Here is a 144,179-nt window from a genome sequence, read left to right on the forward strand (position 1 = left end):
ACCTCACTGTGCATTTATCAGTCAGAGCTTCACACGTAAAGCAGGCTGAAAACACCAAAGTACTCTCATTATCAAACCTATCATCCTCTGAGCTTTCTTTTGGCAAACTTAAGTTCTGAGCAACACAGTGCTGGTGTGAAATACTAAGTTGAAAACACCACCATAGCTTTTCAGAAGACACTCATTTTAAGACAGATCAGAGAAGTGCTATTTGATCAAAAGTATGATGACGTGACCAAGTTTTAAATGGCTAAATCAGGAATATATATTTGTTTTTCATTAACGACAAAAATCTTTTTGGGTAATAAAGCCCATCCTCAGATTTGGAATCAGCTGTTTAAGAGTAACTTACCTCAAGGCTTTTTTGTACGTTTAAGTTAACGTAATCTACTTTTATTGCCATGTTATAAAGGAAAACAAAAAACAACAACAACAAAAAAAAACAAAATAAGTGTTTCTTTCAGATTTCCATTTATAGAAACTCCAGCTCTAAAGGTCTGATGCAAGTCAATGCACTTGTGTCTCCAGACGCCTTACTTCTTTAACTACAAGATCAATGTTTATAACTGGGTTAAAGTACAAGGCCCAATAAAACAAACAATTGCAGGCAAACTGAGGAATAAAGGGCCAAAAAACTGCAACAAAAAGACCCTGGGTTGAGACTTTCCAGAAATGTTTCCACATTCTGTGAGGAACAGTCCTGTGGGAAAGGAAAGGGAGAGGCTTAGAGGCTTTATTTTTAACCACTCTAAGACAAGCTAGTATGTGTTTTAGCCTCAAATTATTAACACCTACTCAAGTTACTTGTAAAAAACAGAATTTTTCACTCCACAAAAACTTACTTAAATACAGTAATGTATTTTTTTATGTGAGGAAGTATTACGTCCGTTTATTCAGACCACAAAGCACAGCAGATTGAAGCAGTAAAACTGCAGATTTTAGATGATTTTCATATACCCTGTTCTCTTTTGAAGATGCTCTGCCCCCTAGCTGCTGGCAAGGGCATTAGCAACATGTATGCCAAAGCAAGAATTCCTCCCATGAAACTTTAAATTATAACCAAAAGATCACAGCAGTTATGAAGTCATATTAATACACTACAGCAGTAATGTCAGTCCAATTAAATACCATTGAATAACAAAACTGTGAACATACATGACAGAATTATAAATATTCAGCCCCCAGGTGACAGATGACACCAGTAATGGTAAGGGGCAGCAACTCTCACAATAAGAGCGAGGTGTGCTCCAACAGTCAGGTAAAAATATCACTGCTACTGCATTTACTACATCTGATCAGTGAAACCAGCTGTAAGAAATCCTTTAAGTATTCACAGCAACAAAAATATTCCACAGCTGTATGGGATGTGCAGACTCAGACTTGCATCTTATTATCCCGGGTTCTGGTTAGCACCATCACTTTCAGTTAGCACCTGTGACATTTAACATACTGCTTTTCCAGTTTATAGGGTCATGTACTTCCTACATTCCTCAACGAGCTCAGTAAGATTTACCTCAATTCTCTTCTTGACCAGAGCTTCCAAAAGGAGAGTAATTCCAGAACAGAGAGTAACATGGCATTTACAATGATAAATCTGGATGTCCAGTAGTGCACATCCATCCAATCCCAAGCAAACTCAGCTATCAGCTGGTATGGCAAAAACATATACTTCACAATGAATTCTCTCCACTGTTTCCAGGTGGGATCTTTAAGGTCCTGTAAATTAGGATAAAAAGACTGTTAAATAATTTCCAACTAAATAGACAATACTGGCTTATTTCCACTGCTTTTTTTTTTTGTTGTTGATCTCCTACTATTGTTTTTTATTAGTAAGTTCTAAGCAGTAATTAAAATTTTATACTTTTGGTAGCTAATTCTGTAACCCACTAATTTCAATTAATTAGCATAAACCATCACAGCTGGACAGACTCGATCATTTCTTCCATGAAGATATTTTCAGTGAAGCCTTTCTACAGTTACATGAAACTTTAAATAAATAATAAGAAAAATAAGCTTCACAGACTTAAAGTCTTAAACACTTCAAATAAATCTTAGTAAAGGTTACGGTCACAATGCTGTTAGTCCTGCATGTAAAGTAAAAGGACCAACACTTTTAACATTTCTTTTTGAAAAGTTGCATTGTAGGGAGATGACATTATGGACAACTACATCATATATTTTTTAAGGAACTAAATCTTACTGTGCCTCAACCACGTAGCATTTGAGCACTTACTAATAATTTCGTGACAGTGTCTTCATGTTGGTCTTCTTGCATAGGACAGATGGTGTGGATAAAAGGTAGGAAAGCTTCTGTATAATCAAACAGGTACAAGTACAACATACTGAGTCTCGGAGAATTCTTGAGCGCATACAGAAGAAAGAGTGATTTTCCTGGATTTACTGCCTGAAAGGTATAAATGGCAAACAATGCAAAGATGAAGTGAAAGGTGCGTGACAGTCCCTTTCTAACAGTCATTTTTCAAAGGATCATTATTTCAAATACAGTAGTTCATTAAGCTAGGCAATTTTTACAAAGATATTCTACTTCTTTAACAATCCTTTTGGCTTGATGAGACTTGCCTTTGAAATACACGATTTAAAATCACTATGCAAAGAGAATTTACCTTGTATTCCCAAAGGTTCTGTGGTGGTTTAACACCTAAAGCTTTGACACATTCCAATTCTGCCATAATTGCTTTTCTGTGGTTATTGTTTTCTATACTGTAAGGCTCTTTTGTGAAATCCTCCTCTGTCAGCGTCAGAAGGAGCCTAAGGAGGAAGAATTCAGAAGGCAAACGGTGACCTCACCAAGAAGATATGACTAACATCAGTAACTACATACTGAAACAATAAGCTACTGATAGAAGGTATCACCTTTTGGATCACTTTCCATATGTTCTGAATCAACTGCGTCTCAGGCTGGGTTTTAAATATCCTTCTTTTCAAGTTCTCTCTTGCCTGCTCTCAGCATGCAAATGTATGAGCTGGTTGGCTATTAATGAACACAGTTCTTCAGTACATCACAGATCTAGTCTGGTCTCCTGATATCAAACCTAGAGCTCCTGGCTGGAGTGCAACAACAATGCATATAGCATATGCATATTTTCACAAGAAAGAAAAGGTGGAGGGGGTGGATAACACATTAGTAGAATTTTATTTTCAGGATTGTCAGCATCTAAGTAAGTTCTCAGGAAGACTTCAGTTAGGTTGCTAAGTATCTACTACTAAAGTTTTCAACTACAAGTATTAAAACTTTCCCTGTATTTTATCTTGATACATCAACAGAATATTCCCATGGCCTATGGAGCAAAGTCTGACCATTTCAGAACACGCAGTGCAGTGGAAGCTATCCAGTAGTCCACTCAGATGATAGCTGCCCCTGACCATTAAATCTCACCTTCCATTCACGTTCTCCAGCAAAAATCTTTCTTTATAATGAGAAGTCCACTGGCCCAGCTGCTCTAGCCAAAGTGCCACTTCTTCAGCAGTCCATTTAGCAACAGGCTTGTGGACAAGAAGGTCATCTTCAAATTCCCTGCTACTCCAGTGATACCCAAGCAGTACTACCTATACGTAAATTAAAAAATAAAATAAAGGCCATTCTTTCAATGCAAAAATATCAAATCATAAATGTAAACACACATTAAGGGGCTTGACATGCAAAATCTTCCATTCTAAGGACCCTACAATGTTAAGTTGTAAGAAAATACCTTTAAGCCTTAGCCAGTTTGTCTAATTTCCATTTGCTACATACTGAAACTGCAGCTCCTGACAGACAACTCTGAACAGTACCAGACCTACTCAGCTCAGCTGAAGTTTCTTCCATACTGACAATCTTTTTGACATTCACAGACGTTAAGTATGTTTCTTTGGATACTCAATCAAGTATATGGAAGACCATCCAGATGAAACTTACTGCTACACAAGTTAAAGCTGTCAGAACACCTGAGAAAAACCCTCTTCCTCGAGGATCAAATCTTCCTGTGTTTGGAGCTGTAGAAATCTGGTCATTCCCATATTTTTGGAAGGTTGCTAAGCTGCGTGCTACATCACTGTTTTGCTGAATATCTTCTTTTCTTTGTTCAATGGCATCAGAAAACAGCCTTTCAATAACATCCCTAATGGGAGAAACACTTGTCATTGACCTATATCATCACTGAGGCTTAGAATTCAGAAAATGGATTAATTTTAATTTTTCCAGCTTATACCGAAGACCATCATCTCTGAAAACAAGAAAGCATTATTAATTAGCACTTGGTAAAGTTAGATCTATTACTTCAAAACAGCACTTTAAATAGAGGAAATGAATGAACTCAGATTAAAAAACAAGTAAATCCTTACTGCAAAATCAGAATTGTGTGCACGAGCATGTCCCGATTACTCAAAAATGCTAAGCAGGAGACAACATAAAAGCATCAGCCCAATAACCTGCTTATTACAGATCTGTCAGTGAAGGCCAGTGTTTCCCTGTACCACAGGAACTAGGTAGTACACTGCAGCCAACAGTTTGATATCCCTTGCTTTCTTCTGCCATAAGATCACATTTCTTCCTATAAATAGTTCCTATTAGAGAGAGTCGCATCGTTATCAAGGATAATTCTAAATTAATACAACCTGTTTATTCCTAATAATTTTGAAGTCACAAGTGTCTCAATATATATATAAAAAACGCTAAGAAATCAGAACAGAAAAAGCAAACACACAACCACCATCTTACTTCCATGCTTTCCATTTCTTTCAGGAAAAAGAGTAGCATGAATGGCTTCAGACTGTTAATAATAGTTAAATGGGAGGGCAGACAGTTTTGCTTTGTTTGGAAATCCAAACAAATAACAGAAGTATATTAAGATCACCTGAGGAGAATGTTGACTTTGGGGAATCCTTCCCATTTCTCTCTGCATTCTGGACACTCATTCTTCTTGGAGGACACCCACCACAAGGCCAAGCAATGCCTACAGAAACTGTGCCCGCAGTTCAGGGTGGTGGGATTGACCAGAATGTCATAACAGCAATGGCACAGGAACTCACTGACTGATATCCGCCGGCCAACACCAGGGGCAGCGCGCGCTTTCACTTCTGCCAGCTCAGGTTCACCGCGTGAAACCTCTTCTTCCATCTCTGTTCTATGCTATGCAAGCAGGTCTTCAAATCGGGCACAGCATTGCTTCTGTAAGGCAACGAGATGGGCTTCGTTAAGAAACAAAAGTTACTGCAGCTATTCCTCATTGCAAGAAGAGCATTTTTTCCATAGTAACACATTTATCACTCTCATAGTCTTAAAACGTGTTCACTTCTATTCCTCCTAAGGGAAACACTGTCTTCCACTTCCCAACGCGCCCGCCCCGAGCCTCGGCCGTGAAGCGCTGCGCTCGGACTGTGGCATTACGGAAACAAAACGTGAACAGTGAAAGCAAAACCAAACGCGTGGCCAGCTCTCCGACTCGGACTCCCTTCTCACTTCAGTTAGAAAACCCCAGAGAACAAAACCAAACAAAGGCACCGCGCGGGTAAAGCTGCGGCCGCCGCTCGCTGCCCTCCCCCGCCACGTCGGCTCTCCCCGGGCTCGGCAGAAACGCCGCCTCGTCACCGAACGCCCTCGCTCCGTCCTCTCAGACAGCCGTACCTAACGCGGTCAGACGGCCACGCGGCTCGGCAGCGGCGGCTCAGCACAGGCCCCGGCCGCCCCCATCCCGCCGCTTACGAGAGCAGAAACGAAAGCAACTTTGCCGCGCCCGAGCGCGTCCTTCCGGTTTCCCCGGCGGAGGCGGCAGCGCTCCCGCGGGCACACGGCCCCGCCCCGGCGGAGCAGCGCGGACGGTGCTCTCCGCTTCCCACCGTAAGCGTCGTTTCCCGAGGGTTTAAGAGCCACCGCCGGACGCGCCGCGTTCCGCATCTGCTCAACGCGCTGTTCCCCATGGGAGCGCGGAGCTGCGTTTGCTGAGCGCACGCCCGCACCCACGTACCCTCGCACCCACGTACCCTCGCCCGAGGTTTGTTCCCGGGTGAAGGCCCACAGCCCCCTGCGTGAGGCTGTCACGGGCGTGTACAAAACGTTCACATGGAAACATGGTCACCTTGTAATCAGCGACTTGCCTGACTTGCTCCCAAGGCTCCTCAGTGATTCGGAAAGCAGCCAAGCTCTACTCACCTCAGATTACGAACTACATACTCATAAATGTAGTTGCTCTCATGCACGTGTGGAAAAGAAGTTGGTATTTAACTCATTAGGCAAATGTCACCTTCTGAATCCAAACCAAAGCAAAAACGTATGCTCTCTGAAGCCTTTATTGATATACACAGTTGCAAACAGAAAACAAACTTGAATAAATAATGACAAATCATTCTTAATATCCAATAGCATTTCCTTTTTGTTGCAATAAACTACAGGAAGATAGTAAAGAGAAAAGTGTTCCAGATGTGGATCATGACCGGACTCTGAGCAGTCAGCACCATCAACACAGCCATCAATACTTGCTTTGTTTCTCCAAACCAGATCCCCTTAGCAAACAAAAGGAAGCACACACAGCACGGCAACGGCAGAAGCTGCCCTCAATAAAGAACGGGTGTTCTCCCCCTGGAGACAGCTCCATCCCAGCAGAGCTGTCCTTCACGCAGACCTGCACAGCTGTCCTGCAGCCTCTGCTTGCTGCTCTGTGCCTCTGGCCCAATTCTGCAGCTCACTCCGAGAAACACCACTCCTCGGGCCGGGTGCCACGAGCTCGGGTTATTTCCTCAGCTGGCACAGCCTCTGCAGCACCACCGCCTGCAGCTGCCCTACACGCACTCACAGGAGCTGTGCTTCAGCTTCCAGAGCAGCACGGGTGGGAGCCGAGCACTGCCACGAGCAGCACGCTCACACCTCAAAGATCTCATCTGCCTCTTAGCCACTGGCTGAGTACGGATACCTCTAAGTCTTTTGTTTCAGCTTTTGTTACCGCAAAACAGAAGAACCTGTACCGCTTCAAGTAACCTCTCACCGAGCAGCGCGTCGTCCCGCAGCTGAAGGACGCAGAACGGAGCGCCCGCAGTGAAAGGCGCAGCCTCACCCAGATCCCCCGGCCCGGCCCGGCCCGGCCCGCCGCGTGCTGCCAGTCCTGCGCGGCGCCGGGAACGGCCTTCCCGTGCCGGGACCGCGCAGCTCCGCCCTCAGCTCGCGGGGTTTGCGCTCCGTTTGCGGCCGCAGCACCACGAGCGCTCACCGTACCGCGGCACTCCGCCCCGCGCCCTTCGCGGCTCCGCTCATCCGCCGTCCTCCTCGCACCTCTTCACAGACGTCCGTCACTCCTTTCCCGGCTGCTCCAGGGCCGCTGCCCGGGCCGTCATCCCCCGCCTTCACCCGGCGCCCTGCAGCCCCTAACGGTGCTCTGCCGCGCCGCAAGATGGCGCCGCCCCGCCCGCCGCCTCAGGGCCCCACGTGAGCGCTCACGAGGGGCGGGGCGGGGCCGCTTCCGGAAGCGCTCGGCGGCGGCGGTTGCGCGCCGCGCTCCGGGCGGGCTGGTGCGGGCCGGGGATGGAGGTGATCAGGAGCAGTGAGTGACCGGCGGCCATCGCTCGTCTCGCGGCTGCAGGCTCCGAGCGGCGCTCCGAGCTCACCCCGCTCCCCCCTCCCCGGGCTGGCGGCGGCTTTGGCCTCCGCCTCTCCTCAGGGTGTCGGGCGGCCGCGCTCCTCCCGCGCCCCGCAGGGACGGCCCCGAGCGGCGGGCAGGCGGGCAGGTCGGTCGGTCGTCTCAGGTGTGCTTTTATCCCTTTACCGCAGATTTTAAGGATAACCTAAGCAAAGTGTACGAAGCTATCGAGGAAGCGGACTTCCTGGCCATTGATGGGGAGTTCTCAGGTACAGCCGTGCGCTCTCTGAGCGGTGGGCCGTGTCCGTGTGGTAGCGCAGTGTGTCCCGGCGTTGGCTTCAAGGAGCTCGAGCTGCCGGCGGGCGGTGCGGCCGCGCCTCGGCGGGGCTTCGGGCGAGGAAATGTGCGTGTGTCATTGCACCGCAGAGCGGTGCGGTCGTGGCCGCGGTTCTGTGCCCCGTGGTCATTTGTGGGCGTCTGCTTCGTTCTCGGCCGCAGCTGTCAGCGGCCGCCAGGAGAAGCGCGGACAGTGTTGTGCACGCGGGAGGCTGGGATACGTGAGGGAGGTCCTGCTTGTGCTCGGGCAGGGAAAGGCAGCTGTAGGAACTCAGTGTGTAGTGCACAGAGGGTCTGCACATCGCAGTGATGCCGCAGTGAATGTTTGAGCTGTGGGATGTCGACTTCGGTCAGCCAGAGTGAATGCTGCTTGTGTTAGATGTGGAGCATCCAGGAGTACCGTTGGCATTTGGTGTTGCTTCAGATGATTAAGTCATTCATTACATCTTTACACACTACTCACGTTTTCAGTTTGACTTTGAACCGCTGCTGTGTTGTAATGTCAACGTTGTGTTGCTGATAGAAGATCTTTGCATGTTTCTATCACGTACAGTGGGAGCCATGCTTTTCCAGCAGGGCTTTACTGTTAGAACAATACATTCTAACTGCATCTGTTCTATGTTCAAGACTCATGCTTTTAGACAACAGAAAACCTCTCAACTCCTGCCTGTTGGTGCATTTTTATTTTGAAAAGCTTACCCTAAACCCTGCTTTTTCAGGGATCAGCGACGGGCCTTCTGTTAGTGCATTAACCAATGGCTTTGACACTCCAGAAGAGCGGTATCAGAAACTTAAAAAGGTAAAGTGTTCACCTTGACTAAAATGAAAACGGTTGAAAAAAGTTAGAACTCTATTTCAGCAAAGAGGCAGTGCAGCACAATATGATAGCTGGAGGTCTGTAAAACTGAGTTATATGTGTGAGCTGACAAAGAGTTGCTTGTTTTGTTGTCTCTGCTAGCACAAGTATTAGGGAAAGACACATAGAACTTGAAGTTGTGGGAAGAGCACACCACACCAAGCAATGTGATTCTTTGTGTAAGTTATAGGACATTTGTAGAACCTAGCAAAGAGTGTTGCGGGTGTTAAAATTTCTTGTTTCGTACTGGAACTTAGCAAGAGAAAGTCAGTGACAGAGAAGCTACGTCAGAATTGGGGTCCTTCCTGAACTGCCATTCCCCATCAGCACTTACAGCAAAACTGAAGTGCTACCTGTCACCATCACTTCTGCCTCTCCACGGGAACAAAAAGCATGAGGTGCTGGAGGGAACTGAGAGTCTTGAAAAACAGTCCAGTGAGCTTGGGAGATGACGTGTCTGAGGATCTCAAGGTTAAAGCTGTGATGGTTTGGGTTGTCATGCTCCCAGCTGGCAAGGTTCAGATAAGAGAAATGCGTGGCAAGCAGTACTATTTTCTGATGGCATCCACAGAGTTCACACTGCTTACAGTTATTCTGTAAAGAATAAACACTGTCCACTGTTACTCTGTTGAGGAGCATTACAGCGTGAGTGACGTAGTGGTTAGTGCTCCTATTCTTCCTCTCTGTTAGGGGTGGCCATTGAGAAACTATTTTCCTTGTGTTTGAAAGGGCTGTTCAGCCCTTGGGGAGGGCGAGTCAGTGCAACTAGAAGGCTTGTTTATTTTCTTATGTGCTTACAGCAATGTTGAAAGCCTTTCCAGTGTTGATTCAAGAGTTGTGAAACAGTAGAGGATGTAATGGTAAAGTGCCTAGTGGCAATGCTAGTTCTTATATCACTGTTAGCCATGTGAATTAGAAGAGTATTTAGAGTCAAACTATGAATTTGAAAGCTATACGTAATCAGTGTCCCTTACAGTGTGTTCCCACATTACATGGAATGTAAGTGAGCACTGAGAAGAACTGTTATACACTGTATGTAAAGCAGCTCTTCCTGATGTGAGCAACAGCTGGAGAGAGATGGGATTTCCTTTAGTTCTCATGTCTTAGGGAATAAAAATGCAATTAAAGGTCATCATTGGACAAAAGTAAGATGATAACTGGGGATGAAAACTAGATAAAAAGCTCTGGTCCATTTCCTAAAAATTACTAACAGAATGTATGTTGATTAGGAAGATCCAGGTTTGGTTAACTCTGAAATGAAGCTATTTTTAAATGTACACTGCTTTTGTTCTCATGCAGTTTTCCTTACCTTTTTAGCATTCCATGGATTTTTTGCTCTTTCAGTTTGGCCTTTGCACTTTTAAATATGACCACACAGAAGAGAAGTATGTACCTCTCTTATTCCTTGTGTTCATCATTGAGAAATTTATGAAGTAATATTGATAAACGGTATTGACATGCAACTCATCTTGTTCACAGGTATATTATGAAGTCATTTAATTTCTATATTTTTCCAAAGCCCTTTAACAGAAGTTCTCCAGACGTCAAGTTTGTCTGTCAGGTTAGTAGAAGAACAGGTTTGATTTTTAGCTTGGCTGAGGTATACCTGCAGAAAATTCCTAAGTAGTATTTTTGGGAACATCTGTATTACTGTTGAGAGAGAGAATTGGTTGGTTCTTCAACAGCTTAGAAAGCATATAAGCCAGAGTTTCTGGGTTTTGTTTTGTTTTCTTACAGAAGAAGTAAAAACATTAGTTAAGAATAATCCCCAAGAGAATATCTGTGACTTCAGTTTTTCAATCTTGGAGCTAATGTTTCAAATCTTGCAAGATGATTCTGATTTTTTTCCTTGTCTCTCTTCCTGTTATGTTTTTTTCCATTTGGTCCTTTATTTATTTTTTGTTATTGATGCACCAAGTAATTTAAGACTGAGCATGTGTCACATTAACTTTGAGAGACATCTAGGGCTTGGGAAACCTTGTGAAAGTTGAAAAGAAATGACAAAAGTGATATGGCTTAAACACGATCTGACTTCTTCAGGCTCACAAACTTACTTGCTTTTGACTCTTGCCAATTGTGAATTTATTTTCTTTTGTTGCAGAGTTCAAGCATAGATTTTTTAGCAAATCAAGGATTTGATTTTAATAAAGTTTTTCGCAATGGTGAGTTGTTTTTCTTTGTGTTCGCAAAATTTGACATCTTCATTTTCTGCAGAAAGAAAATGGCAAATTCACAGTATTAATTCAGTGGAATTCTCTAAGAATAATTTTGAGTTACTGAGCTCTAAGAGTAATTCTGTAATTGAGTAACAATTTTCATGGCAGGGTGATGAACAGTTGTCAGCTCTTTTAAGTAATGTTTCAGCAAAGGTATCTGTGCTTTGAAATAGGTGCTGCTGCAGTGTATTATCAAAGCTTTGCAGGTGCCAAAGAGAAGAAGTGCTCAATGTTCTTGTGATCATGAGCAGTATCTCTGCAAGTCTCAGGTTCGCGCTTTATGCAGATGAGGCATAGAGCTCTTAGACTCCAATGGTACCAGCTAATCTGTTGTGTAGTACAAGAAAGCTTTTGTACCCTCAGGTTAAGAATGAGCTCTAGAACAGGAGATCTGGAAGGGTGGAATGTGTCTTGAGCCTTCAGGGGTGTAATGTGGGTGAATACTTGGTTAGTAATTAGTCTTTGCTACATCATACATCCCTAATGTGCCTCTAATTATGATGAGTTTTTGAATGCCTTTTTCAGGAATTCCATATTTAAATCAGGAAGAGGAAAGACAGCTAAGGGAGCAGTATGATGAAAAGCGTTCTCAGGCCAATGGTGCAGGATCTCTCTCCTATATTTCTCCTAATGCCACAAAATGTCCTGTTGCAATTCCTGAAGATCAGAAAAAATTCATTGATAAAATAGTGTAAGTAAAAATTATTTAATGTAAACTCAAGTTTTATTACACATATGGTAACATCAGAATAAATTATATGTTAAAAAACTTAGTCTCCTACTATTTATGATGAAATATCCTGTGAAAAGAGGGGCAAGTTTGAAAAAACACTTTGAGTTTTTTGTTGGGTCAGAAGTCCCTTTTGTTGTCCATCAACACAAGGAGGAATAAGATTTGTGTTATTGTTATTTCTAAATCTGATGGAAATCTTTCCAAAGCAGAGCAGAATTACAGGAAGAAGCAGGCCCCCAAGGCTTCAATTCAGTCTTCATCTGGCTAGGATTACTTAATGGTTCTGTGTAGAAATGACATATCCCACAGCTACTGGGATACTTCAATGCTTTTTTTATTGCATCTTTTTTTTGGATGTTTTTGAAACTATAATGTAAACAATAGTTTACATGTTTATGCATTGAAGATACTTTTATTAGTTCACTAGCTGTGTTGTTTGTTCTTAAATAGTGTTTTCTTGGGAGAGCTGTATGCATCTTGTTAAAAGCTGAAAACTATAGGAGCAAATCATCTATTCAATCTCTTCCTTCCAGGGAGCAAATAGATGAATTCTTAAAGAATGAAGAAAATGACAGTTTGGAACTGGAGCCATGTACAGGGTTAGTTTTTGAAAATTACACGTTTTCTGAAAATGTTTTTTTTGTTTTTTAACTATGTTGAATTAGGAGAGTGACAAGGAAGAAGGAAAGTATTTTGACTTGCAATTTTTTCTTTAGTTATTTGTCTCATCTCTGGATGATGAGAAAGTTTGGTGATCTGTATGAATATCATGCTTTACTTTGTGAGCTGCAACATCTTCGTACACATTTACATATACATATTTAAGTGTAGCCAAGAAGTGTCTTGTGCATATGGAAATACCTTGCTACATTTGCTCTTAACGGAGTGCACATTCTTAGCTGTCATGTTGTTTGTTGTTGACACTGTGTGTTAAAATTGGCTTTAGTGAATCTCCTTCTCAAAGTCTGTTCAGCTTTGGAATCCAGGTGTTTGGAGAGTACAGTTACTTTTAAAAAAGGCTGTATGAGTTAGAGTTAGGAGGTCATTGTGGAGTGAGTAAAGTTATGTTGCTGTATTGAGTAATTGTGAATATGGAGTATTTGCTTATGAGAGGATTTGGGGATGGATGTACAAAAAGTGCTTTCACAGCTTGGCATCTAGCCTGTAGGTTCAGGTATCAAGAACTCATGCTCTTAGCTTACACATCTTAAAGATGAAGTGAAGCAGCCTTTATTTGAGCATTATTGTTTTGAAATGCGTAAGAGAAGTGTTAATAACACAATTATCTTTTGGTTTTAGATTTCAGAGGAAATTAATTTACCAGACCTTGAGCTGGAAGTAAGTTACTGATAAAACTGCCTTACTCTGTAATTTTAGTATTCCAGATTTAAAACAAATCTGGGTAAGAGCCAATCAATCCAGAAATGGTTATTATTATTTTTTTCCAAGAAAAGACTTCTCTGGTGTTGCAAAGGTTGTGCGTGCAGTGGCTTTTCATGTGACAGTACTTTGGCAATTTAGTGAGGTTGTGGTGCAGTGGTACAACCAAGTAGCAGAGGTGGCAAAGCTGGTATTAGTATTTCCTACTCAGGGTGGTCTATAAATACTAAAATCAATTACATGTTAAAGGCCTGCAGCCACCAGAGTACTGTGGTTTTAAGTAAGCAAGGACTTTCTTGCCAGTTTTGATTTTCTTGAAAGTAACTCCGATATTGTGATGAAATGTTGTGGAAGTTTACTCAGTATTGCTTAACTGAGAAGTCAATGGGTTCTGCAGCAGTAGGATGGGGAACTGCATAAGAAAATATGTTCATCTTAGAAACGATTAAAATACTCTAGGTGCACACAGAGGCTAACTTGACTGGCCAATATTTTAAAATAAAAATTAACTTTCAATAGTTCTTTTGCATGTGAGATTAAGGTTTATAGTAATAATGAAACGTGAAGTTACATAATTGCTGCTGTGGATTCAATATGCTAAATGCCAGATAAATAAGTAGTTATACTTACTTTTCATTTTCGTAGGTATCCAAAAGGTATCCACGTTGAAACTCTGGAGTCAGATAAGGTACATAGACATGCTACTGCCTGTAAGGTCTGTCCTGTTGAAAGGAAATTGTACTATATCTAACCAGCTGCCTTGATTTCTAGGTCTAATCTGAGCTTTATTGTACCAAATCTGGACCATTTAAACTGAAATTTGATAAATTAGTTTCTGATCTTTAAATCTGACCAACACTTGAGTTATAAACGTATATGTGTACGGCTTAATATTGTTTAACAGTTTAAAATTTAAATACCAAAGAGTATTTTAAAATGTAGTGGATCTGACATTTAATGTTGATGAAAAATAAGTCCATTGGTGGAAAGTAAATCTTGGTCTTACGAGAACAACTGTGGCATCACATGCTGTATATCCTCCCTTCCTAGCTCAGATCTCCACTTCAAAAAGTATTTGAAATCCACAGGCTCCAAGGTTCTGATAACCTTTCTTAGAAGTAAAAAGTGTATTTAGTAAAAGTTAGGCTTAGTGGATATATATATATAATGCAGCTTTGTGAAGTTGACTTCTGTGTGTGGGCGATGCAGTGGTGCTCATAATAAAAAGTCATGCTGCGAAGTAACTGCTGCTGAGGAGTGACATAATTTTCTTAACAATTCAATTTGCAAACACTTGAATGGTCTTGTCTGTGAGCTTCTTAGGGTCATTCCTCAAAAAATACCTTCTCTGATTTTAGAAGGAGAGATACATTGTTATTAGTAAGGTAGATGAAGAGGAACGTAAAAGGAGAGAACAGCAGAAACAAGCAAAGGAACAGGTAAATATTTGCAGTAAGTTCCTTTTTTTTTTTTAGTTTGATTTAAAGAGGGAGGGGAAGATCCGCGTGTCTTTTTGCCTTACCTTTTATTTATTTATTTATCTTCTATTTTTTATTGTTGTCCCTGGGAAAGGGGAGTGAGCAAAAGGCACTGTGGGTGTTTGGCTGCTGGCTGGGGTCACCTCTCAGTGGTAGCTTGCAACTTGTCCAACTTTACAGTGAGCCAGAGATACATTAGAACTGGCATACTCTCAGCAGCATCTGGCTTTGGCCTTGTGTATTTTCCAGACTTGGACATTTCCTTTGTGGTCTCTTATTGCTTATGTCTGAGAAATGGTATGAGCCAAAGTGGGATTAAAGCCTTCAGTGTATGCTGCTTTGCAGGTACTGTTTTGATGAGAGCTGCATTCATATTTCACTAATGCCAGAGTCTTTGCTTACAGGAAGAACTGAATGATGCAGTAGGATTTTCTAGAGTTGTTCACGCCATTGCAAATTCTGTGAGTTATGTTATTTTTAATGTACTTTTAGCTGTAAGGAAAAAAATAGTTCCAAAATAGCTTATTTTGTTACCTATTAGCAAGATAAGATGAAATGCACATTGAAGTTTCTCTTTTTGGTATTTTCTTTGATGTTGTGTCATTGTTTTCTATGGTAAGCTAATGTCATGGACAACCTAACTATCTGTGAGAGTCAGTAGAAATTTCTTATGCCTTTAACAAGGTTCTCTGAACTAACTAAGCTTTGAGATTTTTTTTTTCCTCTGTTCCAAAAGGATTTGATTTCTTCAGCCTGGTTATTTTCATGTAGTTGAAACAGCGTGCAGTTTGAAAAACAAATGTGTATGCGTATTGTGATAAGTGGTTGAGAATAAAAAAATGAGAGGAGAGGCTGCGCTGAGAGAATGGAGGAATCTGTGGGGAAGGTAGGGAGCAGCAAGCAGGCAGTTTGGATTTGTGCTTGTTCCCAGCTGCTCTCTGCTAGCATTTGGGGCAGGTGCTTTTCTTGTGCTGCCATTGCCTTGTCCGTGCCTGGAAGTGTAACCAACTGTTACTGTACTCTTCACAGGGCAAACTTGTTATTGGGCACAACATGCTGCTAGATGTTATGCATACTATACACCAGTTCTATTGTCCTCTACCTGATGTAAGTTATCTTCTCAGCGAGCGGATGAAACTAAAGACATATATCAAGGCATTTGTCATCTACTCCAACCTTTCTTTTGAGTGAAAGCGTATGATGATTTTACTGAGAACTGTAGAGAACTATTTAAAAAAACAAACTTGTGTCTTCTTTGCTGCTGCATTATTTTCTGAAATCTTACAGAAAGTTGAATTCTTCTCCTGCACTTTTAAAAATTCAAATTAAATGTTGGAATTGAATTGTGCTTTGTGGTCGTGTCAAACTCCTTCAGAGTCTGCTTCAATAGTGGCAGAAAAATTTATGTATTTTTTTTAAGAAACTGGCTTGGAACTTGGTCACTATTATTATATATTATGTTTTTTCCCCTCCAATTACAAAACTGTAAAATATCGTTCTGTTAATTTTACTACATTATATGAAAAGAACTCTGAAAACAGAAATTTATTAAGAAGTTCATTAGGTTAAAGAGGTGCAGTGTCTGAATGATTGGAGAGAGCATGCTTTTGTGACTACCACAGAGCAAGTCTGACAGTTAACACAGACTACGTAATGTGTTGGCACTAAAGACAGTGTGTGAGAAAGCCAAAGATCTCTTGGGAGGGATGTGCTTGCATGATGGTTCTGTCACTTGCAGTCCTTAAAGGCTGCTGGATGTTATGCGTGGCACCTGAAGTCACCAATCGTATTCCAGTGACGTGTTCCATGCTGTGAATGCATCTTTAGGCGTTTAAGTAAAAGTGCTGTAATTATGAGTTGTCTAGATGTATGACTTTTATTTTCTGGTTTAATATTAATTTAGGACCTAGGTGAATTCAAAGAAGTGACATCATGTGTGTTTCCGCGGTAAGATTTTAATTTAAACTTGCAACTTCTTTAGTATTGTTTTTATCAAACCAATGCTATTTGTTGCAGTGCTGTGACAAGAGATAAATGTAGTTTTAAAAATATTGCGTGGCATCTCTTTCATGAGAGCAGTGCTGTTCTCCTTTTGACAGAAGATTATGTTTGCTGCCCACTGCTTTTTGTCACCATGATTGGTGTTTTGAGTCTGCACTACATCTGGAACAAGTTCTGTTTGCTACTGGTTATGGCTTTTGCTACTGCTTAGTCAGTGGACAAAGCCAATAAGTTTTGATTGCTCCAGGATCTGAGAATTATCTCAGTTAGGTGAGTTAATTCAGTTTTCTGAATTACTTCAGCTAGGTGAAACTGCTGCTTCCCAGCTAATTCACCAGAACATTGGTGAGGATTTGGAGAAATGGATGTTCTTCTGTTTTAACTTCTCTCTTACTTTGTTTCTAGGCTGTTGGATACTAAACTGATGGCAAGTACACAACCTTTTAAGGTAAATTAATGTCGTGTTTTGAAATGTTTTGATACTCACTTGTATCTTCAAACCATTTTTTCTTTTGTGATCCTTTTTTTTATAAAAGATTTCTCTTGTCCCCTTATCAACACTTTTGACATTTATAGGATACAGACCTGAATGTTTATTCAATGACATAGATCTGTTGCAGTTTCTGTGTAACAGAACAGCTTTGAATTACAGAGTGTACAGCTTTTGCTACTTAAAATGTGATAGGCTTTTTTTGTAATATTGTAAGTTAGCCTAAAACTGCAGTCTTTTAAGGAGAGGAGAAGGAAATATTAGCTTAGGAACTTATAAGACCTGAAAGCTTGTTTATGTGCTAAAAGCTTTGGAATATTATGATTTTTGATGTAGATTTATCGAGGAAAAAGGCCCTGTAACGTCAGGAGGTTCTGATGTGGCCTGCTGTTCAGTGAGTAGTCAGAAGGAGAAAAAAATCACAGGCTTTTACAGTAGGTGCTCAGGTTTTAGGCTGCTATTACCAAACAGTGCTGTGGGATGCCAAAATAATGCATGAGTTGAGCTTATTCTCTGTACTGAGCTCTTGATAGCTTTTCTGACCCCAGGTTTACTGATTCCTGCTGACAGCTGTCTTGATCTATTACAGAAAAAAAACCTTGGTCCTCAAAAATGTCAGGCAATTTTGCTTAAGAATGATTGTGTGAGATGTTTTTTTATATTGATTCTGCATGCTGTTTCCATGGCATTGATTGACAGAATATTCAATTATTCCATAACATAGAGTTAAGTTCTGATTTGAAGAAATGTAATAATACATATCTTTTTTCATGATGTTTTATACGTGCATGTATACATTCAGTCATACAGCTAAACTGATCTGCAGGATTGGTTGAAATGAGCCCTGTCACTGTATTACTTTAAATCAGCAGTATTTACACTTACACGACTGTTAAGTAATGTTCAGTCAGCATGCAAACCAGTAGTTGCCTCTAATGCATTCAGCCATGATGATTGATATTTCAGATATTTTCCTTTGTTCTGTGTGCTGTCTTCCCCACGTCCCATATGTGGAAACAGATTCAAATAGGAACAGTGCTTTGGCATCATCTGTCTTCAAGAATTCTGAAAAATATTAATAAATTCTTGTGACTCATAGATGCTGTGTTGCAGACAAGGCAAGTTAGCTTTTTAGAACTTACGTTGATGGACTCCTCTGATGTGTTTGTTTTGAAATAAGGTCATTTGTAAGTCCGTACAGGATGCAAGGTGGCAGCAGTAAGGTTTCATTTTATTGTATTTGATTTCAGTTTCTGGAGGAAATGTGCTTGACCGTGGCAGTTCACACTAACCTTTCTTGCAGGACATCATTAATAACACATCCCTTGCAGAACTGGAAAAGCGTTTAAAAGAGGTTCCGTTCAGCCCTCCTAAAGTTGGTAAGGATATACCAAAATAGCCTTATTTTTTTTGTTCTTAGCTGGAGGTGTAGATTTCCATACTAATATTTAGTATTTTGCTGAAAAGGACTTTAGAATCAGGCAGTATAATACTGTGCAGTTGTATTTAGAAGTTCTGTCATCTTCTAATGATGGCATTTGTTCTTCAGCTTGATTTTTGGTGAGTAACTTGAAACTGTTTAAAACTGTTTTGTTTGCTTATAATCATTTGTCAGATCAAAGTCAGTGTACTCCGAGTTAGCTAGCTACTGAGATGCAATAACTTGGATGGTGGGGGTGGTAGAAATGCTGGAGGAAAAAAAGGGTACATGTACTTTCCTGGTAGGGAGACTTGGGCACTCTTGGGCACTTCTCTTCAGACAGGTATCTGCTGAGGTCTTCACTTCTGGTGTGATTCAAGCTGCTTAAGTTAACACAAATAGCAAGCATGCTCATCAGTTATTTGTCAATGAAGACATCCTTTAATCACTTAAATGATGAAGATGGAACTAAACTTCTTGAAAAATCTAACCATAATTTGATCAAAAAGATTAATATTAATTTTCAGTCTCCCTGAGTTCTAGCTGTGAGACAGTCAAGAGAAAGTGTGGTGTATGGGAGATTCTGTTATTGCTGTAATATTCTGTCATAGCTAAGTAGGTATGCAAAAGAAGAGATTCATAGTTTCCTAATAGGAACTGGTTTCTATCTTAGAAACCTGTTCTTTTATAAAGTAAAAGATCTACCTGGTCCAGAACTTCTGAAAATCCTAACAGCTTACTAGAATGATACTCTGACTAAATGTGTGTGTGCATAAACATAGAGGACTACAGGTATCTTGCATGATGTGTGCTGACAAACCATGTTTTCTTTTCAGAAAGTGCAGAAGGGTTTCCAAGTTATGACACAGCTTCTGAACAACTTCATGAAGCAGGATATGATGCTTACATTACTGGACTGTGCTTCATCTCCATGGCTAACTTTCTAGGTATCTGTAGTCTTTTTCAGCACTTTTCCTTAGAGCTCTCTGTAGCTTCTTATTATGAACTGAATTTCTTCTTTCTTTATTAGGTTCATTTCTCAGTCCTCCTAAAAATTACGTGTCTGCTAGATCCAAACTCATTGAACCTTTTTTTAACAAGTAAGTAGTTGCCACACTTAAAAAAAACCAACCTTGCAATATCACACTAGCCCCAGAATACAGAACTAGCCTCAGAATCAATGGTGAACAGCATTTTTCTTTGCACTTTAGTTTCTGCTTGGCTTTCTTCTTCATGCTAGTAATGCTGATATGAGGCCAAAACTTGTACAGCAAATACACCTTATTTGGAAGATAATGGTTAACTTTCTGCTAGTTTGACTTAGAACAGTTAAACTTAGACCATTGGAGTTAAACCTAAAGCATCCAAACCTAGACTTTTCTAATGGCTTTGTCAATGCCAATGTTGAGAATATGGTTATAATTTTATAAGTATTTGTAGAGCCAGACTTGGGAGTAGTACAATTGAAGAAAAACTGGTCAGGTGCTCTTTGTGTAGTAAGACACTGAGACTGCTGCTATAATTAAAATCAAATATGCTTAAACAACCTGGAAAAATTAAAGTATGCCTGGTGTAGTATCAATCTAAATAACCAAAAGCTGTTGTAGTAACTTGTTGGGAATGGATCATTTTCAGGAATAAGAGCCGTGTATGACTAGTAGACCATATGGGATGAAGATATAATTGGTATTTTTCTGTTTTGCTTCAGGTTGTTTCTTATGAGAGTAATGGACATACCATATTTGAATTTGCAAGGACCAGACTGTAAGTAATTAATTCATTGTACACTTACTGCAATTCTGACAAATTTCCTGGAGGTGGAGGTGTGAAGGTTAATTATCCTACACTTACGTACAGGACTCTAGCTGTGTTTAGCCTTTTATCAAAGGGTAAAAACTTCCCCCTTTTCTGTGAAGGCAATAGTAAACTGATCAGTTCTTCAGCTTTGACCAGAGGTGGCAGGTGGCATTTTTCTGAAGAAGTAAAACCATGTGAAGAATAAAGCAACACTTTAGAGGTAGTTATGCTTAGAGACTGTACTTAGAAGAAAAGAAAAATAATAAAAAGTAAAACTTAAAAAAAGAGGTGGAGCTAAGTAGATGACACTCCTAAGTGTTGCAGTGTTTGTCACTTTATTTATTCTGTACTATTATAGCTAGTTTGTGCCATTTTTCTAGGAATTATGAACTTCAGTCCCCCATACTGCATCAGACAGTATCAGATATGTGAAAATGACTTTCACAGTCTTTAATGTTGCTTTCTTGTGTACAAATGATCTTTATTGGATGAGCTCAAGATAGCCAGATATTTTCAGAATATATGAAAGCTCTTTGGTGCTTGTTTTTTAGGTGTTAACCTTTATATGCTATTTTTTCCTGGTGTAGACTTAAGTAATAGGAAGTCTGTCAGTGTGTGCATTCTGGCTCATACTTAGAGTCAGAACTGCTTTGAACGTTATTTCAGAGCTAAGTGGTTCTTTTTTTAATTGACAGAAGAATGGTATCATTGAATTACTGCGAAGAACTTTCTAAACTGGAGCCAGAACATGAAGAGTCTATTTCTTTTTTTCTTTATTTTTCTGTCCTTTAACTTAGCCCCAGAGAGATGAATTCTGCGGGCTGTTCCTGCTGCATGTAATGCTGCTTCAGTTTCTCATCCAAAATCCTACTTCATTCATAAGTGCAGACAAATTTTCCATGGTGCCCAGTGTTTTTTCATGGGTCTTGACCTGTTTTCTTTATAAGAACAAAAAGTAAAAGCTGTATGACCACGTTAGGTAACTTTTATTTTGTAGAGGGTGTGCTAAAGACACTGAAAGATACTAGTGGTAACTGTTAATTAACCTTTTATTTTGCAGTGCAGCCAAAACGAGATCATGTTCTTCATGTCACCTTTCCCAAAGAGTGGAAGACCAGTGACCTTTACCAGCTTTTTAGTGCCTTTGGTGAGTAATATAATCTATTCTTCCTTATGTCTTTTTTTCCCCCTCCTGTCAATGGAAAGTACTGCAGGTTTTCTTTAGTTCTGAACTATGAATGCAGACTTAATATGGGTAATGAGAAATCATCTTCAGTAATTTTTGAATGATACCTTGTGGGACTTTCTTTGTAGTGGTATGTCTAAAATGTCTGTTCTGCTGAACTGCTCTCTAGAAATCTTGGTCACCTGGTGCTTCTTGAATGTTGTGGAACATTTATATTCATATCCTCTCCTGGTAAAGAGTTAAGAGATTGTATGGGTGACCAAAAGGAAAGGTGATTGATGTGAAACGTAGATCATAGTCTGTAGCATGGCAGAGAGATTCAGGGCAAACCTAAATCTCATCTTATTGAAAGAATTAGTGTGAACCATAAGGATGTTTAATCACTGGTAAGAGTGGAAGTCCCTTGATATACCCAATGTTGTCACTTCTGTGCTTGCTCTGATTCACTGTAGTATTAACTACTGTCGTATTACTATAATAATGCTACAGTAATAACATTCATCTCTTCTTTACCTAGAATGTGATTCAGTAATCTGTTCAGGATCTCTGTTCCTTCTGACTTGATCTGCATTGCAACGTGATGCTACTGCAATTCAGAATACAACTTAATATTCAAATTTGATAAGTCTAGAATATAAATTGCTGAGGTTCTTCTTCAGTTAGACTTGCAGGGGTAAGAACTCCATGTAAGAACAGTCTGGATATTGTTTCTGCAAGCTTTTAAATGTTCAGCCATAAAACTTCATATATTTTACCAACCTCCTTTTCAGTGTTGATATGAAACAGAAGCATGGGTCACTACCACCAGAGGTCATGCTAACACATCTGAAAATACTGTTCAATTTTGGAATTGTCATTTAGCTGGTTTTTACAGATTCTGGAACTGTGTGTTTTCAGATATAAATTTACAAACTCGTGGTATTTGAATAATATTTAATCCATGTTTTATTTTAGATTTTATTGTCGTGGGAGCTCAAAACAGACTGCAGAGGATGCCTTTCAGAATTATAGGAACTTCCATGCGTGTTCAGCTGTAGCTGGACAGAGAGAGGGGCAATGTGAGATGAAGTGATTGCCAAAAGCCCAAAAAATGTGGCAGCAACAGATGTGAATTATTACATTTTATAATGTTAATTGAATTAAAGTGTTTTTAAATTAAACTTTTATCTGGATTGTAAATAAATTGTCAAGTTAAATAATAACAGTAATCTGTCTTTATAGAAAAATCATTTTGAATTTGTTTTAGCCTAGTACTTGAGAGTTGTAATCTCCTGTGGAGTTTCTAATGAAAGCAGTGAGACAGCTGAAGGGACTGTGGTGTCAAGCTTGGAACTGTTTTGCAGTTGCTGCTCTAGAAGGGTGCTCCTGATTCTGAAGTCTTTCAGTGCTGCATGCATACCAAGTAGACACCTGTTCCTGTGAGATGTTTTTACAGTTTCATGAACGTAATTTCACTGTGCAAGTGCTCACAGTACTATGCAGTCTCTTAAAACTCTTTTTTAAATACTGATGTGAAGGTATTAAAAATAGTATTTGTTGGAGTTCATTGCTTTTGCACGCACCTTTCACAGCTACATAAAGTTTTTCCAGATGAGTGGGGTCAAACCTATGCATTCTGATTTGTGAGAGCACAAGAGACGTGTGAGGTGGAAGTGCACAATCAGATATTCATGGAATCTTGCTCATGTTGGAGATGCACGAGTTACTTTTAAAATGTAATTGTGATCCTTCAGGTGTTTAAATCTTGGTCTGGTAGTCCAGGCTGCTACAAACATGAGCTTTAAATGACTTCTAAATCCAACTCATTTATGGGTTTCACACACTGTGATATTTGTTCCTGGCTCCCTCTGCTAAAAGCTCTGCTTAACTTTTCCTAAAAAAGAAAAAAAAGAAAAGCAGAGAAAAAGTGGAGCTTAAAAGATGTCCCTTTCAAATGTGGGCAATCTAGTTTTTCCTTAAACTTCTAGCTGAATGTTCTTTTGCAGCTTAGAGTCACATAGGCATTGGAGCTTCATGTACTGTGTCTTTGTAAATCTTAAATATTTAATTCAGATCCTGTATTTGTTTGTTTCTTGCCTTTCCTCCCCATTCTCAGGCCCGTGTTTCTTTCAGCTGTTCTTGCTTTCTTTGCACTCTGTCTTCCTGCCAGAAAGGTGGCAGCTCTGTTAACCCTTTTCAATCATTCACCAGGAAGATGTTTGTGTTTAATATATGCTTCGACCCTTACTCACAGGAAAGATTCAGCTTTTTCCTTTGCCTGATGTTGGGGTATAGAAACTGTTTGGAATCCAAAGTTGGTGTCATTGTGGTCGTTTTTCTTCATTGTAATACAGTAGAAGAATGTACTAATAATTTCTTTTTTCTTGGGCTGAATGAAGGTAGCAAGTGATTAGGACACGTATGAAACGAAGTAAAACAGTTGCAACCTGCAGCTTTAGGGTTTCGTGAGTTAGAGGTTGCGTGCACATCTTTTGGTTTAAGTGCCTTTCACAGGTTGGTTGAAAGTCACATGAAGTTAAAGTTTGTCAGTTTGCATCATTATTTAAAGAATTGTGAAGTCAGGAGAAGTGGAGATGTGACATTATGTGTATCTCATGTTGTGTCCTAGTCTGCCTGAATAAAGTTGACCTGTTTTCAGTATCCAACTTGTTCAGCCAGTCCTCTTCTAAGGACTGGAGATGTAAAAGGGTTTCAGACTACAGAGTAAGTCTTTGTGTCTGGGTGGGACATGCCTCCATGTCTGTCCCTTTGTAAGCTCCTTCTGTGCCAGTGTTCCATTTTAAGCTGTTCTGGTGGGCAATGGAAGGGCTGTTCGATGAACGGAGGAACTGAATTGCAGTCACTGTTCCTTTTGTGACAACTTCCAAATGAGGTGTGCAGCTTTTGTTGCATTTGACCTACTCCTATTTATGAAAATGAAGTTTTCATTGCGCATCCAGGAAATCGTGTATAGTGTGACCAGATTTTGAGGATCTAGTGTTGCAATACTTAGAGATCTGTGTTTGTGTGAACTGTTTTTTCCCCCTGTGCTATAAGAATGTCTTCAGGAAATGTTGCAGTTCTGAAGAACGGACTGGTTTTGAAACCCCAAGAGCTGTTCTTTCTTTTGGTACAGAACTGAAATTACCTAGAAAAATTGCTTTGATTTTTGTTGTAGAAATATATAGGGCACATGGAGTGAGGGCTGAAAAGCTGCTGATTATTACTTGACTTGTTAAAAGATTCAAAGGAAAAAATACAAAAAAGCAGTAGGACTCAGGAAGGCATTAGATAAGTCTTGCTTTTTTCCTTTTGGTCCTTACTCAAGTGAGTCTGAGGGTATACAGGATGGACATGCAGCCCATGGTCACTGCTTTCTGAAGCAGTGCTGGGCTCATGTATAAATGGTGATGCATTATTCACCTTTACCGTGGAGTTTTGTTGCTAAAAAAAAAATAAAAACAAAATTCTCAGCTGAAGTTACACTTAATTGACCATCCTCTTATCTGTCATCTGGCACAACAGATGAAATATGTGACTGAGCTTAAGATAAAAACAGTCATTTCTTTTGCCTTTTCTAGGTAACATTCAGGTTTCATGGATTGATGATACATCAGCGTTTGTATCGTTGAGCCAGCCAGAACAAGTACAGATAGGTAAGTGTTTCCAAAATTACTTTGAATTAAGATGGGACTTCAGCTATTTCAAAATTCTCTAAGCCAGCAATGTCTGCAATTCTAGTGGCAAAACCTCTGGGTTGGTCTGGATGCTATAGGAGCAACTAGGCTTTCATAGCTTGTGTTGCAGCAAAGAAGTGAGATCAAACTGGACTTGGATTTTCATGACCCTCTTGAGTACCTGAGCCTGTAGGTAGAGTATAACTACTTTCTTTACCTGAGGCAGTATTTTTTTGAGGCTGTTTGCTATTGTTTTGCACAAAGCAGAGCTATCAGGATTATAATCATCTGGCTTTGCCTCTAGATATCCTTAGTACAGATACAGGTTTGATGTGTTTACACTGCAGGCGACAACTGCAGTGGAAAGCCTTGAGTTTTGTTGTAGAGCACTTGCAAAATAAGTAAGTCTCCTAACTCCGCTTGGACTGTTAATGTGTCTGCAGTTTATAGATAATATAAAGTCTTTCCAGATGTTATTTTTTTTAATCTTCATTTGAACTTTTGAGCTTAACTTTGAAAAACATTCACGGAGGTAAGTTCCCCACCATCAGCTCAGTTGAAAGGCTGTTGTATGCCAAGCATGCAGATGCATTCACCACCAGTTTTTTCACCTCACTTTTTTACAGCAAATAGATACGGTGGAAAGATCTGAATGCCTGGAGAATATTTGAAGGAAATCTTTATGGCAGCAGTGTGTGTGCACATCTGCCTTTTTTTATGCCTCAGCAAACTGGGAGCCTTGCTCTGTGGTCTGTATACTAGGGAACGAGTTATTTGAAAGCTCAGGTGATCATAGGTTTTCCTAGATTTTTATGAATCAGGTTAGTAAAATCTCATATACTGAAAGTATACTGCCTGCCCAGCTGATAAACTATAGCAACTTCAGTTACTAAGGGGCTGTGCAGTTTCTTTCCCTGTAAAATCATGTAAGCTTCTTTTTTTTGCTGTAATAAATACATAAGATCAATTCTACTTCCTGATTTAAAACTTCAATGAACTGCTTTGGCAATGAAAGTTGCTACTTGTGATTTAGTGGGCTGTGTTTAAGTAAAGAATCTAGGAAAAACTATTTGTGGCCTGTGTTTTTGAAGCCTGTTTATATAAATATCTGTATCTTCTGGACTAGGTAGAAAACCTTGGAGAACTGTCAAGCATGATACAAAGCAAGGTGCTGCTGCAGACGTGTTGATGCTTACCTCTTAGGATTGCTTCTAGCTTTGAGCTGGTATTAATGCGTGTAGTTAACAAAACACACGTGACAAAAACTGCTATGGAAAATAAATAAAGGTGAACGTGAAGGGTGTGTGGAAGTTTCCCTGTGCAGAGTAGTTAGATTAGGCCTTGTATATGTGTCTAAACACTGAAAATATCACACTTATTTTTGCATCCTTTAATAAGGAGAATGCGGGGGGGGGGGGGGAAACAACTATGAAAATAGGATCTGTTTTGTAATAAGCTGGCTGGAGCATTAACTGATCCTCCCAAATACATTTTGAACTTGGTTCAGATCTGGAAGGTGTCCTTACTTTTCAGCTGCGGCAGCAGTTCAAGCACTGAATGTTTGGCTGCAGTAGTGTAGGGTTATAAAACCCAACAGCAGATCACTGACAGGCTGATTTGCAGCCAATCATGTGCTGATTTGCAGCCAAAATGCATGTGCTCGGGATAACTGGTTGATGGACCTGGCATGTTCCTTCTGAATGTGTCCCTTCTGCCTTTTCCTTTTTTTTTTTTCACCCTTGTAGGTGTTAAAAGAGAATTTGAGATGTGTGATTTCTCCTGGTTACTAGTTTTGTGCAACTCTGTGTCTGAGGGTTGCATTGGAATTGCAGCGGTCTCATGTCCCAGGTTCTGTTTCTTGCCATGCTGCTGCTTAATTAACGCCGTGCCAATCAGCGTGCCCGGCTGCAGCGTGAGGAAATGCCAGGGCTGGCTCCTTGGGAGAGGTGTGGGTGGACAAGGAGGACAGAGAAAGGACAAAGAAAGATGGGGAAGGACTACCTGTGGGCCGTGGCTGCCTGGCAGGCCTCCCGCTTGCTCGCAAGGTACCCGTCCCCTCTCTCTCTGAAACCAAAACCCCTGCTCCTTCACCCTTTTCTGCAATTGTTTTTCCTTTCCAGCTGGTTCTGAGGATGAGCAGGGTGGGAAGGAGGCTTGAAGAAATGGCTGCTTCCTCTTCTAAACTGACAGGGCTGAGGTGGAATGGCAGGGGACAGTGCTGTGGGAAGGAAGCAGGCAGAGCCTTGGCGCAGCCTCACTCATTCCTGAGTGGGGACACTTGCTCTGAAAGCAGTCCTGAGAGCCCTGTGGCTGCTGTGGCCAGCACTGACCTCTAGGAAGACTGGCCTAAGCCAGCTGAGTTGATCTGCAAGATCAGTCTTTTACATTTCAGGCAGTAAATCATAATTATATTTGGTACTTACGCTTCATTTGCCACGAAACAAATGATAGCTCTCGTAGGCCATGAGGCCACATACATCCTGTTCTGTGCTGTTTCTGTTGCTTCTGACTCTCCTGGCTTCAGATATTTTCTGTTGACTAAAAACTTGATTTTTACACGCTGGGCAGATGCTAGATTTCTCATGTTAATATGCATAGAAATCAATTTTAAATACATAGGGAATAAAAGCTATCTATTATTCCTAGCAGACCTTAAAATTACGTTCCTGAGTTATGTAGTTAGGGATGGTAACCACCAGGACACAGTCAGAACCCCATGATAACACATTGCTCCATATACTTTTCTATTTGATAAGAAACCTACTTTGAAGAGCTGCTTGTTAATTTATCTGACTTCTCATTGTAATCACTAGTGTGCATATGGCAAGGGGGAATGGAAATTGTGTTTTAATTGTTGAAGTGTTAACTCAAAGTAGCTCTGGATCTTTGCGTATAAAAAGCCTTGTTGCTCTTTCCTCTTGCTTTCCCACTGAAAAAAAACAAGTAGGGGAAAGGGCGGTATTTTTATGGGCAGTTTTGGATCTGCTCTTAGGTTTCCAACTGAATACAGCATGCTTAAAACACAAAAACCAGAAACCTCAGAAAAACAGAAAGCAAATCCCATAACCTTCTCGTGTTGCTGTTTGTAATGATGTCCAAGAGTCCTCACTTAATTTGGTTATTCACGTGACCCCCGTGTTGGCAGCGTTCTCATGGTCAGTAGAAGCAGCGAAGGCTTATTGTATAAAATGATACTGCTCTGCAAAGTTAGGATGTAAACTTGAGCATTAAGTGGGAGCTGCACCCTGAGAAATACTCGCTAAGCATTCTGTAGGCAGCAGGAGGCTGTGCTGCAGACAGTGCTGCCGTGCTGGGGCGGAGGAGATGGCTGTAGGTTCTGGCAGGCCCTGCTCCGTGGTGGTAATGGATGCTCAACCTGTGCTGCTGTCGTGCCCAGGATCTGTGGGAGTGACTGGTCAGACTGCTGTAATTTGTCGTTTTTTGCACTGTGCTCTGTTGAAGGCTGAGTTGCTAGCACCTTGAAAACAAAGTTGCTTCATTTTCTGTTGAGGCTTGCTGTGCAGGGCAGGTTATTGCTTAGAGCTCACTAAATGGTTCATACTGCTTTTGTTGGTCATACAGAAGGCAGAAGTCACTGCTCACACCACACTTCATGTCTTCATTCTCAGTATTCCTGTCAGACACTGAATGCTTGATTTTTAAGTGTGTGATAAGCAGCATGAACCTCTTGTAGTTGATAAGTACAAAAAAAACCCCTTCAGAACTAACTTGGTGCACAGCTTCTGACTTCCGTCTTGCTAGGCAAGCTTGCTTTTGATGTTATTCAAGTTTCATGTATTTATGCAGTTGGCTTATCTTCTGGAAAGGCTAGAATCAAAGTGGTATTATTTCAATGCTTCTCGACTTAGAGGAATTGGGATTCCATGCAAATAGTCTGGAAGTGGTAGAGAGGATAGGGGAGACTTAACCTTTCCTTAATTTTAAAGTTAAAATGGTATTTTATTTAATTGTTGTCCTGATGCAACCTGAAATACTGCAGTTTGGGATTATTTGAAATACGTGTCAGATTTTGTTTGAGTTGCTGAGGAATTTGAACGGGGTGCGAAGGTTGAATAGTTTGAATTCTTTCAGTATTTAAACTGCAACCCAAGGAAGTTAAAGTCCTCTATGACAATCTGCTCCTGGGTGCATGGTGTGGCCTATACCATCATCTGTGCTCTTTGTTGAGGGAGATTTTTTTCTCCCAGTAGCTGGGATGCTGAATTACTTACCAGCATGTGCAGCAGGGCAGATGAGGTGGTGGTGCTGTTCTGATGCTTTGCTGCCATGCACACTTGCATGGAAATGCTTGCATCCATGCCACCATCGTGGAGCCCGTCCACAGAAGTGTGACGCATTCCCTTGGGGAAGGGATCATCAGGCAGGGTGTTACAGCCAGACTTCTGAGCAGGTGTACTAATGGCTGAATGCTACAGCTGGTGCTGGGAGGCATGAGACTTCCAGGCTGGGATACTGAGGCTGCTTTCCTTATCACTGAAGAAAAGACTGAATAAATCATTGTGATGATCTCTGAGAGAGTGCACGGGGTTTACGTTTCTGGAGTTGTGTTAAGTAAATTCTTAACTTCATGGATTTTGGACTTTTCTAGGTGACTGCGGGATCCAAAACTGTGCTATGCTATAAGGTCCCAAACAACTAGGCTTTTTCTTCTGAGTGCTGAAGTGTTTTCTATTAGTTATTAAAAAATAAACAGATCATAGTTTCCTGACCTCAGAGCAAACCCAGACTTTCCTTTCGTGATGCCTCAGTGCAGGATTACCCCAGAGGGTCTTCCATGAGACCTCAGTACCTTGTTGGAGATAACTCTCAACTGTTTTACATTTTTATAAGCAGTTTGCAGTGAGGCTTTTTTTCCTCTTTAACCTTCCTTGAGGACAAGGATCTTGAGGAGCAAGCTAATGAGGTGTCACTTTATTGGGGAAGGCTGTGCAAGCCTGCAGTACTTACCTTGGCATGGACAAAAGGATTTGCAGCAGCACAGCTGCTATGGAAAATGGAAAGCAGGCGATCTGTGGCTGAATTAGCCTTTATTTTTTACTTCCTTCAGCCATGTCTGGAATATATTTGTTTGACACTATGAGAAGTAGACTTATGTGCAATCATTCTGCTGAAAATAAATAGAAGTATTTTCAGGATAAAGTTTTATTTTAATCAAAGCATTAGCAAGTGGATTGCTAAATACATCCAGCTCAGCTAAATGCCTGCCTCGCTAGTGTGCCTTGCTAAGGTGTGGAGGAGCCCTGCCTGTCCTGGGTGCCTTGCCCTGCTATACTCATAGGCCCTAGACCTGACAGTAGGAGTCTCAGATGGATTTGTTCTCTTATAATTCCTGTTTTTCAGTTATTTGGTAGAGTAAGTGTTCTAGATAAGAATCATTTTAAAAAGAAAAAATGGGTGATCAGGTTTAGGCACCTTTTTTTTTGTAAATAGAGTTGAGAAAATGTCTACTAAGACTTTACAGCTGCAACCCATGCAGTGAAATGCAGCCACGTGGTGTTGTACCATCAGGTTTCTCACAGAAAAAATTATCTTCATTTTATGATTTAAAAATAAGTAAATAAAAATTCTTTAGTTTGATATATTTTGGTAGAATTCATGAGACATTCAAGCAATGCTTTTCTTCCATTGGCACTGCACAGTTAAGGTAACTGTTTGGTTTGGTAGTATCTAAAGTGCATCAGAGAAAATGTTTTGAAAACTTCTATAGGAGCTGCTTCCTAATTCAAGACCACGCAAGATTTAATTGTCTCTGTGGTTCCTTGGAACTGTCCATGTCTTTGTTTCAGTTGTGCACTGCATGGAGCAGGATTTTTTGGCATATACCTTTCATGTGCAGAATTTAGCATATAATATGCTGGTTACAGTCACCACTTAACTCTTCAGAACCAGTCATAAGTGTATACGTATATATGAAGTGAATATGTATGTGGGATGTGAATATGCCCCTAAGAATATAGGTCTCATTTCAAGAAGGAAGAGCTGTCTGACCAGAAGTATTTACTCTCATACAGATTTTTAAAGATGACCTTTAGGCTGCTTCGTAAGGATTATCTTTTCCTTAAATGAAAGCAGGGTTTGTCAGGGAATTAAATGGAAGAGCCATAACTCTGGCTCCTAGTGTATAGGAAAACAGTGTGAAGTGGTTATTGTGTTTGAACAAATCACTGTTTATCAGATGATCCATGGTAACTATGTGCTTGATTTTAGCAAGTGAAAGCATGCTTGAGTTGAACTAAACAAGTGCTACGCATAGGAATGCAGGCTGGTGTGCAGTGACTCCAGAGAGCACTACTGAGTCGTTCCTGATGCCTGCACCCTGGCTTCGCACCCTAGTCTCCTCACTCCTACAAACAGGTCCTGTATGGTCACAGTTCAATGTGAGGGCCGTGAGAGGAGGTATGTTTAACACAGCTTTAATTAGTGCAGTAGTCTCATGAGGCAACTAGTCATAACTGCATCTTGGGAACACACATACAAGACACAGGTGCCAAGTTTTAAAGAAAAAAAAAGTAAGGTCAAAACTTACATTTGAAAGACTTTGCAGCAGCAGCATCTGTGTGTCATGACTTGTGCTGTGGGTGACAGCTTTCATTGCAGCACGGTCACTATGCAGAAGACCAACTCAGAAAAAGAGCAAATCCACGTTTCTGAATGGTGATGTGGGAGCATGCTACCTCGTGTGTGGGTTACAGGTAGTGCAGACGCTGTGTTCGAGTGCACTTCATCTAGAATGACAAGGTGGTGCACGCCCCTGAAATTTCTACAGAAATGTTGGAAGTACACAAAATAAGGATTTCATCTCCACTTTACCATTAAAGTATTTTAAATTGCCCCACTCACATACATGAAAAGAAATGTGGGTTTTTTGTTTAATGTTTAAATGGGTTTGCTGGTTTGTAACAGTTTGTTTCAGTGAGTTAGGCTAAAAACAGTAGAAGACAACAGTTGACAGCCAGTTTAATTTGCTGATTCATCTATTCCAGTGATGGCTTTAGGCCAGAGCGTGGCTTGCAGATTAAAGGCAGATCTGTGAAGATGCTGGGACTGCAAAGAACATTGGTAAATGGTTGCTGAGTGAAGGCAGTGACAGTTTTTTCTTTCCAGGTGATTCTAATTTTGTGTTGACTCAGATCCCTCTACCTTGAGCTGGCAGTACTTTCTTTCAGTCGAGACGGAACATTAGAAACATGTAAGGAGGCAGCAGCTGGATTCTAGTTAAGTGCTGCTTCCACTGATACCTTGTGCAACAAAAAATGCAGCTCAAATGAGCTTATGTTTCACAGCAATCAAACAGAGTTTTGGCAGAGCCTTTGCAAATGTCGTCTTTTCCTGGCAGACATGCAAAATAAACCTGCTGGGTTAAGTAATGGGACTAAAAGGGAAAAAATCCAGGAAATCTTTTCTTGCCAACAAACAGTCTGGAAGAGGACCAGGACTGAAGAATTGATGGTTTCTAATTTAAAAGAAGTCTTAAGCAGAATTAACCCTTCTTGTGTGAAGTCTCTCTCAGAAGTATTTTGAATACGTAATTCAGACATGCAGTGTGGATTTAGGAGTACAACTGTTTGTTTGTTTGCTTTGCCACTAACACTGGAACCAGCTAGAAGGTATTTATATGAATAGAGCAAATAGTTTGCTGTTCCACGCTTAAAACTAAGTTATCTCAGAAGAAGGCACGTTGCCATGTAAATGTTTTGTATATAACATCACTCATCTTTCCCATAGCTGTAAACACCAGCAGGTATGCTGAAAGTTACAGGATCCAGACATATGCAGAATATGTTGAGAAAAAACATGAAGAGAAGCAAGCAAAGAGAAAATGCACAGAAGACAGCTGGAAGGAGATGGAGAGAAAACGGTTGAAAACTCAAGGTTCTCCTTACCTTTCCCAGAGTCGATACTACTGTGTGAACAGGTGAGACCTTCTGTATTGCAGGCTGCTTATTTATATTCTCACCAAAAGCATAGCACTTTTGAGATATCTGTCATTTTTCTCTGTGTGTATGTATTTTTTAATTTGTAAACCTGTAGTGGTACAGCACCTGCCACGAGGTCATAGATAAAGGAACAGAGGGGATTTGGTGATTAGGCAAACTTGAAATATTGGGATAGTGGGGGCAGGCCAGTGCACAGCTTCAGAGCTTGGTGGAGCAGTGCCATTTCTTAAAACCAAAATAAAAGAATTACCTGCTTCATTTTTTTCACACCTCTACATGGCTTGTGGCATTTGGGAACTTGGAAAGCTCTCTTATGCTCCTGTAAAGGTGATTTTCATTTTTTGGATGGTTTTCCATGGTGATATTGCCAAGTGAAGGCTATGAATTACCATCTTAGGCAGTCCTGATGGAGTCATCCTTGTGTTTCAGGAACAGGAAGGTAAATGATGGTGCTCGTATAGCAGGTCTGAATGTTATTTCTACTAGAGGAAGGATCTCTCCTCACTGCATGTTATGTGTACTTTGGGTATCTCACACACAGACTTAGACAAACAGTGAGCGTGGTGGCTTATAGTTTGAACCATAGATAACTTTCTCTTTTAACAAATATTTTGGAAAACAGTAAAGCTGAAAGGCAGGTTTGTTTTTATCTTTCCAAGTAGTACAGGATGATCACAAACGTGTCATGTGGAAAGTTGCTGAAAAAAATTCAGTGAATTGTTTCCTTTTTTTGTGTGTGTCTCAGTGCGTTGTCTGCCTGAACACTGCTGCCATCCCACCAGCAGCTGCCTCTGACATCACTGACCAACATCATAAAATAAGAGGCATTACTTTTGGAGCAAGCCCCTGTAGCTTTTAATTTTCCGACTGCTTTGTTTTCACAAGAGCTCCTTGCCCCCATCCTACCCCCTTCCCTTTCCAAACACAGAGTTGTAGTATTTTGCAGTGTTCTCTGCAGCTTTTGGCTTTCATCCATTCACTAAGGGTAGCTGTGCTGTGGTATGACTTGAAAACAAGATTTATGAGAGGTTGTTCAAGAGGACCTTCTGTGTGTGAACGTTTGGGGGATGAGCCAGCTGTTCATCAAACTAAATGCTGTTTGTGTTCCCAAAGTGGGAGAGCATGAAGCATAATCGTGTTTGGTGTTTGTTTACTGCTTTTGGCCATCCCATAAAGAGTCTGTTCTCAAATGCAGAATGTTCAGATGAAAAAGGCCCTCCACTTCAAAGCCAAAACTGTATAGCTAAATCTCACATTCCTTTGGCTGAACCTTACTGAAACCCTCTGCTTCTCTATTAGTGACGAACAGAAAGAAAGTAAAACATGTAGAATGTTTGTTCTGTAACTCAAGAATAAAAGAACTGAACATTGAATGAAAAAATAGGCATGTTGTGTAGTTATTAATAATTACATTCTAGTGGAGTGAAAAGCTCTGTAGCATTACTTCAGTGTATGCTGAATGAAATAGAGATGTTTTCTGTGTGGCAGAAACACTGTTAAGGCTGCGTGTCGTTTTGAGAGAGAGGTGGGATCCTTCAGTGTGAAGATGAACAGCTTTAATTGCACTTGAGCTGAGGGATCTCATCTGAATAGCAGCTCAGCCTGAGATACCTGCATCACGACCAATAAATGCCTTCATTTGCATACCATCCTAGTAGATGACATGGAATCTTACAGTTGAGTCACATCTTCCAGATAATATAATGTCATGATTCATCAATTAATGCAGTTTATTTCACTAATTTCTTAAGCATTTCATAGATGCGTAGTAACTACCACCTGTGTCATAGTTAGCAAGTTCTTAACTTGTTCATAAGAGTATTTTTTCTGCATTTCAGTTTTACAGGTACCAGTATAGTGGGAAAGAGAAGCATGAGTCCTATTCAGGAAGAAACTGGTTCTGATAATTTGGAAGAGGAAGAGGTTCCAGAGTATGATCAGACAGATTCCTATGCAGAGTCCCCTCCAGATGTAAAGAAGAGGACCAAAAGGTTCAAAAAGATCAAGAAAGAACAAGTTTCAGCAGGTAAAAGCAATGTTCTTGCTCACAGTCTTCTGTTCTGTTTGGAGCTGAAGTTCCATGGTTGTGTTTTTTTTGTTCATTTTTTGGATGTCTCAGCTTTTCTGGACTTGTATGTGTGGAAGGCTCTAAGTCACTATTAAAACTTACTTTGCTGTAAGTTGTTTAAACTGAAAAAAAGCAGGCTGTTTGATTTCTTATTTGCTTACTTTCTTCTATGGAATAAAGCTCTTTTAAGTATTTTTAGCTATTGTTAATTTCTTTTTAATTTTTTCTTCAGTGAGACTGTTTAGGTTTGTTGTGAAACCTCAGATTACCTCAAACAACCTTATCACTCAGACTGTCCTGATAGCATTGCACTGACATCCCTTGTTCACTGTTATTTGGGTGACAGTTCTGTAAGCTGAGGAACCAATGCAGTTTCTCAGTCTGGTGTGAATGTTATCTACCTTTATGACCAAGCCAAAATGTTCACAGTCAGCTTGCCTGATGGTCCACTGAAGGATCAATGGTGGTCTTTCTTTATTCTCTCTGAGGTATTTTCTCTTTTTTCTTTTTCTTTAGAACACAATATGCAATGCTTGAAGATCAGTAGTGTTTCTAATACAAATTATAAATCTTATACATCCTAACAGATTTTATAGGATAACTTAGAACATGCAGTGTTGTGTGTCATAATTAACCACTGTCTGTCATGTCTTTATTTGGAGGGCTTTTCACATAGGGCCGATTGAAGAATTTATTTTTGCAGACTTTCAACATCAGCATATTTTTCTGGGCAGAATGCTTGGAGTTGTGTGTGTGGCTGCATGCAGACAGGTGATCATGCCTCACCTGATGCTTCTGCTGTGTTTGGAGAGTCACTGCAGTCAGTGGAAAAGAAGGGAGGATGGGGGATGTCTTTTAAACAATCTGTTGGGTTCTCTTTGTAAATACTGACTTGCAAATAATATATCCAGAGGAAAAAAATATGACTTGTATGGTTTGAAAGAACCAAAAGACTCTTGATTTTACTTTCAGTATTTGTATACCCAAGGCATTAATGTAGAGCTCTGTAATTGTCTTTTTAGGAAGCCTCACAAGTAATCCCACTGACATTTTTGAAGTCCCTGAAACGTGGTAGGAAATAACTGCCTTAACAAGTGGAATTGATTGAAGCAGTTGCAAGAACACACCTCCTGGAAGCCATAATTTATTTAACTAAAGTGGTGTTAATAATGCAGTATGTGTCCTGAAAACCAGTTTAATTATTTTAAACTGTTTACTGAACAATCACTGTCAATTTTACTTGTGTATATTAACTAGTATATGATTCTGTTGTTGATCACGTGAAATCCTTGCTGTCATTAACGATGTTAGATTTAAGAAGCAAGACTAAATGTATTTCAGTCATCCACTTTGGCATGCTGGCTATAAAATGTACAAAAAGACCTGGCAGTCTGAATTTGCCCTGGCTTTGAAGGGAGTCACCACAAATCTCCTAATCTGTAGGTATTTTTTCAGGTAACATCAGTGTGCTGTCAGAACTCTTGATGCAGGTAGAACTGCAGTTTCACATATTGCTTTCTACCCGTTACTTTATGTGGAAATCATTTTTAGTTTTTCCTTCTCTGCTTCCTCCCAGTCCTCATTCAGATACCAGCTTTACAGATACCCTGTCTTTTCCAAAAATATCATTTATATGCTCCTCAGATATGAATTTCCTGGTGGGAGGTAGTTCTTCCTTTGTTTCACATTCGTTGCTGTTTCCACCTTTATGTCCCTATCTGTTTCTTCCCTTCTTCCCCATCTTGTGGGGTTTTGTTAAAGATGTTTTTTGGTACCTGTGACAAACCTGCTGACTGTACCAGCCCTCTGTTTGAAAAGATCTGCATTGGTAGAGTTCAGGAAATGTTTGATATTTAACAATTTTGTATCTTGGAAATAAAAACAAAACATGTATTTCCATAAAATGAAAATTAAAGACATTTTCTTAGGATGTGGTTTGCTTTTATGCATTTATATTATGTATATGGGTGCTGAAACCTATTTCTTGTGCTCTAGTTTTGCTCTTTGTAATATGATTTGGTTTTGATTATTTTTAAATCTTCAGGATATTTTCAGTGTAGGACTGGCAGACCCCTTGGCTCTATGGACTGACTGCTCCCAAGGGATTTGTGAAATATAATGAAGAAAAGCCAAGTCTGTCATGAAAAGCTGGCTGTGCATTTCCATGGGCAAAGGTATGTGGGTTCTGCCAAGCAGCAAGATGCAAACCATTTCTGTGGCAGTGCAGGATGTTAGGAAGGTTACAGCAGGTGGGACTGACATCACAGCGTGAACCACTGTCACTGTACACTGCACTGACCTGCTCGAAGCATGCCAGCATTTGTGGGTTTGTAAATGACTGCAAGATCCTGAATCTGGAGTTTGTTTTGCAAAAGGGAAACAAATTTAAGTCCCTCAAATGTGCAATGTTTTACCTCTAATCCTGGAGTCGTGCTGGAAGTAGTATGACTAAGGCTTCTTGTTGCAGACACAGCATTGTGTTATTGCACCAGAACGTGGGAAGGAGGGCAGTGCTATTGGTGACACTGGGGGAGGTCACCAGCAGAGCTCTTCCTTGTATTTCAGATATTTACACTTGTTTTGTCTATGGGGAAGTGAACTGCATTAAAATTCACATTGCCTACCCCAGAAAAACAGCAAGGTGAAAGCAGCTGGTGAGATGTAAATACAGAAGTGTTAGCAGACTGAGAAAAACAATCACTGTGCTCCCGTTAGCTTTAATGCAAAGTGCCAAAGCTGCAGTGACAAACTGACACAGTGCTGCCATATTGCAGCCTTATCTCCTGTGGAAAAGAAATGGGCACGAACGATTGTAAGAGCAAATCCAGACTGTGCCACTGAGCCCTGTGGGTGGGAGGATCCACCTCAGCATGCTCTGGCTGGCTTTTAGGTAACTGAAATGAGTACTGGAAACTGGAATGGAAAAAATGGCTAATATAAATAAGTTAAAGCATCCATAATCACAGATACGCAGTATCTGCTTAGTAATAAAACCAAAGCAGACACTTAAGAACCCTTATAAAACCCCAGGGATCCAAACAAAAGAATAACTGAAGAGCTTACGTAGCTGAGTTGAAGATAGAGTTCTTTACTCAGATTTCATTAGGAGAAAGCAGTGGCACAGTGGTAAGCAATATTGTACCCGTTCAAAAACAAAAACTCCTTCCTGTAATGTTTCTCACTTTTATATTGCTGTTGCTAAGCTCACGTGAGTTAAACTAATCTTTTCATTAGTTTAGGCTTGATTTTTTTTGTGAAATTCAGAGAGCCCTGATGTGCTTTCTTCCTGACAGTTGAATTCTTTGGACTTTCACTTATTATTTATACTGCCTTCTAGGGTGTATCTCAGAACGCTGATTTATGAGGGGTTGGTCCTTGCACAGAGAAGCTCAGCCACTCAAACCCACGTGGGCTTAATGTGCTGAGTAAACCTGAATGTAGTGAAGTACTTAGCTGCAGATTCTAGTGAACCTGGTGAGATCTGTGGCCACGTGGGGGGAGCCTTGCAGTAACTCCTCTATTTCCCAGCCTGACGCAGAGCGCTGCTCCCATAATTTCACTGCCACTTCCATTTATGGTTCTTCTTTCTGTTTTCCATAAGATCATATCAGAGAGAACTTCACGTTCTGATAAATAAAAACAAGAATTTAAAGGTTGTGATACATCCCTAGGGTGGACCAGCCATGGTGCTTCACCTGACGGATGCTGTAGGCAGTTTCTACTACTGCAAAGTTAGAAGAGAGTGCTCTTCTTGATTTGCATGTTTAATTAGTGTAATATAAATGTATGATTTTGTTTTACTTCCCTTTAATAGCCACCTAAAAGGAACAGGCACTGAAATGCTCAAAGGGAGGATGAATGATACACTGTAAGGAAAAAGGCTCTATGCCAAATTCCACACATTTACACTGCCAACATTTATCCAGTGTTGGCAAAATGGAAAACACCTCTGAGCTGCTCTGTTATTTATAAGGCAGATAACTCCTTTCTTTTTCCTGGTAGGAGACAGCACTGCATAATCTGACTCTCATCAATGTCAGGTTAACCCCTGACTTTAACTGTGACTGCACAACTCACTCTAGGCTGTCTGTCTCCACCTTCTAGCTATGTGTTCCTGATTATTACTCAGACACCAAGGCTTTATTACATATGAGAGGAACCATTACTTACATGAACTTAGTTTGTATTTACTCATTTAAGATAAGTGCAGAAATACTTTCCAGGGGCATTCAGTATCTGCTGCAGTTCTCTTCCAAAGTTATACTTTTTAGTTTGCACATAAGCACAAAGGGAAAACACTGTCCAGTTTCACAAAGTTGGTACTGTTAGACATACTAACTCCTTCTGGTTCCTGCTGGGTGTGTTTCATCTTCATAACAGACAGCCTTTACTCTGAACTCCAGTTCTCTCATTTGTACAGCCCTTATTGCAAACAATGAGTTAACTAAAATCTGTTTTGTTCTTGCTTTCTCTTTCCTTGTACTCTGATTAGGAACACGATCTAGTCTGCCATCCTTTCTCTTGCTTTTGAGTTTGTATGTGGAAGGCAGCATACCAAGGAAGAAATGATTAATTTCAGTGTTGGCATACAGCCTCTATTATAGTTTTATTTCTTGAATGAAAATGTTAACATTAAACTTGAAAGTGATTTTAAAGGTGAAATTAACTTCATCTAAAGTTTCAAGGAAGACTTTGTTCTTTTTTACTCCCATGCAGTGCTTTCTCTTGTACTTTGCTGGGAACTTAGGCATTACTGGAATGAGAAGATTTGTACATATGTTATTTTAAGTCAAGTCTTATTAGGATCCAGTAATGACCTACTCTAGGACCTGTAAATAAAAAGTAGTTATATACATATATGTAACTGTATGTAGTTATATACTTAGGTTTAAATCTGTTCTGCCAACTAGGAGAGCTGAGCCAGGTATCTCCAGGACAGGACTGGTGTGTCCTGCCAGTGCCTGGGTTTTAGAAACCACACAGCACAGAAATTGATAAAATGAATGATTTATGCAGAGCGAGAGTTCTTCCAGTTTAGAGAAAAAAGTCTCAGGCTGGGAAAGAAAGGGAGCAAGGTCTGAAAATCTTTGTCATTCCCTGGAAATACTGCTCTTCACAGTTTGTGTAAGCTGTCTGTGCAGTGCAGTACCGGGCTCTGTGCTACGAGGACAGCAAAGCAATTGTTACTCACACTGTATTCAATCCAAAGTAGTTACCTTAGCCCAACTCATCCTACTTTCCTTTAGTTTAAAACTTTTAAATGCAATTATTTCATTATGATAAAAGGACTTTTCTATCTTCCTGACTTTCTTCTGACTTTGTTTAGCTAGAACAGTCCTTACCTTTCAGGGCAATAATATTCCTTTGCCATAGTTGCACTTCCAATATTTTGTCACCTCTGTAGGGTATTCACTAATTTATACTCATCCCACATAAACTTGAACTATTTTGCTTACATAAAATTAGAAACAAACTAATTAAACTGGTTGATAATTAAACTTCTTTCCCTCACAAGCTCTTGCAAAACACTGTCAATAAACAAAAGGCCATGAACTCATCCGTTTGAAAGTGGTGTAGGACGTGGAGTTTGATATTTGTGACTGTTACCAAACTGCTGATGCTCTTATTCCTAATTATAGGAAGGAAGAGCAGGAACAAGGGAGCCATGGGACCCAGTACTAACTGCAGACACTTTTCTGATTGCTTGTTTTCTGCTACAAATCACCAAAAGATAGCAGTCAGCCTTCTAAGTCACAGCTCCCAAAGGGACTGTAGCATGGGCAGCTTCCATCACTTCCTCAAGTTTTGTTGTTTTTTTTTGCCTTAAGCAAAGGAGAGAACCAATGCCACACACACAGCAAACTGTCAGAACATTCCTCCTGTTATCTTTTGCTCAGCAATTTCCCATTTGGTGCTTCACTTTGGATGGCAGATAGAAGCTGATGAGCAGGTGGAAGTTGGGTCATAGGAATATTTCCAACGCCAAAACAAACAAGTTAATGGAAATTGTTGAGCAAGCTCCACTTTCCAAGGAACCCTGTTCTCATCTGATTTTGGTGTCATTCCACATTATGTATGTTAGAAACAACTGTAAATTAACCCTGAATTCACCTGGCTGCTGTCAGCTCCTGTCAAAGGCAAACACTTCCAATGATGCATGTCCACTGGAAGTAGGAAATATTTTGAAATGTTACAGCTTTAGTTGTACATTTTCAAAATAGTTGAGTAAGTGTTCTTAATGTAAACAAGAGCTGACAGTGGAAAAACTGATCCATTGAAGGCAGTTTATTAAGTCAATGCTTGTTTTGAACAATATGGAATAAAATCAGGATTTTTTCGTACTGACTGACAGACAGTTCAATGGGTAAATAGTATAGAGTCGATTGCACCCTTTTTTTCCTCCAACAACCACTTGGTGATCAGTCACAGGTCTGCAGAGATAACGGAGATAAATGGAGACATGATTTTCATAGTGACTAAGATACCAACAACCCTGACAGCAGTTATTATCTATAAGTTGGAATAAGAACTCATTCTTTCCCATGAGAGATCCCTGATTTCTGCTCTCTGCATTGCTCCATGTCTGTCAGCATGACTGTTCTCATATCTGTGACACAGCCCATACCTGCACACAGCTTGTTGGCAAAGAGCACAGAAAGATCAATCAGAATCATCCGTGTTAACGGACAAATAAATTAAAAATAACATTAAATTTAAATAGTGTTGGTGGCTGTACCCCTAGCTTCCTGAAAGGCTAAGGGCATTTTCCCTTCGCTTCCATTTTGCCCACTCGGGGCATACAGTTCACCCCTTAGAAACATGAGCAGTACTTCTCTGAGCAGAGAAGTCACCTTCTGTGTGCAACAGCATAAAAACTGATGCACTGAAGTCCACTCCGTAGTTCTGATTTGTTTAAAGCAGTTCTGTGTTTGCTTACAAGAAACCTGACAAGAGAGCTATGAATGTGTGATCTCAAATTTACGTAACAAACCTTTAACATAGGTTGTAAACGAACCTGTATGTTATTTACCAGGCTCTATATCATTCTAAATGATCAATATATTCACTGATTTTTTTTGAGCATGTACAGGTCTTGGTCAGGCACCATTTCCCTGAGCATTTTGCCCTCTAAGTTCATTGGTACACGGGATGGTGTGACTGGCTCTGTGGAACAGAAGAGAGGAGGAATGTTAATTGCTTTTACTTTAGCAAGGCTTTTCATGTTTTCTCCCCCACTATCTTTGTCATTCCATGGGGAAGACATGGACTGACTGGCACGGTGAGGCATGGCCCTCTGTTCTCCTAGGCTCAAAATGCAGAAATCAGTGCTTCAAACTAGGTGCTCCTTAGAGAAAGCATTTGTCAGTGATCAGTGTTTGGGCAGCTGATTTTGACCATCTACTGTGATCCTCTAAACAAAACAGCACAAGAACAGTAAAGCCACTTAGGCTGCGAAAACCAAATCACCACAGGCCACGATGAATGCCAATGCCATTTCTGCTAGACACTTAAGTGCTTAAAATACATTTGTTTAAAAAGAAATCATGAAACCCAGAAAATAAACTTTGACCAATTCTTTGTTTGTCAAATGATTTACATTAATAATACATTAACTATTAAAAAGGAGAGAACTTAGAGCAGAAAACTTTTGTATTCTTAGGACAAATGCAGTAAGTTTATTTTTCTATGCACTTTTTTTTTTAATGAAGCCAGGGACCAGTGTTCTGTATTCTTCTTCTTAAGAAGAGGAAACTGGCACTTCTTTTCTTTGAAATACTGAGAATAACCTAAAGGCCTGGAATGGAGATACAGTGTTGGCAGAAAATTGGCCTTCCTGTTGAACATGTGCTTTCTGTTATTTCTGGGAAAAATCTACATGTTTAACCAAATTTTAACCCCTCCAGGTATAATTCCTAGTAGGATTGCTGCTTGCTAGTTGTTACTAGCAAAATCTTTGGGAATTCCATTGCTTAATTACCCTTCCAGTCACTCTCTGCCATGGCTGGATGCATATCAGCTCCACAGAGCTTTGGGGTACGCTGTGTCCCCTTAATGCGATTAAATTTTAGGCCCTTTCAATGTAGACCTTTCAGTATAGCAAATTCAGCTCCCTCTCGCTTCTTGAAGGTTATCCAACTCAACTCCCCTGGCTCAGGAAGTCTGTCCATCTCACTTGCTTGGACTTGGGGATATAAGAAAGAAACAAAAAAAAGTAAAATAACATCTTGAAACTATTACAGCTGCTTCTGAAGTGTCTGACCACAGATATAGAGCCCAAGCAGGTGAGTTACCTGGCAAGCTGGTTAGTTTACATATCGACCCTGTCTGTTGGCAGCTCCTGTCCCAGAACAAGGCTACAGAACCCACAGAACACTGTCCTCGTGGTCACAGCAGTTCACAGCTCTGGATGTTAACATTTAACAAATGGACAGCACTACAATTTCACATGGTCAGCAGTGAACCATAGGTTCCCCCCCCCAGTTTTGTTCTTGGGAAACAGCATAAACAACGATGAACTCAAACTGTAGCTGTGGCCAGTAGGGAAGGAGCATGGTGTGTAGAAGGTTGGGCTCTGAGGTAAGCAGTGCTCAAGGGCTGCAAAGAACTTGCAGATTTGCACCTTGCTGGGCTTGTTCCTAGCTGCACCAGCCCTCAAGGAGCAGAACGTGCACACAATGGCTATGGCAACTCCACGTATTCCCATGGGACAAAATACCAGTACAGAAGTGGTGTCATTACAGGAGAGGATTGCTTGTCCTGAAGCTTTTCAGAGAAAACACCACAGTTTTTTGAGCACCAAAAAGCTAACAATTAGATTGGAAAAATGAATTTTTCCAAGAAACTGGGCAGGAAAGGCAGGCTGTGCCATGAACCATCTCCTTATCAAGTTCAGGTTTGCTATCTCAAATTGCAATCTGGAGTTTGGAATGGTAAAGTCTACTTCAGCAATCCAAAATTTGATTTTAGCAATGCAGTTTGTCCCTTTTTGTTTCTGATGCCAAATGAGAAGGAATTGTCTGACATTTTTGTACATTTCCACTTAGCAAAACATCTTTTAGATAATTTTTTATCTTTCAGAATTCCCTTTGTTTGGATACTTTGCTTTTAGGAAATATAATTTCTTTTAGGGAATCATGTTTTACATTCCCACTAATACAGCTGTATTGATTATAGTCATGCTTCCATGATCATATGGTAATGGAGTAGAGAATAGTGATACCAACAGATTGAAAAACTATACAACTGAAATTGCACAAGGCCTGCAGATTATCTGCCAGAAGCTTAACATTTCCAGAGCATCTAAATAGGGAAATTGTAGCAGGAGCCACAAAACTGCTTCTTACAGAAGAACTGGTATGTACCACCTTATATATCCCTGACAAGGCATCTCCCAGACATTACAAAGGACCAAAACGAGGGGGGAACAACAACTTTGTTCAAAACAAAAGACTGGGATTTCCTTTTAAAAAGTTGAAAAGTGTAATAATAATAAAATAGAAGGCTTGAGGCAAACATGTTGAAATCATTCAGAAAAATAACTGCATGACATCATGTGAGAAAGTCAGAACCAAAGAAGGATAAGTTTTACAGGCCAAAAAGCTTCTATTCATTCCCAAAGAATTTCTTCTACTCACACAAGAATTGAGAGAACGAAATAAAGCCATCATCCTTGGAACACTCACAGTACAAATACACTGTCCCAGATAGGAAAGGTCAAAAAAGTGTTTACTCACAGCAATACAAAAAAGTCCAAAGCCATTGTGAAGCACTGAGTGCTCTTTTACCTTCACTTTTTCAGCAATCTACTACTTGCATATAAAATAATTTAGACACTTTTTTCCTATCTTGATCTCTCAGAGCAGCATGGAGAGTTTCACACCTTCTGGAATTCAGCACAGGGACTCTCAGGTACTTGTAATTTTCAAGAAGACAAGCTGATTGTGCCCAATAGCTCACCATGCTCCTGGGGGATCCTGGCTCCACCCTTCCAGTCAGTTCAGGTATGTTGTATTGCATGTACCTGAGCTCCCCCAGGTTGGCCCTGCCTTCCCACCAGGTGCTCCATCACTGCTTCAAGGAGCAACTTTGCATTTCAGCTACAGTACTTCTACAGAATATATTTTTTCTCTGTTACTGTGAAATATTTGTGTACTTCACTGAATTCAGGTCATAAGGAGGAACACAGCAACAGTGCTGGTCAAATGAGCTTCAAGCATCTCTGCTTTCCACTCCTGCTGTTCACCCCAGCCCTCGTGCCTCTCCTGCTGTGCTGAGCTGGCATAGCTGCCCATGGGCTAGCAGGTACTGAGCTAGGGAACTCATCCACCTGAAAGAGAATACAACAAAAACTCCCAAACAAAACTTAAAACATAAGCAGAAAGCAGGAAGGACTGGGTGGAGATCTTGGGGAGCACCTAAGGTGCACCGCCCTCAGAGAGATTTAGAGAAGCATCATCCCAAGGAACCACGTGGTCACAAAGTACAGTTTCACAGCATTTACTCACTCAGTTTTCCCATTAACATTTTATACTAACAAAGGTCAGAATGAGTTACAAGAAAGTGGTTGATTTGGTAATTAAACAAAACTATGGATAATTATTTGCTATTTAGTCTATAGCAAGTGAAACTACTCAGTAGTTAGAATCTGAGTAGTTGCATTTGGAATCTAAACTGACAGCTTGAGAAATAACAGGTAATCAGGAATGAACCAGTACCAACAGAGAGCTGCTCACTCCCTGCTAAACAAACTGTCAAGGAACCAAAGCTCGGCTCAGAAGTATGAGATTTAATCAGTTGGTGTCAGGAAGAGAAGCAACGTTCATTAATTTGCCACCTGGACATATTCACATTCACTGATAGCAGTTATTTGTACACCAGCAATAGTGAGCAGAAAAGTATCAAGCCAGGAAAGCAAGAGTGGACTGGCCCAGCTTCCAAATTCATTCTGGACATGGGTTAGTAGAGTTTTCCCTCTGGTGAATGACTTCAATCTGATATTTGTCAGCTAAACGAGCTGAAACAAAGAGAACAAAAGCAACTCACCACCTCCACACTAAGAGTGTGGGTGCCAGGTATGTTCAGATCCTCACTCCAGAGTGACTGCCAGCAGTAAACCTACATATTCTGCTGTTGCTGTATGTGGGAAAGAATCCAAAAGGAACAGAAATACTCTTCTGGAGTATTTAACTCCAAAGGCTTTTTAACATAAGAAGACTAAAAAAAAGTTTTTATGAAGAATTGAATAATGTTTCCTCACACTTCCAGCTCATGCACTGTAATTAACTGATTCACAGACCACACAGAGTTCCACGTAACTTTAGATACTGGCATGTAATTTTGAGGTGCAGTCATCTTAAAATCTCACACTGCCATCAGAAAGCATCACTCAGATCAAGTAACTTTTCAGAATTCAGCCTTTAAACAGCCTGGGCTCTCCTTGTGGCTTAGGTCACACTCTCTGCTACATCATCACTTGATGGCTGAAAGTCACACTCTCTGCTGTAGCTATTGTCAGTTACAGAATACCTCTGGTACAAAGAGTTTGTCCTCTTAACCCCAAAATAAATGCAACAGCTTTCATTCCCCTCAAAGGTGCTGCAATGAATCTGAAGTTCCCAATACAAACAAGATTGTAGTACCGCAGAGATCACTACAGAAAAGGGAAGGCATCCTTGGGAAGATGGTCAGCGTTGATTTGGTGAGCTCTGAATCTAAGGATGAGCTGAATGGAGCAGGCAGCATTAAGTCTTTACAGTGGTGTCTTTACAGGAAGGTACTTAGGATGAATTCAAAACAAGTAAGGGAGCTATCAAAAGCAAAAGGGAAACTTAAGGACCATCCATTGGCATTCCAAATTTCCTTTGCTGAATATTAGTAACCATTGTGGAAACAAGGGCTCTCTTGTACTTTTATGAGACAACCTTCCATGGTATAATAAAGACTATAATGACAAATATTTAAAAACCTAGCAAGAAAACATTACAAAACAGTATTTTTTTTCTCTAAAAAAAAACCCAAAAACAAAAACAAAACACAACAGTCAGCAAGAATACAAATCTGATATTATAGGGACCAATGAATAATACTGAATGGTATAGTAAGTCAACAACAGATGGTATATTTTAGAAGGATTATCCAGATGGTAAAAAGACATTAAATGATAAGAACACTCACCTGTCTCTAAAGATCGAGGCTCACAAAGGAAACTCCACAAGGAAGGGATCTCCAACAAGAGACCGTTCCCTGGTGCTGGTCAGCCCTTAAATGGGGTCTGGGAGAGGGGGGGTCAGACTCCACCCCTTCCAATCACACAGTGCATTGCCTGCACCTGTGCTCCTGCATTGACTCAGTGCTCAGCTCAGGTGATCAATCAGTGGTTCAGGCCGTGATTCAACAGTTCCCATACACGGTGTTCAAAAACAGCCATTAAGACTTTTTGCCCTGAAAATCAGTATTTTCAGAGATGCAAATTGCAGTCCTGTGCTTCCTGCCAACCATCTGCAGGCAACAAGGTTTTTCTTTTCAACTCTGAATTTATTTTTCTTTAAAGAGTGTGTGTACACGAGTTAACCAGCTTGCCCCCACACCTGCCTTGTTGAGCAGCACCATCTTTCTGGTGGTGCTCCACAGGAGCGACGCTCCCTCCCCGTTCACAGAAGATGGAACCATTCAGAGTTGTTGCAGAGCATCCTTGGTTTAATGACAGGATCAGTGAACACAGCAGTGTTTTCTTGGCAATAGGTAGAAAAGCTGGCAGCTAATCCGTTTCTCTGGAACAGTTTATTGGCATTGCATCTCTGCGTTAGAAACTTGGATTTCACTTCTTATTTTGTTTTTCTGTTCCCCTGGTTCATTTCCTCTATCATTTTTTTTCCTAATGATATATAAAAAAAACGTGCTGCGTTCTTTGTCCTGAAGAAGGAATTAACTCTGCTGCTTCAGCAACAGCATAGAGAGGAAACAGTTTCAAGAGATGTGTTAAATGTTAAACTTCCATCATCACCACTGCTGAGCTCATACAGTAAATTCTGTGCAAAAGCATTTTGCCATAGGATTTAATTTTGCCCTACTGCTGAAGTGAAATACTGAAATTCACATTTTGTAGTCCACAAATCAGAATGAAGGGCAATGGTTATTAAGTTAGGGCATTCTGCTGAGTCTTGTGAACACAGAATGTCAGCATTTGTCTTGCTTTTTTTAATATGAATTGTTAAACAGGCATTTTTTTACATCCATATACCTCCTTAAAAACAAGGCAAAAATAGTCAGAGTCACTGAGGAAAAGCACAACAAGAGTTAGCAGCCAGCAGCATGGTGCCTGGGAATGTTAAACTTTTCTTAATGATTATCACAGCAACAGCTCAAAAATTTACTTTAAAGTTTGCATGACTGTACAATGCATTTGTTAGTCTTCATAATGGCTCCCACCAAATCTTGAAATAATACAAGAAAGAATTTTTTTGTTTGTTGGTTTTTGTTGTGTTTTTCCCCCCAGAAGTTTACTTCAGCTTTGTCTAGATTGAGTAACCCTTCCTCAGTAAGTGCAACATGGCACTTAGATGAGGCCACAAACTTAAATGAAAGGCCTCCTGCAGGATCAGATGCTATCAAGAGTGCGTTCTTTTGGGGAAAGTGCTGCCATGGTCGCTAACATTTTTTTAAACTGCACCAACAACAAAAATCCAGGCAAATTATCCTAGTAATGAGTTTAAGACAAACACCAAATTGTTTTCTGCCTTTGTTTACACACTCTTGACTGCTTGGAATGCAGATGATTTCAGGAGTTAGCTATTGCTACAAATATTTTAAATTTGTTGTGCATATGATAATTGAAAAAATATGTTTTCTTGCAAACAAATGCCAACTCTGAGTTACAGTTGTAGAAATTAATGTACATGAAAGAACCCTGCCAATCCAGTGAAGTAAATCCCACGCATATTTCTATAGCTGAGCAATCCATCTATAGACTGTGGTTAAGTTAGGTAGTTGGAAGAGCACTTGCACAAGTTTTCTGCTGACTGCTAAGCTCCCATTTGATAACCAAGAGGTCAACAGCAACGTGAGTCCTCTGGTCCTCTGCTTCTTGAACTGAGAAGCAGATGAGCTCAGACAGGTGAACTGCATTGGTTTCCCTCTCCAGCACAGTCACTGACCAGCTGTTCAAATGAATAAATCACACTAGTTTTTTTCCCAAGCTTGCATCACAATCTTGGATCAATTCCTTAATTATGACCTTAAATTAATTATTTCTATTTTTTTCCTTAACAAATTCTAATGGACAGTTTTCTTGAGCAAAATTCCTATTCAAGTGTCTGAACCACAGTTAAATCACAGTGGACACTGTGTTTTAGATGTAGTTTGCTTTTAGAATACCTATACTTGACAGCCTAAAAAATGCTTAAATTTATAAACTATTGGACCCATTGACCTAATCAATTACTAATACAAGTATACACTACTTGTTTTTATGTCACGCACTCATAGCTTGAAGGGTTTTGTAGAAAACTGATGAAAGTAATGGAATCATAGCTCAAAAATCTTGGGAGTACAGCAACTGCCATTAAATAAACATACTGAAATATGACTTTGCTTCTTAAAATCCTGTCTGAACTGTATTAAAACATTAATAAGCTTCCAGGCCATAACACGAGTAGAAATACTGCATACTCTAACCAACAAATATGGACAGTGATCAACAATATCTGGGGAGTCCATATGAGAGTCACTGCATTTTAGGCTAATAGCTTGCACACCACGTCAGTTAAGGAGAACAGTACGGATGTAAACAGCTGCTGGAAGCAAGAGCTCTGATGGCGATTAGGCAAAATAAAGAGGGAGAAGGTTTGGAATACATGGACTGTGAGTAAAAGTGAAAGCAGTGCCTAAGTTCTGCACTCAGTCTGAACATTGAGACGATTTTTTGTATTTTTAAACTTGTACATTTCTCAATAAAGTATATAAATTTTATTTAAAATAATGATTATACTTCTCAGAAACATAGCATTCAGTGGATTTAGTTCTTTGTTGAGAGCTTATTTTTGAGCTCCCAGAAAAGCACCCTGTATTTAATTTGCACACTTCCAGCATTGCTCTTCCCAGAGTTGTCAGCATTGGAAATAATATTACAAATCTCTCTTGGTTCTGCTCTTTTCATCTTGCTTCTTCCCTGCTTCTCAGTTGCATTTGTACACTGCAATTTACGGAATGATAAATCCAGGAGTAAGCACTGGCCATTTTGTTTCCCTTCTGATCTCCTTTCAGGGCTTTCTGCTTTTATTTTTAGGCTTAGTTGCTGCTTTTATAGAAGTATTTGTTGGCTTCAGGAAAGTTTCCAAGTGATTTGGACTGTGACTTGTTTGTGTCCTGCTGCTCTTGCATATACAGTAGGCCATATGTGCACGTGGTCTAACTGCTCCAAGAAGGACCAGCCTCCTTTTTTTTCCCAAATACTCAGTGTACTTTCATTGTTTCAAACCGTGTGACGCTAAAAATACTGTTGTAGAAGTGCTCTTCCCAGTGAAAGTTACAAAAATCTCGTTGGTAGCCAAAATGAAAAGGTTCAAGTTTGGTTTGAGTTGTCAGGTGCAGTACTTGAATGTGGTGCAGGAGTACAACATCCTGAACTGCCCAGGACCTCCACGAACCCGGAGTTACGTGCTCACGGCAGCGCAGTCCTATCTCACAATTGTCTGCGTTCTGCATCTGGAATGAATATTCTGTTTCCACCAATATGTTTTTTGGGGGGTGTCCTCATTTATTTGTTTCTTCACATAACTCTCATTGCGTTACATGACATTTACAGTGATGTCTCAATGGTGCATGGTTCTTTTTCAGCAGGGGTTGTAAATCGTCTGCAGAGTACATGTTTGGCCTCCTCCAAAATTTCTGATACTAAATGTGAGAAAAATGCTTTTTCTTAACTGGAGCCATGTGGACACAGTTTATTTTTGAGCCATCTATTGCAGAAAGTCTGTTTCTCACATTTCACACAAATATTTGTGTCTGATTTATCTTTTTCATCGTATTTTTCATATTACTTCTTTTAACTGAGTTAATTACAGCTGTTTACAGTACACACAAGAGTGCGAAACAGAGGAAATGAGAAAAATAAGAATAAATAGTTTAATTCTTAATCAGCTACTGCTTTTGCTACTTAAAACATGGCGATCGTTAATGCGGAAAGCTCTGGAAGCCTTAGTAAGCTGGCTTGATCATCTGAAGAATGCCAGTACTTCTTAGGGAAAGTTCATGATTCATACTCAAGGATTAAGCCAAGAGAATCTTGTGACCTAAGCAGCCTGGCTCTCCAGTGGTAAAAATGGGATTTTCTTATCTTCACAAAAATAATAATTGAGACCGAGAGCAGGGATGGAAACAGACCGTACACGTTTGATTTAAGAGCTACCAATGCTCTGACAGCATAAGGGGAATTGCTGTTTTGGCAAATTGTGTGTTGTGATGGAAAAATAAAACTACAGTATATGAAGTATTCCTTGGAGGTGAATCACAGCATGTCTGAGGAGCAGCAAAAAAATGAACTGTAGCAAGGAACGATAGGTCTTTTGTCTTCAGTGTCTTGAGGGATCCGTAGGAAACGTTCAGCCATTCCCCTGGTAATTCAGGAAATCGCTCCTCCCTGGGCATTAATCACTTAAAAATAATCACATTAACTTGTCTTACATTATGGTAGGTTACCATAGAAGACTGGGTGCGAGATTTGGAGAGATGACATGAAATCTAATCCTATTTCCAACAATAAACATTTACTTGACAGAGTCAGTCAACTTCAATATTACAGTTTCTCAATTTCTGCAACTGTGATAATTTAGCTTTTATTTGTTTAGACTCTTGCAAAAATGACCTGAAATGTGAACAGTGAAGTATACAATACATGGGAGCATTGCAGACTGACTCCCTGGCCAAGAAAGTCGCATGGGCGCGTGTCCTTTGGTAGGGCTCACTGATAGAAACCTCACTGATATATTTAGATCCTCGTTTAGGTGCCCTGCCACATCTGCCATCTCGCCGTTCTTATTTTGCAGTTTTAACTACTTATATTTCATAGATGATAAGGAAACATAAGACACAAAAGCTCTAGCTATCATTACTTTTGAGAAAAGCAAAACATGATTGGTGCAGTATAACTCCAGTCTTGTTTTGCCTTCGTTTCCTTTGAAGAGAGGATTGGCATTAGCAAGCAAAACTGGAATCACTGCATAAATCTGATGATCCTGATGGTTTCTTTAAAAACTATTCAGTCAAATTCCTTAGCATTTCCTTAGCATTCACAGTGCAGAAACATCTGATGGGTATGGAGAGAATTTCCAGTAGCTTTTGTGGGAACTGCATAGGCAGGTAACTGCAGTCTCCTTTGAGGGCAGTGCTTTGCATTGCCTTGTGCTGTGCAAATCAATGAGGGGATGCTGCTGCAAGGGCCGTGTGCAGGCACAGCAGTCATTCTGATAACACCAACTGCTCTGCTGAGGAAACTGTACATTTAAAGCTTCTTGATCAGTAGGGAGAAATTACCGTCACTATGCTTCCGTGCTCAGTTGCAGCATCTCAGATTCATGTTTATTCTTACATGCCTTTGCAACCCTGTTGAGTTGCAGTGGGAATAAAACAAATTATACAATGAGAAAGTATAAACCATTGCACTGCATAAAGCAATTTCTATCACTGCTGCTAGAAACTGCTCAAATAACAGCAGTTTTTAATCTTCTGTAAAACCTAACAGCGCTTTTAAATTTTAATTCTCTTTTGTGATGTTTGGAGGAAAAGGAGACAAATCGTGTTAAGAAAGTCAATTTCCATACAATACTTTAAACTGTTTCAGAAATTACAGTCTAAATCTTTCCAAATTTTTCTTCAGTCTCAGCAGCACACTCGTGCCTCGCTAAGAAGTGGAAGCAGAACTTTAAGAGATCATCCTGGACACTCCTTTTACCCCTTGGTGAAAAAAGGACAGCATGCTGTCAGGACAGCTGTAGTTTTCTGCAACACAAAGCTGAAGTTATGAGACTGTTTTGTAATTAAGCAGGAGCAGGGTACAGCAGCCCGTGCTGTAGGGTGTGCGAAGGAGGAAGATCCAGTGAGGACAGCAGATAAATGGTCCACTGCACTGAAAGCTCTAGTTTCTAAGAACTGAAAATGTCTTTTTCAGATCAATTTGGGCTCGGACCAATTATTTTTTGTTTTTCATTTGCACAAACCTTTTCCTCACATTTCCATCTTGTTCCAGTGAACTAACAAACCCCGGGTCCAACTCTCGATACTGCCTATCAACTTGTCAACACGGCAGTGTTTGCAACAAGAAAATGTTTATCTCTTTGCTGCACTCAAAGCAAGCAGCAGGATGGGAAGCTCGTGTGCAGTGTCCTGCAGCCTAGCAGGGCTCCAGCCCGTGCTGCTCTGTGTTTCACTCTGTGCCCTTTTTTATGTGAATAAGCACAGCTTTTTCTAAACTCTAATGCTGAAGATTGCTAGTGAATAGCTACAGCATGAAGTATAAAAAGAAAGAAAATATTCCAAAAGACAGTACAAGACATTCAAAGTGTTCTTTCCAGTTTTTCTAACACCTGAACACATTCAGCAGGATTCTGAAGTGACGGAACAGAAACAAAGTCCCAATCCCCTGCTGTGTTTAGATGTGCTAGTGTGAAAAACAGGAGTGCTGTGCAGTGTTCTGTATGTGAAGCAGGAAAGTACTCCTTCCTCTTTGCTGTGATATTGATAAAAAGAGGTGAGAATACATCCTTGGGATACGTGTAAATGTTAATGCTATCCCTGCAGGTCACTGCTGGCAGAACATCAACGTAACCAGACCCACCAGCCAGCAGTAACTGCTGACTGCTGCCCTGCAGCCCCCACCATGGTCACAGAGCTCACTGCAGTGCTGAGGCATTGCACAGCCCCAGCGAGGGCATGCATTCATTCCCTGCTGCACTGTGTGAGCATCTGTGTTCCAGGACACAGTGCACTGAGTGTCCTGCTTTTGGAGAAAGTCAGGAGGCTTGAATCTGCTAATTGGTGTAACTTCTGCACGCATGCACACTGCAGTGGGATGTTAGCACGGGTACGTTATCAGGAAATTGCAGCCGGGGTTTCTTTCTGGCAGGAGTGCCTGGAAACTGCTGCCTTGGGGTTCTGTGGGGTTTTTTTACTTCTTGGAAGCTTCTGTTTATTAACAGAATAATCAGCAAGAGAGGAGATAGGAATAAAGCTGGCATGGGAAGATAGTATGGTTAAGGCCAGGATGGACCTGCCCTGAGCCACTACCCCACACGGCAGCAGTCCTGCAGGAGCTCGTGGCTGCAGCTCCTCACTGCCCAGCCAAGTGTGTGCAGCAGCTCACTGTGCCCAGTCCCACCCAAGGCCATGGGCACCTCCCTGGGATGTGCCAGTGCCCACAGCTGTAACCCACAGCTGTAACCCACAGCCACAACCCACAGCCACAACCCACAGCCACAACCTACCACCTCTTGAATTTCAAACATGCTCTGATTGGAACTGAAACTCAATAGCTGTAATTTCAAATACATTACAAGAAGGAATTTATTTTCTTTTTTTGGTTTTAGATATACCTGGAGTTTTATAAGAATATGTAAATATGTTGTAAAATTCTGGTACATATTAGAACAAACTTTGTGAGATAACTATTTACATATGGGTCTAGCTTATATCATGGTCTAAGTTTTACTCAAGCTACAGTCTGAAAACCTGGATGCACACAGTTCTCCTGACCGCCAGCTCCGGCTCCGGGATAATTTCTTAATGGATTAGCTCAAAACTCCAGTAATGACATCTCAGATTCACTGGCTTTTTATATGCATATCTTAATGCTGCTTCTGATACATTAATTATCCTGCCACAGTCTAGTTAGGTATTTATGCTGTGCTCAGCACTGAGGAATCCAAAAGCCTCAGACAGCAGTCGAGGCTTTCTCTTTCAAAGGAATATATATATAATTTGTTGTTGGAAAAGGCGATTTTGAAGAGGTGGGTTTTCATTGTTCATTTGTTTTTAATTTAAAAAAAGTCCAACAACAAATCATTGTGGTTAAGGACTGTAGCACATTATTTATCAGGTAGTGCCACCTGTCAGGTCCAACTACTGATGAAGTTACTCATCTCCAGCTATTTCAGTTTCTGTTTAATTGCTCAAGTGTAAAATAGGTCATATGATCTTGATGAAAGCGTGATTATGAAATGTGTGATTTCTTTTAATGACCTTTATTAATGTTCAGTGATTCCTTACATTTCTGCACTGAATATGCACTAACAAATCTTCCAGCTCTAATTAAGATTATGTCAGCACTTTTCTTCATGATGTACATTTGCACTTGTTTATACCACAACCATAAAAACCTACTTCAGTCACAGTCTTGGCACTGATGGTTTAAATCTGGAACTGAAAATGTTTGCACACATTTAAAATTTAAGGAAGATGAAAACAAACTCATCTACACTCAGCTAACCAGCTGCTGGTGGCAAAAAAGCCAACCACATCAGAAACAGTTTAATGGGATGGAGAAATGTGGCAGTGATCATTTACTGATGGAGCTGATGTCTGGTTGCATTTTGGCTCCCACAGCTAAGCACTGCAGGAAGCTCATTCTGAATGCTGCTCAGCTGCCACAACTGCATCCCGGCCACATCCCCACGGTGGAAGTGTGGTGGGATCTTCCTGCAGGCTTCCTTACAGCAGCTGTGCAGTGATTTCTCTCTTACAGCTGACTTCCTGCTCTTTTTGTTTTCCCACATCTTCTTCTACGGCAGTGTAAAAGTACATGACGTACCTGAGCAATTCTGAGCAGCTCTCTTGCGATGCAGGTGCAGCAGTGCTTCCTGCACTACAGCTCTGTGTGATCAGGACGTGGCCATGTGCCCTCGGGTGCTGGGCAGCCCCTCCACACCCACTGAACTGGCAGAGTGCAGGAAGGAGCTGGGTCCAGTGCTGTCCAGTGCTGTAATAATCGGGATACGTAACAGTACGATACTGTTTGCAACCTAAGATAACACAGTCAGACCCCCTCCATAAATAAGGATTGTTCTACTTTATAAAGGCTGTCTGTTTAAGAACTGTATGTCTCTTCCTGCTGGTTTTGTTTATCTGTTTTGAGACTGCTGGTAGTCAAAAAAACAATACATCTAATAAAGCTGAGAATTCTGGTAGCGCTCTTCCATTCTGTGAATGAATGAAAGTATTCCCCCATTACTCATTTCTTGGCAAACAACAAACATTTAATATCTTTTCCACTGTGGAAGTGCTGTTTGAAAGCTACTACCTACTTGCTACTGTTCTAACATTCAGATCAATGCGATGAATCCGTTGCTCCGTGGTAACAGCACCTGGTCCTAGGACTGAAAGAGACCACACTCCCAAACAGTCCAAGGGAATGTTCACTTTGCTCACACTTAAAAAACCATCCACACAGCAAAACGACCACTTGTGAAGTATTTTGTACTGCAACCTCTCCACAGCCTGCTCACAGTGCTGCTGTTTCAGTGGGCACTTTGCAGATGAGTTTTGCAGTTTATGTGAACATGGGAATATTACATTGGGCAAATGCAAAATCAGATCAGCTTTCATGCTCAAAACTATCACACTGCTCTTTATATAGTATTATCACAAGCACAGTCCCCCAGAAGACCCTTAAAAAGTAATTAGAATTCCAGTCTCTTCTCATTAACAGTGTCTTTTATATAAAGGTGATAAAAATTATAGCTCTAGGAGTAATCCCTCTGCAGATCTTTAATGCTGCAGGATATGACAGAATCTGTGCAGCCCCACATGTTTTAACACATTAGCTGCAGAGTCTTTTGAAGCATTACTTGGAAATTAAAAGTTTGCTCTACAAATCCCTTTTCTCATAACATTAATAATTCAGTTATCTAATAATTCCTAAGTGAGTTTGGTCCTTTCCAGGGCTGCGTAAAGCTCAAGCCAGCACCTTTCATTCACATCAGAAGATGCCAGGAATCACTCTGTGACCAACAGGCCAAACAAACTCTGAGGCAGTGACAGGGACATTTAGAATTAATAGAGTCTAGCTTTTCTGCTGCCTTCTGCCCGGACACACCTCTGAAATGCTTTTCCATGTTGGAATGCATACGTAGCAATGTTCTGAGCTGTGAACACAGTACTGCGCAACACAGCTCGTACTGCAGCACCCACCTGAGCATTGAGGGTTTGGGCTTCTGGTCATAACAGCTAGCTCCCCTTGTGACCTAGGAATATAACTTAATGCATAAGGTTTTCCTGCTGGAAAAATGAGAAACTCTTCTTCGGGAAAACGAAGAAGAAAATTTCCTTAGGGATAAAGCAGTATGAAACAGGGGAGCAGTGTGTGCATTTAAAGGTTACCAAGTATTCTGAAGGCTGCTTGAAGACACTTGGCACTGACAAAAGGACAGAGTGATGCAGTACATGTTACTGCTTTTAAGCTAGTTAATGAAGCCAAGAGTACATTTTACACAACCCAGCCCTACACGTGGCCACTGAAATAAATGCTACTAGCACTGCACATGTTAAATGAGAGTACATTGTGCTGCAATGCCCACACCAAAAGGAACAGTATTTTATGTGTTCTGCCTTTCCCATCAAGAAAACTGTTGAAAACTGCAGAACTTGGGTGCTCTGCTGCCTACCAGGAATAAACTGTGCCTGGGGAGGAGCGCGGGCTCGGCGTTCCCAGCGGGGCCCCAGCAGCCCTTCCTCCCGTGTCCTGCCCACACAAACACCTGAGCATAACCCACACCATCCCCGAGCACTCAGAGCCTCTTCTGGGTTTCATCTTAAATGTCTTTATTCAGGGGCTGTGTGGGGATGTGATTTCAGTATTTGAGTGCGTGTGCAACTAAAAATACTGGGCAGGTCTTGTTCTTGATGAACTGCCTGAAGTACACTCCTACAGCAGCTAACATTCTGAATGAGGCCCACCATAACAAAGTCATTCAAATCTGCAGAATCTGTGTCACATCTGCAGAGACACACCTCCTGAGCTCTTCAGTTGAAAACACTCATTGCACCGACGGGGGGGAACTGCTGTCCTCTTCCTAAGTACCATACAGTTATCTTCATGCCCCTTGGGTTTATGACTTAAAGACATTCATTTATCAACAGGTGGTTGCATACCTTGCCATTATATTTTAAGCAACATTAAACACAAGCAAAAATACGATAAATAAAAGAAAATTAGCTGCTCTTTTAAAGTGTTTTGAGAGAAAAAGCCATACTTAGGAGCTAGGTCTTCAAGGAGTTCACACCAGGCCCAGCAACACAGAAGAATACTGCAAGAGCAATAAGGATTTTTAGGGGCATTATGATAGTGTAATGGAAACACATCTGCCCCCAAAAGTCCCTCATTTTCCCTGCGGTGAAGAGCCATGCAGGAAGTGGTGAATTCTGTGGAACACTGAGAACGAAACTATAAAGCAGGTTTTTTTTAGTTAAAACACTTCTCCAACAACACTTCAGGATTTCAGCATTTCCCAAGTCCTGTCCATAGGAAAACAGTAGTTTTCCAAACAGACCCTCACTCTTACACTTGGGCTGCATTGAGTGGTTCTGTCCATCCACCCAAGTGAGTTGTGACCAAGCTCCCTTGGAAATGCTGTTAGTACCGGGGAGCTATTTTCTGAAATCACATGGCACTGATGCAACATTTCTAAGACTTCTGAGTTCGGTTGGCAACAGGAATACGCCAAAGAGGAAAATGAAAAGATATCTGTTAATGCTCTGCAGCCTGTCTGTAGAGAAATGGGATTCCAAGGTGAAAACCAGAATGCAGAAATGGCAGGACGCTGCTCGCAGCCGGGGCTGAGGGACCCGTGGGAACCTTCCACACCTGTGCCACAAATGTAGCTCGCAAAGAAAGTTCTTCGGTAACAGATATCTTTTGTTTCCATTCCTGCTGTCTTTACTTTGTGCATCTTGTAGAAAAGTCCTGAAAAAAATCCACAACCTGAGTGAGACGTGTGACCCCGATGTCACCGACAGGGCCGGCCGGCCCCGCTGCCCCGCACAGTGACAAAGGCAGAAAGCCAACCTTTGCCCCTTCTTCCAAGCTTGTGCATTTACCATTACCTTGTGCATTACCCTAAGTACCTACACTGCCTGAAAAATGAGCACTGCTTTGCAATGAAGGCTGTGTAACAATTCACTACTGAGCACTAAGAAACTCACTTAAATCCTCCACTTCAGCACAACGCTGCACTCTGCAGTTGTGTTCCTCACACGTGTGATAGAACCACTTCCTCCACCACAGGTGCAGTCTCCATATCAGAGCAATTTTTTTCCTTTAATATTTCAAAATTAAAAATTTAAATGTGAGGGGTTTTTTCCTTCAAAACCTGCAAATATGATTTCCAGGACATGACAGCTCTGTGAGATATCTGAACAGATATTTGCACTGCGTGGACCAGGCCTTACATTTAAAGCTTATCAGCTACATGTGATATCCATCACAGTAGAAAGTGCCCATTTTACTGCACATGAGAAACAGGAGCTCATGATGTGGGCTCAGTGATGGGAAAGAAGGTGATGAACAGCTCTGGCTGAGGGCCTACAGGACTGTCACTGTGCTCTTTAAGAGCAGCAGCCTCTACGTGCATGGTCATATACACTTTATAACTTTGTTAACTGCACTTGAATGAGTACATGTGCATTTTAATTACCTAGAGAATGAGAAAGAATAAAAAAAAATCAAGTCTATCTGTTTGTTTAACAAAACGTGAAGCACATCTGACAAACAGTACGAGAAACGTGCTTCGATTGAAGAGCGTCCAGGAAGAACTCTGCAGCACCACAGCTGGTCACTGCTGCTGGAACGTGAGTCAGGTGTGTCTCACGAGAGCCAGACCTTCCCACCAGCCTGATTCCTGCTTTCTAATGCCTGATTCTCTGCTCTTCTGTTCTCAGAACACGGTGAGACCACGGGAGCCAAACAAAGCTGAGTCTCACAACTTGTGACATTGGACACGTCTGCAGTGCATCCACAAACTAAGTACCAGAAACCCAAAATAAAAGCAAACAGACATCAGTTCGTGGCAATGTAACCTGATCAGTGCTGCTTTGGAACGGTATCACTCCGCACAGGACAGGAGTTAAATGCATATGAGGCACAATGGTGACCTAAGCTCTCCCAAGTCACATTTCAGTCTTGAACAACACGGAAGGTTTTGCTATGTCCTACTTGTATGTGTAGCCATTATATAGCTATAAAATGTAAAAGAGCAGAATCCCACGGAAAAAAGATTCGGCACAATATCAGCTTTCCCCTGTACACGGATCCTGCACACCATCACGTGACGTGTCACACACCAACACCTCATCTCCTAGCGCTGCCCTGCTGCGTACTGAACTGCCAGGCCTGTGTGCTGCAGTGGCACAGCCGGGGTGGGTCCGTGCTGAAGTGCCTCTGCCCGCACGCTGAGCACCACAAGTAATGACTGCTCCTAAAGGGCACAGCCACCGCAGGCACACGCACAGTGACCCACAGCTCCTGGGCTCCCCGTGCTGTGCTGACAGCCGTCCCTCTCACAGTGTCACTCACAGCCACTTTCACTTTGTCTTTAATACACATGCGTTACAGTTGGAGCCACAATGAAGCTCAGCTTATCCACTGACAGCTTTTAAACACTGATTAGAATTTCATTAAGGAAGTAATTCATCACTTACAAGTCAGATCTGTGCTCAGATCCTTTAGGCCGTTGATATCAGAATGTAAGAAGCAGTGTGGACCCGGACAGCATTACCGAGCTCACAAAGGGTACTAAACAACTTCTAGGAACAAAAATCTGTCACGTTCACACTGCCTCGGGGCTGCAGAGCGTGCACACAGGCACTGAGGAAACAAGCTGTCTGGGGAGGGACAGACGTGAAACCAAAGCACCAGGTCAGCACAGGAGCTGTGGAGGGCACAGCACAACCGTTCCTGCAGGTCAGACCGTGCTCTCAGGGTTACGCTGTCTCTCTTTGCTAGAAATGTCTTCTCTTTGTCCCAGTTCCCTTATGCCAAACAACTGCTCTTTGAAACACCACTTTTTCTTTCTTCTTTTGCTAGCTTTTCACGAAGAAAAAAAAACAACAGAGAATTTCTATAAGCTACAACAAGTTAGAAAACTGATTAATGTTTAATTTGGGGGAACACTAATGTTGTGTCCATTTTTTACTGCTGAAGACGACGTTAAAGTCGGAATACTGTCACGTGCTGAAGTGCACCGCAGCAGTTCAGCGTCCGCTGTAAGGCCGCAACGCACTGCTGTCTTCTGCAGAACAAAGTGACCACCAAAAGCGGGACTTTGTGGGCCAGTTGGATAAAACATAAGCTCATCTCGCCCCCAAAACCCCGACTCTGGAACCACAGCCTTCTGAGATTCAATTTATGTCAAGTATCTTTGTAAGATATGCCCAATTAATTGAGAGAATCGTTGCTGATAAGTAGCTAATTTGGGTACCGATAAATGAGACTTGTAACCGAGTCACGCTTCGCTTTCGGGATGGCAGGAGCTGCTATCGCGTACCGCAGTCCTATTCACACGTTAGGATTAGTTTGTTTAGTTAAGCCGCACCTCCCGTAAGCGCCCATAAAGTCGCACCAGACTCACCCGCAGCAGCAGAGTTACCAGACCCAGCGCCCAAAGCATCTGCTAATCTTCCCGAAGGATCAGCTTGTTTACGCGTCCCTCCGTGCCGCAGACTGAAGCGGAACGCTCTCGGGAGGAGCCCGCGGCTGCAGCCCTGGATCCGGGAGCGGCTGCGGCCGCATCGCAGTGCCCTCAGCACCGCGTTCCTCCAGAGCTTTTCCAAGGGACGGAGAGAGCTCTGCACACAAAGGGAACGTGTTTTCTAAACCCTCCGTTTATAATTCCTACGGAGATTCTAAATAAATGCCGAGTTTAAAAGCTTTATAGTTTACACTTGGCGGCCGAAGTAGGTAAATGCTGTCAGTTACGTTAAAGAAATGATTTACTGTGCTCGAAAAGCCACTACTACGTCTATGCAGCTTTTGGCAATCCAAACCCGGAGCCGAGGAGCGCTGCCCTCGCCGGACCGCGTGCCCAGCGAACGCATCTCCACGGAAAAACGCCAAGCGGGACGGTTCAACGCGGGGCGGTTCAACGCGGGGCCTGCGGCCACGGCCGGACCCGCTGCCCCGCGCGACGACGGGATTCTCTCGGAGCAGCCGCACTCCGCTCATTCACACCGCTCATCCCGCCCCGCCATGGCCGCACACCTGTAGCTCCCGCGGGGCCGCCGCGGCCGCGCCCCTTCGGCCCCAAAGCGCAGCCCCCGCCCGGCGGCGGCCCCTGCGCGGTACTGCGGCGCGTGGGTGCGGGGAGCGCGGCCCCACCCCGCGGCAGCGCGTGGCGGTGCGTGGCGGCCGCGGATCGCGGGGCTGCGACTCACCGCGTGCCCCGAGGCGGAGCGGGGATCCCCTGGAGCGTTCCCGGTCCGGAGAGCAGCGGCCCGCGGTCCTCGCTCCGCCGGCTCCTTCCGTTGGCAAAATCCTGACTCATGACATAAAACGAGCACCCTGCCAAGCGCCCAGAAACGTTTCTTCATCACGGTCACGCCACGAGCCAGACGAGAGGCCGCATGGAGGGGAGGGGGAGCGGGGGAAGCGGAGAAAAAGAAAATCCAGAACGTCTCGTTTTGTTTTCCTTTTTTCTTTTTTTTTTTTTCCTTCTCCTTTTCCTTTAAGAAAGAATAAAAGTGCAGGAGGAAAAAAAAAATGCAGGCACCGGGAAATGAGTGACGGAGCCGCACCGCTGCCACAAAGGCACTTCTCCTCCTCCTCCTCTCCGCTCCGAGCTCGTTCCCGCACCGGTGCCGCAAAAGCTGCGCCGCTCCGCACCGCCGCCGGCCCCGCACCGCTCTCCCGCACCCCGCGACCGTCCGAAAAACGCTTTTGTTTTTCATAGAAACTACCTCCAAATATAGTAACGGGGAAGGGGCATTCCTAGAAATTCGGGAGACGTCAAGAAAGGATCCGTGAAATTCAGCTTCACTTCCTGCAGAGGGCTCCCAGCGCAGGAGAAAACATCAAGGGAGCGATAAAGTGCTTTTCGTGCTTCTTCGGTCAGATCACGGGTAGAAAGGGAAGAACGCTAAAACACGTTAACTCACATTTCTCCCACCAGATCTGCGAGCTTTATAGGGGCAGCGAGCTGATCAGTAACACTCGTCCTCATTTCTACCCGTGGTTACGGGCGTCTGTCGCCCGCATTGACTTTCGCGCCCCGCGACGTCAGCCCCATGAAGGACCGCGTGCGGGGCCACGCGGGGCGGTGGGGCACGCGGGGCGGGGCGGTGGGGCACGGCGGCCCCGCGGAGCGCTGCTCCCGCAGCCGGCCGGTTCTGCGGGCGATGCCGCTGCGGCCGCGCACCGTACCCGCACGGACGGGGATGCTGCGGGCTGCTTTTGCCGAGGGGCCGACGGCACCGCCCCGCAGCGCTCCTTTACCCCATCATCGAGAGCAGCACAGAGCTTCGTGGGAAGCAGAGGTGTAATCGGTGCCTGCAGAGCACTACTCGTTCTGGAAAGACCTCAGCGCTTCGCTAACGAGGCGCTATTTACCCAAGGACGGCAAACACAAAACGCAGGAGCCGGCTGCTGGGGAAAGGCAACGGATTGCAGTTCGTGCGGCGCTCACAGGTTAACTGAATTCCCATAATGAAATTCCCCTCGGCCACGTGAACTCCTCAGCTTCCTCCGTCAATGTCATCGCTTCGGGCGAAGCCTTCTCTGCCCCAGACCAAACGCAGGGAGAACTGCGGGCTCCGGATTTCCCTCCGTATCTGATAGAGACATTGAACGAAAGCCGTTACGGACACCGCGTCCCTGTGCGGCCCTGAGGGCAGCGGCAGCGCTGGCCGTCAAACAAACGGACCGCCCGGGAGCGCAGCTCTGACTGCGAGCGGCGACGCGCACGGGGCTCTGCCGGGCACGCGCCGCGCCGACCCCCGGTGACGCTGCTCCGCACCGCTGCGCGTGTCCGCCGCGGGGCGCTTCGGCTCAGGGCCCGGTCCGGCCCGACGGGGCGGTACAGCGGTGCGGCCGCGGTTCTGACGCGCCCCGGAGGCGGTTTTAGGACTTTTTAAACGCGGGGATCCGTTGACGTCAGAAACACCGCAACTTTCGGTACAGAACACAGAGAAAAGCCACCAACCGCTGCTGGCACCGCGCGACGACCGAACCGGGGCCGTCCGGGAGCGATCGGCTCAGGGCCGCTGCTCCGCTCCGGTCCCGCGCTGCGCGTGCTCGAGCGGAGGCGGTCGAGGGAACGGAACGCGATGCGGCGCCGAACGCTCACTGCCGATGTGCAGCCCGGGCGGACTCACGGAGCCTCGCGCAGTGCTCGTACCGAACCGCACAGTGTTTCTCGCACAGCGATGACCGCGGACACCGCGGGGCTTCTGGCGGTCCCCGTCCGCCCCGTGGCGCTTTGCGCTCCGCGCCGCCGCTCGGCCTCTAAAAAGGAGCCGGGCAGTCCCCTCCGGCGCGGATTACGCCGAGGCACGGACGGGGTTCGAACCCGTGATCTTCGGTTTACGAGACCGACGCCTTACCACTTGGCCACCGCGCCTGCGTTGAGCGCTCCTCCCGACGCCATTCTATCGCTGGCGCCACTCCCGCTGCTCCGCGGCCGTTACTCCTTCGGGCGTCGCGTTCCCGCCCGTGCGCGGTGCGGCGCTCCTGGGCCGAGCTGTGGTCCTCGTGTGATGGGAGCGGTCCTCCCGGGATGGGAGGAAGAAGAGAAAGCGGGAAGGGAACGTGCGTGCTCCCGGAAAAGGAGTGGGAACACAAACGCTGCGGGACCCGCGGGGCCGTCAGCCCCGTCCGCCCTGTCAGTGCGGGCAGCGACGGCGCTGTGGGGGGAGGCAGTGCGGGGCACCGCGCATGCGCTTCTCACCTCGGGCGGCAGTGCCTGAGGAGAACCTGCACGTGGAATGGCGACGTCCCCGTCTGTGTGAGGTCAGTCCCTGAGCTCCTGTGTCACAGGAGGGGACCGCGAGGGGACGTCCTGGAAGTGTGCTCAGAATTCCCCTGAAGGGCTCTGCCGACACACACACACACACACACACAGAGCACGGCTGATCCCTCCCTGTGTTACACAGCTCCTGTCTTTTTTTTTTTTAACTGATTTTTTGATGTTCCAATTTACCGCGATAAGTTGAGGTGAAATTCCTTGTCAAAGGGCCAGACGGGCTCTCGGCTGCTTACCGCAGTCTGTTGTCAGTTATCTTGGGCCATCAAAGATATTTTTAGGGTAGAGAATACTGTTTCATTTTGGAAGGCTTCTCCTGGAAATGGTTTCTGATGACGTTTGTTTGGTAACACGTGTTTGGGTTTTTCTCAGAACGCTGCTGTAGCATTTCTGAAGATTTTGATACAGAATCTCAGAGATGAGTGTCATCCAGTTTTTGCTTAATTCTGGCTACCTGGTCAGAACAGTAAAAAAAGCCTGAACGAATCACTTGAACTTTCCAGAGTGTGTTCGGTAGTGGTCGTCACCTTTGAGCTCTTTCTGAAAGCCCTCAGTCTTTATCCTGAGCCTTCACTATGTGCCGTGCTTTGAAACACTACCCAGGCTACCAAAGGAAAGTCTTCTGACTCTGGCACTGAAAAGATAACATCAGGGACTTTGCCAAAAGGAGAAAATGGGTGGGTTATTTTTTCCTTCCATCATTCTTGTGAGTGGGAGGTGTTGGTGCTTTTGGAGAGGTCTCTGTTGTGTTGTAATGTGCAAGGGTTGGCCTTTCTAAAACTGGTCCCAACTCTTGATGAGATACGAGTACCGGTCATATTTATAAAGAATTTGTGTGACTGTGTAACCGTGTTCACAGACACGGCGCACGCGGGGCTGCTGCTGTGCTCCTCAGCCCTCACTCTGGTGCTGACTGCCCTAGCTTTATGAGAGAGCATTCACTCTTCACTTTTACTCAACACAGATTTCTTGGAGGGATTCAGAATTGATGCGGTGCAGCAGCAGAATGGAACAGCAGTCCTCGTTCCACAGAGGAGACTGGAGGCTCAGCATCAGGTAACGTACAGGGAAAAATCCTCAGACCCTCCAGGTGTGACATCTCAGGTATTCCTCTGGTTTGTTTCTTTGATTCTCTTTCAGAAAGGTTTTAAGGGGCTGAAGAGTGTACTGTGGGGGATGGGGAAACCTGAGGGACGTCTTTGCTCTCAAGGAAAAGATTGAGATGGTACAAATATTCTAAGAAATCCATCAGTCCTTAGCAGCATTTGTGTAATACACAGCTAACAGTAATGCAGAGCAGGCAGCGTTTATAATGACAGCCTGTGGAAAAGTTCATTCAGTATCATCTCAAGCCTTATCCGCCCTCGTCTTGGTGTTTACTCCATGATGTTGATGTGAACACAGTGGAAGGGTGTAGGGAAAGGTGATGGCAGAGAACCAGTTCTGAATGGGCCAAAAAAGGGCGATCCAGAATTTTAGTTTGCTATTAATGGCATTTTTCATTTTTAATAAGTAAAACCAGACAACTTCAGTGTTTTTTTTTTTTATTTGAGACACTTAGCAAAAATGCTGAAATATCAAACATTTCCTCAGTAGCTACAATATTGCCACTATGTACAAAATATCTGATAATTGTACTACACATATAAAAATACAGTATGCCTTACATATATACAGTACAATGTGCAAAACGTATGGCATTCAAACATATGGAATTGATTTCAGGGGTGCAAACAACAAATACAAAGGCATCATGGTTTCTCATTGAAAGGCAAAACATAAACTGCCGCCCTGATTGCCGTAATTTGCGTTTAGTAAAGTAGTGCTTAAATGAAGAGGGCCCCAGGAAGAGGTATCTGTCTTCTTCTTTTCACAAAATGAGATGCTAAGACGTAATTGTGATTATGAAAATCAGAAGAGGAACACCTCCTAGGGTTAGCGTCATTGCTACTGCAAGCAGTGCTGTGGAAAAAATGCTATCTGGAAAAAAGCCTGTGCTGTTACTGAATAGAAACTTCTCAAACAACAAAAACAAATCTGTACTCTTAAACATCAAAATCTGCTTTGAAAATATCTACATCCTTAACTTTAAAAAAGTATGGGCAATACTTCTGGGGATTTACTTTCCTATGCTTCAAAATACAAAGTGCCTTCTTTGGCAATATAAATGGCAATGCTTTGGTTCCTATTTTAATTTTTATATTACTATGATTTATTTTAGTCTATTTCTGAATATCTGAGCTGTACTTTTTATAAAAATAGTGTGATTGTATAGTTGTCAACCATTCCCTGCTTTTTATTGAGATTTTGCTCTCGTAGCTTGAATAGCTTTATTATTATTATTTTTTGGCTAGAATTCTACACATGCAGTTACGCATGTCTGTTCAGTATTAGACACTACACATGATGTAGGTGTCTCTTTTTTGCACTTTATTCAGCACAAATAGAAGGAATACTTGAGATTACTTCAGGTTCAGCTTTTAATGGATGCTCTTTATTGGCCACATATGTACTATGTGTGACAAGTGCACATCTCTCTCAAAAGAAAACCTCTATTATGGCCTAGAAATCATCAGAAAGCAATTTAATAGGCCACAATAAAAAGAGATTTAACAAAATGTTAGTAGATAGAAGTGGAAGATATTTTTTTTCCAGTTTTAATAGAATCTGCTTTAAATTTATAATACCCTGAAGATGCCATCCAAATAACTGTATACATCAGTGAGCTTTACTGTGTTTATGTCTCACTACATAATGCCCTTCCAGTTAATTATATTCTGTGACTGCATTTTCTCTGCCTTGAGAACAGTGCAGCAGCTTGTGCTTGGTTTCCAAGTATGGTGCCCACACTTTTCAGGCATCAGAACGTTTGAGATTATGTAGCATAGAAGTTTAATACTGAAACTTCTGGTTCGAGCATTTGTGTCCTTGAAGATAACTCCTGCTGTCAATTTAGAGATGCCTTGGAAAGAAATGTCAATATTAAACAGTGATTGCTTCTAGTGTGGCATCAGCTTTTTAACGGGCTGGTTTTGCAAGGCTCTCATTACTGGAATAGAAGCCACATTTCTGTAAAGATCAATTGAATAAACTGTTTGTTTTAAGTTTATGACAATGATTTGTTAACTATTTGTAACGATGAACAAAATTTTTGCCTGTAAACTTACTTGCCTCAAATAATGCTGTATGGCACTCCAAGTGCATTAACAAATACTGTTTCTGTACTACACACAGGATGTGACTCCTCCTGATTCACACCAGCCCTGTAAAACACACCTGAGCTCCTTCCACGTCTCGCATTGTAAACACCACCTTTTGAATTTCACACTGATGAAATGGTATTTTTAATTACTTCGTAAGAATTTAGTAACAGCAGATTTAGTAGGATGTGTTCTGTTAGCATATTGGAGCCATTACATGGCAAATCTAGTGCCAGCTAAACTGCAACTGTTCTCCTAATGAGAAATACTCGGTTCTGCACAGTCACACTGCACAGACATGACTGAGTTTCTAAGATGTGTTGTATCTGTGTAAGAAAAATTATAATGCAAAACATGCACACACACAAATCTAAGCAAAATCTATTTCTGCCAAAACCTGTGTATATAACTGTGGCAAATATATCACATTTCAGAACAATGGCTGAAGCAAACCATCATATATAAGGTTTTAATACACATAACCCTCAAATGTACAAAAAAAGTAATCACACATCCCCACACCAGAATATTTGTACTTTGAAAACTAAAATGATCCCTTAACTTTTTTTTTCTTTTCTTTTTTTTCTTTTTTTCCCCAAATAGACTTTTAGAGCAGAAAGCTATACTGTACTGCTAACAACACATCTCAGCTGTTTGGGTTTGTTTCTGCACATAGATTCCTATGGAGTAATTAACATTCTACACTGCCAATAGCATAGTTCTGTAGCAGGATGATTTTGCCAGTTTTAAGCTATATTTACATGCATATCAAAGATGACAGTACAGTTGTTCTAGGTTAATTTATTCTCTAGCAATGAGTTTATTTTCCTCTTATTTAATGAGAAGGCAGAGTCAAGAAGGGGTAACTGTAACCACGTGCATGTGGTATGATATGTGACACACCTCACCCTACGCTGATGGTACTGTAGAACTGTATGAATTCCATTCAAAGTTGTTCCTATCAGACCAAGAGTCCTTATTCTTATTCCAGTAACGGCTGAGGGCACTTCATATCTCAGAGTATTAGCTCCCAAGATAATATGATAAAAAGGAATGCAAAAATTTGAATGTATTCAGTGTTATTTAAAAGTCATATAGCATCAAAATTTAAGGCAGACAGTCCACACGTTACGCTGTACTCGAGTACAGTAGGCACAGCAAGAAAGAATAAAGAATTATGTGTTTCAGCTTCTGTTGTGAAAATAGCAACAGTGTTCTGTTCTGTTTCAGATTAAGTAAACCCTGACCTGTGAAACCACTGACAATATATAATGATTTAAAGTGCTGATACGATATGATGCTGATATGATACCAGTTTAAACCCCAAACCAGTAATACAATCCAGTATTTCACCTGAAGCCAATGGAATTCTGCATTTGATATCTGGAGAAGTGGGATTTACAGTTAATTCCTCATTTTATGATAAGAATATTTGCTTTGATATTAATACGATTATTATTTTTATTTTTGATTATGATTCAGGTTGCTGAGTGGTTAATAGGTGCTTCTTGTTTTGCTACTTAAGCTTTGTACCATTTTTAATTTAGTTCCAATGAATTTTGGTTTTGAAGGATGGTGTTGAGGAAGGAGTTCAGAAAGATGATCAGTTTTCAGACTAGAAAACATCACCTTTCCACTGTTGAAGAAAGAAGGGATTGCTTCCTTATCTTAATTTAGAAATACGGATACGGAAAAATTCCAATCTTGTTTGTCAGCCTGCCTCATCCATAACAGCACTTAACAGCTATCATGGGAAACATACCTGTTGAATTTCCAAGTATTTTACTTAACACCACAGCATTTTTTGTTGGCTTTTCATGACTGTTTGCACAACAGACTCTGAGAAACAACAACTCGTAGCTTTAAGAAACGGAACTTGGTGCGCTGCACTACGCTAAAGCTTAATGCAGTTACGTGTGTGTGAGGAATGCACCTTCCCATCGCTACACGGAGCATCCTGACACTGATATCTGCCTCTTGTAGTTTTCTGTGCGTGCTATTTAGGATTGTTACTGAGCCTGTTCAGATTCCCTGATGTTCTGTAGTGACAGACAGAGCTGTTCAAGAGATAGAAGTATTTTTAGGAAATGATCACTGTCCTGACAGTACTGTCCCCTGCAACTCAGCTCAATCCTATGGACACCCTTTTCCAGGGGCACTGCGACGTTCCTGCATAGATGCTTGCAGGAGAGCATCACAGCATCATTCACACTTTTCTGCTTCCTCAGTGTGTTCTAAGATGCTGAGATACTGTATTCGATGAGCTAAAAACATTCTCAATGACAAATTAAGATGTTATTTTCATTACGGTAATTTCTTCAGACCACTGTTCCCCTCTGTTCACAAAAATAATCTATACAAAGTTTAAAAGAGTATACAAACAGCTGTCTGATATACACATTAAAACCTAGCTATCAAATCCAGAGCATCGTAATAGAAAATTCAGTGTTCTCAATGTTACTTGGCCTAGCTATTGTGGATTTCTTGCAGTTACACTTAATATCCCTTTGGATGCATTTGAATTCTCCCCTCACGATTAAAGAATGGGGAAGAGTTTTAAAAGCCACAAAACCAAAATATAAAAGCAACCTGAACAAATTAAGAGTCAAATGTATGAAACTTCACTGAACCAGCCAGTGTTTCTACATGCCTTTGCCCTCACAATTCAATTTGAACCTGGCTCAGGCTATCCACAGGAACAATGAAGTGCAGTGATATCACAACCTCCCTCAAACAACATTTGCTCGCTGTGTCAGTATAGACAGTTGAAATCTCTCCTATGCTTTCTTCTCTAAGATGAGCCACGCTGTGTTGTTCATTTAAGCATTACAAAATCAGAGACTTAAATTCTTACACATTTGTGATGCGTTTCCCTTGTCACGCTTTAAGCAGTAAATACAACCATCCTTTCTCATGAAATACAGCTTTCAGAGAGCCCTGATCTGCATTAATGGCAGGAACATGGGAGTAATTCACTGTTGTAAACTGTAACATCAATAAGGAATTACCTTCAAACATTTGTTCTTATGAACATTTCTACCGTCATTTACTTTAACTGCAATCAGAATAGTGTAATAGTGGAACTCTACTATAAAAAAGAGATTTCCAGGTCATTTTCTCATTGGCTACAGCTTAATCCCAGTGCAACTGTAAGTCTTGTGTATCTAGAAAGTCAGTGGAAAATACGCTGGGGGCAGCAGAATTGAGAGGAGTGAGTCCAGACGAGGAGCTGGGCATTGTAATGTCCAGCCATTCCATATTGTCTAAATTTGTGTCAGGGAGGTCAAGAGATAGACAAGAACAATTAGTGGTAAACTGCGGGTCAGATGTTTCCATGGGTGAATGAGAGTGATCTAAAATGCTGGAGTGATTAAGCAGATCATTCTGGAGGTCTTCAATTAAAGAAAATGACTCTCTGTCTTCATTACTGCTTGTCAATTGAGGAATTTCATTACCTGAAGGTAAAGTTCCATCCAAGAGGGCTTCAAGTTGGTTTTCCAGACTTACAGACAAGCTGGTTGTTGGTTCTAAGGACACAGGAGGAGGGGCCATTTGGATCTGTGGCGGAGGGCGGGATATCACTGTATTTACTGGCATCATAGTGATGTTGGCTGTTACTGGTCTCATTTTAGAGATGGGAGATGGTTCTTCCTTTATTGGAAGGGAAATCTCTGTAATAATAACAATTAAAAAAAAAACAAACAAACCTGAATTCAGAAAAGACAGTGACATTTCTTCAGGCTTACAGCTGCCCTACTTACTCTGAAGATATGCCTACAATGAACTTCAACAGAGTAATTGAAGTTATTATGCTGCTGCAGTACTACAACCACAACATACATCACACTATGTCAGATATTCTATGAACAACACAATATATTAAATTCCAGAGTATTTCAGTGTTTCTGACAGACCAGAATATGACTTAAGTCCTCTAGCACTGACGATGACATTTTTCTGACAGAAGAAATACACCTGAAATTATGCACGAGTTTTCCAAGCAAAAAACACATTTATAAAATCCACATAAGAGCATCTATGAAAATGATTGCTTTGTAAAAACAAACTGCTGGACTGCTGTGTGGATTGTAGCACAGGTCTGCCTGGGATAGTTAACAAGCAGAGAAGTTCCACAGCTGTTTGACTGACTGTGTGTGTTCTGGTAACTGTTTTCTTTAAAATGTAATTAACACAAACCTTCAGGAACAGTAGCTTCATCCAGACTGGATATCTCCTGTCCTTGGAAGATTTCTTTCCATTCTCTGATTACAGTATTGTTTTTATTACCACCTTTAATAATACATCACACAAAAGTTTCCTGGCTTACCTCCACTCTTGATGAGAATATCAAAAAGATCATCCATCTGCTGACTGTGTGCGCTGGAAATCTGCAGCACATGAGAAAAGCATTATTCTTCTTCATGTAGTACTGTTTCTGAGCTGTCTGAGATCCTTGCTGCTCTGAGTAGTACCAAGGTACTAACCTACGATCAAGACTAAAATTCTTTGTATGAAATTGTCTGTCTATCTAGGAAATAGAGTTTTTGGAGAGACATCTGTAATCTGTCCCATTGGTTTGAGTCCAAATGAGTGGGAAAAAATTATGAAAAGAAAGACAGATTTCATGGAGGCTGCCTAGAAGAGAGCTGCACACAAGTCTGGGTGAGGAGAACAGCTGCACCTGTGCAGCAGGAGCATACCTGGAAGAGCAGCTGGATTGTGAGGCTGTACCCCCTGCTTTCTTTCAGGGAGAACTTGTCAACTGTCACCACAAAAGATATATTTTGTTGGTTTTTTTTTACTATTTGTAGATTCATGGTTTTCTTTTTAAGAGTGGACAGAAAGCGCTAACTCTTTGTTTGCCTCAAAAAACACCCATCTCCTGAATGTGAGAACCTTAAGCAAAAGATTACAAAAGGCCCACAAACACTCTTTCAAAAAAAGCCCAGGCAAAGCAGAGACTTGTTTGCAGGGCTCAGAACTAAAGCTGTTTTAAAACACTGGTTATACTCTGGAGAGTGAAAGCAGTTTGTCTTCAGGGCTGGGCAGGTGGGAGGTGCAGTGCTAGTGGGGTGCTCACTCAGCAGTCTGCCGGGCTCCTCTCAGTTACCACAATGTGTTGTGGAACTGGAGAAGGCACAAACAACTCAGAGCTCTGGCTTTCTTTACCGACTGCTGGAGGAAAAAAGCAACAAGTACAACCTGTACACAGAAGGCCTGATATGTTCATATATCTTCATTTTTCTGTACCATTAGTTGCACATTAAATGCATACATTTTAACCACTGAGATGAGGCAAACACACCAAGAAGTCGGGGATTATTTTACAACGAAGTTTCGATGTTTACACAGTACATGTTTTATAAGAGTGAGGGTGGGATTCAGCTGCTTGAAGGCAAGTGTCTAAGTGCTGTTTAACCACACCTGCTTCTCCAAAGGGCATGGCATTCTGGTATGTGAGATGTCACATGTGCCTTGGTTGTAAGGATGTCTTACACATGCCAAGAACGTGAGAACTACAATTAGATATCAGTGCTCACCACCACAAAAGCAGCACTCAGTGCTAAGTCAGAGTTGTCTCTTTTGGGATGGTTCCAAAGCACATGAGGTTAGAGGTGCTCATCAGAGTTGTCTACAGCTTCCTTGCAGTATGAGGGATGTACGGAAAGTCAGCAGTGCAGTCTGCTGGATTATTCACCAAGCTCACCTCCTTTCAAGGAAACGTGTACTCGAGTGTATATATGTGTGCCTACGTGTGCATAAATGCTTGCACACGTTTTCCTCAACTTTCCTCACTTCAGGAAGTATCCACGCACTTTCCCTCTGTGTGTCTGAAACAGTAACAGTTACTGGTAAGCAGTAACAGCAGCATTATCCCAATTACACGTTTCACCAGCTGGTGAACCCAGAAGCTACTGAGGTGTTCATTTAATCAAAAGCAGCAAGAGGAGTCCTGCAGTTAAGAACATATTAACAGAGTACGTCAGAAAACCTTGTCACCAAAGGAAAAAACTGCACTAAGCAATGACTTTTACAGTTCTAAAAGTCATAAAATGTTTTTATTAGACTAAACAAGTAAAGATAACTACCTCACGGTGAGATGGCTGAACAGTGCGGGTCTGCTTTATGGCCTCTTCGTAACGGGGGGGGTCTTTTGTCTTGGATACTGTGTTGTTGAAGAGGGACTGCTGAACAATATAAGACTGGGCTTGAGATGGGGAGCCAGGCTGCGTGAAATAACAAAACAATGACTAGGCAATACATTTTAATGAAACTGAAACGTATTGAGGTCTACAGAGGATCCTATTCTGTCCTACCAATCTACACATTTACAGAAAGCAACAGCATAATCGGAGGGATAAAATAAGGCTTTTCTCACACAAATATACACATACGCACTGTTAAAATCTACAAAACATTCTTCCTTGAGTGAATTGCATCATATCCACCCATTATTTAAGAAGAGCAAAATAAAACTGAACTTCATGGAGCGCTGTTGGGCTCCTCTTACCTTGTTAGGAGGAGCAGGTCCATTCTGCACAGAGGGAGTCTGATTAGCACCACTGTGAATGTTAGAGTTTGATGTTTTATTAATAAAAGACTGTGAAGGTGTTGTAACTGGTGCAGTCTGATAGGAAAATACAGTAGCTGATGTGGTAGGTGGAAAAACCTGTAAAGGTTTAAGATATCAGTCTTAACATTTCAGTTTTGAAATTAATCCAATTAGTAAATGACATTAATGACAGAGCTTAAAACTTTTCTTCAAGTACTTGCTTAAATTTCCTGCTGGGGGAATGTGACTTGAACCTGTTTTTTCCTCTGGTGGATTAATTTGTAAATCTAGAGCTAATACACTTTGGAAGAAATTTTGTGCTGGGACATTCATTCATTCATTCCAGATAAATACAACATCTCCTTGTAACTCTCCGGGAAGCATGACATAGTACAATTTGATTTTTCTCAAATATGTTCAAGAGTATGGAACAGTTCAATACAGTACATGTAATTTCCCTACTGTGTGAGCAGACAATAAAATGAACTAACTTCTGGCCTTACCTAAATGCCTCTTGAACACTAATGGGATGGGGCACCGACCACCTCTCTCTCTGGGAAGCCTGTTTCAGTGTCTGACTATCCTCACGGCCTAGACATTTTTCCTTATGTCCAGTCTGAACCTCCCCAGGTGCCACTCTGTGCCGTTCCCTCATGTTTTATCAGTGGTTCACAGGGAGAGGAGAGCAGTGCTCCTCTCTGTGCTTCCCCTCGGGAGGCTGTGGAGACCAGTGAGGTTTGCCTCTCAGCCTCCTCTTCTCCAAACTGGACAACCTCAGCCTCTCCTCACAGGACATGCCCTCCAGCCCTTTTGTATGAGTGCATAAGGATGCTCTTTTTGATTCAGTATCACACAATACCTTAAATGACAGAAGTGAGAGAGAGAAAATCCTAGGTAAGGGACAGAGATAAAGCCAGGATAAGCTTTGTGGAGTAGAGTTCTAATGCCAGAAGAGGTTTACTGTGAAAGGGATTCATGCAGTTTGTTAGCCATCTGCATCAGCTGTGTGAAAACTGTTTCATTTTCCAGCTCTTTACAGCTGAGCTGAACAGTTGTGGGGGAGTTTCCTTACTAATGAATGAACTGAAGAACAAAGGCCACGTGGGAGCTAGAATGCAAAGAGACACCTCATGTGTGTAGCAGAAACTAAATGCAAACATCAGCTGGTTTGCACATAAATCTGAGCTGCCTGAAAAAGACTGGAAGGATTCATGAGAAACTAGTTCTGGAAAACAACTATTAATGTAGATGATCATTATTAGGAAGAATAACTTCACTAAAATGCATTAAATTACTAAACAGCATTACTGACAGTTCACTAGCTGTAAAGGCTGAATATTCCTGCTGAAATATCTAAGGCTCATGAATGCAAACAGCAGACAGGTAGAACTCATGCTGAATGCAAGGATGCTGTCCTGATCTATTGTACTGCATTCGTGTTTTACATTCTGATGTTAAAAAAAAGAAATGTAATTACACTGCCTGTTTTCTGACGTCAAAGATGGCTGTAAATGTGGGACAAAACCAGCTGGGATAAGCAGGCTGCTCAGCTCCAGGACAGCCACGTGTAGAGTGAAGGTTATCTCCTGCCATCATTTCTGAAAAGTCCTTGACAGCAAAGGAACCAAACTGCAAGCCTCTGGCACGAGCACATGCCTAAGGACGACATAGGAGCTATCCAATCAATAGGATAAAATTAGCTCCATACCAAATCTCAACAGTTTTGATTTCAGTAGGATAACCTTAATACCCATGAAATTAAACAGCTTGAGCAGGCAGTTTGGAGTGTGATGATGCTCATTTAGACATGTTCCCTTTTAATCTAGTGAAATGCCTAGAGAGAGAATGGCAGTTACCTAACTTACCAAATTATCCTCTCATTTTGAAATGATAATTGTTTCTAAATTAAACTTTCATTGGAGCGAACTGGAAAACCTTGTTTTTCTGAGTGACTGGAACCTTAGAGACCAGAGCACTGATAAAGAAGCAAAACCAATCTCTTAGTTTCTGGATGAGGCTCAAAGGAGGAGAAAGCCCTTTCTTATCAGGTGGTTAGTGCTGTTTATCAGTCACCAACTGAACACGACTGGGTTGTGCATCCAGTGCTGATGCACATCTGCTTTGGAATGAGAAATTTCAGAACTGACAGTTTTGCATACAGAGGGAGAGAAGGATCTCTCTGCATCTTTCCTTGCATTCCTCAGTAAGAGTTATCCAAGGTGTGGTGGGGCACTGACTTTTTGGAACTGCTGTCCCTGTTATCTTGAGTATCTTTCTTCATCAGTAAAGATGTATCAAGGAACTCACAGAAATGCATGAATATCTGTAGTCATAAGTAAAAGTTTTCTCTGAAAAAATATCTACAAGAATCTTCCATTTTGAGATGGTGGCAAACAGGAAAAACTGACTGGAATAGTAGCTGGTATGCCACCTGTGCCAGGCGTGAGAAAGAATGGAGCGTGTGCTGTGAGAGAACCATTAAGTCAAAAAAACATCTTTAGCCCTCCAGATTTATTTGCAGCTGAAAAAGTAGCCCTGCGTGGACTAAAATGTTGGAAAGAGAATGAGTTACTAGCCCATGTTATCACGTAGAAAGATATACAGAGATGTTAAGAACTCGTATATGATGCATATGACACAAAAGTTTGTAAAAGAGCTGCCTAGAATTAGAATACACAACAGTACATCTCTTAATGCTTACTGCTATCCACAAACCTTTCTGATTTGTTGGGTCTGACCAAGTGCATGCTGCGTGATGGAATTTTGTTTTGATTGTGGAGTATGCATCTTAGGTGCTGTCTGGACCAGGCCAGAGGAAGGAATAGGAGCAGGTATTTGTGATGGGGTCTGTATTCCAGCTTGTGATTGAGCCTAAAGGATGAAGATAAAATATTTATATTATTCATATCTCACAGTAAATTACATTATGTCAAAATCTGTTGCACAGGTTATGCAGAATAGCTATAGCATGTATTCCAAGAGGTATTGGTGCAAGCTGTGAACAGGAGAGAATATTTGTATTCTCCCTGGTACCAGCAGGCCCCAGCTGCACAGTGCTGTTTATTTTGGCACCGTGGTTTAAGAATGGTGGACACAGACTGGAAAGAGCCCAGTACAGAGCAATGAGAATAGGAGGAGATAAAGAGAGCATGACAATAAGAAAGAACTGAAAAAACTGGGGTTCAGTACCTTAAAGACAAAACTGATGAAGCAACATGACAAGATTACTAGCATGTAAAATAAAGTTTAAAGACAAGTTGCATCTAACCTCAGGAAAGATACTTTGAGTTGGAAGTTAAGAAAACTTCCTGCAGTATCAGCAATTGAAATACTAGTAAAATCTGCTTAAAGTTTTTACAGAATTCTGTCTGCATTCCAGAACAATTCAGACAGAGATCTGGGTGGGTGGGGAGCTAGCACAGGTAGCTCTTTCACTGCAGACGGCAGGCTCCAGCCCCGTCAGAACTTCGCAGTCCTCACAAGCACTGCTAAATGTGACTGCACACACACTAGCACCAAGCACACACACTGGAACTGAAACTGTGCTCTGCTGGCTCTGTAACCATGAGAGTGGTAGGTGATTTCATCCAGCTAGCAAACAACAGCACTGCCCTAACCAAGACTATATTCAACCTGATTTCCCTTGTAGCTCTACATTTATATGCTATTCTGCTTTATGCTGCATTTATTCACAGTGGTATTACCTTATAATCAGCCTGGAAATGTTATTTCTGTAGATGTGGTTTCTTTTTATAACTCTCCTAGAGTGCTGCAACCTGGCATTCATATGTTTAAATGTAGTAAGCCACCAGAACACAATGAAGTTTGAACACGTATTTTTAAAACAGGTATACCTTGAAATAAAGCACTGGGTTTCAAGCTGTGTGGGTTTTTTCTTTTTTTTCTTTTTGTTGTTGTTGTTTGTTTGTTTTTTGGATCTACAGAGGTGGAATTTGTTATTTGGTACTATATATCTAAAACAACCATGCACAGAGGGACTCACAATAAAACCACTACTGTTCAGAGGAAAGTATCTGGGAAGTCAAAGCTGTTTCCAAGATCACAAAGAAAGCAATTCCTAGAAGCAGTTATAAACAAGTTGGCTCTTAAAGAGCTTCTAATCTCATCTCTAGTGCAAAAAACAAGCTTGATTTTTACCAGTTACTCTTATAAGCAATACATTTATCAGTCTACCTTAAGTTAAGCAAATACTGACGTGTTTTAATGGTGAAAAATGAAAACATACATACCTGTAGTTTTATATTTCCAACTGGAAGCTGCACTGCAGTGGTAGAATTCGGTCCCTGGATAGATAGTGGAAGGAGCAGCTGTGCAGTTCCTTGGGTAGTCAGTAAAGCTTGAGGTTGGGCAACAACTGCAGTTTGTGGTTGCCTCTGTGGATTAACATAAAATTGAGAAATCGCATTCTGAGGGTCAGCTTTGGCCACAGGTATCTCCTGCTTGATGATAACTGCCTTTTTGGCAACAGGATTCTGTCCACTGGTGTACACCGATTGCCCTAAAGAATGACTAGCTACAGATACAGACTGACTTGTGCTTGAGCAATCAGTGACAGCATTTTCATCTTTGACAGCAGCACTGAACTGCTTCTGTTCCATAGCAGCTGAGTTACCAGAAGGCTGAGACTGTTGCTGCTGTCCCCTTTTCTCAACCTCAAGTTGCATTTTCAGTACTTCCACAAGTTTCTGCTCTTGTTCCAGTTTCCTTTTGAGCTCTTCAATCTGTTTTTCTTTTTCTTGAAGCTTGCGGTCCTTTTCTGCTACATCAAACTCCACACTTGAGATGTTCCCACTACCGCGATTCTGATTATCATCGCTTGTATTTGCTCTTAGTGGTGAAGTACTTAAGAACTGGGATGGTGACACCATGGTCATCATTTCTGTGAAAGTATCTGCCATACTGGTATCATCTGTGCTTAGATTAGATTGTTCTGAAGGAGAGGGAGAGATAGGCAAAGGAGAGCTCACGTTTTCAGTATTTACTGCTTTGCAGACAGGTCCAGTAGTTGTTTTTTCTGGAGGAAAGCTGGATACTGAATTAGGCACTGTTTTATTTAGTGTTGCAACAGGAAATGCCATTTCCCCTGTGTTACCTGTGGCTGCAGTGGTAGTAGTGACTGTAATAGCGCTGCAAGTAGTGACTCCATTGTTATTAAGGTCTTGGTAGGGTTTCAGACGCCCAATAAGATCTGTTTTTGTTCCAGACACTGGTAGTCCCCTCAATTTCAACTCCATTTTAAGCTCTGCTACCTGAGATAAAGTGAAGTATGACAGTAAACAAACAAACAAACTCTTATAATACATAAATAAATATACATTTTACTTTGTTACATTTCAGTAAGAAAAACTATTTTCAATATAATCATAGTTATTTACTTCTCTGGGTTCTAAGAGCATTGCAAGCATGCAGAATCCATGAGCACATTTCCATTACCAGCAAGTTACCTTCACTGGTTAAATGGCCCAAACCCTCAGTGTTCAGCTGCTGTACAATAAAGGTTGTGGAGTTACACTGTATTTTCGTATCTACTGAAAACTGGAAATTCAGCTCCAACTGCGGGCTAAAATCTGAAGAAGAGCTGTAGTGCAGCAGCAGTGCACATGAAAGCTCTGAACACTGGCATGCTGAGCCCCTTTTTATGCCACCAGACAGATGAGCTACCAGAAACTTAGCAGGTCATTTAGATGGTTCAACAGACACATCAAACACGAAAGGTTCTCTTTCTAATTATCAACTGAAAAGTTACAGCTATGTGCCGTCTGGGTTTCTTTCACAGGTATAGAAAGTGTAAGCAGTCAGAACCGATCTAACTTTTGCTAGAAAAATGTCCTCAGTTTTCCAGTATGCATGCGGACAGAGTGGAGTGCAAACGGGTGAGTGCAAATTAGTTATGTGCAGTAGATTATCATTTTAAAGAGAACAGTCACTGGAGTTTATGGTACACATGCAACCCATCTGACTGTACTTCAGTACTTTGCTGGAGTAGAATTTTAAGTATTAGTCTTCAGGATTGGTAAATGAAAGAAGTCATGGAAATCCACATACATTGCAGACTTCTAAGAACCACAGCAATTTTAACTAAGATTCCTCCTCACAAAGATAACCAACCCTTCCTCTCTGCCCCAGTCCATCCCCTTCTGGTACCCCTGGCAGACTTAAGCAACTGTAACACTACATTTTCAACAGCACTTGTTTAAATTCTTATGAGAACCAATGTAAACGATTTGGTGTTGAAAACATCACCAGCAGGTACAGCTCATGCTGTCACACTAGTGAGAAGACATATGCAGAAAAAGTAAGAGAAGAATTTTGATTACCACAAAGCAAAACTTGAGATATTAACTGAAATGTCTGAGTAAGCTGTCAGCTCGTAACTTTCAAATACTGAAGTTTGAACTGTGTCATGTAGACTTATTTCATAAGAGATGATTAGCATATGCAAATATGTTACTGTCCTGAGAGTATTGTCTTCAGAAAGACATCTTGTCCTCTTTCAAGTTCAAAACACTCACCTATCAAAAGCCCAACACCTTGGTAAAGGTAGAGAGCAACTTAGGAACTGCCCACTAGATGTCCCCTCTGCTCTGCTCCAGTCTAGGTCCTTTGTGTTGCTGCTATTGAAAAGGATCTTAATTTAAACCCCCGGAAGCCTCTTCAGATTCATTTTCAGTATGTCCTTGATACCATTAATTCCTGTTAATGTTTTTCTGAAGGATGAATCATATGTCATACGTTCACATGAGAATTTAAAGAGAGTTTACAGTTCGTAGTTTTTATGAACTTCAGTGTTTGTTTTCAGACAATGTGCTGAACTCTGATGACAACATCTTCTTCGCAGTGTTATTGCTGTGCAGACTCCAAAGCACTGACCTCTCTGAATATGTAATTATTAGGGTGTGCTTTAACTTCTGTTCCTTAACTAAACCTCTTCAATGAGATACCAAAATTATCATGAAGACACTGCACTGTTCAAATCTGTCAGGGTGGAAATTTCACATGAAGTACACCTCGCAGTTCACAAAGGGTACCAAGCTGCCCACTTCCACAGCATCTGAAATTTGTCCTCTTCTAATTCTTTGGGAAACTGATGTCACTGTTGTAACACATGCTTCTGAGGACAAAACAAATATTTTAAGTCCAGAGGAGCTGTGTATAAAATCTTCACTACTATATATTAAACAGATAAAAGAAAACTACATTTTTCACTGGTAAATAATATCTAGACTTATTCTTGACAGTAACTGTTTGCACGTTATGATCTCTACTGATGTTTAGGAATGGAAAAATCCCTCTGTTACCTTCAAGTCATCCAGGCTTGAAGGCAGAGGTCCTGGTTTCCGGCTAGGAACATTACTGCTCTGTCTTGCTGAGTTTGCAGCTGATGTTGGTGTGTTGTTGTTCAAAGTATTTAGTGGCGTGTTCCCATTGTTACTCTGTTTGTCACTCAGTGGCCTTCAAGAGATGAGAAAAATGAGGAGAATAATGTGAGTGCTAAATATACAACATATGGAATATATGACACGTATATTTTATATTCTTTTCAGTCAAGAAGCTGTGATTCTATAAACTTAATGAAGGTGACTTTAAAAACATGACATTAAAATAAAGTATTTTTAATAAAACAGCACAGAGAAGAAAACTTACAGAGAATGCTACGGTGAGATTTTATTTGTCATTAAGTGTACGTATTTCTGTGTCACAGTTTTCATTACTGTCACAGTATCCCTTACGGGTATTGCGGAGTGCAGAAGCAGTCTATACTAACTCATCATTAATTAGGGCAGCCAATTACTTTTTTGTTTGATGTCAGAAAAAAGCTCACAATGGTGGAATCTATGTATCAACCCAACATGCAAGCCCAGCTTGCACCTGAAGTGCAATGCATGCTTTGAGTCAGTGGTACTCTCACAAAGAAGAACCTCATATCAGGATCTCAAAATAATTGTTAAAAATTTGAAATGCCACCATTTACAGGAGGTACCATAAATTAGCTCTTTACTTTGTTCAAGTGATTTATGAAGAAACATTTCTGAAATGTCAGAAAATGGAACAGAAGAAGCGTGGGTAAGCAGGCAGAAACATCTCCAGCCTAAATGTTAGGATACGTGGCAATTCTAAATATAACCACAGATGGTATCCTTTCACTTGGTGGAAGATCATTTAAAAAAAACCAAAAACCAGTTGAAAGCCTCTTGAATTTGGGGTTGTGTGACTGTGGCATGTTACACTGTAAGCACTTTTAGGGAAAGCAGGATGGTCTCAGATGATGAGAATGAAGCTCTGCAGTCAGCCATTCTGCTGGCAATTCTTTTAAAGACTTATTTTTCTGACTGCTTCTATCTATAAAACAAAGTACACTTCTCATTGTTAGAAGTGCTGAAGAGTTCATATAAGCACTAGAGATGAGACTATAAACATAGACATTTTACGTATCTGAAATGACTTTCTTCTTACTTAAAAATGGCAGAAGTTGAACTGATGTAAAAGGACAATTAAGCAGCAAAACAGAACACATCTTTGTAAAAGCTGCTGTCTGCGTGTTTCTCTTCTGCTCAGCCTACCTCAATCATATCTGAGTGCAAATGGTGACAAAACTTTCTTTCACATGCATGTTTTGAGTTTCCTAGATGCCTCTTGTTGGAAAAAATGCATCTGACAGGTAGAAGATTCTACTTCCATGTCAAACTGAAAATAAATAGGACTTGTTATAAGCTTATCAGACTTCAAAAGTACTTTGAGAACTATCTCATCACTTTCTTGAGGTTAAATAATACCCACACTCATGCACGTTGCCGTTTCAGTTTTCTCAGGTTCCATCTGTCTCTAACACTTGAAAAAGACATTTACTTCTAAGGCACGAAGTCTACAACTGATGCATGTATGTCCTACAGGACACTTAGAAAACACAAACAAGGCTGCACGTACTTCAGCGGTGCAGGCAGGATCGTCTGGTAGTTGTAGTGCTGTTGCTGTTGGCTCAGGATCTGCAGCTGCAAGAACAGCTGCTGCTGCTGTAGCAAACGAGCGTAGTTGGAGTCCATCTGTGGCTCGTTCTTCTCACCTTTCTGATCAGGTGGAATATATTGATGATACTTCAGTTTTTTCACCCTTGGTTTAGGTTCCTTACATTTCTTACTCCGATGCTTATCATTTGGGTTCTTGGGGTGGCTTTGCTAATTATGGATGGAAAATATTGAAACGACTGTAAGAGACATTGTATTTATGAGCAGTTACACAAGATACAAAGATAAAGTACACAGCAATGCACTTAGTGCAAAGAGAGCTGCTGAATACAACCGTTCCTGCAGTCCCACTCAAAATGACTGCTCATCCTTGAAAAGGTAACACCCTCTAGCTGTGTTATACTTGTGCACGATCAGGGGCCATGAGAAATTACAGTTTGTGAACGTTGTGTTGGTTGGTGGCACAAATGAAGCTAAAGGATTCTGCTACTCATCACCTGTCATTATGAAGAGATTCTTCCGAAGGAGCAAAGTTGAAAGCTACTTAGCACCTGATAGATGTGAAAGATAGTAACTTAAACTCCATCTGTAAACACCTGCAGATCAGAAGTACCCACAGATCTAGATTAAAATCACAGGCAGAGCATCCTATCCAGTCCAGGATCACTCTAATGGAGCTTTCAGCACCACTTTTATCAGCAATATCCATACACACACTTCCTTTACAAGCTCTTAGAAATTATTTTGCATGAAAAGTTGAAGGCAGTTACCTAGTCATACAGAAGGCATCAAAGCAGAAATCCTGTGCTGATCCATGCACAATTACTGCACAGGTAGCCTGTTTTGGGGGAATATCTGAATTTGTCATTAAGGTCCTGCAATGAGGCAAGTTGGTACAAGGTTTCACTAGATATAGCCAAATCTATACTAGAAATTGACTATTAGAAGTCCTCCTCTGAAAATTACTTTCATGGAGTTAGGTAGAAGTCCACATATGTGAAATCACTACAGAGCTGAAACGAGAGAGACGTTTTCCAACACAAACCCTCCTCACACTGTATTGGTGAAAGTCTTCCATGCTGCTGGATAAGGCAGTGCAGAAGGCAGAACTGAATGCGCTCTTCTGATCTTCAAATACAAGGATACAGTAACTTAAGTGCTTCATTTTCACATGGTAAACAAGCTATGAAAATGTTTGTGAAAAAGGAGGAATGCTGTTTACCAGTTTGGCTAGAGGTAGATTATGAATGCAGTCGCCTCTGTTCCTATTAAATTACTCCCCATACAAAGCTAGATTAGAAGATTAACTTCTCCAGTAGAAAAAGGAAAATCAACATTGCAAAAATCTGATCTTATTTCTCCCTTTATTTTTTAAAAACTCAGTAACAATGTAGTGCTTCAACTCTTGGTTCAGCTATTCTGCAATCAGCCAGTCAGTACAAGTGCTAATGGTTGATCTCAGGATACCAAAGACTTCAGCCAACAGCAAAGTATGTTCTGAACACTAAAGCAGTTGTTATTGGTAACAGACATATCATTCTTAATGTATTTCTGCCACTGAAAAACAAAACATATTAAGAACAGTCTTCATCTGCCATTATTTCAGATATCTACCTTCACTAATGTTGGCCCAGGCTTTGCTGCAGACACAGTGCTCGTGGTCACGGTGGCTGCAGCAGCAGAACGGGTAACGTGCTGCTCGACTGTAGCAGGAGTTTTGAGGAATTCAGGAACTGGAGAGGTTAAAGGTGGATACTAGTATTAAAAAAATATAAGGAAAAAGAGAAACATTAAAAACATCCACAGCATCTGAATAATCAAAAACATGTGAAGTGGTTAAGACAATTCACAGAACAGTTGTACAAGAAATGACAGAAATAGGACTCTTCCATATATATATGCACATAAGTGTGCTATGAACACACATTTTGGCACACTTCAAATACAGCAAATAAGAAATGGATTTCTTACCTTGACTCCTCAGTTTGTATTTTAATTACTACATCTAAATGTATCCAAAATCTGTTTTTACTCATATAGGATTTACTTCTAGTCTCACTAAGACAAAACAGTAATTAAAAATAATTTAAAATATTTGCTATTTCAGTTTATTCATTATGTAATCCTTTATAATCTGCCATTTTGATCCTTCTTGAACTTAAATGCCATGGGAGTAACACAAATTCAAACTGCTTAGCGACCCTTCACAGGAACAGTTGCACGAAGACAACACAGTAAAACTGTTTAAAATGGAAAAGTCACTATCTGTCTGCACTTTACTGTTTTCAAAATACTCTTTGTACTTTTCTGTTGCAACAAAATGTAAAATTTGCCATAGGAAATTAGAAGAATGAAGGATCAATTTCCCAGACACAACCTGCACAGACCTGATGGCTCTTCTTTATTTCGTAAGGAACAATAAAGGAAGCATTGGTTTTAGTCTGCATTTTAGGTCTGTACACAGAAGTGGCTGTAATTCCTTATCAAGACCATAAGCAGAGGATTGAAGTTCTTTTGAAGTGCCTTTCCAGTCAGCTTCAAGTGCTCCGTTATTCTGTTGGTGCAATCATGTATCTATCTTATGCTTCCTACTTGAAAAGCTATTAGCATGTATTGCTCTGAGAATTTTTATTTAGCTCTCCATTTGGAATCTAGCTCCTAGGAATCTAATTTCATGTGGTTTGTTTTCAGTTTCTTCAACACTAATTACATTCTCTTGATATGAAACTCAATTAATGTCTTGTTTTATATGTTAGGGAACAATGAAATAGAACAGATGTGTGGTACACTGTGTCTGGCATTGTTTTCTGAGCATGGACTTTGCAATACTTTTTGAATTACTGAAGAAATAAGTAAATAAAGGATAGTGCTGAGTTGTCCATGGCCATTAAAACAATTGGACAATGTCTTGGGAGAACAGGCAGCATAAATCTCACATATAGCTGTTTAATTTTACATTACTTTATAAAGTAAGAACTCAGTACTCAGATCTGTCTTATCTTCTGTTTTTCTAATTTAAAAACTGCAGCATAGCTCCCCTATGCCGAGCCCTGGCTGTGCTACAAATCCTCTGGCAGTTTAGAAACGTAAGTAAAGGCAATTTCCAAAAGCACGCTTAAAAGAAGGACAAGCATAAAAACGTGGCTCATTTGTGGACTTTGCTGATGGTTTAACAAGCCACTGTCAGACAGCACGTAACAGCTCTGCTGCTTTCTCCTCCTCTGAAGCCTTCAATTTGTGTCTTTCTCTACCATACAAAAAATTTCACAGGAGGACAAGCAGAAATCTAGATAAAAGTAAAGGACTTGCCCAGAATGAATACAGACATTAAGCAGTCAATGACAGCTGTAGTAAACCACAACTATGGCCTTCTAAACAACTCCCTGGAGAGCAGCCGCTGTTCTTCTGGCCATAATGAATTTCAGTGAATCTATAGCTACGGGAATTCCATCACTGCCCACAGCCAAACAAGGACTCCAGTCTATAACTCTTAACAGAAAATGCAGTCCCAGCCAACTCTTTGCAACAGCAAAGATTAATTTCATGTGAAACCGTGCCCCATTTCTACAGTACAAAAAATATTTGGTGGAGATTTTGCTTCAGTGTTTTAGAACTGTACCTGTGTTGCAGGAGCATTCAGTGTTACTGGTGATGGTGAGTCACTCGTTTTCAGCTCACCAGGGGAAGCAGCTGAGCCTTGGGACTCCTGGCTGGCTGGCTGATCTGGTGATAGAGCGTCGCTGCTGTCTTCATCAAACGAATAGTCATCCAGAGCTTGAGGGTAACTCTCTTGTCCAACTGCTAGAATGTTTATAGAGAAAGAAGCAAAACAATTGTTTTTAGTTACACAGATTAAATTTAGACAGTCACTGGTGGCAGAATGAGGAAGCTGCTAGAAACTGACCGCTTTTCAGTACAGCCTGAACATACTGTACGTTTTTAATTGCATTTTTGATACAATGATAGCTATATAGATATTAAAGGCATCATAAAACTGAGTATACAGCAGAAGATTCTTCTAACATGAGATGAAAAGGTATATTCAACACACTATACTTGCAGTGCACATCTACAGCTCTGAGACTGATTAATGGATTCATGTATATTTGATTATATTGTAAGAATTTTTATTAAGAAACAAGTATTTCAGATGGAGTATTATAGTCTATGAATTCCTAACTTGGCTTTGAGCAAAAACTGGGTAACTCTATTCAGTTAAATGATGACAGAACTTAGGCATCAGAAGCTGAAAGAATAAGAACTAGTAAACTTTATGTTTTCTTCTGGTGAACCTTACTCTTAAGACTTGATGTAAGCTGTAGCTCATCTACTTGCCTATAATTGCCTCTTTAACACTGGAATCCACAGGCAGAATATTTTTTTCTACTAGTTCCATAGGGCCAGGCCTCTGTGCAATCTTCTCATTCAGATCATCTGCCAAGCGAGCTCTCTTCAGTTTCATCTGAGTGGCTTGCAATGAAGGCTCTGCAAAGGTCTCTAAAAGACATGATTTAAATATTCTATTCAGTCTGTCTCCAACTTCATGACAACTAGCACTGTCTCATCTAACCATTCTACACACAGTAAAAGCATACAAGTATTATTTTGAGAACTCTCAAACTAGTATAAAGATGATATGAAAAGATACTTTCCATCCTCATTCTTACACTTTCTAAAAGTAAAATAAATACATAAAACCTATGATTTAAAAGCAGTAATAGTTTTTTAAGCATTATGATAATGTCCAAGAATAAAGCAAGGAATATAGAATAGCCAATTTGAATTAAAATCTAAGGATAGCATTTGCTGCTTTAATATTTTCCAGCATCAGCTATGGTAAAGGTTTACCTGAATTTTCAAGCAGACAATTTTCAAAATTGTATTTCATGAAAATCTGGAGATATTTTGTTGACTTGGAGATGGTCTGTCAACGCAGAGACTCCTCTCTACTGCTTTATCCAGACCAAATGCATGTTCTGGAAACTAATGGACATTAAGCTGACTTGGATTATGATTACGTGGAAATTTCTGCAATTGTCAAGATTATGATGAACCACAGTAATACAGACTCATTTATAAGTCAGATTACTGTTTCACATGACCTGAGCAACAAGCAAAATAACGTGGCAAGGTAAACTTCAAGCTTATAATAGATTGGGGTTTTGGGGAGGAAAAACCTACAATTTTCAATTTTGAATTGTCAATTGTTTTAGGGTAATGAGTAGAAACTGAAGTAACATTTATATGTACATGCCATAATTACCATTAGGGAATAAAAGCAATATGCACTTGCCAACAAATGCACAGTTAAGAATACTTTCGCTGCCACAGCTGTATGTATTAAAGACACTGTAAAAGCAGAGAAACACACAGACATTTAGAAATAATCCACATCAAAGCCTAATGCAGTTAGGCAGCTGAGTGTGTAACAGGAGCTCCTTCCCACGGCAGAGGTCCGTACAAACCTTCCAGGATGTGCATTCTGACGAGCTCCGAGCGATCCGGTCTGCTGCGAATCTTGTGCTTCAAAAAATTTTCAGTCTTTAAAGAAATGAAGAATTATCACTGATTAGTATTTACTTGAAAAAGCACAGAGTAATCCACTGATGTCCAACAATGAACTCGTGCAGTGGCATTCAGATCGGTGGGCATCACTGTTACATAGGGCACTAGAGAGGGCTTTGCTCTGCTTTGTTGGGGTTTTCAATTGAGCTGTATTAATGAATTTCTGTCTTCTCAAAACAGATTTGGAATGTTTCTGGAGTTGGTCCCTTAGTGCCACGCTAAAGTACAGCAGTACACATTAGGCATTTGCTCCAGAAATGTAACACAAGCATAATTTAATCCACGTATTTTTCCTTAGACTACAGGGGGATATGCACTGCAATATGACCATAGTGAATCCCATGTACGTGATTGATTTAGGAAGGATTAGGAAAACTCTTCAGATTTGATGCCAACATATTATTTTAACAGATTCTTTTAAGATTCAAGCCCACATTACTACTGTAATGGTCAGACTTTTTTTCAATTGGAAAATCCAATATCGTATGCAAGTGACTGTCCCTTTTCAGATGTTAAGAGCAGGTTTACACAAGTGCTTTACCCTGGCTCGCTCCAGGCTCTTTATCTGCTCGTGGAATGCAGCGGGACTTTTCAAAGCTGTGAAGGGAAAAGTAAAAGTTAAGTTGATGAGAAGTGATTTACAAAGGAAATATTGTAGTCACCATGTGTGTTTGGGTGTTCAGTGCTGTAGGGCAGTGCTTGCATCTGACCAGGCTTACACTTGACTCATGCCAGTTGTACTAATTTCAATTTAACACAGACTAATTTAACTCCTATACAAAATACAAAGAATATATGACTTTAACAGATTACTTCAACTTTAATCAGTGTGTAACAGTTAACTTTCTCACTAAATACCTTAGAGACTGTTAACTAAAACTGTTCCGCGGCAGAAAATTTGTGAGACAGGTCACAAACTGCCAAAATGCTTTCATTTATTCCATTATTCTTCTCTGAAAGAGCGGTCACTTCTCTGACAGAGTGGTCAGGAGCTGGGCTGCCCAGGGAGGTGGTGGAGTCACTGACCCCAGAGGTGTTCAAGGAATGTTCAGATGCTCCCTAACACAGGGCTGTATGTGCAAGAACTTGGAGGGAAAGGAGAAAGTTGGGGAGGCAGGGAGTTAATAGTTACAGTAAATGATCTTTTTCTAAGTGAGAAAGCCTATGTGATAGCAAGTGGGGAACAGTAAACAAATGAGCATTAAAACCCTCCAGCTGGGGAGCACCCACAGCCTCTGTGGGCAGCCTGACCAGCACCACAGCACTCTCTCTGTAAAGACCTTCCACCTGACATCTAATCAAAATCTCCCCTCCTGTACTTTAGAACTGTTTCCCATCATCCTATCACTATCTATACCCATGTAAAAATTCTGCATGTTCATCACAGTGGCTATTTTAACTGAAACATCAGGTGAGCATGAGGGATTTACTTCTTGCTCACTTAGGTTACCAAAAGGATCCCACTACTCTTCTCAAGTAGTAGGGTCATTTTTAATGATTCTCAGACAAGTCCTGACCTTCAATATTTTATAGATGAGCTCATAATTAATCCATTATAGTAATAAAAATTAGTAAAATAAAGCAGGTCTTACGCGGCATGATGCCCTGGTCCACCAGCTGTTCTCGTGTCCGTCTCTGTTGCAGCCTCAGCTGCAGTACTGACAAAAGAAAACAACCATTCAAATGTAGGCATAATATCCCTCTTAAAAGTTCAAAAGATGCCAAGTACTTCAATTCTAGAAATAGTTTTGCTGTATACATTTAGACCTGACAGTAACCTCTAAGACAAGCATTGCTAAGGATCAACTGCTAGGAACACAATTTGGAGCAATCCAAATCCTCCTTTACAATGGATTTTGCTGTCAATTTGTATATATTGACTGTATATACATCATGAAGAACTCATACTCTTCTCCCAGAAAAAAAAGGTTTTTTTGTAGTTCATTTTTCTTTGCACCTGTATCAGTTTACTTCACTATTTCTTAGTGAAGTAGTGCTTCACTATTTCTTAGATACCTACAGCTGCTGAACCAATATGAAATTCCATGTTTTGTACAAGTGATGGTCAGGGCACTTGGTCAAGAAAAAGTACTCCCAATATGTAATACTTACATTCTCATATTCTGTCTTGAAAGTTTATTATGGATGTATGATTATGACGTGCTATTTCCATTGTATTTCACAAGGAAGCAAAACAAACTAATACATTGTCCAGAACATCAAAATGAATGTAATTTCTAAAAATTAGGCAAAGAACAAACTTCATTGTTTTCAGAATTTCAAAGGAACCAGCTTATTTCCTGTTCTGCAGTACAGGAAGGATACTCCTCTGGCTTAAGCATTACTACCGGGAATAGCATAACAAATGCTGACAACAAGGACCTTATTTTCTTACATGACTCAAACACTGAGAATTTAAATACAAACATTTCAGGGCTGTGCCACAGCAATTCTATGCAGAGTTTACAATATCGTTACACAAGAATTACAAAGAACAGAGATGAGAGAACATGGAACAACAGCACACCTAGAGCTGCCTTCCCCACATCCCGACACTGACAGGACTCTCAGACAAGGGTTTTTCCATCTTCATCTGAAAGGGAGCAAACTTCTATGTCATTTGGCATTCTACTACACTAACACAGATGCACACCGCTAGGTCATATGGGTTGAGTGGGAAGTCTAAAGACATCCTCCCACCTCAGCATTTTCATTTTTCATTGTCAAGTTTGTGGGAGAATAAAATCAGAAAGGCCTCACAGTGCAGCTTGCAAGCTAAATAACTCTATATTCCACTATATTTCTTCAAAGTATGTGTTAAGATAATAAGTTTGCCTGAGGTGAAGCAACTGCTGAGACTTCTCTGGAAAACACACAAGCAAACAAACAGGAACACAGCCCTGCACCACCTAAGCATCAACACCGCAGAAACATCCCCAGGACGTGCTACTGGTATTTGTGGTTGACAGAATTTCTGTCAGCTCTTGAAAGGAATATTGCTTCACCATGACTGGGATTGGTGGAACTGATAAAGGAAATGGCAGAGGGAGAAAGTAAATCTATTCAGCAAAAATTAAACCTAAGTATGTAGGTATCTTCTCTCTTATTTTCCAAACATTTTAAACAAATTCTTTAACAAAAATTAATTCTAGATACAGATGATGGGAAACTCTACTATATCATTTACTGTATCATTTACTATATAATTCATGAGTGCGTTCTATCCATGATTTTTGGCTTCAGTCACAATCAGATACTTGGCTTAAGCTTTGATAAAAAGAGTAAAGACTCATCTGTATACTCAACAATGTGCAAGTCTGAGAAGACTGTATGTAATGTACTGCAGCAGAAGGATGAGAAAATCAGTAAGTGAACGTAAACTGTGTGTGCATTCATGTGACGTTTTAGCATTTGTCTACCCATCATCAGTTAGTCTATGCTGGACATCACAAGGAAAATTAGACATGGTGCTTCTCAAGTTCAGCCATGTGTATTTGGACCGGAGCACTGAAAAAAAGAGATATAAAGGACATGGAACATTCACTTACTAAATAAATATCAAGAACTTGTAGTTACAGAGCCAGGGAAGGACAGCCTGCAGCATGACTGACAGGGAAGGACTGCAGGAAGAATACTGAAGATAACTCAAAGATGCAATCAGAAGATAATCACTGAAGATTCTGATCTGATCAAAGCTAGGAGATTAAATAAAGTTGGATGAAAAGGAAAAAAAAGTTTGGCATCCAATTTTTGCTGCTGTTGTTTAACTGTTGAGCACTTAAATGTGTGACCTCTGATTATCTTTGTGGCCCTCCTCTGGACCTGCTCCAGCAGCTCCATGTCCTTCTTGTGTTGGGGGCTCCAGAACTGGATGCAGTATTCCAGGCTGTCTCATGAGAGCAGAGTAGAGGGGCAGAATCACGTCCCTTGGCCTGCTGTCACACTTCTCTTGATGCAACCCTCAAGCTCACACTGCCAGCTTGTGTTGAATCTCTCATCAACTGGCAGTCCCAAATCCTTCTCCCCAGGGCTGCTCTCAAGCCATTCTCCGCCCAACCTGTACCTGTCCTTGGGATTGCCCTGACCCAGATGCAGGACCTTGCACTTGGCCTTGTTGAACTTCATGAGGCTGGCATGGGCCCACGCCTCAAGCCTGTCCAGGTCCCTCTGGATGGCATCCCTTGCTTATAGCATGTCAGCTGCACTGTTCAGCCTGGAGTCCTCTGCAAACTTGCTGAGTGTGCACTCAATCCCACTGTCCATGCTGCCTACAAAGATGTTAAATAACACTGGTCCCAGTACTGATCCCTGAGGAATGCCACTCGTCACCAGTCTCCACTTGGACATTGATCCATTGACTCTGAGTGTGGCCATTCAGCCAATTCCTTTTCCAGCCAGTGGTCCATTTATCAAATCCATTTTTCTCCTATTTGGCAACCAGGATGTCATGCGGGACAGTGTCAAAGGCTTTGCACAAGCCAACTTCATAGCTTATTTATTACTAAATGACAAAAGGGTAACATAATTCTTCCTCACAGGAAGGAGACTGCTAGCCAACTCAGTCAGTAGAAATCTCCTGACTTTATGGGAGCTACAGACCTTCCACCATCCGAAAAACCGTAAGCCCCAGACTCCAGTGCTCCCAATGCTTATCATTTCTTCCCATGTTCGTGTAACAGGGAACCACCACTTCTGTATCCAAAGGAACTGAGAGGATGGTACAAAATGAGAGCTTATCTGTTAACTCAATGCACATGACAATGCACGTTATTAACTTAAAACGTTCTTTAACATAGTAGTGAATTTTATAAAGTTAATGAAACGCTTGTGTTTTCACTGCTGTTTAAGTACACAAACACTATGCCCTGAAGTGGCAGAAGGATCAAGAATATCCAAAATAAGCAGCTCCTCAATAACTTGCTATGCTGGCTTGAATGCAGAAAAATCCCCAATAAAGAGGCACTTAATCGAGTATACATCACATCCTGTATAGGGCCCTCAGGAAGACAAGAAACTTGGAGTGGTCGTTAGGTCTTATCAGTGTAAGGGATGTGCTATTAAATGGCCTAAGTACAGTTACTAGCAAAGTTAAGCAAGTGATTCTCAGCCATCACTCTGTTACAAATTTGTAGTTTGTGTCCTATGGAAAAGGAGTCTCAAAGCAGTCCTGTACAATCCCAAGAACTGGAATGCAAGGAGGCCAAAAATAAATGGATAGCTGTCTGGCAGGAACAATGCTATCTGCACTGACTGGCAAGCTTTCACCACCGCTGCTTGTCTTGAAAAAAACAACAGGACACACTGCGTGCAGTAATTCTAGCACTAGTTCTTCATCTAACACCACTTTATATCCTCTTATTTTCAGTTCAGATTGAAGTTTTGTCTTCTTACCGAAGGTGCTGTGAAGTATTCAGACAGCTGACATTTAACAAGTATAGAAATACAGCAGACCGAATGACTGCGGTGTTCCTTAATCAGTGTACAGCTATTGCAGCTGACAGCAAGAACAGCAATGCACTGATTTAAAAAGAAGTTCTTCTTGTAATCAATTCACCGCTTCCTCCAGTGGAAACGAGCCATTTATGTCCTAAAAACTGCATAAGAAAATGGGAAATGCCATCTCCAACATTCCGGCACGCTCCCTTGGAAATTTCCAGGAGCGGTGGGCAGTGTGCTGTGGGCTGCTAGGCTGGCTGCCATGGAAACAGACAGTGCTGCAAACAGGGTCGTTTCCTTTACATTAAAATCTCTTGTCCAGAAAGCGTCCATTTCTTTTTTCCAGGATAAGACAGCTTATAGACAGGCAGCCCCTAACACGCCGGGCTGGAAGCTCAGAGCACTTGGTGTTAGCAGCAGGAGCTCCCGCTGCAGTGAGGCACTGCTGCAGAAGGTGACTACTGCACTGCAAAATACAGTCCTCCTCCAGGAGTAACAATGACTCGCTCTAGCACCAGGATTAATACAAGTGTATGAACAGCAGGGGGGCAGTGAAGTAGGAGAGTATTTAACAGATGGCAGGCAGACTTCACTAGCATTCTGTGGTACCAGCAAATACACGAACTAGTCTGCACTCAGCTTCATTCATTTCTGTGTGCCCAAGCTCAGATATATCTGTGCTCCTATAATGCATTGGAAGTGACTCTAACTTGTTTGGCAGGCAAGAGAAAATGCATCAGCAGTCATACTGAGCTCCCACCAGCCTGCAGCTGATGCGACATGTTAAATCATTTTAATTTTACAGTAGAAATGATCAATTATTAAAGAAATGTGACAGCACCTACACCTACAGCCTTTGTGCACCAAACTGTCATTTAAGAAATAAAAATATATTTCTACAAAACAATCCCTTACCCATTCTTACATACTTTTATGTAATTTTGTCTATTATTTGTAAGTGAGTTTTCTGCTAAGGATATATCCAACATGGAAAGGAAAGGGAAAGGGAAAGGGAAAGGGAAAGGGAAAGGGAAAGAAGAAAACTGTCTCTTACACATACACATTTTGAGCTGTTATCAGTGGTACCTTCATTTTATCTGATAACTGATGGCAGCAGAGACTACTGAGAGCTGTTCCAAACAATCTGCACAGAATTCTGGAGGGAAATCCTACACCACTGTGATTTAAGCTTTTGTGAGAGCAGAGATATTATACACAGAGCTGTTTCCAGAAGTAAGAGTATCATACTGAAAGCAGGAAATGAAAAGCTGCATCAGGACAGTGAAGTGTAATCATTTAAAACAAAGAAAACGAGGCACAACAGTATCATCAGCTGAGAAGCTTAAATGAGCAGGAAACAGAACAATCTGTATCTTTTCCTATTGCTGTGGAACACGTTGCTTAGAAACAAGTCAGAACATGCAGAGGGCTCTAAAATCTGCAAGGTCTGCTGGGATGAATGTATATGTTCGTATACGTTAACAGCAAAACCCATAATGTTACAGTTTTCAAAATCTTACACATTAAAACAACACAGGACTACCATCTTGGCTGTCAAATCCAAGAAAACAAAAGCCCTCTGTAAAACTGCACACAGTCCATACATTAACAGTACCTACATATTGCAGATCTGCAGTAACCCTCTGCTCCGCACAGTCTGTAAGAGTTTTCTTAAAACAGATCTGCACTTCCTCCATTATTGCTGTCAGCCCAGAAACACCCTCAAGAGACAAATGGGTTCGACCTGTGCATCAGCTACAGACTTGCTTTGTGATAAGTCTGGAGCACTGACTGATGACAGATGATTTCCAGCCAAGCCCTCTTGGGAAGTTAATACCTCCATTTTCCACAGACTTCCTACGCGCAGCAGAGGCAGCAAACAAAATGCATACCCAGGGCTACACATGAACCTAAAACGAGGAGGGTGGATTTAACTCGATGGCTGGCGCAACCTGGGATGGAACCAACAGCATTCTGTCACTTCTGCTATGAGACAATACCATCCAACTTCTGTGGGGGCTTGCTCAGTGGATGTCAGTGACAACAAAGTCACTGCCTTAAAAAGACTGAAGTGCATACATGCACTGCTGGGTGCTTTGTTAAAGCAAAAAGAAACCTCCAGCATAGCAACTAAACAGGCAGTGGCTTCAGAGTGTGGTTTCATAACTCAGTCTGACCTAAGACTGCAGAATGCCAATGAAGAGGTAGTGGTCTCTTTCCCTCTCCAAGCACAGCTGTTCCACTTGTAGCAGTGCCACGAAGGATGCAGCCTGCAGGTCAGTGCTCTGACCTGGAAATCTGAGACTGCTGAACCAGCTTTCAGCGATGGCTGCTCACTGACCCAGCTCACTTCAGGACTGCGTATCACTAATGGCAGCACGAGGAAGAGGACGGCAGCAGGCAGCACTGGACGAGGCCACCAGGGTCAGCCTGCTTTGTGGCAGCTGTGGCCTCAGGCCTTGCTCTCTTTGAAGGCTTTGGGAAATCTCCGCAGGACTGGAGCTGTGCAGCAGGTCTTCTTAGAACTCCTATAATCACTGTATCCTCCAATTGTATATACGTATAATATAGAACTGCTACACTGTGACCCTGGTTTATCAAGGTATTTCAGCATGTGTCTATTACAACAACACTACCGTGTTCCTACTCTCTGTTTAAGTGCTGCACTGAAGAAATTTGTGGCGTGTTGGTTTACATGTAAGACATACAATTACCCCACTGTCATTAAAGAGACTGTTTACGGTACATAAAGTTAAAAGGACATTAATATGGCCCCACGGGATCAGTACACTGTGTTTGAAGTGCTTCCTTTTATTAACTATAACAAAGGGTATACTATTCTTTCAGCATTTTCTTATCTGCATTTTAAGAAACGTGCCTGATAAACTGCCCCTGATGAGGGGCACTATATGCAAGTAAAATACACTTACATACAAACACACTCTACGTAAAAACTTGGAAGTTTTTTTCTGAATAAACACCCGCAGAATCCTTAAGAATATGTGTCACTGCAGGAGAGCAGCAGAGGTCAAGAGAATGAGCAGTACTCAACACGCCAGCAACTGCAGGGGATCTGCTAAGCACACAGCTCTCCTGCAGTACGGATTTAATTGCGTGGGTGAAGGGAAGTAACTGCTCCTGCACAACCTGGTCATCCATTCACCAGACAGCACGAAGGCATTTCCAGCAAGCACCCGAGCAGGGCCGTGTGCTTCTGCCCTGTGTCCTGCTTCCAGCACTCACCAGTCTGCAGCTCCTCACAAGCCACGAGATAAAAACGGCAGTGAGAACCCAGGAAATTAATTATGCTTCAAGGGGGGAGAGGGAGGGACAGTATTCCTTCCTGGTCAATTTTGTTTCCTTACAGTAACTGGCAGGCAACTGGTAACTCTGAAGCTCAGATTAATATGAAGGACAGCTCCATGCTGATTTCTTCCACCGCTTTATGGTCTCCTCAGGAACTTCCCTGCTGTTTTATGTTCTTGAACGAGCTCAGTGATTTCTGTACTGGAACAATGTAGGGTACAAAGCAAAATCAGATTCACTGCTCACTTAGAAACCTAGCCATGGCGTATTCCTAATGTTCGCACTGTTGATCACATCAACTCATTCCTACTGCCAGTATGCACAAAGATGTCCTTATTTCATCCAAGGCTTTGCACTTAATTTTCTGAGTATTCTGTCCGCTCGCTGGGTATTAGTGACAGTGCTTTGGTATTTCCAAACAGCTGCTTCACTGCTGTTGTACCGTGAGCCTCAATCCTTCCCATACAGGGGCAATTTTGGTAAAATGGATAAAATTAAAGAGATCTTTTCACAGAACTGATCATAAGTAACGACAGGACACTGTGGCATTTTACTGAGTACTCAACCTATGCAAAGAAGATAAAATCATCCTTGTAATGTAACCTTCCTATGCCTTTAATGTTCATTTGCTGAAGTCAGTGTTAGGATTTGTGTTTCCACCAAGCTCTTCTTCCTTGTAAAGACACAGCAAGTTAAAGGGACGGCACCCAACAACTTATTCCTGGAATAAGCAAACTCTATCATTTTTAGATTGATCAAACTTACGCAAAACAGATAAGGAAGCACAGGCTGTGCCACCTGAATCACATGCAGCTCTACGCACTTCATCTCCAATCGCTGCATTCATTTTAACTTTTCCAGCTTTAACCTTTCACAGAAGGTATTGAGAAGCACCTGACCAAGAAAGGGGAAATCTAAACAACACCTGAACGACATATTTATATTACAAACTGAAAAGGTGAAGACAGCAGATCTTCACCACCTCTCAGATTTACTACATTCTCAATAATTTGTTCTGCATACATAACAAAGCGATGGCTTGGTTTTGCTAAGCTTCAGAAAGAAGAAATGCTGAAAGAAGGAATCCTGTATTCCCTCAGGTTTGAGTGGGCCCGTCTGAGTTCACGAGGCAAGCACTGTGAGAAGGAAGCTGCTCTCAGCCCGTTCTCAACCACTGTCCTTCCATCGGGAGGAGAGGAAGCAGCACTGTTAAGCTCCCAGCTGTGGATATTTACATGCATCAACACAGTACGTATTATTATCTACATTAAAACAAAACAACAAACCACAAATGCTTTGGTATAAATATATTATATAAAAATGAGTATTTTTTTGTATCTTGCTCACATGGTGGCTTTTCTCCCTCATTTAAATAAACTGGCAGTTACTGAATTCAATAAGAAACATTTTGCTATTTCAAATGTTATTAAGATTCAAATTAAACCGAAAAACAAACCAGCGTTTAAATTCTGAGAAAGGCAGCTCGTGTGGGCAGGGGAAAGGAAGAAAGAAATCTCATCATATGAACCAGGAAGAAATCTCTGTATTACCAGAGAACCCAGTGATACGTGGAGCAAAAGCCATGGCTGAGTGCTCTGAAAGGGAAGCAGTTTTGTCTGCGACAAAACAGAGCTTGTTTCTGACTGATTATGAAGTCGGAGTCTGAGTCTTGAACTACAAAGAGCCTGGAAAGCTATCACACAGCCACCTGCACGGCGCAGGGCTGCAGCTCACCTCCAGTGGTCTCTTCCCACTCCCCCTTAACACCGGCCAGCTCCAAGAACACATGCAGCTCCAAGGAATGAGACAACTTCCATGCCTCAGCAGTACTACTGCCACCGCCCAGCAAATACTACTTCAAATTAATCCGGAATGGCAGCTTTTGTTAGCTTTAAATAAAGCTCCCAGCGTCCTCAAACTATATGTATTTTACAAACCCATGCTTATGGATTGTGTTAATGTAATGAACAGTGTAATAACGATCATTTAAGGAGAGATTAATTAATTTCAAAAGCAGACATCTGGAACGCAGGCTCAGATTTGAGTATGGGGACAAGAAGGGTATTCTAGAACAAGAACAGTAGCTGAGGATACCAGTGCTGGCAGTAAGGTAGCAGTGCACATACAGAACTAACGGTCTGTGGGTTTTTGTTATCAGTCGTGTCAAATTTCATGATATCTATTTCATTATATTTATTACAGTAGTGAAATTCAGTAAAATAAATACAGTAGTGAATTTCTCATGAATTCAGAACTACATATAACTCTGAAGAGAGCAATTGCTCATTTTTCTTCGTAGTACAATTTCTGCCAAGCCAATATGATCATTACTTAACAAGTAAATTCTAAATTTATCTTTTAGAGGGAAAACAATACCTAATCTGCTGTGCAAAAATACTCCTCGACATACAGTATGACCCCAGAAATAGCTGTGAAATGAAAATACATTTCTTCAGAATTTTCTGACCCCCAGTCAACAAGAGACTGACCTTCCTTGAGACTCTTCTGGCTGTTCACCTCAAGGCATTCCTTCTCCTTCAGTGGCTTAACATCTCCTGCAGGTAAAATCTCAGAAAAGCCCTGTTGCTGCTTCTTGCAGCTGTCGATCATGGTGAGAATCCTTCAGAATGGCAACATCCAGCACAGGAAAAAATGCTGTCGCCGAGCAGTACGCTGCTGTCCCGATCTCTGCTTCCAGTTTCTTTCTCCTAAGAAATGAGCAATCTCATCCTTTTGCAGCCAGAAGCAGCCACCATCCTTCACTGTCTGCGCTGACCTGCGAGACGCTCAGTCTGCTCAGGAGCCTGTAACTCACTCACACGCAGGCACAGAGCCTGCGAAGCAGAACTCCCAAATCCCACCTCTTTTCCCAGAAAACCACTCCCCCTTTCCTTTAGCTGTGCTTGCTTCTTCTGCACAGCCGTGTTTTAATATGCAGCTTGACGGTCAATCATCTGACAAAGAATGAGTCAAGCAGTTAAAAATAAATCCAGCAGTTGCTGAAGGAGCAGCATTTGCTGATACCTATGGCAAACTATCGCTGAGGACTCTCCCCTTTCCCCCTTCTCCCTTCCCCCGCCGCTCGGCACACGGCTGCAGGCAGCAGCAGTGCTCTGCCTTTGCCCGACTGGCACGTCCATCACTGAGTTTCATCAGGCAACAAAGCTGCCTGCTGGCATTTGAAACCAACGCCGTGTTAGGTTCCCCAGCCCCAGCCTTGTTTCACAGGCTTTAGCTAGCAGAAGTAAGTGGGAAGTGTTTCATGGTTTCCAAGCATTTTCTTGCAGTACAGGAGAGCTCCTACTCCTCGCTGTATCTAAGAAACGAGCATTTTATTATTTCACTTTTTGCATTCGTTACGATTCAGCAGATTTAGGCGCATTTCCTCCCACAGCTCCTGATCTGCCGTTCTCTCCAGCATTTAACATTTATCTTACGTGAGTCATCAGCGTCTGTGTCAATCAGGAAGGTTTCGGGGAAGGGGATCCCCTCAGATGATCTGCCACACACCACACGGCAACAGAAGAGTCTCTTATTTTCTGTACTTGGAAGAAATAAGCTATACGCAATTTTATGGAGCCACTGCACGCCGAAGTTAACTCCAGCGGGCGCACATTCCCTTCCCTTTGTCCTAAAGCCCATCACCGCAGAAACCTTACACATCCCTCCTTGGTATTTTAAATCCTTCAGCCTGAAATTACAAAGGACACCTCCCCTCCTTACAGCACCAGCTATGAACAGGTCTGCATGCAAAACCAGATGCCCGAGGTGGAATTTCAGAAGTACAGCCCAGGGAAACACCACTCTGCCTCTTCAGAGCTCCCCACGTGCGCTCATCGCCCCGCACTGTGGCTCAGCTCCTGATGCTCAGCTGCACCTCCGCCGGCCACAACCTGCACAGCACAGTGGATCACAACCAACACCTCCGCCAGATACACGCACAGAAACCGAGCAGCATCTCTCACATTTAATAACCATGTCTTACATGGGTTCTTCATAAACACTTGTCTGCAGAGACCAGTTTTTTCTTCCCATTCTCCTGTAACAGACTTTCAAGCACTCTGCCAATCTTCAGCTTACAGTAGAAGTATTATTTAGAAAGGAAATGCCAGTAGAGATTTGCAGAACAGCAAGACTGAGCGGGGCGGCCCCGCACTGCCACCAGCTGTGAGCTCCTGGATGGGGCAGCACGTGTGAGTGCATCCCCAGCCTTCACACTGTGCCTCGAGTTCATCCCTCTGCAGTCACGTGAAAGAACTTCTACAGCTGAATTTGAACTACAGACAAATACATATTTAAGCTGTTTCACTACCGTGAACTTTGAAGATGGAAGGGAACTCAGCTGGCTCAGACATTCACTTCGCCTTGCATTTCTGTACGCTGTTAGGAATTTCTGGGTCCCTCGCACTGTGTTAGGTGAACTCAGCTCTTCATCTGTGCAGTAACCCCTCCGAACAGAACAGTGCTCCACAGCGACATTCATGAGAGCAATTCCTGTTACACTTCTGAAATAATGTGTTAACTTGAGCTGTAATTGAGGGTTTTTGTTTGTTTGTTGTCACAAAACTCCAACACAGAACAGGCCACTACCCTGCAAGGCAAGACTTCCATTTAATCCCAGTGCATAAGTTCTTTCTTTGAACATGTAAGAATTCATCAAACGGAGGTGAATCCAGGCCCATCTTAAATCCAGCCACAAGACCCTAACAGACCTCGGCCTTTTACCTGCACGTTCTTTCAGTAGTAAAACATCCAATGTTTCCTTCTATTTTATTTTATTTTTTTTAAGCCAAATGAAAAACATGAGCTTTTTTTTGGACAGCTGCTAATGCTGTATGTGCTGTGGTAACAAAAGGACCCAGGTTAGGGTCACCACCCCCCCCAGCTGCTCCTGCTTTAATGGGGTCACTTCAAACTTGTAAGTGTATGCCCTGCTTCTCCTGGTGAAAGCCACACAGGAGAGGACATACTGACCGTGTTCACAGCGTAAAGAAAGGCACCCTACTGTTCTCCTTTATCCACATATACAGCTGAGGAAATAAACTTCTAACAGGATATAAGCAAAAATACATATTCAACTGCATATACATATATATATACACATATAAATTTATATATATATAAAATGTTGAATGACAACATTCAGACATTCACCAGGCAGCACCACCCATGACTTGCAAAAGGCTCATGCAGTTCAGTACCGCACATCACCAGTTTGCTTTGTATGGCACTACTTTTTGTAGGGGCCGCATCATGAGCCAACATTTCAATGGTCACACAGGCAACGAGGATTTAATCCTAGCAATTCATAATAATTACACACTGAAAGTTCACGTTAACACCGATTTGTAGCTACACATGTTGTTATCCACACGGAATTCCAGGAGAAAAGAAGCCAGAATCAGACAGTTTGGTCAAGAGGTTTCTTCAAAAGAAAACATACTTTCCATATCTTCTGCAATCAGTCAAATGCCAATCAGAAATGCAACAGAATTTCTTCATACACACCAGATGCCTTGAGTTGAGTCAGTCAAAGGCCATGTCTCCCATCCTAATCTCTTCACAATAAGCAGATAATTAAAAAGAAAATCTATAAATCAAACGAAAATGACAGCACGTTTGTTTAGAAGTTTAGCAAATGGAATGACCCTGCGGGAATTCTTTCATGTAGCCTGTGAAAATATATTCCATCCAAGAGGTCACGGTCCCCAGGGAGCTCTGAGTTTTGGCCTGTACGTCTTTTCACATGCTTTAACATTTGAAAATTGTTCCTTGTAGACACTGACTGATGCCCTGGGAATGCTAGGATTGTGGGAACTGGCACTACCAATGACAAAGACAGACTTAGTGGGAAATCAGCACCTACTCATTTTGCTCTCTCCAAACAGATAAGATAACATTCAAATTTTATTGGGGTCACAAAGACATTTGTTTTTTCTATTGATGCCATTTCTTAAAACAAACACAAGCAGCTCTGTTGTAATTACTACATTGTGTGTGTTCTTACAAAGGATTGTTTAGTAGAATATTCACACTGGATGTTCCATGGACTATTAAAACTTAAAGAAGAGCCAAATCATAGAATAGCTGACATCTTGAGATCCTCCAGTTCAGCATCCCTGCTCCAGCACAGGCAGTTGGGGCGGGCTGCTCAGCACTGCCCAGTTGGGTTTTCAGCACCACTGCACGACTCCACCTCTCGCCGACCATCCTTCATTTCTGACTTACACTCCACCTCTCCATACTTCTACAGAGTGCACACCACACACACTGCCTGTACACTACACTAAATACGTGCACTTCTAGTGTGTACGTATAAAACTTGTACACTCCTCTATCTAGGTCTGTCTTTTAGAATACACTTTATTTTTTGGTCCAATTTATTCTTTAACTCAAAATTTTCCTTCTGTTGTTCTCAAGTCTTCTCACTAGCCTCTTCCCTCTATTTTTGTCTCTCCCAACCGTCTCAAGTAATTACATTCTGTAATTCTATGGACAGTAACCTACACTGTACCATTAGCAGAGAAAAAAATGAAGAGATCTCAAAAAAGTGGGAAAAACTGATGTAGATGAACACATGGAGAATAGCTGAAATTTCACCTGATTCCTTAATAGGTTTTGAGCTGCAAATTGCATACTAAGTGCACAGAGGATTAAGAATTTGTTCAGAAGCCATTAAGCTATTTCAAGAATGTATGTTACCAGTGCTACATAATGAAGGAGTGGAAGATAAGAGATAACAGAAAAAAATGGTACACATGTGACTATTGTAGATGTCAAAAAAAAAACAACCTTGGTGCATTAAGTTTATCTAACCCACACAATCAGGTTAAGTGTGATGTAGCCCTCATTCCGTTGTTTTGAGTACTGCCTGCATCCCCTTTATGGGAACTCAACATACCTCATTTGGACTGTTTTGTTTTATTTTCCTTTGGAACTTCACAGCAATTACAGTTCCCCCAAGCAGCCGTGGTCCCACAGGAAGCTGCCATTCTCATCTGACCTTCAGTACCTTAAGACTTTGGTTCCTGAATGTCATTGTTCTTATGCACTGATTTCTTTGGACTAATTTCTTCTAATACTGTTTTGCCACTCTTGTCTTTTACTTAAAGACGTTAACTGCCCCAGAGTTTTGTTGTTTTCTTCCTGTCCCACCCTTTGGCTCTAAAGTAGCAGGCTGGAAGGCAGCACAGCCCGTCATCCCCATCCACCCTCCTGCTGCCAGCAGACAGCCTATCCTTCCCTCTCTCTGCCACCTCCTGGCTCTCAGACACAGGCTTGTGAAAGTGTGGTACACTGTGTGAGCAACATATTGCTCTGACAAGTACTTCAGCTGTGCCACCATGCCTACTACTTTTGACATTCTTCCTCCACTGCCGTCCAGCTAAACACCACCTAGTCATCAACTTCCTTCCTCTCGCTCCCGAGGAAGATAATCATCTGTGTCACATTTTTCCTGCCCCAGTCACCAACCTTCCTAAGAATGCAGCAGCTTGGCACAGGGGAGGCTTTCCAGGTTCAAGTACAGATGAAGTGTACATAATCAAGTATTCTTCAGGAGCTTTTAAGACTATGACAGTCTGCTAAAATCCTCACCTGCGTGAGCAGCGTGACTGCTCAGCGGACAGACCTGGACTACACACCCGTGGCTGCCATCAGTGTGCCAGAACTGCCTGCTCACGTGAGATGTAGAACCAATGAAAAGACAGCTCTTGCTGCTTTTAGAAAGCTGAGAAACAGTTGGCTTCCAGAGAAAAGGCATGATAATTCACTGCAAAAAGCTTATGCTACCAGTGCTAATTGTCCAGAAGCAGATGCAGACTATTGAGAAACTCAAAGAATTGTTAGTATTGCTCCTGGTGTCAGCTTCAAAGAGCTGGTCAAAACAAAAAGGGAAACCGTACTGCAGCAGTCCAGACCACCACGTAACATCCCAGAGAGGTGATGCTTTGTTACAGCACACGAACAGATACACTGAGAAGTTATTACACACAAGTTTGGGTAACATTCTATACAGTTTGTTTTTCTAACCCCAAATAACGAAAGTGTTTCCCTTACAGATGACTCAACTGAAGTATTTCAGCCCTATAATTAAACCTTATCTTGCAAATCAACTTGAAAACTCCCATAACTTTCCCTGCAATTAAACTATGAAGCGTTAATTGGTTAGTATTTCTGTTTCATACTTTCTTGATGGGATGAGATTGGAGAATATGAGAATATTCTGCTGCTCTTCTCTTTCTCTCACTCCTCAAATGAACTCGCTTTTAGTCTTTATTCACAGAGTAAACACCTGCACCTAGTAATCAGGTGGAGAAGCTTAAAATGCTCTTTCCCTCGAATTACTTGTCGTTGATCCTCCACTGGAAGTTACAGACTCTTCAGCAGAGTTGCCAGTGGGCCTAAGTGCTCCTTTGTCAACTCAAAGGACACCAGTTTCAGTGCAGGTTAATCTGTACTGCGGTATTTTGCAACAGAGAATACTGAGCTGTGCTCACCTGAGCTGTAGTGCCAGCTCTGCCCTGAGACTGAGATCTCTGGGGGCAAAGGAAAGCAGAAAAGGAGCAACAGCCAGCCAGTATAAAGGCAGACACAGTCAACTCCTTTCCCATAACAACAGGAAACATAACGGGATGCTCCTCTTCAGGACACTTCGGAGTTACTGAAATATTACTGGAAGAGCATTCCCTGTGTCAGGATGTTTCATTAATATCAGAAATAGCTACAGAAATGAGAAGAGTAGAAAATGGCACCCGTGTCCATCAAGTGCTTCTTTACCACGTCTACCAGACCTAATTCCTCCAGAAAGTCCTTCCATTATATGAACTCTCAATCTTTTCTGCAGTTCCATTTGTTGTCCTTTTTAGAACTGATGGGGTTGTGCTAATAACTGCCTTGAAAACAACAAATGCCTTAGTCTTATCAAAGGAACTAAATGATGTGAGGCCACGGCCCATTACGTGAGCTTCCTACCATTACATTTCCTCAGAGAGGACATAAAAATCTCTGCGGGAGGCCTGACACGTACAGAGTTGATTTACTCAATAAGAGGAATTACAATAAATAACGAAGGGTAACTGTTCTCAAACCAACTGGCATAGAGATCTGGCACAGGGGAGTGAAAGACAGCTTGTCAAATTATTAACTCCCCCCCCCCCCGATTTATGAAAATCTCCTGTCACTTCAATAAGCCCGAGCCCTTAAGCATCGAAGTCTCTTGCTGCTGCTGCCATTTCTTTGGAAAATAAATAATTCATAGCTTGTATTTGAAGTTAATACAAAACTTACCTACAAATTATTGTACTAATTGATTAAAGTACAAAAGTATTTTCCAGTTACAGGAGGAATGCTTAAGAAAAGAAATAATCAACTGATACAGAAGAAGTAAAAACGAAATACAGCAAACGTGGATAAGGTTTGGATCACAATGCGTTTCACTGCTTGTTTGACCATTTATCAGTATGCATAAAAGCAGAACAGTAGTGGCACGATGACATGAAATGAACAGGGTGAATGTATACCTGATGTACTCAGCAAGACTGCTTATTAAAATAACTTCAGAAGCTGGCTGTCTTGGAAGGGATTTCTGCTGTTTAGCTTCACGAATATGAAATCAGTAGTAGCCTTCAGATATGTAAAGTCTGACTTTAGATTCAATGTATGTACCTGAGTCATATATGTTATCCACTTACTATCAAATATTAGACAACAAAAAGTTACAGATTTTCTTTCCACATTACAGAATTCGTAAGGTTATAGAGACAAAGTACTAATAAACTAGTTGCAGATCCCTTCATTTAAAATTCTTTATTAATAGACCAGTAAACACAGTATTCTGTATATCATGGTCTGCACACGTGGACAAAAGTAAGGAAGCAATTGTAAAATACAGGCTCGAGCATTCAAAGAGGTATTCATTCCATACTTAAGAAAGCTGAGCCTAAGTCCCTCCCCCGCCACGTTCTCCCATCATTACATTTCTCTCCCTTGGAAGTCAGATGTTTCTGGGGGATGCATGCAAAGCATCGTGGGATCAGTGCCACCGTGTGAACAGGGGCGTCCCGAGCACGCGCCGTGCCGTGCTGCTGTGTCCTGAAACAGCGCCGTGACCTGGAGCCAGCCCGGCACGTGGGATATGCTCAGCCTAGTCACTGACACCATCATCCTGTTCTGCTTTCAAGCAGAGATTCAGACAGCTGCCTTCTGTTGTAATAATGCTTATACTGTCGCAACTGAATTCATTAACAGCTTCCTGTGGCTATACTCATTAAAAGAACTCCCCAGAACCAAACTCCGCATTTACGGTATTTGGTACTTTCAACGTTCCCAGTATTGACAGTTAATATTAGAAAGCAAATCCTTATTATTTTAAGATATTAGCCTGGGAAAACAAATACCACAGATAAAAGGTTGCTGCCTTCTTTCCAATAAGACTGAGCCTACGTTTGGATTCACACTTGCGTTTGGATTCACGGCCTACACTTGGATTCAGAGTTCTTCCCAGTGCTTTCTGTAACAGTGGAAACACTTCTTTTCTCAGTTGCCATGCCAACATCAACAACAGAGAGATACTGGAGGGGCTCTTGAAATATACATCATATTTTCTTTCATTGTTCTTCCATAAACTGTGTGGTGAATTAAACTTTCTAGGATACAATGTGAATCTTCAACTCAGTATTATTTTTGCAGAAAAATCTGTTAATTATTCCCTTTCTTTTTGTCTGATAATAATACAGCTCCTTTCAAAAATGCCTCACTAACAGTTCTGTACATTGCCTGTAGCTTAGAAATTATCAGTAAGTATAGAGGCCTCCATTCTACGTGCCTCAGTGAAGCATTCCAGTTGGGGTTTTGAGGCCATCCATCCACCATGACAGGTGAACGTGACCCGGACACGTTTCACAACAAGTGAACACGACAGCTGCACCAAAAGCGGCGTGGGAAACGCAAGGGAAAACAGCAGACACAACTCGAAGAAAGCAAACAAGGATGGTTATTCCCACAGAAAACAAAAGAGGAAAGGAGCACAGCTCCTTCTGCACTCACCATTCTTCCGTTCGTTGAGAGGAGGTAAGTACTGACTGGGCTGCAGAGACAGCTCCTTGAGCTCGTGTGCGACTGCTTCGCTGTGAGGGCTGGGGGCGAGACGGGGACGGGATCCGGGGTCGTCCTCAGCATCCGCTGTCCCCACGTGATCCATTGTGTTAAATCCCCTGGAGACAGGGAAAGCAAGTGGTCTTTTAATCACAAGAGTTGATAAAACTAATAAAGAAATGGAAAAAGGAATATCATGGAGACGTGTGAGTGCCAGCTCTTGGTTGGTTCCTCCACACGGGGGATTCAGCTCTAAAATCATACACACTTTATCTAATGCTTTCCCACAACCAGCACAGATGGAAGAAAAACGCACTAAAGCAATGTGTTTGTGAGGAATTTAACAGTGCAGAGAAGCAGAACAGTTTCTCTGCTGGCTTCCACAGAAAAATTACCTCGTTAGCTTTAAACGTGGGTGTCCCCAAGCTCCTGTTCTACCACAGTACCACGACAGTGACACCAGGTCATCAGTGAAACATCCTTTTTTTTTTTCCAGAAGCTTCTATTAGCAAATACTGAAGGAACGTATGGTAACACACAAATAGCTTTTCATTTTTATGAAGCACTGCAAAACTTTTCTCAGGATTAATAATCAACTTTGGTATTAATTCAGGACTCAATACTGCCTCAGAACTGCACAGGGATTAGTTGATCCCTAACAAGGAAGGCTTGTTGCCACAACATTTTCCAAATTAACTCTATTTCACAGCAGCCACTCATTGTACAGTCCTCTCTAGAATGAAGGAAACATCCCCATTCACTATTTCTTTACTTTCTATCATTGATGTGGTACTTGGTTCACAGTGAGGAATACAGAAGCATGGTACACAGAGCTTCTAGCTTTCAAACTGCAATAAAATCACTGCAGACTTCAGCACAGCTCAGCCTTCCAATTCTTGGAAACACGATCAATATGAAATATCAATTCATGAAGAACCGTAAAACACAATCAATGTCGTAATGTTAAACTGTTTCATTATTTTGAATCATTTTTCTTAGGAAACACTGCTGCTGCCCACATTCCAAGTTCAGACCTTAGGTATGCTGGATATAAATGCTGCCACGCTGCAGGGAGTATTTAGCAGACAGCGTGGTTCAGTGACCACAGCCAGAACACCTCATTCAAAAGAAACTAAAGATGGCAAAAACGGTCAATGACCGTCACAGAACGGCCCACGCGAGAGAAAGGGCTAAGAACTCGTGTTGCTGAAAGCACTGATTTAAAAGTAAGAAACAGAAGCCAGTGCTGCTTGATAGATACTTGATGGATAGAGCAATTATGATGGTTAAATGCATATTTTTTATTTCCCACAGTTACCAATTGGTGCTTTCACATTAGATTAAGACACATCAGTGTTATGCAATTTTTTCTTTGTTCTTAGCTTTTAGAAGCACAATTTACCTGGCTCTCATTTGTTTTACTGACATTACGCTCTGCTCAAACTCCCACACACCCATACAAATTAAGTTCATTATTAACTATGCAATTCTTTGCAGAGCAGAATTTAAGTGAAAATGTAGCTGCTTATCTGCTCATAATCACAGCTTTTTATCCCCAGTTCACTGGCTGCAGGTTACACCTTGGAATCACCTTTCAAAGAGACCCAACCACATTATCTCATGAATTAAGCTCCATATAAAAGTTAACAGAAACACTCTCTCGTATGAAAGGACTCACATTTATTAAGCTGCATGTTAGCTTTTGACTAAACTATTTTCCACACGATAGGTAACAAAATACCTTGCTTTAAATTAAGTCAATTTAAATGTTACCACTCCTACAGCACAGAGGCAAATTATTCATTGCCTATTTGCTCATCTTGGTTCCAGAACTGTGCGTAAATGTGGCTGGGCTGAGCAGCTGCAAGCAGGAGAAAGGCAAGGAGCAACTATAAATCACATTAAATGACATTGCTCATAGCACTGCATAGCAACTCAAACCAGACTGACTTCTCACAAAAATATAAGCTCAAATCTGACTAAATCAAACTCAAAGGGCTTTTGGAGATCATCTTGCCTCGCTCCCAGTCCGAGCAGCCACCTGCTGCTCAGTAACTTGTCTTGCTGAGGTCTGCACGTCAGTAGAGCTGGCAATTCCTCCACCTCCGGGGAACTGCGCTCAAGAACCTTTGCAGAAATTGTACACCATTTAAACCACTAAAATAAATGTGTTCATAAATAAATACATGAATTCACGGTGACATCCACAATTTATCTGTTCATAGAACTTCACAGCAATAGGACTGCGATGAGAAATGAAGACAGGCTGTGGCATATAATGAAGTACTGCAGTAGGTGCCAGGAAGTTATCCCTGTTACTTCCTCAGGAAGCTGTCTGTGAGGACGGACTGAGCTGGATGAGGTGGTTACACACAGCTGCTGTGCAGAAGGTCCTCTCTCTTTCAGTCACCTGCTGTAAGGATGCTGGAAGTCTCTTCAGCTATGGGCTGTCAGGCGTCCAGGTATTTTCCCAAAGGATCACCTAACCCTGGAGGTCTACTGTACCAACATATATAAAAGAAGTCCATGACCTACATCATCAAAACTTGGCTCAGATCAGCACCCGCTCCTGCCTCAATCAATGAACAGGACATTGAAAGTACAGCAAAATGATGACAAATGGCAGGCTTGCCATAGAACACAGGCAATGCATCTAACACCTCATTCTTGTTCCACTGAAACCTAAGGCAAAAATCAGCTGTTCAACTTCCTAAAAAGAGAAACATCTCAATGCATCCTCTGTGAAACGAGCAGCTTGTTAACAGGGCTTTCCCTACTGCCTGACAATGTAATTACAAAACTCAAAAGAGAGTCATTTTGACAAACAGCTTTCAAAAACATCAAGAAAAAGAAACAGGAAGATATATCTACATGGCCAACATCTTTTGTGTTCTGTTTTATCCGCGAGGTGATAAACCACCGCTGCCTCCCAGCGTGCTCACTGTCAGTGCAGGAGGAGATGCATTTGACTTCCTCGGTATCAGCTGAAGTTATGACCAGCATTTGTCGTGCAGGACATCTCCCATCTACCTGCAGTTTTCAAAAGCCACATTACATTCCAGCACTTCTAATCTGACTGCTGCAGTTGAGAGCAGCAGTTGAAATACAAAAAGTAGGAGAAAACATTCGCTTACTTTGATTAAAATCAAACACCGTGCACTGAACGCTTCATCTGTTCCTCGTGTTTTGTGTGCCACGGTACAGTCGTAGTCCTCTCTAATTACAGGTAAAGAAAATACATTTGCTTCCCCTCTCCCACCCATTTGAAACCTACTCTTTCCTAAAGAATTACTCCGTATTTGCCACCCGCGTTCCCAGGTGGTCACCGTTACCTCTGCAGCCCTTGATTTTAAGCAGGCCAAGACACAGAAGCGTTATCAATAACAAGTGACTCAAACACAACAGTAAGAACATATACAGCAAAAATACTTCTCTCAAACATCCATACTGTTAAATGGAAATCTCAATGTTCTATGTAATAATACTCTACATAATTCTACGTCATCTGAGAAAGCATCATTTTATGGAGAATAACCTGAGAAAGAAGTCAACGGTTATTGCTTTGTTACTCACAAAGATTTTTTTTAAATATAATACCATTTTATTGTAGCCATTAAACTAAAACCACTCCTCTGCAACTGCTGAAAAGGATTTCAAGGTCAGAGGGCTTTTTGCACACAATCAGGCAAAACAAGTGAGAGTAATAAAATGAAAACTGGAACAAAATTATTTTCCTACTTAACCTTCAGAGAAGATTGTCAAAATAGAACACGCACCAACCTTGCAAGCAAGGCACAGTTCACATTTATCTGACAGCTACTCAGAAGCAGCGTGCCAGTACTGGCAAAGAGCTGCTGTACAGTAAATGAGTCTTATGTAAGTGTCCCCACAGATGGTAGGTGGTTGCTATCTTTCTTAACTGCTGAAGACAAACGCCTCCTTTATTTTTAATCACTTTATCTCCAAAAGATATTTCCTTAGAAAAACCTCAGAAGGGGGAAAACGAATACCTCTGTGCCACCTGGAGCAGCAGAGCTGGCGTTCTGCTCAGCACGACCAGGGAAACCGGAGGGGTACTCAGGAGCTGAGCCAGCTGGGTTTGCACAGTCTGCCGAAGAAACCCCCCAGAATCACTCTGCCTTCACAGTGGCCGAGACTGACTGCTGGCCTTCCCACAGCTTCACTGTACTCGCTCAGCCACTTCCAGATGCTCCCATTTGTGACTAAGCTGCAGGTGCTGCTCTGTTTATTTTAGTGCCGGTAACCCAAGCCCTGGAGCAGAACAAAGCAAGGAAAGCATCAGGATTGGGGGCAAAGGGGAAGGAACTGCAGGGCTGCTTCCCGTTCCTGCCCTCCCTCCTGAGCATGACTGAACGGGACTGAACTGTTTCTGTAAAATGAAACGTCCTGAAAAGGAAACACTGCTTCTCCTCATTGCTGACACCTTTAAAAGGGTCAACACAGCGCTGTATGTGGAGTGCCAGAGCCTTTTAAAAGTACAGCCAACCACTACAGGACAAAATTCAATTATTATTCGTGTCCAGTAATAAATTAAACACTAATTAGGGATGAATTCAAAGTAATGGAGCACAATTAAGGCTTACTAGCAGCTTCAACTTAAGATACCTCGCAAGTATCAGCATGAGTGTACCTGAACTGCAGCAGACAGGCAGGCAGCCGTGCCGTCAAGCAGTCCTATGCAGAAGCTCCGGGCAGCTCAGGAATTCTTCACAAAGCTTGTGCTGCCTGTTAACTTGTGCCAACACAGCTCCTTTCAGATATTAACCACACAAACACTAAGCTGAATTAGCTCCCACGGAAACCAGGCAACTCATTACTGCTAATTTCTGAAACTAAAACTTGTACGATTTAACCCATTAGTGGAACAAAAGAAACATTTAGAAAGTGATAGACATGTGTAAATTAAAGATTCGCGGTTCTGAAAATCCCAAGCAGCAGCTATTAATGACACTTGCTCCATGTGATCTATGCTAACATCTAAAATTCTCTTTCCTGTTCTTCTCTCCCTTAGGACTCTATCAGCTCCCTGTAAAAAGCATGGCAAAGAGCACTCCTACTTAACTGCCCCAGTGACCCGTCCGACTTGGCAGTCAATCTCCAACGTTGTTTCTTTTAGCTAGAAATGAAGAGGTCTGGGTTAACATTTCTGACTTGGAAGTTCAGTGAATCACCTCTTTTCGTAACCACTTGGTTTACACTGCATGATGTAATGACAGAAGTACCACCAAAGATTTCACTGAGTTACTCTCTGCTGTTTGTCGTTATCGAAGCACCGGAGTGAGCTCTACACTCAATACACTTCTCATGTCACTGACTCCAGTTAGCCAAAGCTGCTACTGAAACCAGACAAATACAGCTTTCAATGCTTTCAGGTACAAAGCACAACAAAACAAATACCCTCACACATCCCCAGCTTTCTGAACACTGCAAATTAGGCATGAAGATATACTGCAAACAGAATATTTTGGCTTCAAAAATAAAATAATACTCTTTGCAAAAAGAAAATCCAACCTCTTTCACTTCTCAGATCAATGCTTTTAAGATGCCCACCAGTGTCCTGCAAACAAAGGACCACAGGACGGGATATCACTTATTGCTTTGCTAGGAGTACACAACAAAGACAGGAAGTAAATCCAGCTTCATCCCCAGATCAACATCCATACTCTAAAATAATCAGATTTGAAAGTACATTATTGGTAGGGTGCCTGAAGACTCTGATGTTCTGAACAGTTTAACTCTGTAATCCACAGTCCATGCCCTCACAAATTCTCACAAACTCCAAGACTAACACGAACGGGACTTCCATTTTCCATACTGAAATTAGCTGAAGACTAATAGTGCAGAAACTTCAGGTCAGGAGAGTTTATGTTCCTTAAAGCCAGCTCAAAGAAGTCTTACCCCTTAAACTATTGTATGTTTCAACGTTTCACTCTCCACAAAGCTGCTTGATAAAAAATAAATGAGAGAACTATGGAACTGTTCACTGCAGTTCTGCACGGACTGCTAAAACTTAACAGCTTTAACATCCATAGATTTGCTACTTTCAGTATTATCTCCGACTATAATTTCAAAAAACAAAACAAAACCCACTAAAGCTTCCCCTTGTAAAACAATCACCATTTTCATGTCCCTCCATATTAAATGGAGCACTTCCTCAGAACTGGCAGCACCCAAGAATAAGCTGATACAGAAAGAAATGTAATAATGCCCTAATGCCCTTCAGAAATACTTAAAAACTTATGACCCACTCAACTGAAAGTTAATAAATACAGAGAAAAAAGCCTCTTGTATTCCGAGATACAGCGTCCATGGGTGCACTGAGGAAGCTTGACTGCAACAAGTTATTTCATCCATTCAGTTCACACTGACCATTTCCAAAGATCTTTGGGAAAATATTTATGAACTTACAGCGAAAGTAATAACCTCAAGAGTTAACGTAACTCAGTGTGAGTAGTCTGAGGCTGTAAACTGCTCTTCTCAGGAAAGAACGTGTGGCAGTTCTGAATTACAAGAACACTGCTATTGGATTTTAACGTAGGAAGTGTAACATTGTCTTGTTCTTACAAAACTGAAAGTAAGGAACAACCTTCAGGAAGAGCTGCTCAGCGCAGAACACCCCTGGAACGCCTACTTACAGTGTGAAAATACTCTGAACTCCAGTTACTGGCCAAGTAGGTCCGGCCCGATGTCACAGTCAGCACACGCAGGCTCTGACTGAACCAACACCTCCCTCTGCAGTTCCCACTGAAAACACGAGGGGTGTGCTGGGGGATTCCCACGTCCTACTTGTGGTTACTACGACGGGACGGACAGAACAGCCCTGACAGCACAGCTGAAACATTTTTAAATATCATTTTCTAATATCCTTCTGCACAGTGCAGAGAAAGCTCTTACTGAACATTTCCAAAACACATCAGAACTACAATGACACATAACTTACAAGCTCCTAAGTCTGAGAACATTTCAAGTTGTAATTTCTCTCCTACATAGCAACTGAAATTGTATTTGTACATTAGACATTTTTGTTCCTCAACAGCACAATAACAGCTACTTGTTTTAGTACTGCTTCCGACCCCTGAGACATTTCTGTCATCTAACATCATCAAAGGCCACTTATCAGGAAGTGTTTCAGAGCACCAAGTGGTTCAAACACCAGAACACACCAAGTGCTTAATCATTAATGAATCAGTAATGCCTCAAAGGCATATTCCTGAACCCCATCAAAAGACATTTTTGCAAAACCAAAACAAAATCCCAAACCCTGCACCATGCTGTATACTATTTATTAGAGACCCTGTTAGAAAATTACTGATAATCTGATCAAAGCAACATATCCACTAAATATTATTTATTAAGATATTATTCCCATAGCCCAGGTTTTTCTTCTAATCTTAATTCCATTATTTCTTTCCTGGCAACAGATCACAGTTCTCTACTTTCAGGGATCACTTCAGTACTCCCTTCTCAATTCCTTCTCCCACATCCACAGGTCTTTTTCTATCTGCCATCGATCAGTAAACCACTCCTCCTCTCATACCTACCCCAACGTCCTCTCTACCCATCACACGTTCTGTGTGCTTTCCTACTCTATCTTTTCTGCCTGTGACTGTTCCTCAGAGACGTTCCCCATCTGCCATTTCATCTAGATATGGAGTCACTTGACTACATCCACTTACTGCTACAGAACTTCATCTTTTGGACTCTCTTCTGCCCCCACTGCTGCCCAAAGTATTTAAGAAACAGTAACTTTAGAAATGTTAATCAGTCTGTTTTAGTCTGAAAAAATAAAAGAATGTTATATACTGTTCAGCATTTTATCCATCCTCCATTTCACATTTCTAGTTTCTCCCTGTGTTGCCTACATTTGCCTCTGCTCAGAACTTTCTCAGGACAGAGAAAGATGTGCTACTGACTGTTGTAGGCTGCTACCATCTGCATTTCAACACTTCCCAGAATCCACCTCCCTGTTTTTCCACTTCTGTGCCAACAGTCCTTGAAACGAGGCCTGTTCTACAGGACCTGCTAAGGAAGCAGTCAATGGTTAAGCTGGTAAAACTGAGGAAGGGTGGAACATCTGGCAGAGGAAGGAGGGAGCCATTAACCACTCAGCTCAGACCTACTGCAGCCAGCAGTGCTTGTCTCACCACGCCGATCCGACTCCAGGAGGTCACCAGTTACACTGCATTGTTCACAAAAGCAGAGAAAGATGGCTGAGACCCTCTGCAGACATACAGCAATTCTCTGAAGCTTGTTCCACATGGGAGGTTTTTATTCCTGCAGCCACGAGTGGTTTACATTTAGTACAAACTCGCTGCATCTGCTCACTTCTATGAACTGACAGCATTTGCAACGTACAGTGTAATTGCTGCTATAGCTGACACAGACACAAAGAAGAATTACTGTAAATGAGCATACAAATTCAGGAACAACCAAGGCTGAGCAGCGTGCAATGACCTCTCGTTAATTATTTACTTGAAACGAAGTGACCATTGCTATTACAAATACGTTATTCAAATCCTTCTGCAGTACAGAAACCCCTGATGGAACTGCAGCATGTAATACATTAACCCCCGAGACAGTGAGGTTTTCAATCATCCCCATAACTTCGCACAGTTGTGTGATGTTGTAACTACATTCAATATTTACCTAAACTGTATCAGCTGAACTCCAGAAACACCAGAACCTTTCGAAGAAGTAAAATCAAGGCCCAAACAAATGACCCACTTGTTACCTGCCCAGCTCTGCTTTTGGACCAATCCCTCCACATTTCATGACAGCAAGTATTGTTATCACATCCATCACTTGTACCAAACCATGAGGGCACTCCTTTGGACAATCAGGTTTAACAGACATGTTTTTAAGATTATTATTATTTTTTTCCAGGGCTGTTTCTTTGAGGAAATAAGCTAGGAAAGTGTTTCCTACCAAGGAACAAGATAAAATAATGAATACCCAAATGCTCTGAAATAATTAAAGAGATTTATTAGTCAAAGATCTAAGTAACAAACAAATGGCACAATTCAAGATAAATGCAATCATCATAAAGATGGCATTAATTTCTGTACAGCAATTGTAGCATATTCAGCAAGCTCTGTGTTCAAAATACACATTCCAAGCCCCTCTCCCACGGTATTAACACCAAAGAAAGGTCAAAAAAAAAGCACAAACTCTTCTTTGCTTTCACACTTACAACGTGACTTACACGCAAAAAGCACACACACCATGACTAACTCACTACACACAAAAATGCTGCTAACATGTAAACTTTAAAACACAAAGTGAAATCACTGGTGACACAGCACGTCCATGCACATTGCACTTAAGTATAAACACTCTGCTATTTCACCACCCCGAGTGCTCACTGATGACATTCACAGATCTTGCTGCTCTATTACTTCCCTAAAGCTGTACTAACATCTGCTTCTAAATCCTGAGAAGCATCAAGCACGTGTTCAACTTCGAGCAATGTGCATCCAGTCCAAGTGCTGCTGCCTCTCTCTGTGGGGACAGGAACAGTGAGAAACTCATCCCCGTGAGATGTGAGGGCTGTTTACAGGCAGGAACTGGACTGCACTGGAATACACCACCTGCAGTCCCATTCTCAGAAGTTTCTCTGCTTCTGAACTTTTTACGAGCCCCCTCTTCTTCATTTATGACAAGGATTGTCCAGCAAACCGACGTTAACGTCTCTTACAATTTTTAATCAGGTTTTCAGCAACCGTTCCCCAGCCTTCCTGCAGACCTCTTGCAACTCCTCAACTGGATGAAGGGAGGAAAAACACAGGGCCTGCCATCCTTTCCAAGCTTGGATCATTTGTGTTTCACCGTTCGGTGTGAAGATCGAAAACGAGCTCAACTACGGCTCCTCTCTCACTCTGTTGCTTTGGGCATCGTGCCCAGATTTAAAACCACTTCTCAAACATTTAATTAACGGCTTTACCCAAGGACCCAAATATGAAATACTAAAATATAGAGTAAACAATCAGAGATTCAGCTACAGCACAAGTGCACAGCTGTTATATTAACATCTGGATTCAATAGCAATAATCTGAACACTATTTAATAAACTCTGTAATGTGAATTTGCTTTGGAGATTGGGGATATGGAAGATTTTTGTGGTGGTGGCTTCGAGAGAGCCTTGGAGTAGTTTTACAGCAGCTGTCAACCTCTAGTACGAAAGAAAAATCTGACAAACTTTTGTTCCAAAGTGACTATTAAGGAATTTAGGTTCCTAAGATGATAAAAACTGATAAAGAATCAATTTCAGGAAGAGGAGTTCACTACACTGCATGCAGCACAGAAACATTTCATTTACAGATTAAAAAAATGAGACCTTCATGGTTGATTTGCAAATAGGCTTAATTCCAGCTGATCTTCACAGGCACGTTGCTAGAAGAGTAGCAGATATATTCACTGTAAGAATCTAGGGTTGCAGACAGACTAAACCAGGACACGGAGTGAACTAGCATCGTATTTACCACGACAGAAACAAAGGAAAATGCCTTGCCCCCAGCTTCATGCTGGAAAAGCAAGCAGCCCTGGCAACTTATCAGAGTTCTTGCCTTGGTGGCCCTAGAGCGCTCAGCATTAAGTTCACCACTTCAATTATACATGAGAACAATCCCCACTGCTTGCAGAACAGTGTAGCAGACTGTTCCTACGTTACCTAAGTCTGTATTTCGGTTATCATGAAACATGATTCCTCCTGGACTTGGCGCTGGAAAGGCCCCACCTCGAGCACTGCGCTCAGTGCCGGGCACCTCAATACAGAAAGGACACAGAGGTGCTGGAGAAGGTCCAAAGAAGGGCAGCAAGGCTGGGGAAGGGCTTGGAGAACACGCCCTACGAAGAGTGACTGAAGGAACTGGGGCAGTTTGGTCTGGGGAAGAGGAAGCTGAGGGCAGACCTTGTTCTCCTCAGTCCTGAAAGGTGACTGCAGCGAGAGCAGGGTTGGTCTCCTCTCACTGGTGACAGGACAAGGGAAAGTGGCCTCAGGCTCCAGCAGGGGAGGTTTAAGTTGGATATCAAAAAAACGTCCTTGAGCTGTTAATCACTGGAATAGGTTCCCCAGGGAGGTAGTTGAGCCATCATCCCTGAACGTGCTGAAAAACTGTCTGGATGTGGGGCTCAAGTCATGTTTCAGATGGCCATGCTGCTTTTTACAAGTTCAGTATGCAGGCTCCTTTTATCACTGGCAAAAACACAGAGGTGACTGTTGAAGAACAGTGTTCTGTAGCTGAGAATTTGCTCTAACAGTGTTACTGTGCCCTTCATGTCTGTAGTAGTTGCCATTGAAATCATTAGGAGGTATTACTCTTGAAGCAACCTCTGTATTTTTACCAGTGAAGTTCCAGAAATATTCATGTGGATCAGGACTACATTTTCATTTGGTTCCTTCCTTTTCACTAAGACCAACAATTATTCACTTCTAAACTTGAATGTTTAGTCTTCCCAACACCAAACACAGTCCCACCACGAGGCACACCGGCACACGCAGGTCACCGTGCGGGAACGCGCTCTGCTAGCTGAGTTGCCCGAGGCTCTGCCACGTAATCATGAAGTACAAACAAAATGCTACTACCATTTAGAAACAGTCCACCAAAATCTGTGAAGGTTTGTAAGCATGACAAACTTCAAAAAAAGAGAGCGCATGATTTACTCATATCCCCAAATTGTGTTTTTGCATGAAAAAAAAAAATGTTTATATGAGAAGTCATCAATTTTATCAGGATTATAAACCAGTACAATTTAAAGTGATATAAGGCTCATTAAAAAACACAAGCATTGAAGAAGTTGCAGTAGATTCAAGATACAGCACTTACCTTGGGTCCTCCTCTTGCACAGTCCTCTCGTAGTGTTTGTTTTCAGCACATTTCTGGTAAATGGAAAAGATAAGAAAAACACAGATCACTAACGATGCCACAAGGATTATCTTAAACGTCACATTTACCATTTCACACACAATCTGAAACCTTAACAACACGAGTTTTCCTTTCTCAGCTTTTGCACTTTCACGCTGAAGTTCCTGTGTTAAAAATCCTTATGGTAAACGAATTTCAGTACGTTCTAACTCCACTCTTTGGCACCTTTCATATTATGGCTCAAAACACATCAGTTATTGGTTCTTCCAGGTACCTCAGGCAAGGGTAATAGTGCTAGAGATGTGCCACCCACGTGTAGTACACAGAGCAAGCCCTAGCTCCTTCAAGTCCTACCTGCATAGCCCTTTACAGCTGGAATGTCTTTACACATCAGAGTTTAACTCTGATTGTTATATTTACTGCTTGTTATATTTATTCACTTCTTGTATTAATACATTTTAGTTACCTACAGATTCCAACACAAACGAACCTCCCTAAAGAAAAAGGAAACTGATAACAGCCACATTTTGGCTTAATGCTATGAAAATTCAACCATTTGTCCAACCATCACTTATTAGCACATTACAGAATACACATATACAACTGTGTATATACATACACATAACCATAGGTCAGCAGAAACCTACTGTGTACTGGACTTAGGAAAAGCTCAAAAATCACATTTATCTTGAAGGCTGGCATTTATCAGTTCCTTTTTATACAACATTTAATGAGGTTTTCCAGTTTTGGTTTTGATTCCATAGGTGTCAAACTGTCCCAGACAACTCAGCCACCCAAATTCATTACTGTTCTGAGAGATGAGTCCTAACAGATTGGATTTTCCTTCTTTTAAAGGCTTGCACACCCAAAGGCTGAAGCTGATGTTGTGGCTTCTACACCTATCAATAAAGGAAGTTAAAAAACATCACACAAAAAAAGAGATATAAGGGAAGATGTTAAAAGATAAACATCAAAATGAAAACAAATACTTAATCAGTAATCTAAGTGTGCTCTGCTCTTGTTCACTAGAGAATCAAACATAAATGAAAGCAACATCCATTACCAAATATACTCTCTATCCAATACTACATTAATCCATAATAACATCAGTTATCTGCACTGATGTCAATGCTGACAAGCAAGAGTTGTCAAGTTTGGCTGCATATCTGTGCATTAGCCTCCACCCCTGAAGCTCTTCTGTTGTTTTCCAGCTCATTCAGCAGAGCCCCACCAATGGCTGTCACATTACAGGACGACAGCTCCTGAAAATTCACTTTAAGTCCCATCTCCCACTTTTCTCCAAATACAGCAAAGCTGTGTAAGTCGCTCCGCGCTGACAGAAACATTCTAAAGATTTTCTGCTTCCATATTTCCCATTAACAATTGATGTGATTACCTAGCAGCACTGATAACGTCAACTTTTAAAACACAAGTTATGCCACAAAACTCTAATGAGCCCCAGCTAGTTACACAGGAAAGAAAAGCTCAGGAAGGAAGCAGATAGCATGTCAAACACGAAGAAAATAACTTCATGAAGTGCCAGCTGTGCTGTCGTTGAGATCTCTAACCCATGAATTCAAAACTCAGGCATTTTCCAAGCATAAAGGGGAAAAAAAAAGTAGCATAAAGAAGAATGCAATCACCATAAACACAAAGTTCAGAACGTACTGTACTCACAGAACAAGTGTAAGCTGCTTTTATCCTACGAGGCTGATTTTAATCTGAACCTTTTTGCCACTGACAGGAAAGCTATGAGATTCCACCGTGAAATCCGCATAAAGGTGTAGCTTTCTAACTCTGACTTTGTGACTAACGAGTTGCTCGTCTTATTTTGAACCCTGCAGCTTTGTAAGCGTGCCAGCCTCAGCCTCGAGCTGCCCCTCGGCCGCACTGCAACGGCCCATAAGGGACCTCTGCGCACCGCCTGCCCGGGGCAGGGGCAGGACGAAGGGAGCTCCTCAGGAGCGAGGGGACCCCGCTTTGCTCCTTCCACGGCGAACCGCGCGTCGCCCACGGACGGCGGCAGCGTCCGCACAGCGCTGCCCAACGGCTCCGGCCAGAAACCACCGACACTTCACAGCGGACAAACGCTGCAGCGCTCCGTGAACGAGGGCTCCCAAAGGTGAGGGAACGGACGGCGGAGGCGGATTTGGGCGACGGCAGCCGGCTCCGTGCGGCTCAGCGCTCCGAGGAAGGAAAAGCGTTAACGCACTCATTTGTGAGGCCGCGCCCCGCAGACGCTGTCCCGGAGCGCACGGCTCAGGCCCCGCTCCTCAGCGCGGGGCACACGGGCCCGGCAAGGCGGGCACCTGCGGGGCGGGGCGGGGCGGAGGACGGCGCTCCGCGCGGGGCCCATAGCGGTACAGCCGCAGGCCGCGCTGGCTCCGGGCCGCGGCCTCCTGCACACGGCTCCGCCGAGGCGGCGGGCGGCCTTACCCAGCGCCGGGCGGCCCTACCCACGAGCCGCGCCCGACCTCGGGGCCCGACCCGCAGCCGAGGGCGATCCCCCGGGGCGCGGACCCCGCGTGGAGGAGCCCGGCCCGGCGCGGCCGGCACCGCCCGCCCCCCGCGCGCGCGCGCCCTCCCACCCCCACTCACCCACTCACCCACTCGCCGCCCTCCGCCGCCGCCGCGGACGCGTCCTCTCGCGAGCTCCGCAGCCGGGACCGCCCTCGGGCGCGCGCCCGGCGATTGGGCCTCGGGCGGGGGCGGGGAGACTCGAGTGCGCGCTCTGGCGCTCCGCGGCCGCTTCACACGTGCGGGGGCGGGAGGGGGCGGGGGCGGGGCCGCCGCTTCCGGGCGCCGCGCGCCCCCTCACGGGGCCCCGCCCCCCGGGAAGCGCCGCGCTGAGGCGGGAGCGCGCGGGGCGGAGCGGAGCGGGGCGGTGGATGTTCGGTGCCTTCGTGAGGGGATCACGCGCGTCCTGGGGAGGAATTCCACAGACAGCGCTCCGTAAAATCCCATTTCCAGTACCGCTGTGAACCGCAGCGAGTGTGAAGGGCAGCTCGGTGTGTGCGCTCAGGTGCCGCTCTCGCTCCCACCCCTGCGCATTGCGGCGCTCCTTCGCGGCTCCCGCGCTGCGGTGCGCGGTCGTTCAGCCGCGATTCACCGCGGGCAGCGGCCTCTGATGGAGCACCGCTGCCTCCGCGCCGCCCTGCCCGCCACTCTAATGCAGTTTTCTTCCTTGATGTTTTTAAGTCACCATAAGGGTAACTGGAAGCTGCTCAGACCGCTTTAAGCACCGCTGTGGAACATGTCGGAAATGCACCTCCACGAAGCGCAGGAGACGTGCCCGTGCCCATAGCAGCCCTCCTGTGCGTGCAATAAGAGATCACGTTTTCCGGAGTATTTCTGTGTCTGCCTTTTCCCAGGAGCACCAATGAACCGCTTCTGGTTTTTTTCCTGCTCAGGTTCCTACTCGTACACAACGTGTGAGTTTTCTGGCTCATAATTAATCCTTGCTGAACGATTAGTCTGTAAAGTTTTTAATTATGTGTTATTAGGATCCATTTAGCGAGAAGAGCATTTTATAATACTTCTTCACTGCGGCAGGTTTTTCTGTCAGAAAGTAATTCCAGTTTTTCCAGCACACACACGATTCCACAAGGGGAGGGGCTGCTGGCTCCTGCTGGGGCTGCGTGGCCCAGGCACTAATGAAGCCCAAACATCTCTGTGCCATCTTATTTTGTTAAAGCATTTTAAAATATTTGTTATAATGAAAGCTTGGAAAAAGAACAGGTTTGAAGTGTAAAAATAGCAAGGTGTGCGGAGGCTGCCGTTCGTTTTGTGTCAAAGCTTGTGACTAAAGCATGCTGCTTAGCAACAGATGGGGAAATCTGGAGGTGATCACATCATTTTGCACTCCCTGCAAATTAATTATTCAGGTTCATCCCACATCTTGAGCACCATCCTTCTCATGTTCCTTTTCTGCTTGGGATGAGAACCGTGGCTGGGTGAGTTGTGCACCCTGGTTTTATCATCAGCAATACTGGGTTTGATTTTCTTGAGGAAATTACTTGTACCCCAGGTTGAAAAGAAATATAAACATTGCTTATTAACTATTTTTGGTTTGGAGCAGTTGGGAAGCTGTAAAGTTGCTGTTCAATTCCTCTGAAAAGATGTGATGCTTTTCTTCCCTGTCCGCCTTGGAGTGCTCTGGTTACAATCCTTCAATTCAGGTTTTGGATTAAAGCTTTCAACAGTTTTCATCTTCAGTAAACAAACACCCCAAAATCCACTTCTGTGCAGAATGCTTTGCTCCTGAAATAGCAAACTGTTCCTAAGCTTGAATTTAGAGAGAAGGCTGCACACGTTCATACAATGAAACCACTGAAAAAAATAAAAGAAAACAAAAGAAAACAAACCACCCAAACCACAAAGGAGAGGAGGCAGCTCTGAGCTGTGGAAGCCATTCTAGCTGACTGTTCTGGGAATGGTCTTCAGAGCTACATTATTATTTCTTCTTGGTGCACCAATTAAACAGTTTTATACACAGAAACAGGATGGGCTTAGCTTACTTTTTCGAAGTCATTTTCAGAGACATAAAAGATGTTCAGGATCGTGTTACTCAGCATGGCAGGCACTGCACACACACACATGCAGAACCCTATGTGTGAGACTGCACACTGATGGCAGGGTTGCTAATGAATGAAGGAAAGTCAGAGATCCTGGTGGATGGGACCTGAATTTTCTGTCTGGGGTAACAGTGCACGTGGTATTTAAGCCACCTGAAAGCGGCAGGAACCCTTAAGGAGCTGAGAAAGAAAAGGATATCGCGTTTTAGTGTAAGTAACACACTGCGGAAAAGATTAAGATTGCAATTATTTGTTCAAATGTTCATGTGAAGGAGATATTAATAAATGATTTGTCAGTGAGTGATGTGCAGCTAGTGCTTCCAGTTGTGTGAAGTGTAATCAAGGCAGCGGTTGAAATATCTTCACCATCTCTAAGACTTCATTTAAAGATCAGCACACGACACACAGATGTGCAGAGCAGCCTTCAGAAGTTTCCAGGTGTTTTTATTATTTGGCATGGGCAGTTCTTTAGTAATGATATTCTGTTTCTCTTTGATGAAAAGATGAAGTAAAAAGAAGTGATGCTGAGTGACTGACGACCTTAGAAATGAAATCTTTTTACTTGCAGAGGAAAGCTCTTGGGTGTTACGTTAAATGAAAGCTAAAAAAAAATAAGTAACTATTTATCCACAACTGAATATTGGTAGGAATAGTGTTTTACAGCAGCTGTGGATGCAGATCATTTTGCCATGCTCTAAAGACCTCACTCAGATGAGTATACATGCAGGCCCACTTTGACCTACTGCAGCAACATCTTCTGTTTGCACAACAAATCACACAGCAGTGCAGTAGCCCTGGTTACACTGACTAAACTGAGTAACAGCACAGAACTCATCTCTTTGCTAACTATAGTCTAGCCAAGCTACTGAACATTTCTTTCCAGTTTTCAAGACATTCTTGCTGAGAACATTTCTTGCAAAGAAGCTTTGTAGATCAAAGTCAAGCAGATATTAAAGACTTCATGTCAAAAAAGAAAACAACAGGTTCATGCTTTGCTCGTGTTGATTCTGCAAATATCCCAAACTCCTGCCATTGTATCAAGGAGTGGGCATGTGGAATACATTTTAATTACAAGTATTACAAAATCCTGGAGCAATAGTTCCTGGATTCTTGTTTATAACCCTACTTGCACTTCTAAAAACCCGTGGACTGCAGAAAACACATCAACTGAATATTGATCTTACACTGTCTTGGACTAAGAGCTAAGGAGCACTCCGCTTTCCCAAGGACGGTAACCTGTGGTAGCACGCAGTGAAACTGTCGGTTGGAAAGGCAACATGGCATGCTTCTGCAGCAACCCTCAGTGCTGCTTTATGCTGCTTGGCACAACCATGCATTCGTTTAATAACTCCTTGGTGGCACACACTTGCTTTTGGATTCTATTCTCCATTCAAGTGGAATTGTAGGTGGCTAAAAGAGAAGAGACAAGTGTTTTTGAAAATTACTTCTGCCGTACTGTCGGTGCAGATGAAGGCCACAAAAGGCCCTCACATTCAAGGGTCGTTCTGCAGTACCATTGCATGCTCCACCAGCAGTGCGGGTTTCTCTGCAACTGGCTGACAGCCACGTCTGGTAAGCATAAATCTGAAAGCAGTTCCTGTAGCTGGTACCAGAAATGCCTGACTGCAACACGCTCACACAGACAAAATCATGTTGAAGATTTTGTTTGGGTCGGAAACTGCTCAGCAACAGGGGCAAGTAAAATCTTCCTTTGCACTTGTAGGTAGAAATTGTCACTACTGGGAACAGTATCCAGATAATTTAGAGACAGAAGCCACAATGAAACTGATCTTGTCCAAAATAACCTCTGCCAACACAAGCTGCCTTTGTTACGATGAGATTCTGTTTTTGTTCCTCTAGAAGAAACCTCCAGAGAGCAAAGCCTGGGAACAACATCCTCATCAAAACGTACACAAAACCTACTGATTTCACATGTGCTTTTTTTTTTTTTTTTTAATAGAAAAGCACAAGACGAAGAGTCAAGCAATGACAAGATACACAAAACTCATTACTTCTGGTGAAAGAAAGCTAAAGAACACCATGAGGTCAGAGAATGCATCCAAGGGATTTTCATCATTTATCCATGGCTTTTTGGCTGCATGTTGGTGAAGTGTGACTCCTTGGCTTTGACATTCAATGTTAGGTGGTGCCAGGACATGAGACATCTCCCTCCTTTCTTAACAGTTGGTTTCTGCTGCTTCAGAAGGACAAACCACTAACATGCATTCTGGGATTATCACCTAGACTGTAACCTAACCACATGAAGAGACCCAGACAGAAGAAACAAAGCCATACAACAACAGCTGCAGTGTATGTTAAAAAGACCCAAACCAACTGCAATAGAAAATAGTTAGAAAAATTCCATACAGAACATTTTAGCAAATGATATATACATGTATTATTTGATGGCACCACATGACTTTGGTCTAGCATGTAACACAGTCAAGGCCTTACAACATCTTCACATAGCCTTTATTTTCACCTTACACAAATCTCAGGAAAAAAAGTGCTGACAAAGCTGACACGCAGTACTGCATGTCAGTACTGTCAATCTGAAAAACAGCAAAAAACAGTTCATTCAATACTTTAATGATGCAAACACACAGATAATACATGTTTTCAGAGGTTGCTCAACTCCTTTTTTTTGGGCCAAGTTCCTTAGGACACACATTCGGGACAATTATATTTTTAGTTCAGTCCTCTGGTATCCTAGCACCACTGTTCAGACATTCTCTATTCAGAACATTTCTGGTCTTATTGCTTTGAATAAGCAAATGCCTCACGGAGGGACTTTTATACTAAATGCAGAAAAGCAGCACATACAGCAATGGAAGACCTAATCTTAGCTACACACTAAAACCAAAAATGTTCTGATCTCAGTACTGGGAAATGAGAAGCAAGAAGTATGTACAGCTAGAACAATTTATCCTTTAAATTAATGAAGAAGCTTTCAGCTTTAAGTCATACCTTTCAAAAGGAAACAATCAGTAAGACTCAGCAACTTTAATGGGCTTGATGAAGAATTTAGTTCATTCAGTGCTACTATAAAATTTTATAAAGTGCTATAGAAATAAAAATCATTTGTATTTCTGTATTAAAAATTGTCCTCATGAAACCTGCCTTCAGTAGTAACTAGCTCAGATATTAAACCTGATGGAACAGCATTAGGAGGAAACAGCTGCTTATCTTAGAGGGGATTTCTTAAAATACTCCACGTACCTTGCCACGTACTGTGCAAGAGAAGCTTATCTACAGTCCCATTAGTCATCTTTTGTTTTTTTCTTTAGACACTGCCTCTTTGTAGGACATGTGAATAAAGTCAAATAGCTGTGCGGCATTGACGGCATTACCCAAAATTTCCGAGAGCTTGTCCTTTGGCAGTGTCACTAGCTCCGCAATGCTCTTCACACGGTTCATTAAGGCATGGCAGTTCTTTGCATTAACACCTGGCATTCTTAACAGGAAGTCCTGGGGCCCAGGGTTATACTTGTCTGACTCAGGAAGAGTTTCTGAATCTGCTGTGACCGCCATTGCAGTTTCTGCATCAGGCTGTGGACGGTTTTGTTTCAGCTCTTCAAACAGTTCAGCAGTAGCATGGGGTGAGGGACACCAGAGGATACGTAACTTTGGGAAATGGAGTGTGAGAAGGGTCAGTTTAGAAGTGACATCGCTACTGGAAATCTCCTGTCGTAGGGAACCTTGTGGAATCAAGGAGAAAGGTTTGTTAGGATCAAATTCAATCAGGAGAATTGGTCGCTTATAGTAACGTGACATAGAAGTGCACTGTGTATACAATCTTCCATTATTTAAGGAACCAATAAGATCACTGATACTTTTTCTCTCTACACAGATATCGGGAGTTAAAATGTAATCTCCAACTTCCAAAGTCACAGGCTCAATGTCAATCCCACGGCGATGAATCAGGGAAGGAAGCTCACTACGAAACTCCCGCACGTCCACGACGACAGTCTGCTGAGCAGTCTGTGCCTGTCCACCTGAAGAGCAAAACAAACAGGGTTAACCTGCACTCACGACCTCCGACTCGACCTTCCCTGAAGCACATGCCATAACAGAAGCACTGTTTTCATTTCTCTCTGCCTCACTACACGCAGTATCGGTCTCATAATCAACAGGCTGCCCAGAAATAATCCAAATGTTATCTGTCTTAATGGTAGAATACTAATTAAGCTGTAGTTTCTTTTCAAAGAAATATATAATTCATTGTTATGTCGCAGAGAGGACCGCGAGAGATGGACAAAGGCACATACTATCTGTTCCCCATCAGGACTGCAGAATCAGTTGCCTCAGTCACCCACCCCTGTGTTTTGGATGGGACTGAACCACAGCAGGTTACAGGCCTGCTTCACAGCTCAGAGCTGCAAGCCTGACTTCAAGAACTGCTCACCTGCTTTGCGTGTGTCAACGGAAACAGAAGCAGGTCTAACATCTCTTATTAGGTCTAGGTTTGTCTCATCTCTTCCTTCTCTTTCCTCAGGAACAACCATGCTGGCCCGTTCTCTAAGGAACCATAAACCAACAATCACTACAAACTGCAGTTAAACATTAATGCATCCCAATACACTAATACTGTTCAGCAAGATGAAAAATCATGTAGAGTTGAATGCTAATTGAAAATCAGCATCGACAAGAAATGACAATCCAGATTGTCTGGGCTACAGTCTAGACTTCGAGCACTTGCATCTTTTTATTTTTAGAACTTTTTAGAGCATATGAAACAAAAGAACTAACAACAAGAACTAGAGGTATGAGCTGGTGAGAAGACAATGTCTAAGAAAATAATTGTTTTGCTCCTGAATACTACTTAAGTCATGAAAACCTTAGAAATATCTTACAAGATGTGTTACCTTCAGAGAAAAACATTTTTACGGAAGTTTTCAGTATTAAATTTGTAGATAGGTAAATAAAAATATCAGTTGTTCTGGGTAGCTTATTTAAAGCCTTCTCACAGTTAAACACTTCACCATTTAAAACACAAGCACATAAGGAAATGATGTGAAAAATTAATAATGTAGATGATAAACTGTTACCGAATTAGTTTCTCAAAGGCCTCCTTCTCTTTTCTCAGGGCTGTGAGATAGCGCTGCTCTTCTGCTGAGCTCCCATAGATGAGGAAATAAACCCTACAGGTTTGGAGGAAAAAAAAAAGTGACATATTTAAGATTAGTAGCAGTAACTGCCTGAAAAATTCTTATATCCAGTCTTTCTCTTCTACCAACATCAGGTACTCCTACTGAACTCTGGGATTCAAACAGAGTGGGTTGCCAGAGCGAGCAGTAGATTTTATTTTTCTGTTAAGATAAATTTTGAACGACTTTCCTGATTAACACCAAGTCAACTTGCCTCAGAGGCTTCCCAGGTCTGCCTGCCTTGTAGATTTCCAGCTGCCGAACAAAAGTCAGCTCTGCATCATACAGTACAACATATCTTGGCTCTACTTCATGCAGCACTCGAGTGAGAGCATAGGGATCACCACAACCCTGCAATGGATGAATGATCGTGAGCGGGTTTTTGAAAATACCATAGTAAGAATCTGAGGGTAAGTTCACAGGGAAATCTTCAGGAATGGTCTCTTCGGTACTGCCTTCTTGGCTTCCATTTAATTCTTTGTTATCTTCCACATCCAACTCCTCTCTGTTTTCCTCCTCTGTTTTCCCTATCATCTGGAGTATATTTTGGTCATGCTGCTTCTTGTGTTTGTTTTGCTTTGAAGAAGTAGGGAGTTTGGATTTTTTGGCTTGAGGTCCTGCGTCTGGTCTGGCATTTCCTTTGGACTTGACCACTTTTCTGTCCTTAATCCATACTTCTCCAGCTTTCTCATCCTTTCCAAATGTTTTATTATACAGTCTCATTAAAAAGGCTTCTGCTCCATCAGTAATGTATTCCCTGAGCTGTGCACAAGCTCGGTCATCACTGGCACAAATAAGAACTTGTCCTGCAGTCAAGAAACAACATCACGTTTATAATCTGTTATGCTGTAATTCCTTTCATCCAGCCTCAAGACCTCTTGAGCAAATAAATCGTTCTTAATGATCCCAGAAGCATGCCTGCCAAATGCCTTTACACTTGGTGGTCACAGCTGCACTGGACTTTCAGGAAGTCTAAATTACACCACGTTTGGGCCAAACAGCATCAGAGAAAGTTAATGGAAGTTCAGCGTTCCTCATCCTCACACCATCTAAATCAGTTTTTTCTTTTGATCATTTCAAAGAAAGCAGATTTAGTATGTGTTGAAGCAGACAACCTTTTTTTTAATATAAATTCTTGTTAATGTGCAGTAAGACTACTTAATTGAGACTGTTCTAGTTTCCAGCCTCTGTCATCTGTCAGGGATTCTAAAAAATACATATTTCACACAGCGTTATCGTGGGCCCTAAATAACAATTCTCTGCTAGCTGACTCAGATAAACTCCTACAGGCGAGAGGACCAGTTCTTATCCACAGTCAGAACACTGTGGGTGGGAGAAATGAGCGCTTTTTTACCCTTACGATTTCCTAAAATAAAACTCGGTGAAATTTAGGGGGATGAAAAATCCTATAATAGGAAAAGCAGAAAAGGAGTTTGAAACACACTGGGTAAGAGATAACAAAGAGACAACTACAGAAATGTTATAACGTGGAGATTAAGTGCGAGGCCAAGGTCACAGTGGCAGAGAAGTCATCTGGTTCCATCAAAAGGAAGCACAACACGAACCATCGGCGGCCACCTTCAGCTGTCGGTTTGATGCTACTCTGGGAAAGGTCACATTTTAATTTGTAAGTTTTTGTAGTAGTTTTAAAACCAAATACTTTTACATAAACATTTTGTCTTAATTAAGTCCCCAAATTATTATATTTAAAATGATTAAAATAATTTAATATTCTCTCACCTGGACCACCGAGGTCTTCACTGTTCTTATTCTCATTTTCAATCTCATTTAATACCTCTCTCAAAGCTTCCCATTTTGGGTTGCTTTCTAGAACCAATTCCCTTTTCAGTTCTGAAACAAAGTACAATTGAACATAGCAGCTTCTACAAGTCGAAGTACTCTTCAGAACTTTAACAGTTCAGTGTCACAGCGTGATAGCAGTTGGCAAGCACAATCATCAACAGCCTACGTATGCAACTTGTTATACTGGTGGGGCTCAAGAACACTCTTAAAATTAAAAACTTTAAAAAATGGGGAAAATGCTTTAATGAAGCAAAAAGTTAAGAGTATTCACTTGTCCTTCAATTCTGAAACTCTTAAATATATATCTATGTATTTTAAATTAAAATAATGGCAGCTTCCTGTCCCTTCATAGGAAATGAATAAGATCAAGCTAAATACTTATGTAATTCAAGAGCAATTCCATACAAGCTCTCCCAATGATCAGGTGAGCAAGGTGAGAAGAATCTTCTTCACGATTCCGTTTTACAATTTTTTATTATTTTCCTTTTGAGCAAAGGTTCTGTCCTATGGAGCTGACTGAGGTCTAGAGCTGTGTAAGACCCATGTATTGAACCACCACATAAGCAATAATACGCAAACTGTTAAAATAACGTGACATTCCAATTTAAAATTAGGAATGATGAGTACCATTTTCCTTCTTTACAGCTCTGTTTTCAGAGATTTTGCCTTTCTGATTCATTTTCTCATCTGCAATGCGATAAACTCTGGCTCGAGCATTTACAAACATGGAAGTACTGGAGTCAAGAAACAGCCAACCTAAAGACAAAAAGAAAATGACCTTTGAAACATACATGCTTCAGACCTTCCAATAAAAGCCCACATCTTTTACCTGGATTACCTGTACTACCTGCACTTCCTCCTCACTAAGAAACTACAAGCTTAATAAAAGGCAGAAATAAGATACAAATCTCACACCATTAAGTAACAGCAGTTCTGTGGGCAGATGAAAGCATTATGTGTCAATAAAAACCTACGTCCTTATGGCTAGTTATATAAAACCTAATTAGATACCTTCATATGTTAAGGAACATTAACTAAAAGAATGAGCATCTCACTATTTCATGCATTAACTTGTATTCAGTGCTTACCTGAATTCTCACCAAAAGCTTTTTCACTTGCTTTCAGTGACTCCAGAAGATTAAGGAAGGTGACACAATCATACTGAGTTAGATACTGCAGCAAAGTACGCAGTATCTTCAAATCCTGGACCAAAGATTTTGTCTTAGCTCCAAGTTGATGCCAGAGAGGATCTAAATAGTGACGTATTGTCTAGAAATATAAATTGGAAAGTTCAAGATGTCAAATATCTACCACACTAATCAAGACAGGAATAAAAAAAACCACCCTGTAATATAGAATGTTTTTATATAAATTCATAAATTCAAAAACCGTGGCCAAGTTAACAATTAGCCACTATATCTGATTTCATAGGTTCATAAGGTTGGAAAGGACCTACAAGATCATCTAGTCCAACCATCCAACCATCTGATTTGATGTGTTGAGTACACATCGTCTTTCCCATATTAAAAACATCATATGAATTTAATATATATTCATACATATATGAATTTAATGCTGTATATATATATAACTATAGCCTCTGCCATTGGTATTTATTGAGGTAAAGTAGAAAACATTGTAATGCCATTTAATTTTTAACATAAGATGAATACAATGCAGAAACACCTCCAGATTTTCTAAAGTACAGAACATTTTGTGTCAAAACTAGATTGCAGTTAATAAGCAAATGCTGAAATTTGATTTTACCCTACAGAAAGCATACGTATGTATCCCAGTCGTGTTGCAGATCTGCTGTAAACACCACCACACACACAGTTGATTTGCACATATGATGGTTAAAAATACAACAGCTACATGCATGTGTGTATGTTATCTATTATCTGCCATGCTTCATCTAATACAGAAAACAGAAAATGCAAGTAGGAAATTCAAGAGAAAAACTGGGCAGGGAAATAAAGTGAGAATATTGCATATCTATCTCTGAATGTTATTATACCGTGATGTTTTTGATGTAGGAACTGGCCAAATGAAGAAAGAACAATCACATCAATTACCAAGAATCCTACCAGTAAACTGCAGCATCACCTGCTGGTAATTGCAAAGGGATCCTTTTACAAGAGCAAAACACAGCAGAACCATTACCTTGTCAAAAGCTTTACCAATAGCATTTTCTAAAGATAGATCTTCTACTTCAAGAGATGGATTATAACGCTTCAGCTCTCTCAGACACGCATTCAGAATGTCCAGGATTGAAGTCTGGATAGCAAGCATACTAGGGGTCATTGACACATGTATTTCCACCACTTCAGGTTTATGCTTCTCTAAAAATGAGTTCACTGCTATATGAAATCTACAAGGAAAACAGCTTATTAAGATTTACATGAATATTTTGCTTGATATCATAATTTTTTTTAAAAAGTTCACAGAAACTAAAGTTACTATTGATCTAAATGCAGCCAAGTAAGCTAAATGCAAATCATAACTCTACAGAGGCAAAGACTACAGATTGATGAATGGTTTCATAAAACCACCTGATGACTCCCCAACTATGACTGTTTTCATCCTCATCACACAAGCCTGTAGCACTGGCATCTGATCCCTGGAGAATTACCACACCAAATTCTGCATTATTATTGTGGGTAACAAATCCTCAAGCAAAAACAAGAGATCTCGTAAGGGAGGAAACTGTAATGGGCTCATAAACCCTTTGGGATCACATGGATCCACTGGCAAATACTGTGACATCCTTATCTTCGAATGATAAGCATCAGGCCCTTGCCTACAGGAGCTGTGCTGTGACATTCATCCATTGCAGCTGCATGGATGCTAGCTGACTGACTGACAGAAGATGACAGAGAACACCACCAGATTACAGTGAGATTACATAAAGTTCATTTTGCTAGGAATCCATGGTAGCAATCATCATAGCTTTAATATCAGCAGAGTAAAGAGGTGCCTTACCTTGGCCACAGGTAAAGTTTCCTGACAAAAAGGTTTCTCATCACCCTTTCCACTTGGCAAAAACCAGTATTAAATGCAACTGCATTATCTGTAAAAGCTTTAATGAAGCCTTCCTTGTTCTTCTGGCGATAAAGTCGCAATATAAATGATTCCTGACAGGACTCAATTATTCTATGTGCTTTGTACACCAGAATGCCTGGGAAAATAAATGGTTTTCGAGTTAAAAAGTAGTAAAGAAAGACTGAATACTATATATATTTTTCCCCAAGTTTGTCTTACTCTTCTGTTTTTGTTAAATGAAGTACAATTTCAGTAATCTAAAATGATGTTGAACAAACTTAAACGGGTTCATAAAATAGCTTGGATTAGAAAGGACCTCAAAGATCACCAAGCTCCAGCCCTCTTGCCATGGGCAGGGCTGTCCTGGGCCCATCCCACCTGGCCTTGAATGTCTCCAGGAATGGGGCATCCACAGCTTCCCTGGGCAGCCTGCGCCAGCAGCTCACCGCATCTCCCCCTGACATCTAACCTAAATCTCTCCTCTTTTGGTTTAAAACTGTTCCCCTTTGTCCTATCACTGTTTGCTTGTGTAATAAGTCAGCCTCTCTCCTGAAACACAGCAACTCCTCTCTTTCAGTACCACGGAGTCTCCCAGTTACACAGCTGGGTCAATGACAAATCTCTAGCAAAAAAATCTTGTGCTTGTGTAGCAGGACTTAGCAGCTTCCACAGTTCTTTACTCTTCAGCAAAACTTGAACTTGTGCCTTTTAAAAGGAGGAAGACTGAATGCAAGATGTAACACACTATCACAACAGAGCAAGTCTGATATCTGCATTCTTTTATTACAGAAGTTCTATAATTACAGACTTGTTGAATATGGTTCTTTGATTATCAAAAAACTTGAACTACTCTGCCAGGACTTCTAGAAACAGTTTTTGTGCTATTTCCCTCCTTCTGCTATTCATATTCACAATGTGGACAGAAGGGATTTTCAGCTTGTTGGCTATACCAACAACTTTATTCACAGCTGTGAGCATTAGGAAAAAACAACCCATTGTATGCATTTTAGTACAGAGAAATGAAACAATAGTTAAACTGCCTTAAGCATTTGAGGCAAACACTTTTGGGATTTACATTTTGCTCAGCCAAGACTTGTTAAAACCAAGGCTTACAGCATGCTGTATTTTTCCCCACTCTCCCCTAGTGAAGAGAGGACTACATGATAATTCTGTCTGTTCACAGCTTCCAATGGAACAATAAACATCTTCCTGAAATGGAAGCTAAAGTCATCAAACAGTAAAGCTTTCATCATGTGCCTCAGTAAGCTGACAAAATCAGTCTAATTTTATAACTAGTTTCTTCATTCATTTTGATATGCCACCGTTTTCTACACCAAGTTGTGTCAGTTTTACCATGCTGCAAGTATTTACTGCATCATTTCTAATGGGCCAAAACCACACGGAATAACATTTCTGTGTTGCAGTGATATTTTGTTTTCATTTAGCTGAACTTACGGTTTTATCAGCTGTTAATTCACATGCAATCCTACAATGATTTTCAGAACAACAACACTTTGAAACATTTTACTGCATTGTTTTTCCTACTTTAGTTGCCCAAGAAACAAATTTCTGCTGGTTTTGCACGATCTCACATGCACACAGCACGTTTCCAACAGAAGCACGACTCAGCCGAGCTTTGAATCTCTCCAAGCCTGCTGTTACACTGACCTCCAGCGGCACCACGAGGACTACAACAACTCTAGGTCATTTCAGGTCAGGAGGCTTTTGGTTTTTTAGCCTCTGTGTTTCTTCTTTTCATCCACACAAAACCCAAAGTAGGGTGCCTCCAAAAAAAGGTAAAAAAACTTTACCTTTTTTTGACCTAGAAATAGCAAAACTGACAAGAGTAGTGTCCTTTGGCTCTAGCAGTAAAACTGTTTAAAATGTTTCACATATTGGAATTTCTCATTGACTAAAATGAAAGAGATTCATTTTCTGAAGCAAAAACTTACATTCATTTGAGCATTCAACATTCAGTTGTACCCAGCCATTGTTAAGAGGTTGGCATTTACATAACAGTAAAATACTCCTATATTCCTGGCTGTTAATATCTATCTTTCTAGCTCTCTGGGCTGTAAGAGGGCTTCTGCTTTAGACAAGAATATAAAAGCAACCAGGGCAAGAAGGGGAACAGAACATAGGAGAATAAGCATGCACAACTTCTATACAACAATAAAAAGTCACAAACTATTTCCAAAACCTTTAAAAGAGCATTATTTCATAATAGGAAGTGTCCAAGTTGTTACAAGAGGAAGATCAGTTAGGTATTGTTCTTTTATTTGATGGGAAAAGTTGTCACGAGGAATTCACTAATGCAGAAAACTGCATGCTTATCAACCATGCACACTAGCAATACAAAACCAGCTTCAATCACAGGCTGTGCTCTCAGAGTATTCCAGACACCAAACACAGGTAGTTATTCTGCTTGGGAAGCAATGCAGTCAGTGAACGCTTATGTCTCTTACATCAACAGCAGTTTAACTGGTGATTGTTTTCCAAGTGGTTATTGATATCAAACTCCATACAGATGCATTATCCACCACCTAAAAAGAACGTGGGTGTTTTCAAACCATGTGATTAAAGAAAGCAAACAAGTTTAGAGCAAAGATGACCTAATGGCCTGGAACTCAGATGTGGGAAGTTCTGTACTACCACGCAGGAGAACTTCCTTAGTCAGGGTGATGGAGCACTGGCACAGGCTGCCCAGACAGGTGGGGAGTCTCCTCTGGAGATGCTCCAGACCCGGCTGGATGCTGAGCTGTGTGACTTACTGCAGGACCTGCTTTAGCAGGGGTTGGACTCAGGGATCTCTTGAGGTATCTTCCAACCCCTGTGGTGACTATTAAAAGAGAAAAGGAAAGAACTACATATTCGCTCCTTCCACTGAAATCTCACTAAAGAAATAATTCTTTAACTTCAGCACCATCAGTAGAACTCTCTATACAGCGTTAGGCGTCATGTATTTTCAAACAGAACAGTGGTATGTTTACTTCATTGATCTCTTACCAGTGATGAGGTTTGCCGGAATTCTGTCGGTGAGGAAATCAACCACGAGGATTCTGCTCGTAGCAAAGAGAACCCCGCCCTGCGTGTAGAACTCATAGCGAGTGCTGCTGGGGACCTCGTTGGTGACGCGGCGAGGAAGGTGCACAACTCCATCTGAACGCAGCTGGTCAATAAAATACTCCTACGGAGACACGGTGAGAACACAACTTCACTGCAGATGCAAGGAGAATCCTAATTCAGCACGTCCCGTTTAATTACAGGAACGGCCCCAAACCAATTAAAAACACGGCAGCGTCAGACGCGGCCGAAGGACAGCGATCTTCTCTCATAGGGAAACTCGGTTAAGCAGGAGACGCGTCCGCGCGGCTGAGGGCCCCTCGCACTTCCATCAGCGGACACACGGGGCTTAAGCGCGACCCAGCGACACGTCGTACACCGCAACTGTCAGCACAGTTTTCCCTGCGTTGTTACGGCACTTTTTAAGAGAAGAGGCGATCTTAATCCCGACTTACGGACGCAGAATCGGGAAGGGAGCGCCCACTGCCACAGGCCGCGAGCCACCGCGACAAACTTCTCCTCAGAACCGCAGCCTCTGCCGCGCCCGGGCCCGCCCCGCTCCCCCCCGGGCCGCGGAGGGCCGCGCTCACCTCCTCGGCGGGGCTCGTGTTCAGCACCAGCACCAGGCTGGCGGGCTCGCAGTAAAGGCGGAGGAAGCGCAGCAGCAAGCGATCGACACCGAGCCCGCGGGCGCAGACCGCCAGCCCGTCCTGCTGGAACAGCTCCACGAACAGCTGCCGCTCGTGCTCCAGCAGCGCCGCCATCGCCGCCGCAACGGCGCATGCGCGGGGGGTGGGGGGGCGTGGGGGTGGGGGGGTGGAAACGCGGCGCTCCACAGCGCCCCCTGCCGGGCAGAGCGCCCCTCCGCACACAGCGCCGCCGCCTCGTGAGGCCGCTGCCGGTACAGGGACTGCTGCCGCTGCCGCTGCCGCTGCCCCGCGCTCGGCCCGGGCAGGAGGATCTCGGCAGCGACCGGTGTGGAAAATGAGGCGGCGAAGGGACTCAGATGTCCCACAAACCGCCCCAGACGCTCCCAGTCAGCCGAGCCCCGTTGCTTTCTCTCACGGTGAGATGAGTGTACGGAGCGCACATGTGAGGCCCGGGAGTCGTTTGATCTTGTATTACATGTTGTTTATGCTCAGACACTGCTTACTAACATTCCCTAAACAACAAACCCCATGCGGACTGAAGCCCGGCTCGCATTCCCGCGCTCGGAGCCGTACCTCAGCGCGTTCCCGCGCTCGGAGCCCTACCTCAGCGCGTTCCCGCGCTCGGAGCCCTACCTCAGCGCGTTCCCGCGCTCGGAGCCGTACCTCAGCGCGTTCCCGCGCTCGGAGCCCTACCTCAGCGCGTTCCCGCGCTCGGAGCCTGGCTCTCAGATCGGCTGTAAGTTAAGGGGACTCCTCAGAAGTAGCCCGGAGTTCAGCTTGCCTCCGGCTTCGCGGAAAATCGGTAAACTTTCGGGGCCTCTGGCAGGAAGCCCTGTCTGCAGCCTCAGCGGGCGCGGCTGTGAGCTCCGTTACATCCCCCAGTGCTGAAAGGAGGCTGTGCTGGAAGTTCTTGCATTTCACGTTGTCCCACAGAACGGACTTTATGGTGAATCAAATCGGCTGCATTTATTCATCTCAAATCCTACGTGCACCTTGTGGCACTCTCCAGTTAGGTTTACCAGCTGGTCCCTAAGCTCATTAGCTGGTGAACCTTGAGTGATTAACATCCATAGTCCCGGCATTAACGTCACGTTATTGATGTCAGCATTTTCATTCCTTCCCAAACCTTTAGTAAAAACAACAAACTGTGTCATTAACAGACAAGTCTGCTGAAGCAGAAGTGTCCTAATTAACACACGGGCTTACTATCCAGGTTCCCAGTTTAGACATACATGTTTAAATATGTAGACATTTCCTTTCTGAGATAAACAACAAAAATAGAAATACAGATATGTATCTGTAAGTATAAAATAACTTTCCAAATTGGAAAGACATGCTCCTTTTCTGGGAGATTGATTAGAAGTCATTTTATGGACACATTTCCTTCTCAGGTGGGCACCTCCTGCAATTTGTGGCTGACTGAAATGCATTTTTCTCCAGCAGTCTGCATACACAACATTCTTTACAGATGAAAAAATATTTCCCCTGTAAAGGAAAATTTAATTATTCTTTCACAATGAATCATAACATGATTTTGCTGGGTTAAAAATGAGCTCTGATTAAAGAATTATTCTGGGCTGTGGTCTGATGCATAGGGAACACTGGAAAGGGAGAGTTAAGTTCTCACCCTGGGTTGGCTTTGTGCAGTGAGAGCCTGCAATGACCGGCTCCGTCACGGTTCCCCTCGTAGCTGTAAGTGCCATACAAGAACCACAGCTGTGTGTGCTTCACTTTGTCTTAAGTGAATTCAGAGTTCAACTTCGGCAGCTTTTAGTGATTTCCACAGTATTCCTTATCCATGGTTGCAAAGCTGAATTAGAAAGCATAAAGATACATATAATTTGAAATAAGTACCCTGAACAGTCTTGATTTAGACTTTTTTCTTCACATGTGCAGCTTAGAGAAGCAGCATACATGGTGACTGTGTAGAACATTCCACTTCAATAGTTTCTGGGTGTAAAAGTCATGAAATAGGTTGAGATTTCTTTATTGTAGCAGTATATAACAGTGACAGATTAAGTGTATTAATGCATTGCGTGTATTCAATGCTGTTGTATATCTCTAAGGGATGTGGTTATATTCACTCAGAAGTCTAAAGCTGTTCAGTTATGTACAGACATAGCTGAGGATAAAGTAGAAATCTAACCCTAGAAGGCAGTAACCTAACCCCAGAGCTGCTGCAGGAACCAATTAATGCTTGTATACATTTTAACTTTAATGGAGGCGTACACTTCTTGCACTGTTTCCTTTTTTTCCTGTTGAGGGGCTCAGTGCAGATAGCTGAGGCTGGCTTTGAGTCAGGAGTTCGCTGTGTGCAGTTAGATACACGCTTCCAGAAACCTCGAGGTACACTGCTTCGTTCCTTCAGATTCTGCGGTGCTGCCTCTCACTCTTCAGCTCTCTCTTCTTGGACGCTCTCCCTCGTGTCCCAGGAAATGGTGCTGCCATCCCAGTCTTTCTGGCGCATTTCCTGTGATTGCTGCAGCGTGGTTTTTACTTTTGCCCACAGGTGGGAGCCTTGCTGAAGTCTGTTCAGTAAAACCAACACTGGTGCTATACTGATGTTACTGGTTTTGTGTGTTTTATAATCAGTCATTTTTTTTCCAAGGTAACATTAAAACCAAATATTTTTTTGGTTTGTAGACAAGTTTAGTTTTAGCTCCCTTTGTATTCGGCCATTTCTTATTCTGAAGGCGCAGGCTGTGGCTTGGCAGTGTGACAAGTCTGGCTTACATCTGACAGATGCTGTGAAGACGTGTTACGATCGCACGATGCAATTATCTGTAGGGTTAACAGTCTGTCACTTCACATTCAGGGGGAAAAAAAGTGGATTAAAACTAAAGAAGTGGATGAATTCTAAGCCAGTGACTTTGTGAGAGTGGTTAGTGCTTGCCTTCCAGTCATCAGGGTGACACCAACGTAACATTTGTGCCGAGAGCTTTGCTCGATTCGTGCGTCGCTTTGCTCACACCTGGCTGGGCTCCTGGCTGCCAGCAGCACATGTACAGCTTCCTGACCTCGCTTTTTGGTGCAAGGTTTGGTTGCTGTGGTTTAGAAGACTCCCATAAAGAAAAGGCAGAAAATTCAAAGCAAAGTAGTTTGCTGAAGAAGTATATACTACAGAGGCAAGTTAAAGGTGTTGATGATGTAATTCTGCTCCTCCTACAGTGACCTAATTTCTCAAACTAAATCAAATACCTGACATGTAAATTAGTTTGTACTACCATGGGTATAAATCAGAGCTATGGAGACCCTACAATAAAGGAGGATGTGCAATATAGCCTATTAAAAAAAAAAACAACAGTATTGCACAAATATGGATGGGCAGAATTGGCAGATAAGCACCAACTTAGGGTTTTTTAAAAAAGGACTTCATTAAAGCAACTTTGCAGCTAATTACTGTAAACATTCAATAAATCAAAGTGTCTGTTGATTTTTGCTTTGTGAGACTGTAAGAGGAAGTACCTGGAAAAAGGAAAGTGGGTGGTGCATGATGTGCTGTGTACTTCTGCAATAGTATTTGGAATGATGTTCATTTTAGAAATTACATACCTTAAAGGGAAACACTTGTGCATCACAAGTGTGGACCAGAACATATAGGGATATCGCTTTCACTGCTTTTGTTTAAGAAATTGGTATCAAAAGTGTAGCAATGCAACCCAGAAATACATGTTGAGGGTGACAGGAGCAGCTGTGATCTGCACACAGACCGCTGCAAGGAAACATGGAGAATAATCTGAACTAGGTATTAGTACCTTTCTCTGGTAGAAACACAATCAAGTAAATGGAGAATATTTCATATAACAGAAACGAAACCTCAAAATGGGGCACTACAGAACTGCCATGGAGGCTCAACCACAGTCTGTGTGCTTATCCCTGTCTTACCGTTGCTTGGTAAATCATGTTAGTCTTTGCTATATGTAGGGAAGGTTGTTTGTTTTCAGCCTTACTTTAATTCTGTTTAATTGAAATAATTTGTTTTTGGATTGGATTTGGATTTTTAATTGAAAGAAACTTGTTTTTGGATAGAACGGTGCAGCAGTAGCTGTGCTAGGCAGAGGGGGGAGAAGAGTAAGAAGGAAAAGATAGAACTGAAATTCACAGAGTGCTACCGCTTTGATTGTGACAGTGTAGTTTGGGCACGGCCTCTTGTTTTAAAATATTTTGAAAGAGATTTGGAAAATATGCTTCCTCTGCCTTTTTAGCCTTTGAAACATTACTTCATGACCCCATTTGCCAGTGTTCGTAATCCTATAAAGTGGATATATAATAATGTTTTTAACTACTTGAACCTCGATTAAGGTACTTCAGAATCCAAAGAATCATATTCGTATGCATGCACCATAAAACAAGAGCTTTATATTAAAACCAGTTACCTGCTGTGGCTTCTGGGCATTCAGCTTTTGAATTCGTCCAGCCTTCGTGCAGCCAAAGCTCCTGGTTTGCTCATGAGGGAGTTCAGCAGCGCAGTTTCAGAGCCTTATCCCAACACCCGCGTGCTGGAGAAGGGCTGGGTGAGCGGTGACGGCGCTTTCCGCTGTCTTTGTACTTTGTCATGGTTTTCTTTTTAGATTTTGAGACTTGAATTACCTTCCTTATTAACATTTAATCATATATATTTGTTTCACTCTAAAATAGGAAATACAGAATTATTTCTGATGCTGTGTTTTGAACTCATTTGCATTGTAATGGCATGCACTGAAATAGTGAAAATGCATAGGGTTACAACTGATCCATTGTGACACAG

General features: G+C 41.9%; 4 protein-coding genes and 1 non-coding gene across 10 annotated transcripts; 1 reads left to right on the plus strand and 4 right to left on the minus strand.

The window, feature by feature from the left end:
- Positions 1-465: 465 nt before the first annotated feature.
- On the minus strand, positions 466-5,116 carry BFAR (bifunctional apoptosis regulator). Its single transcript, XM_065732946.1, has 7 exons — positions 4,854-5,116; positions 3,917-4,118; positions 3,398-3,567; positions 2,625-2,769; positions 2,234-2,404; positions 1,514-1,716; positions 466-700 (listed from the first exon to the last, which is right to left on the minus strand). Exons 1-7 carry the CDS (start codon positions 5,114-5,116, stop codon positions 508-510), a joined length of 1,347 nt encoding a protein of 448 aa, XP_065589018.1. The 3' UTR covers positions 466-507.
- A 2,279-nt stretch (positions 5,117-7,395) lies between these two features.
- Positions 7,396-37,070, plus strand: PARN (poly(A)-specific ribonuclease). Of its 5 annotated transcripts, XM_065732959.1 has the most exons (24): positions 7,447-7,529; positions 7,757-7,834; positions 8,621-8,700; positions 10,075-10,142; positions 10,237-10,318; positions 10,859-10,919; positions 11,499-11,664; positions 12,240-12,305; positions 13,006-13,044; positions 13,732-13,774; positions 14,445-14,525; positions 14,969-15,025; positions 15,594-15,671; positions 16,468-16,511; positions 16,971-17,013; positions 18,359-18,434; positions 19,312-19,422; positions 19,506-19,575; positions 20,184-20,239; positions 21,333-21,419; positions 25,019-25,093; positions 32,861-33,050; positions 34,911-35,098; positions 36,163-37,070. In XM_065732959.1, the coding sequence occupies exons 1-24, from the start codon at positions 7,511-7,513 to the stop codon at positions 36,213-36,215; spliced, it is 1,911 nt and encodes a 636-aa protein (XP_065589031.1). In that variant the 5' UTR covers positions 7,447-7,510; the 3' UTR covers positions 36,216-37,070. The 5 variants fall into 5 exon arrangements, with proteins under 5 accessions (XP_065589034.1, XP_065589030.1, XP_065589032.1 ...); XM_065732962.1 differs by lacking the exons at positions 7,447-7,529; positions 36,163-37,070 and adding an exon at positions 7,396-7,414 and having other exon boundaries at positions 34,911-35,239; XM_065732958.1 differs by lacking the exon at positions 36,163-37,070 and having other exon boundaries at positions 7,446-7,529; positions 34,911-35,239.
- A 27,589-nt stretch (positions 37,071-64,659) lies between these two features.
- TRNAT-CGU (transfer RNA threonine (anticodon CGU)) lies at positions 64,660-64,731 on the minus strand. The gene has a single exon. It is a non-coding gene; the product is annotated as a tRNA-Thr (tRNA).
- Positions 64,732-70,528: 5,797 nt separating this feature from the next.
- On the minus strand, positions 70,529-121,450 carry MRTFB (myocardin related transcription factor B). Of its 2 annotated transcripts, XM_065732976.1 has the most exons (16): positions 121,115-121,450; positions 109,224-109,390; positions 91,028-91,093; positions 89,977-90,032; positions 89,336-89,411; positions 88,206-88,367; positions 87,490-87,671; positions 85,485-85,625; positions 83,833-84,080; positions 82,206-82,359; positions 79,137-80,156; positions 77,602-77,757; positions 74,845-75,003; positions 74,423-74,560; positions 72,661-72,721; positions 70,529-72,004 (listed from the first exon to the last, which is right to left on the minus strand). In XM_065732976.1, the coding sequence occupies exons 1-16, from the start codon at positions 121,243-121,245 to the stop codon at positions 71,466-71,468; spliced, it is 3,456 nt and encodes a 1,151-aa protein (XP_065589048.1). In that variant the 5' UTR covers positions 121,246-121,450; the 3' UTR covers positions 70,529-71,465. The 2 variants fall into 2 exon arrangements, with proteins under 2 accessions (XP_065589048.1, XP_065589049.1); XM_065732977.1 differs by lacking the exons at positions 109,224-109,390; positions 121,115-121,450 and adding an exon at positions 100,667-101,211.
- A 7,266-nt stretch (positions 121,451-128,716) lies between these two features.
- Positions 128,717-139,546, minus strand: ERCC4 (ERCC excision repair 4, endonuclease catalytic subunit). The gene is made up of 11 exons (XM_065732956.1): positions 139,373-139,546; positions 138,726-138,906; positions 135,660-135,855; positions 134,841-135,048; positions 133,766-133,946; positions 133,305-133,433; positions 132,615-132,725; positions 131,089-131,680; positions 130,776-130,868; positions 130,133-130,245; positions 128,717-129,722 (listed from the first exon to the last, which is right to left on the minus strand). The coding sequence occupies exons 1-11, from the start codon at positions 139,544-139,546 to the stop codon at positions 128,992-128,994; spliced, it is 2,709 nt and encodes a 902-aa protein (XP_065589028.1). The 3' UTR covers positions 128,717-128,991.
- Between the last annotated feature and the right edge of the window lie 4,633 nt (positions 139,547-144,179).

Source organism: Cyrtonyx montezumae, unplaced genomic scaffold, assembly GCF_038088225.1.
Source record: "Cyrtonyx montezumae isolate F1298 unplaced genomic scaffold, pur_monq_1.0 scaffold_16, whole genome shotgun sequence".
Taxonomy (NCBI): domain Eukaryota; kingdom Metazoa; phylum Chordata; class Aves; order Galliformes; family Odontophoridae; genus Cyrtonyx; species Cyrtonyx montezumae.

Bases quoted from the DNA above. Each gene is read 5' to 3' on its own strand.
- PARN (XM_065732958.1), top strand. The intron at 15,672-16,467 runs GTAAGTTATCTT...ATATTAATTTAG, and splicing joins TCTATTGTCCTCTACCTGAT to GACCTAGGTGAATTCAAAGA. The intron at 21,420-25,018 runs GTGAGTAATATA...TGCCTTTTCTAG, and splicing joins CCAGCTTTTTAGTGCCTTTG to GTAACATTCAGGTTTCATGG.
- ERCC4 (XM_065732956.1), bottom strand. From the start codon at position 139,546: ATGGCGGCGCTGCTGGAGCACGAGCGGCAGCTGTTCGTGGAGCTGTTC. The intron at 131,681-132,614 runs GTGAGAGAATAT...TCTTGACTGCAG, and splicing joins TGAAGACCTCGGTGGTCCAG to GACAAGTTCTTATTTGTGCC. The intron at 129,723-130,132 runs GTGAGCAGTTCT...TTTGCTCTTCAG, and splicing joins CGTTGACACACGCAAAGCAG to GTGGACAGGCACAGACTGCT.
- MRTFB (XM_065732976.1), bottom strand. From the start codon at position 121,245: ATGGTAAATGTGACGTTTAAGATAATCCTTGTGGCATCGTTAGTGATC. The intron at 84,081-85,484 runs GTAGATATCTGA...ATCCATAATTAG, and splicing joins CTGGGCCAACATTAGTGAAG to CAAAGCCACCCCAAGAACCC. The intron at 75,004-77,601 runs GTTTGTGGATAG...AAACCTTTACAG, and splicing joins AGACCCAACAAATCAGAAAG to GTTTTTCCACCTACCACATC.
- BFAR (XM_065732946.1), bottom strand. From the start codon at position 5,116: ATGGAAGAAGAGGTTTCACGCGGTGAACCTGAGCTGGCAGAAGTGAAA. The intron at 4,119-4,853 runs GTGATCTTAATA...TTCTCCCATTAG, and splicing joins AAAGTCAACATTCTCCTCAG to GGATGTTATTGAAAGGCTGT. The intron at 3,568-3,916 runs GTAAGTTTCATC...ATTTACGTATAG, and splicing joins CAGCTTTAACTTGTGTAGCA to GTAGTACTGCTTGGGTATCA.